Below are 144,179 nucleotides of genomic sequence, written 5' to 3' on the forward strand. Positions count from 1 at the left end.
ATGAATAATTCAATTTACAACAACTTGTTTTGAAAATTCATGTTCGATCAGCTGCGCATATGCATCTACCTTGATCATTGTGATATGTTTGAAATCAACAAAAAATAAGTGTAAACACCGGGATGTATTTCAGGATTTCGTGAAATCCAGTGGATTTTAGAGCGCAAGTGTAAACTTGGCATGAGTGTGCTTTAATGTGCCATTGATCATTTCACACAGCAAACGTTTGCAAAGTCCCCACACTAGAGTAATTTCAATGAAATTTTGACATGAAACTTTGCATTTTTTGGGAAAAATGCATAATTTCAAGAAACTAGTGTACACGGTTTCATGTGTTCTGCTATTTTGCTTTGTTGCAATATTCGTATTTCATTTTACATTTTCTTTTACTTTCATGTCAAAATTTCAGTGAAATAACTCTTAGTCCCGGTCCACAATAGAGCGATTTCAATGAAATAATTTAATGAAATTAGGCGTTCTTAGATCGAGTTCCATACTTAAGTAATTTTATGAAATTGCGGTAGTGGGGAACTCGATCTAAGAACGCCTAGTTTCATTAAATTATTACATTGAAATCGTTCTAGTGTGGACCGGGTCTTAGTGCATCCCGGGACAAACGATTCATTTTGTTTCGCTCGTGAATGAAACAACTCGGAACATCATAGCCGAAGTACTTTTTCAGCAATCGTACCGTTTTGTTCATCTTCAGTTGAAAAGTTTGTGATTTTTAGTCTGTTCCAGTACTGCAAGAATCTACTAATTTTTACTATTTTTTTCGATAACATAAAGGAAAAAACGTTAATGTTAAAATGCAGGTTCTGGAACAGAGCATTTGTTTTGTTTTGAGAACGAAACGATTCAGAAAAAATGAAAAGTTTGTGAATGTGTGTGAATGGTACGGAAATCGTTTGGTTTGTTCGCGTTCATTGGTTCTGGGGTTTCCTAACTTGGATAAATATGTATATATCTTCACCTGAAATGGGGTGACGATTTGTAGGTTTATAATAAGAGAAGATCTCTGTCCATTACTTAAGTTAAAGAAATGAAACTACAGTCTTTCAATTTAAGAGAAAGAAGGGTTCCGTCGGTCCAGACTCAGTTTGCCGTCATATTTCCATCACTGAAATTGAGGACTATTAAGGGCATAACTAAATCAGCTTGTCGCTTGCTTTGTTCCTTTGGCTGCGTCATTTCTAGCAAAATAATAAATGACGAAGGGCAAACTAGTTCGAATTCGTCTCGGCCGTTCTTTATGAGCCAAGCAAGAAAAATCCTTTGAGTTTTGCCCTTTATACCCCGGTCACACTTAACCGGATTAACCCGGTGGGTTTGGATTTCAAATGTCAATTCCATAGCGCAAACGTCAAATAAATCCTCTCGAAGTGGGTTAACCAGGAAAAAAACTCTAGTGTAACCGTACTATTACTTCTCTTTATGATCAAATATGAAGCCCTTTAAAACATCGTATTTTTAATTACCACAAAAACTACAAATAAAGACAATTTATTTTAATTTTTGAAATAAAACTTTATTGAGGTAAAATAGTAAAAAATAATAATAAAATAATTTTACAATTAACTATATTTCATGGTAATACATGGAATAATTGTATGGAATTTTTTAAAACAAGTTACAATGAATTTCATAATTTTAATTTCTATAAACAATTAGTAAGTACTTATTAAAATATCCCAATTGGCTGTTTTGTGAATATTTAATAAATACCTACTTAAGACTAATATTAGAAACTTTAGAAAGCAGTTGTTAAATATTATAATATATGTATCATTATTTTGTAATTATAAATCTCAATAAAAATATTTTCACTTGGCTGATGAGTATATAAGTAATTATTAAGATTTCTAATTAGATAATCGATCAATGAACGACCTTAAATAATTTTAAAACTTGTGTATTCCAAATAAAACTTAACATTTGGCTAGTGTGTTAGGAATTATTCGATAAAACACATGTTTTAGCAGAAATTTAACTATTTTGAAAATTCAAAATTTGGTCTTTTCCAGTACCTCATCTACTAATTTTTACTATTTTTAAGAAGTAGTAGCTTTTTGCAGGTTCTGGAACAGAGAAGTTATGTTATTGGGAGAATATCTCATACCAAAGCAATACAATTTTTAGAAATATTTGCACTTGGCTGGTGTGCAAGTATTTCTTTAAAATATTTCATCTTTCAAATATGTACAAATTCGATAAAAAATCATAGCAGGTTTGTTAGTTGTGATTGAGCTTGGCTGTTGGACAATTACAACTCTCGTTAAAAATAGTACTATAAACTATTTTTATAAAACATATTTTTGATGACAAATGTTTACAACGCATGATTTGAATATCCTCATTAAGACGAGACAAATACATAAATAAAACAATGTTATACATATTATGCCTGTCCGTGTACTCGATAGTTTGTAATAATTATTTAAAATGTTTCTAATTTTGACAGTTGTATAATGGAAAACTTGCTAAAATAGTGTTTCAGCAACATTTAGTAAAAGGACATACCTATTATTTGATATATTGTACTATTTACACTTGGCTGCTGTGTAAATAGTGTCATAAAGAATTATTATTAAATAAATAAAAAATGTATGTTAATATTCATATATTTCAAATATTATTTGCATTTGGCTGAAAAACAAATGATATTTGAAATATAATATTATAGTTTGAAAAATAATATATCATAGTTTCACAAAAATTATTAAATTTATAAAATATATTATTATTGTTATTATTATTATTATTATTATTATTATTATTATTATTATTATTATTATTATTATTATTATTATTATTATTATTATAAATATTATTTGCTCGTGGCTGTCGAGCAAAAAATATTTAATTATGTATGTATTTTTCAATATTACTATTAAATTTAATATTTCATTTATAAGTAGAGATGTATAAAGTATGTCAAATATTAAGTTACATACTCATATACAATTTAAATTTTCGTATTTTTTTCTAAAAAATAACAAATACAATTCTCTATTTGAAAAAGTATGAAACTGTTAATATTATAAGAGTGTAAAAATTAATACTTGACATACTGTAAATAGTTTAATAGACCTTGAAATCATAATATGGATGAGTACCAAAATAAAATATCTTATGCTCATGGCTGTAGAGCATATAATATTTAAAATTGGAAAATGCAAAAAAAAAAAAAAAATAAGCATGCTGTTACATTTCGTATAAGATCGGGTTTTAACTGTCAATTCCATACAAATGACTTAAAAACTCATCAAGAATACAGTTCATTTCATTTGACGTATACACACTAAAATTGACAGTTAAAATAACCTGATTTTGTAAATGTAAACATAGGAAGAGAATGTAAACATAGATAGAGAAAAGGTAGTACGTTTAGATTTACGAAATCCACTCGATTTCAAATGTCAATTCCACAGCATATACCCAAAATAAAATTCAGTGCATTTATAACGTGGATTTTTTTTAAGCAAACGCTATGAAATTGACAATCGACTGGATTTATAAGTCAAGTGTACAATTAGACCGATAAACCATAATTTGTTTGCCAAATCAAACATGTTTTGACATAGCAAAAACTATTATTTTTAAATAAAAAAAAACAAATATTATTTGCCCATGGCTGTTGGCGCAAATAATATTTGTCGTCTAAAAAACGACTATATTTTAATTCTAGTTATTTGAAGTGTTTTCCTTAACTATTTTTAAAGCTTTTAACTACACCTTTTTCTCAATTAAATTTTGATTTCATTATTTACATACAATATAAAATTATTTTGTGGTTACATCGTTTTCTTGTTCTTTTATCAATTTCCCAATGGCATTTTCAGTTATTTAATTATACCTATTTTTTTAAATGTTCATATGATTTTTTTATTAAATATTTGTATTTATGTATGTATGTATATGTTTTTCTAATAAAGCAACATAACTTTTTTCGTTTATACAGAGTGTCCCAAAATGTTAAAATAATTATTAAGTGTTGGAAGGAACACCACGAAGGCGATATTGCGGGACCTCGATCCGCCACCTGGCTACGTCGGCTAAAACTCAACATTGGGCGCCATTGTTGGCTGCGTTCGAAAAAAATGACTTACCAATAGAGTTATACATTCTATTTCATTTAGCTAATTGCTTTTTTTGGTTAAGCGCTTTTTACCGAACTAGGTCGATCTCAAGGTCTAATTAACAGGTAACGTAAAGAGTACAACCATGGTGGAATAACGTCAAACGTCAAATTGGCTCACAATAATGCATTACTGTGAATTGCTTGTTTACATTTTGTATGTGATTTTATTCATAATAACGCATTTTGACAACTGGTATGAAGATTAGCTGTGTTTGGCGTTACACCTTATTATTCCACCATGAGTACAACAATATTAAGTAGCTGTCAAAATGTTTGTTTACGTTTTCATACAATTAATTCACAATAACATTCAATTTGACAGATTGAAATCTATCAGCTGCCCGTTTTACGTCATCTTATTATTTAATCATGGTCGTTCTTTTAGTTCAGTAGTTCGTCAATAAGCTGTGCGGTCAGCTGTTGTAGAAGCTATACGTGTCTATTTTATTTATTCGGCTCTACTTCCAATTTTCAAATTCAGAAAGGACAGGATTGATTAGTCCATTATGAGAGTAGAGTTAGGTGAGTTGGTTTGCCTGGTTAGTTGAAAAGGGGTGGCGTATCATGCGGGAGAGATGTTCTGCGTTGTGACATCAATACTGGCCCAGAAAGAATTGAGGGGCTACATCAAGTCCCGGTCCACACTAGACTGATTTCATTGAAATAATTTCATGAAATTAGGCGTTCTTAAAACGAGTTCCCAACTACAGAAATTTCATAAAATTACTTTAATATGAAACTCGATCTGAGAACGCATAATTTCATGCAAATTTTTCAATGAAATCACTCTAGTGTGGACCGGGACCAACCGGATCTCAGTTGTGCCAAAACAGCTCTCGCTTGTATAAGCAGCTATTAATCTTCCGCTGTCACGGATGTTGGGTGATCTCCAAGGACAGGATATCCCTCAAACCTGCCTGATAAGCCTGTTGATGTAGATGTTCTCTTTTGTGTCTTTGGACTACCCTCTCTAGATCATGAAGATCTTTCCAGACATGCCAGGGCGGAGGCTACCTATTCACTAGATGGTGACTTGCATAGTTTTGCCTATAGCATCCAACCAAAAATATAGCATCGACAATATCCTGTTGTGCCGATGCACCGGCAAGATCTTAGACTCATCATGTAAATGGTCTACTAAAGACATGAGGAGACAACCTGTTGCTGTTCTCAGGGCTGCATTCTGGTAAGTTTGCAAGTTTTTCCTTTGCTTATCACTTACGATGTGGTTAACAAGGTTTCTTTATCTGCTCTTCAAGTGCTATCGGCAAGGGACTTGAGGTCCTTGATCCTACTTCTCTTATTTTTGCAGATAGCTGTGGCATGTGCGGACGACTTCTATAAGCTGTGGAATGTGACCCCCAGAACATCGACCCACAAATTCAGCGGCAATGTGGCAACACTAAGTCAGTTTTCATTCTATTTTTGTAGCGTGGAGGAACCCGCCAATATCAACAAGAAGTAGGCGTTTAGCCTGATCAACGGTGGTATCTGGAGCCATGATCCTACAATTATGCGCGTACGTAAGGGAGAGTGTGGAATTGTAGAAATGTTGAGATTAAACAGTTCCGGACATATCACCCCTCCTTGTTTCTGAATTTCACGTATGACTGTTGACCACACATATAGTAGTATGACCCAGCTATACGAACAAGGCCGGAGGTTAGTATTCTCGATACCGTCGAACAGCTTAACATGGCTGACTGCATCAAAAGCTTTAGTCGTCGTAAATTGTGGTGGTTCCTCCTTGGATGGAAGAGATCGCAAAGATTTAAACAACTTCTCTTCTCCCGGTCGTTAATTAGGTGCTCAATAAATTGTCGGCCAAAATAACCCGCGCACCTCTTCGGATCCTTTACTACCAGCCAGTTATTATCTTCCAACAGTTGCCTGGGGATTTTTTTTTAAATAAAAAATCGCGAATTTAAAAAAAAAATAATTTTGGATTATTTTGAAAAGATCTTGGATTTTTTAAAATAAAAAATTATGGATTAAAAAAAAATAAATAAAAAATCGAACAATTTTTAAAAATAAAAAATCGTGGATTTTAAAAATAAAAAGTCGTGAATTTTATAAATAAAAAGTCGTGAATCCTTATAATTAAAAAAATGGTAGATTTTTTAAAAATAAAAAATCGTTCATTTTTTAAAACCAAAAAAATCGTGGATTTAATTTTTGTTTTTTTGAAAATAAAACATCGTGGAATTTTTTTTTAAATTGTGGATTTAGTGAAATAAAAAATCCTGGATTTTTTAAAAATAAAAAAATCTTGGAAATTTTAAAAATAAAAAATTATGGACTTTTTAAAAATAAAAAATCGCGAATTTTTTAAAACTAATAAATCGTAAATTTAAAAAAAAAATAAAAAATTGTGAATTTGAAAAAAAATAAAAAAATTGTGAATTTTTCAAAAATAAAAATCGCCAATTTTTTAAAACTAGTTTTGATTTTTTAAAAGTAAAAAATCGTCGATTTCTTTGAAAAAAAATCGTAGATTTTTTAAACTAAAAAATGTGGATTTTTTTAAATAAAAAATCGTGTATTTTTTAAAAATTAAAAAAAATCCGGTTTTTTTAGTAAAAAAAATAGTGGGTGGATTTTATTAAAATAAAAAATAGTGGATTTCTTTATAAATAACAAATTGTGGATTTTTTAAAAACAAAATATCATAGATTTTTTTAAAAATAAAAAATTGTAGATTTTTTCGAAATAAAAATTGTAATTTTTTTTTAACAAAAAATTGTGATTTTTTTAATAAAAAATTGTGTTTTTTTTTAAAACAACTTTTGGATTTTTTTAAATAAAAAATTGTGGATATTTTAAAAATAAAAAATCGCCAATTTTTTAAAAATAATAAATCGTGATTTTTTAAAAATAAAAATAAAAAACCGCAGATTTTTTAAAAATAAAAATAAAAAATCGTTGGTTTTTTAAAAATAAAAAATCTGAATTTTTAAAAATAAAAAATCGTGTATTTTTTAAAATTAAAATATCCGGGATTTTTTTAAAAATAAAAAATCCTGGATTTTTTAAAAATAAAAAATCCTGGATTTTTTAAAAATAAAAAATCCTGGATTTTTTAAAAACACAAAATCATGGATTTTTAAAAATAAAAAATCATGGATTTTTAAAAATAAAAAATCATGGACTCTTTATAAATAAATATTGTGAATTTTTTAAAAATAATAAATTGTGGATTTTTAAAAATAATAAATTGTTGATTTTTTAAAAATAAAAAATCGTGGATTTTTTAAAAATAAAAAATTGTGAATTTTTTAAAAATAAGAAAATGTAATTTTTTTTAAAAATTAAAATTTTTTTTAAAAAAAATCTACGATTTTTTGTTTATATAGAAATCCACGATTTTTAATTTTTAAAAAAATCACAATTTTTATTTTTAAAAAACCCATTATTTATTATTAAAAAATCCACCATTTTTTATTTTTAAAAAATTCACGATTTTTTATTTAAAAAAATCGAAGATTTTTATTCAAAAAAATCTTGCATTTTTTAAAAATAAAAAATTGTGGATTTTTTTAATAATAAATAGTGGGTTTTTTAAAAATAAAAAAATCGTGATTTTTTTTAAAATAAAAAAAACGTGGATTTCTTTATAAACAAAAAATCGCAGATTTTTTTAAATAATAAATTTTAGATTTTTTTAAATAAAAACTTGTGGATTTTAAAATAAAATGCGGATTTTTAAAAATAGAAATCGAGGATTTTTTAGAAATAACAAAATCGTGGATTTTTAAAAAATAAATAATCATGGATTTTATAAAAAATAAAAAATCGTGAATTTTTAAAAAATAAATAATCATGGATTTTTTAAAAATAAAAAATCCATAAAAATAAATAATCATGGATTTTTAAAAATAAAATTCTTTTTTTTTAAGTAAAAAATCATTTTTTTTTTCAAATAAAAATTTTTTGAATATGGAAATTAGAGGATTTGTTTAAAGATAAAAAATCACGGATATTTTAAAAATTAAAAAACTGTGTTTTTTTTAAATTGTGGAATTTCAAAATGAAATTAAAAATAAAAAAATGTGGAATTAAAAAAATAAAAATACAAAATGGCGGAATTTTAAAAAAATATATAAGAAAATCATGAAATTAAAAAAAAATAAAACTATAATAAGCTAAAAAAAACATCTGTTTTGTTTTTAGAACAGTTAAGGTGAATTTATGTCCAATTTCAACACAATGCATATTTTTGTTTTGCTCTCTGCTGGATTTGAGAATGAGAAATTCTGATTTGTAGCCAAACGCAGTACATACACCCTACTTCCTTCTGCAGTAGATGGAATATGCTGGCGTGATAACTGATGATGATGGTCTCGATTGGCGATAGTGAAGGGAAAGACTAAATATCCGGTCGTAACACCAAATGAAAGATAATCTTCCAAACTAGAACATTTTTTATGAAAAATTCCAAATAGATCTAATATTTTTGTATGTCCACTTCGGTTCACCCTGTATGTAACATTCATTTTGCTTAAATTCACACTAAATATTATCTACACAGCATTTTTTAATGGTTTTGTTTAAACAGTTTAACAATATTAAATATCCAATATTTTTTAATATATTAGATTTGAAATAATGATGTGTATACTATATATATTTTAATTACATTGTTTTTTTGTAGTTGTTAATTTTGTTTGCTATAATTCTCATTCAATTCGTTTTTATAAGAAACCTAAGTACGTTGTATATGAAATTTGCATATTTATATTCAATTACTTACATGTATAGAACTTGTTCAGTTTTTTTATATATATTTGGTTATATATAAAGTGCTAGGAGTTATTAAAACAAAAGAACATATAACTTTAATACTTAACAGTTTCTTATTTGTTTTCATTATTAATAATTATATTTAATATTTTTGTTTTGCTTAAAAACTAATTCCCTAAACAGTTTTGCATATCGAGTTAGTTTTCTTGGAGTTGTTAAATTTTTGAGCATTTTTCTTATAGGTCGGGGGGTTGTATTTTCTTTTTCAAACTTGTTTACTACAAAAAATTACATATCTCTTTTAACAAAAAAAAGTAACAACATATTTTGTCTAAATGTTATACATAATAAATTTGAAATCTGGCAAATGGTTGATTTCAAACTTCCGATGCTTCTTTGGTGTCGGTTAAGCGAACTTGTGTTGCATCAGCTGTTACACCATTTACCGACACCTGTTGATCACGCCATGGAGTGGTAAGAATTTTCAAACGTTCTCTTAATGTACCTCGGGTAGTGCATAGCTTATATATGGCCACAGCTGGTATCATTATAACCGATGAACCGGCAATACACCAACCCAAGGCATTAGCCCAAAGTGGATAGGTATAACCTTCATAGGAGAGCGGCTCATAACCAATCAGTCCATAAACGGTAATGAACAACAAGAACAATGGAGCAACAAAACGCCAGCATACTTGCCAATATTTACCCGGTCGGAAACCGATCATATCACGAATATCTTCACAGAAGCGATTTGTGCCTAATTTTAAAATGGAAAGTAATTTTAAAATATAAATTAATATAAAAAATGCGAAAATTTTACTTACCATAAATCCATGAGACGGCAATTGCCTCAAAGAACACCGCCACCAATATTGAATAACCCGCGGCATAACGATCCAAAAGTTGAAAGAAATAGAAGCCACCCTGTGTACAACTGGCTAAGCCCACAACGAAGTAAAGTGAAAATAGACCAGCCACAAAGATTTCACGATTACGCCCGATTTTGGGAAATTCATCACTCAATGCGGTGATAATGGCCTCTGAACCGCCAAACTGTAAAAAAGGAGAATTGTAAATTGTATCATCTTCGAAGGATGGTTAAGGTAGTTAAGTATGAAGACCTGGTGGTCTTCTATAAGAAAGCCATGTGATCGTCTTTAAGAAGACTTCTTGATCGTCCATAAGAAGACATCTTGGTCTTCTATAGGAAGACCTCTTGGTCGTCTATAAGAAGTCCTCTTGGGTTTCTATTTATAAGAAGACCTCTAGGCATTTTATATGAAGTCCTCTTGGTCTCTATAAGAGGAAATCTTGGTATTCTATAAGAAAGCCTTGTGATCATCTATAAAAAGACCTCTTGGTCGTCTATAAAAAGACCTCTTGGTCGTCTATAAGAAGACCGCTTGGTCTTCTACTTATAAGAATACGTCTTGGTCGTCTATAAGAAAAACTGGTCTATAAGAAAAACTGTTGTTATTATATAAGAAGACCTCGTGGTGAAGGTTGTTAAGGATGTGTTCGAATCCTGCTCGCTTCGGGCAGTTCGAATCCCTTGGAAATACTAATCGTATCTGAGGCAGAGCCGCGATGAGGTTAACACTGTTGACGCCTATCAAAGTGTTTCAGTTGCCGTTGCTTTTTTGAGAGTTCGACTCTTTTAAGAATCGGGAGGGCAGAGAGAATGAGATGGCGTAAACAGAAGGGTTTGTGGTGTAACCAGAAGTCGATCTAATACGCAATCAGGTAGAAGGCCTCCGTAAAACAACCCAAGTAACTGACGTTTGAGTCTGAATGTTTGAGTCCCCTGCACAGAACTGCAAAATATCTCTGCTTGGCCGCTGTCGGTAAACAAGTCTGGCACTGCTGAGAAAGGATAGTAGAATATGACGTTGCGAAATCCAGCAACTACGACGACCATCGAACTCTAAGCATGCTGGCAACTAGAATCCCATCGAAGTTTAAAAAGGAAACGGTGTCCTCATCAACTGCAAAGATGAGTCGAACATACCGTCGTTTTTTATCAGAACAGGTAGATGTTTCAGTCTGTGAATGGTGATAAAGGTGGTGACAAGTCCTCCTAACTGCGCTGAGGTGTTGAAGATTGTCGGCAAGTAGAATCGTGTGATTCATACCATAAGTTGACAATTGCTGGACACCTCCCATGACAGTTCACGATGGGTTGGGTGGCTCAGGTTTTAATTCCGGCCAAAAAGGGTCATCACACTCAAAATTGTCTAGCGGAAATAAATAGATGCTATTAGGAAGACCTAACTGTGGTGAAATATTGGTGATGCTCTGCAACCATTAGCTAGTAACTGCTCAAAATGTTCCTAGCTGGTAGAGGAATCTTCACAATGGGTTGGCTGGCTCAGGTTTGTATCCCGGCCAAAAGGTCACTCCAGCCTCTTAAGAGGTAGAGTTTTTTTCAAAATAGCCTAGGGCAGGTAAATATATGATATTGTGAAGATCCCAGCGATAGAGACGATTGAGGGACCATTAACCTCTAAACGGGTTTGTAACACGAAGAGAGTCCTCATTCAACTGCCTAGAGAATTGAGTGCCACCAGTCTCTCTCAATCTGCGATAGTCGGTAGATGCAGTCCGGGCGGATCCTCTGCAACCATTAGCTAATAACTGCTCAAAATGTTACTAGACGGAGGAGGAATGTTCACAACGGGTTGGCTGGCACAGGTTTGTATCCCGGCCAAAAGTTCACTCCAGCCAATTGTTTTTTTTTTTTTTCAAAATAGCCTAGGGCAGGTAAATATATGATAGAGACGATTGGTGGGCCATTAACCTCTAAACGGGTTTGTAACACGAAGAGAGACCTCATTCAACTGCCAAGAGAATTGAGTGTCACCAGTCACTCTCACAGGGCAAAGAAAGGGTTTAATATGCGATAGTCGGTAGAGGCAGTCTGGACGGAACCTCCCAACGGTTAGAATACCAGGACAGCCTTATGAACCTGCGTAGATTGCCCCAGATGACATTCTAGTTGTGGTATTTGATAGATCTGCTCTTGAATTTGGGACAAGTGAGGATCATTTTGTCTAGCAAGAAACCCGTTGCATATTGTCAGGTAGAATATGGGTGAGAACTGGGTCAAGGTACAAAATCTCTCATATTTTTAGGATGAATATGGGTAACTTAAGTGCCCTATTAACCGTTAAACGAGTGAAAATTGTCCGAACTTTTGAGGGTTTTGATTCAAATGCTAAGAAAATATGGGACACAGCAATCGGACAACACCTTGGTTCCAAAGGGCTCAACCTGTACTTTGTTGTTGTAACAGTGTTTGTTATTATGTTTGTATGTTCGTTCTTCTGTTCAATCTGGCTCTTTCTCCAGTTCCAGGAAAGTGTCTGCTTCGATGGGATGTAACCATAGATCCACAGGAGTTAGATGAGTAGGTTTGGATGGGCAGTTGAAAAGGTGTTTTGTGTCGTGCGAGCCCATGCCACATACTGGGCAGATGTCTTGCACGGCGCGGTCGATTTCCGCCCAATAAGGATTAAGGTGACTGCAATATCCCGAGCGTACTTACTTACTTAGCTGGCCCATTACAGAACATTTGTTCTATAGGCCGAACTAAGAAGAGATCTCCATTCCTCTCTATTTGTTGCTTTGCACACTGGAATACCGCGCCTTGTCATCTCATCATCCACTTGTTTGCGCCATCTATTCCTTGGCCTGCCAATTCTGCGTGCACCGCCATGTGGCATGTATTCATACGCCTTTTTAGCGGGTTCATCATCGCTCATTCTTATGATATGGCCTAGCCAACGCAATCGCTGCATCTCGATACGTTTAACAATATTGATGTCGTTGTATAGCAGATACAGCTCGTGGTTCATGCGACGTCGATATTCACCGTCAACGCAGATTGGTCCGTAGATCTTTCGAAGAATTTTTCTCTCAAACACACCAAGCACTGCCATGTCTGCTTGCGCAAGTACCCAGGCTTCGGAGCCATACATCAGCACGGGTAGTATCAGTGTTTTGTAGAGCGTTATTTTTGTTTGACGAGATGTGGCTTTGTTTTTAAACTGCTTACTTAATCCAAAGTAGCATCTGTTGGCCAATACAATTCTTCTTTTTATTTCACAACTGATGTCGTTTGTTGTGTTGACGGAGGTGCCGAGGTAGACGAAGTCTTTTACTACCTCAATATTATAGGAACCAACTTCCACAGTCGGTCCGAGCTCAATGGACGCATTGCGCGTCGACACCATCAACTTGGTCTTCTCACCGTTTACCGCCAGACCTACTTTAGCAGATTCTCCTTCGACCTTTATAAAGGTATCAGTTACTTCTTTTACTGATCGACCCATGATGTCTATATCATCAGCATAAGCAAGTAACATGTGACTGTTGGTGTAGATTGTGCCACTTCTTTTGACGTTTGCCTCTCGTATAACCTTTTCTAGCAGGATGTTGAAGAGGTCACACGAAAGGCTGTCTCCTTGTCTGAAACCTCTTTTGGTACCAAACTCTTCGGAGAGGTTCTTTCCTATTTTAACTGAGGACCTCGTGTCAGTTAAAGTCATTTTACAAAGCCGGATGAGCTTTGCGGGAATACCAAATTCAGACATGGCTTGGAATACCTTTGAGCGCAGCGGACTGTCGAAGGCTGACGTAGGGGATGGAAGATACCAAGGAACGGTCCTGACCGGTTTTAACATGGCAAAGCCCAGGATTTATCTTGGTCCCTCTTTCATCCCAAGTGGACACTGACCTCCCCGTGGTGTCACCTGGGGAACTGCCTTTAACACCCGTTAAAGGTAGTGAGCTAACATGTGCCGCGCGTTCACCCATAAGAACGTTAAAAACTTGGGTTTGGGCGTCGGGTTAGTAACCCTCCCCTAGAAAAAACAGCCTACTATGAAAAAACGAAATATCCCGAGCGTAGTTGAGCCAAAACTACTCTAGTTTGTCGTGGCAGCTGACGCTCCTCAGCTCGGGCCTCCTCATGTGTCGGGCCTACCCACAATATGGTGATTGGGATGGCTCACACGGTAACATCCAAGCAGGTACTGCAAAGAAAGCATCTCATTGTGTTGATTTACTGGAAGAATTGTTGCCTCCTCATGTAGATGGTCCACGGAAGATTTGAGGAGGCACCCTGTTGCTGTTCTCAGGGCGGCATTCTGGCAAGTTTGAATCTTTTTCCAATTCGTATCACATAATCTCGGGGACCAGACTGGCGCCGCATAGCTTACCACAGACCGACCTATCGCGTTATATGTGATCAACAAGGTTTCTTTATCTGCGCCACAAGTGCTGCCGGCTAGGGACTTGAGGACCTTGTTCCTACTTTTGAGTTTGTCGCACGCCGCGTGCGCGCACGACGTGGAAGTAGTGTCGAATGTGGCCCCTAAAATTTTGGGGCAGTTTGTGGTCGAAATTCTGCTACCGTCGACCACGACATTCAATTCTGTTCCAAACTGCGCTGTCCATGTGGTGAACAGAGTGGCTGTTGATTTTGTGGCGGAAATCTGCATATTCCTCGAATGGAAAAAGGTGGTAAGATCGGTTAAATAGTTGTTCAGTCTCTCACAGATGTCATCAGGATAGGTACCCGACGCCAGGATCGTGCAATCATCCGCATACGTTACGATCTCGATGCCGTCTGGAGGGGGCGGAATACAGGAGAGGTAGAGGTTAAACAGTTCCGGAGATATCACCCCACCTTGTTTCACTCTACGGGGATTGGACTTCTTGTTCCTGAATTCCAAGTACGACTGGCGTCCACACATATAATTGACTATCCAACGTTTCAAGATTAGCCGGAGGGTTGTCTGCTCAATGTCCTCAAACAGCGTGGAGTGCCTGAATGTATCAAAGGCTTTTGAACATCATCCATTGAAAACTGTGGTGGTTCCTCCTCGGCAGGAAGAGATCTGATGCGACGTGATACTCTTCTCTTCGCCCTGTCACTCTCGGGGTGCTCGACAAACTGTCGATTGAAATAACTTGCGCACTTCTATAAGCGAGATTGTAGCAGGAAGACGATTGCACCTGGTTCTCATCAGACTTGTGCGTTCTCATTAAACGGCTAAGGGAATGGTTTACATCAGTCGGGCATCACCATGGTTGCAGGGGACTCAAACTGAAAACGTAGAGGCAGTCTGGGACCACACATCTGCATGGTTAGAAAGTGCGACAGTCATAGAAACCTACACCGATGATTGCCCAAGATGAACTTCTAGTTGTGATCTAGGTCTGTTCCTGAGGTTGGAATCAGTGAGTATCAGACAAGTAAAACATGGGAGAGTATAATTGAGTCATGGTAGAAAACTCGTATTGTACGGGTTCGTTCAGGATGCACCGTAGGCAAAATCGTCGCCTCCAGACTAGTAGCCAGCAAGTGGTCAACTTCTTACCGCTATGGTGCTGGTTATGAATTTAATAACAGATTATGGCAGCGCGAACTATATACGGAATTGTGATTGTGTATACGTTTTGGGGTGGTCTCATATGTACCGTAACAATAGAGAATGGGACCAGAAATACTTCGCGTGGTGCCGATAAACAAGCATCATTGCAAGACTGTGGTTGCCAAACATTTACTCCTCCTACCAAAATCCAAATTGAATTACGCTTTGGACGGTATATTTTATTAAAAAAGTTAAAAATTTGTCCATTGTGTCGATGAATTTCTGACTAAGACTCTGGCTTGTATAATAGATATTACCGCACGTCTCCAGGCTATGACAATTTGTTTAGTAGGTTTCCCAAGGCAGGGAAACTGAACCACACTTTGCCGAAGAACAACAGATTGATTTGCATTTCCTCTACTTTATTATAAACCTGTATCATTGCAAGCTAGCTGCTCTCCAACTTCTACTCTCCCTCATAAAATTCGAATTCGACATAGCTTTGGTTCAGGATAAGGGCTCTTGAAGGATGTTTGCTAGTTTAAATTTGAAACATTCGCTCAGTCATGATGGAGATAGAGAGTTAAACTTCTCCTCTTGGGATTCATATGAGATGGATATTTTGTAGCTTCTCGCGAATGCCTTTTAAAACCTCCACAACGTCGGTTTTCTATAGAGTCTATTACGTCAAAGTATCCTAAAAAATTTCAATAGATTTATAATACTTACCGAACTATCCAATCCCAGTGTTAGCAGCATCATAAAGAATATCAGCGCCCAAAATGTGCTACCTGGCATAGTGGCAATTGCGGCAGGATAAACAACAAATACCAATCCGGGACCTTCTGTGGCAACATCTTCAATATTTTGACCCGATGTATGAGCCATATAACCCAATACGGAGAATATCACAAAACCGGCAATAAAACTTGTGGCCGAATTAATAAAACTCGTCAAAAGGGCATCCCTAAAAAAATATCAAAAACATGTTTTAATTATATATCGATATCAAACCTATCTATACCCGATACTTACTTATAAACATTATTATGATATTTATTATATGATGCATAGGCCAAGAGCACACCAAAACCTGGACCCAGTGAAAAGAATACTTGTGTGGCAGCATCAACCCAAACTTCAGCCTTATAGATGGCATCAAAATTTGGATTTAAATAATATTGTATACCCATGGCCGAGCCGGGTAATGTTATGCCACGTATCAGTAAAATCAGTAGCACCACATAGGGAAAGAGTGCGGTAAACCAGACAACTTTGCCAGAAGTACCGATACCCTTCCACAGCGAGAAATAACAAATTAAATAGACTATCAGCAGACAGATGACCAAATCCCATTTTATAGAACCCAAATTGTGGAGGCCATCACTTTGATTTAATTCTAAAATATAACGGCTGGAAGAAAACAAATAGGTCATTATGTTTATGTAGTCGCAAATAAAATATGATCACAGGAAACATATTATGAGAGACATGGGCAACTATGTAAATGTGTTTGTACGAGTACTTCTGTTGCTTCAACCATATATGTATATTTATGTTGGGCGCCACAATGCAAGTTGTAATACCTCCCAAAATATGTTTCCATTGGCAGCATCCATTTTCTCTGCTTCTAATTTTGATTCTATAACTTACTTAAAATATTCTGAAGCGGCAGATTGGAACCTTTCACTGGCAGGAGTTGTTGTTGATAATGCTAAGGTAAGATTTGCAAGTGATGTATTGAATTCGGAGGTAATTGTTGAATTAAACAAACTATCACTAACGTTGGCGCCCAACAGAGATGGCGTGCTGGCTTGCTGTTCGAACTGCAATACACAAAAATAGGAAAAATCGACAGTCAAAATCATTTTTTGTTTTAATAACTAATTCCAAAATTGTTTTCAATACTTACCGGCCTACAATCATCTGTATTCCAGAAATTTGTACACGATGTCCAGGGCAATGCATTGGTGAATGAGGCGAAAAAGAAACGCAGCGACCACGCAATAATTACGTTGTAATAAAAATCAACATAGAATGCTATCAGAACCACTGCATAACCGATTCCTGCATAATGGGGAAACATGTAAGTATTTTTGTAAAATTCATTTGTGAAAGTAAATGAAGTTTACCTTTGAACAATGGAACCAATCGACCCCAACATGTTATGGCACCCTTACGATTATGTTGACCTAAAGCTAATTCCATGTAAAAAAGCGGTATACCACCAACTAATAACATAATGCAATAAGGTACAAGAAATGCGCCTGAAATAAAGAAAGAAACAAATATTTAGAGACAAATTTAAAGATTAAGAAAAAGTGTTCACGTAGCGAACAGCCTGATTTTCTAATAAAGATATAAGATAAATAGTGAGGTGTGAGGTGTACTGGGCAGATGTCTTGCACGGCGCGGTCGATTTCCGCCCAATAAGACGACTGCAATATCCCGAGCGTAGTTGAGCCAAAACTACTCTAGTTTGTCGTGGCAGCTGACGCTCCTCAGTTGCGATAGGTGGCGGATGTATTTCGAGGACTTTATTCACACTATATTTGCTTATGGCCTTAGCAACTGCATCCGTGTGAATACTATTTAAACCTGCTTGATATGCCTGTTGATCTAGGGGTTCTCTCCTATATTGTTGGACCTTCCTCTCTAGAGCATGAATATCCTTCCTGATATGTCTGGCCTAGCCAGCAGATGGTGATTGGAATGGCTCTTACGGTAACACCCAAGCAAGTACTGCAACGTAAGCATCTCATTGTGTTGCTTTACTGGAAGAATCTTTGCCTCCCCATGTAGATGGTCCACTGAAGAATTGAGGAGTCACCCTGTTGCTGTTCTCAGGGCGGCATTCTGGCAGATTTGAATATTTTTCCAATTCGTATCACATAATCCCGGGGACCGGGCGCCGCATACCTTACCACATACCGACCTATCGCGTTATATGTGGTCAACAAGGTTTCTTTATCTGTGCTGCCGGCTAGGGACTTGAGGACCTTGTTCCTACTTTTCAGTTTGTCGCAGATAGCTGTGGCGTGCGCGCACAACTTGAAAGTAGTGTCGAATGTGACCACTAAAATGTTGCGGCGTTTGTGGTCGGAATTCTGCTACCGTCGACCACGACATTCAATTCTCTTCCAAACTGCGCTGTCCATGTGGTGAATAGAGTGGCTGTTGATTGTGTGGCGGAAATCTGCATATTCCCCCAATTGAAAAAGTTGGTAAGATCGGTTAGATAGTTGTTCAGTCTCTCACAGATGTTATCAGGATAGGTACCTGACGCCAGAATCGTGCAATCATCCGCATACGTTACGAGGAGAGGTAGAGGTTAAACAGTTCCGGAGATATCACCCCACCTTGGGGAACTTCCTGTTCCACTCTACGGGGTTTGGACTTCTTTTCCTGAATTCCACGTACCACTGGCGTCCACACATATAATTGACTATCCAACGTATCAAGCTTGGCCAGAGGGTTGTCTGCTCAATGTCCTCAAACAGCGTGGAGTGCCTGACTGTATCAAAGGCTTCTGATAAGTCAAGCGCCACCCTCACTGTTCTATCACACGGCGGTCTCTGGTTGATTCCTTGACAAATATATGTGGTAATGGCGGGTGCCACCGTGGTGCAATGGTATGCGCACCCGCCTTACACGCTAAAGGTCGTGGGTTCGATTCCCCGGCTAGGCAACACCAGATTTTCAACGGTGGCAAAATACCCCTCAGTAATGTTGGCGACATTTCCTGAGTATTTCAGCTATGTAAAACTTCTCTACAAGTGGTGTCTTAGGACACGCCGTTCGGACTCGGCCATAAACAGTAGGTCCAATATCATTGAACTAATATGAATCGGTGTGCACTCATTGATATGAGAGAACACTCCCCTGTCCCGCCTGGGATGTTTGTGGAACAATTATATTATTATGGCGTGCAGCGCTGTTGTCGTGCTGTGCTGCTTACGGAATCCATGCTGATGATCGGCAACCTGATAGAAATTTCTGATACTGGAGAGGACTAAGGCCTCAAGGGTCTTTGACACGGGCGACAAAAGCGAAATCGGCCTGTACGATTCACATTTGCTGGCATCCTTGCCAGGTGGGACCACCCTGCCCATTTTCCAGATTTCGGGAACAATGAGAGTGGATAGCGACAAGTTGAGAACTTTAGTGAGATACTCCACTCCCGGCTCATCCAGCTGCTTCAGGATTACCATGGAGATTCCAGCGTTCCTGATGGCATTGGCAACATCATCCATTGTAAACAGTGGTAGTTCCTCCTCGGCAGGAAGATATCTAATGCGACGTAATTGTCTTCTCTTCGCCCTGTCACTCTCGGGGTGCTCGACAAACTGTCGATTGAAATAACTTGCGCACCTCTTCGGGTCAGTCAACGTAACGTCGCCAAACGTGACTGAGGTCCTATCTTTCCTTCTTCCAGGGTGCGAGAGTGACTTAACCGTTCACCTATACCGGCTCCAATGTTGCAACTCTTCAGATGATTTAACCACTTGTTCCGCTTATGTTCGCCGATCAGCCTGTTAACTTCCAGTGTCAGCTCCCTGACTCTGGGGTCGTCGGGGTTGGTTCGGCGAAGCTCATCACGCTCATTTGCTAAGTTTGGTCTTACTTCGGGTATTCGACCAGCAGGGATATGGCGAGCGGCGGCAGCAGTGATGATGTCTCGGAACGCCCTTTCCACTACCCGAACATCAGTAGGATTGGGCAGTTCTCTAAAGCTGTGATTGGTGAACTCTCTGAAACCCGGCCAATCAGCTTTCTTATGTTTGACGAATGTGCAGCGTTCAGAGGTAATGAAATCGACTGGTCTGCTAATGGAGACAATTATGGGGAGATGGTCTCATCCAAGGGAAATGACGGGTTGCCAGGTAATGTCATTTGTCAGACCAGGTGACACGATGGTTATGTCTGGCGAACTGTGACGCTCTCCTCTAATTCTGGTAGGGGCGTCCTCATTGACCATGCAAAATCAATCTGCTGTAACTATCTGGTCGTTTCCAAGGGCCAAATGCCACATCTCATGATGCGCATTAAAGTCCCCCAGGACCAGACGATTATGACCTTCCAAAAGCGGGCTAATGTTAGGCACGTAATCTGAGATACATCTATTTCTCAGCGGGATGTATATGTTCAGCAACTCTATCTCGGCAGTTCCACACCTGACTGCTACCGCCAAACGTTCCATGTACGGGTCATTAGAGACATGCTCAAGCGAGAGGGGACTGTATTTGACAGACTGGTGCAATAGAAAAGCTAATCCCGCACCTCCACTTCTGGTGCGATCCTTCCTTAGCACGTTGTAACCATCACAACGTTGTAAGCTACAGTTGTTGTTGAGCTTGGTTTCTTGATATTCCTCCGACCCATGAAATCTACTATTTTCTCGATCTTACCTCGGAGTCCATTCCAATTAAATTGCAAAAATGATGCATTTTCCGGGATTGGGACAACAACGGCTGGTGTTTTAAAGGCTGCATGTGCGGTTGTTGTCGAGGGGACTGCGGGGGAGTCTCATAATCAGACGACGACGGAGTTTCGTAATCCGATGGCGACTCACTGGGGACTGTATTCACGCAGCATGCAGCAACATAGGCCCTGTCGTAGTCCCTCACGTGGACAAGTCCAGAGCAACCCCTTATATTCACCCACTCCTGACATCTATTGCATCTCACCCAAGGCTGGATGTGGGTGAAGATGCGGATGTGACAAACCGAGCACAAATATATTCTACAGTGCTCTAGCTTATTGGATTTCCATGGTAAAGAAGTCGTACGAACACACTTTAGAATTTCTCCAAAAAAAACTTAGTGTATTTTTTTTTATCTCTCTCTGAACAGTTTTCATTCAAATGCTTTGAATTCAATTAGTCACTGGAACAATAATGACAATAATAAATACCAGAATAGAGCAATTACGTGTGCCTAGCCTCTGGCCTAGTAAATGTTTGAGCGATGAAAATGACAAAGTAATTTCCCTTAATATCCGATCAAATATGAAAAGTTGTGATGCTGCGGTTCTCACCCACAAAGATGTGTTCGTACTTTTGACATTTTAACACATCCTTACAACAACTTGAACACTTCAATAGCATGACACAAAGACAATACCAACAACAACAATATTGAAATTTAATGCCTTTTTAAATCATATTATTATTATTAGCATGTCCATATAATTGTGTTGAAGGCCATACCAATGGGTGGAGGACGAGGGTGAAAGTGTCAAATGTAAATGACATGAAGAAGAATGGTTGGTATGATGTAAAGGATGCTTTTGCCTGTGTATGGTCGGAAAAAGTGTTCTCATCCCTGTGGCAGCTATTAGTGCTGATGGCGAATGAATGCCGGGAGCAGAGGAAATATACCAACAATATTGATAACCTAAGATTCCATTATGAATAAATCTAATTTGTCGTTGTTAAAAAACAACAACGCCAACAACAACAGCTACATGAACTTTAGAAAAAAAAGCTTTCCATTCTTAAATGGCGTTTTTACATTCATATGCTGGTGTTGTATGCATGAGAAAGGTACTTACTTGCATGGACTCGTTGTTAAACGGTTTGAGTGAGTTAATTTAAGTGGTACGAGGTATGTTTGGAAGTTGAGAATTTTTCAATAAAAGAAATGAATAATTTGAAATATTTATTGTAAGCTATGCTTGAAGTGTTCTATATAGTAATACCAATTTTGTTTAAAGAATGTTGAAAAAGGGACGAGAAAGTTCTACCAGGTCCTATGGACATGCCAGATTAGACTGAGTTTTGCTTTATTTAATTAAGAATTCTGATTCCTTAACAAAATCCCTTAACTTTATAAATTAATTTTCCCCTTAACTAGAAACGGAATTAGAATCCCATGAATTAGAATCCGAGATTTGGATAAGTTGGGCATTGTCATCTCATCTCCTTGCTCAGAAATATTAGGATTTTTTTATAATCTTCATTTGGGACTTCCAAGAAGATTTTTGTCATTTTCTCTAATACGTCAATATTTCAAAGTGAAAGTGGAAATTTTTAAACCAAGTTTTTATACGCGCTAGATTTAGATGGTTTACATTTTCTATCCTGTTCCGGGTTTCTGGCATCAGAATAAGGACAAGAAGTCTTAAGATGGGACCAGATTGCATTGTAGATGTTTGGGATCTGATTAAACTTTACAAAAGTGCTCTTCCACAGCGTCAGAAAACGCTATCTAATTGCCAATCATCAGCAATAGACACCGAAGTGAGATCGAAGAAATAGTGGACTTCATGAATCGGAAGAAGATCAATGTCGCGGTGGTGCAGGAAACCAAGCTCTATAACAACTGCAGCTTGCAGCGTTGTGGTGGTTACAAGTTACTGAAGAAGGATCGCACCAGAAGTGGGAGAGGGGTATTAGCTTTCCTATTGCACCAGTCTGCTCAATACAGACCTATCTCGCTTGTGCCAAACTCTAATGACCCGTACGTAGAATGTATGGGGGTAGCAGTCAGGTGTGGAACTGCCGAGAAAAATTTGCTGAACGTATACATCCCGCCAGTAAATGGATGTATCTTAGAGGAGAGTGTCACAGTTCGCCAGATATAACCATCGTGTCACATGGTCTGACAAATGACCTGGCAACCCGTCATTTCCCTTGGATCAGACCATCTCCCCATAAGTGTCTCCATTAGCAGAATGTCCGATTTCATCACCTCTGAACGCCGCACTTTCGTCAATTTTGGGAAAGCGGATTAGCCGAGTTTAAGAGAGTTCACCAATCACCGCTTCTGAGATCTAGTCGATCCTTCTTATGTTCGGGTGGTGGAAAGGACGTTCCAATATATCATCACTGCTTCAGTCTCTCGCCATATATCTGCTGGATGAATACCCGAAGTAAGACCAAACTTCCCAGCAGAAGCGCGGCATTATCAAATGAGCGCGATGAGCTTCGTCGAGCCAACCCCAGTAACACCAGAGTCACGGAGCTGACACTGGAAGTTAACAAGTTGGTCGGGGAACATAAGCGGAACAAATGGTTAAATCATCTAAAGAGTTGCAACGTCGGAGCCGGTATTAGTGAATCATGGGCAACGGCTAGGAAGATAGGACCTCAGTCATGTTTGGCGACATTACGATGACTGATCCGAAGAGGTGCGCCAGTTATTTCAATCGACAGTTTGTAGAACACCCCGGGATAGACAGGGCGAAGAGAAGAACACTACGTCGCATCAGATCTCTTCCTGCTGGGGAGGGACCACCACAATTTACAACGGATGATGTTGCGAATGCCACCAGGAACGCTACATCATCCATGGCGTTAGGCCCTGATGAAATCTCCATGGTTATGCTGAAAAAGCTATATAAGCCGGGAGTGGAGTATCTCACTAAAGTTCTCAACATGTCGCTAGCCACCCTCATTATTCCCGAAGTCTGAAAAATGGCTGGGTGGTCCCGCTACTGAAGGGAGGCAAGGATGCCAGTAAAGTTGGATCCTACGGGCCGATTTAGTTTTTGTCACCCGTAGCAACGACCTTTGAGGCATTAGTCCTCCCCAGCGTCAGATTTAGCTATCCACTTGCCAATCATCAGCATGGGTTGCGTAAACAGGGCAGCACGACAACAGAGCTGCACGCCATCTTCACCCATTTTAGTCGAGGATTAAACCAGAGCAAGTCGTGTTATAGAACAGTAAAGGTGGGGCTTGACTTATCAAAAGCCTTTGATGCTGTCAAGCACTCAACGCTGTTTGAGGACATCGAGCAGACAACCCTCCGGCTAAGGTTGAAACTTTGGATATTCAATTATATGTGTGGACGCCAGTCGCACGTGGAACAAGAAGTCTAAAGTCTCGTAGAGTGAAACAAGAAGTTCCCCAAGGTGGGGTAATATCTTCGGAAATGTTTAACCTTTACCTCTCCTTGGCGTCAGGTACTTTAACTGATGTCATTTGTGAAAGATTGAACTTCTATTTGCCTGATCTTGCCACCTTTTTCAACGCGAGGAATATGCAAAAATCCGCCACTAAATGTACGGCCATTTTGTTCACCACATGGATGTCAGAGGTGAGAAAAGAGTTGAATTTCATGGTCGATAGTAGGACAGTTCCGATCACAAACAACTCCAAAACTCTGGGGGTTATATTTGACAGCTTGTTCATGTCGTCTGCGCATGACACTGTTATCTGCGACAAGCTGAGATGTAACAACAAGCTCCTCAAGTCCCTAACCGTCAGCACTTGGTGGCGAATATAAGTGCAACTCGATGGACAATATTCATACCTGTCGCTCTGAGAACTGCAACAGGGTGCTCCCTCATGTCTGCAGTGGACCACCTACATGAGAAGAAAAAGATTCTTCCAGTACAACAACACAATGGCGTGCTTTCGTTGCAATACTTGCTCGGATGTTACCGGATAACCCCCCCCATGTGAGGGAACTTTCTAATCTAGAAAGAGAGGTCCAACATTACAAGAGGGAACCCTTAGATCAAACAACCTATCAGACAGGTTTAAATAGCATTCACAAGGATGCAGTCGCAGATGCCATAATCAACTATTGTGATTATGATGGTGCAGTCATCTGAATTCCTATAGAGTAAGAGATCGATGACACCGTGCAACACATTTGCCCAGCATGAGGCACAGGCCCGCACGACGCACTGCACTTTTGAACTGCCCTGCCAAGCCTACTCAACTAACTCCAGTAGATCTGTGGCTACATCCCATCGAAACAGGCACATTCTTAGAACTGGAGATAGACCAAGAGCCAGATTAAGCAGAAGAATGAAATTATAAACATAACATAAAACACTGTTACAACAACAACTACATGAGCTTATAACAAAGTGTTTTGTAATGCTTCCTTTTGCGCATTTGTCTTTGCCAACTTCTCAAAGGCTAATCTGAGCCCCTTTGGGCGGTTCGTTCCCAACATTTGCGAATTTAGGAAGGTGATACAAAAGGCGAATTTACTTCAACTTTTGACAGCAAATTAAGATTAAGGTCTGATTTTGTCTTCTGGATAACCTTATTAAATGAACCTTGGGTATTGCGTAAAGGCCTGGGTACATAAGCTGCCTCGCCTGCAAGGTAAGCAGGCGAGGCAGCTTATGTACTCAGGGCTTTAAGGCCTGCGTAAATAAGCTGCTCTGCCTGATTGCCTTGCTTTCCTGCTTCATTTTTGACATAATAAAAATAAAAGAATAAAGAAGGCCGAGGAAATTTCGAACTGGGTTGCCCTTTTCTTTTTTATTCTTTTATCAGAAGTAAGCAAGGTAAGCAGGCAAGGCAGCTTATGTACGCAGGCCTTTACTTTCCTTCCCAGGGGCTCAATTCTTGTTCTATGAAATTTTGAAATGAAAACTTTTATAAAGGAAGTAAACGTCAAATGAGAAAAATATAAAGAACATATTTTTCATTTTACTTTTTCATAGAACAAGAATCCAGCCCCAGGTTTGGCAATAAAGACTAGCCTTGTCTCTTGCCATACTATAGAACGGGAAAAGCGATACAACTACCACTAAAGGAGACACATTTTATTATTATATTAGCAAAGTCATCTCGTCTCCAGATGCATACCGTTGGAATATTAGGGACAACCTTTGAGGAATGAATGAACTTTTGCTTATAAATGACTAAAATAACGTTTATTTAATAATTTTCCAACTGCCCTCGAAATATTTCACTTAAAAACCCTTTCATTGAAAACATTTAACTTATAAATGTCACTTCATGTCCCTTTGCCTCTGCTGTTGTCTGCATTTATGTTGACTTTTGTTCAAAATTTCAGAGACACTGTTGGCAGAGTAAAGAGCCTTTGCCTTTTCAAAAAAAGGATGTGTCAATAACACAATGCTATTAGCACACGTTGGCTGGGGTGTATGATGACGACAATTAATGTAAAAGCTGTGACGGTAAACTTCAAATGCATACCGGTGAATAATGGACATTTTACAATATTAAGGTACGTGTATGTGAAAGGGAATATGGGTTGAAAAAATTAAAACGGTCGTCTTTAATTTTAAATTGGAGCAAAAATAGGTATTGAATATTGAAACAGGATTACATGTATATGGAAATATTCCAGCAACAACATGGGAGCCACAAAGTAACGTAAACTAGCTACCTTCTGCATTACCACTAGGCTAAGAAATAATAGGTTAACAAGTAATTAGTAAAGGTGGCACAGAATGTGTTTGTGTCCGAGAGTTGTGAGTTCAACGCACACACTGGGCAAACCATTTTTAATTATGATAAATATGAAGCTATCTAAATATCTGTTAACCAAATAAAGCATAACTGATCCCTAGTATTTCCAGATAATAAAATTATCATTTATTCCCATTTTTAAGTACTTTTAAAAAGAACTCATGTAGCAGTTAGCACTCGCGCCAAAGCATTGATAAACACATAGAAACTGATGCTAAGTATCGGTGGCATTGGTTTTCTTCGTGTTCGACCAAAGATGGTTTATATCCCTGCAGACATTTTCTATCGCCTGTGTGACGGAAACGCCACTTAAAAGCGATATTCTGCGGCTGTTGCATTCCTATCAAAAAATAAAAGAATGACTAAAGAAATTTTTCCACTAATGCGGCACTGACTGAGTTGTCGCTTCCGTCACTACTGTAAGTTACTTAAGCAATGAAGTTGGTAGTGACGAAAGCGTGTCTATTACGTTTCTCATGCAAGCATCGCTTAGGTAATATACGATGACAAAAGCGACACGCTTAATATCGTCACCATAAACGCCCGAAGACGTAACCCACAAAACCAAAACTTTACAGGAGAAACAAGAAACTGAAATGAAAAACTGTTTTTTAGAATATCAATCTTATGAGGGCTAGTATTTGGACTATTGTCAATCATGTACGAATGGGAGTAAGTAATGAAACTAAAACCGCGAAAACAACATCTGCAATGTTATCCCATTTTCCGAAATGTTATTTCTGTAGTAGAGTTGGGCAATCTAGTTCCAGGAGCGGATCGATCTTTCTAGTTCCTTTTACCAAAAGGAACTAGTTCCTTAATATAGTTCCATAGTTCCATATAGTTCCGAGAGCGAAATAGTTCCATTGTTCTTTTTGTTTCCTTCGATCCCAATAGTTCCGAGAGAGAAATAGTTCATTAAAAGTGGAGCATGCACTTTGACTGCAAACACCTGGAGAGCTTTGAACATCAGATCGTGGTCCTCAATAATGAATCTATAAAAATTACGTTGGCTGCTCTTAAATTGAAAAATTGGAAAGCTCAAACAATAGCAGAAGGACTTCAGAATGCGTTAGATGTGTTAAACCTGTGGGGATTAATTGTGATGATTGTTGCAGATATTACAAATGTGACAAGCGTTTGTAGTTGACAGGCGTTTGCAGCTCGACTGCAGTAAATGTACGAAGAGAAAGGCCATACCACACCCAAGTTCAGCGTCATATGCTGGACCGCGTTCTTTGTCTTGTCATGGAAATGAGCTCCATTTGTCGACTACATCACCAAACGCCGAGTACTTCTTTGTGCAGGATTTGATGAAAAGTTATGCTCAATTGAAAGCATCCTTCGCCAATGGTAAAACTGAGATTAAAGCTGAAAACATTATTAATTAATATTATTATTAATTATCTCAGGGGAATGGATTTACTCCGGAAAAATTATACTGTCGTAAGGCGAGAACTACCTGCTGTAAAAATATCAAAACGATGCGAAGAAATTTGAAATTATTCGAAGAAATTTGACATTTTGTTTAGGATGTACCCGTAGAAGTGGAACAATATAGTCCATATTCGGACCTGATATGACCTGCACTTGATTTTTATACCCTCAGCATTTAAGCTAACGAGGGTGTATACACTTTCATACGGGCAAAATGTGCCTCATCGAAATAATGGTTTTAGACCCCAAGTATGTTTGGACGAAATCCGTTTCAGACAATTTGGAGTCGATTTAGTTATGTCCGTCCGTCTGGCTGGTGCGCACGATGACGAATTAACCGATTTGGTCCAAAATTCGAATTTCGTAATATTTTGTCCAAACTTAGATGGGCCATATCGACCCACTATGGATTTGCCCATGAAAAAACTTGCACCGTCGTAATGGGTGCGGCGAAGAGAAGTTGCTACAACAAAAATCAAAAGAATTCGAGAGGAGGTCTTAAACTGCAGTTTTCCGAAATTGTGGAACGGAACGGACGGATAAACCGATTCGAGCCAACGTTTGGCAATCGTAATATATATTTTGCCCAAAGTTAAATCAAGTTCTAAGATGGGCCTTATCGGTCCACTCCATTGGGTACCTCCCACGATAACTCTCGAAAGCAGTAACAGATTTGGTCTATACTTTGGGCATCGTAATATTTATACGAGACATAGTAGGACCTCCTCCCAAATAGTTTTGATTTTTCTTGCAACAGGTTGCACTCAAGGCCTCTATTACAATGGTACAAGTTTTTTTTTTCAGTGGCAAGTCCATATTGCTTGAGAAAATGGCCCGAAAACTGTAAAAAAATCCCTACGGCCATGACAACTCCCGAACCGTATACTGTGTTGGTCCACACTTTGCATATTGTAATATTTCTTAGAATATTAGATGAAATTCGAAGATGTTGCTTATAGATCCACTCCTTCCGGTCCCTCCACCAAAATATCCGCTAAAATGGCAAGCGCAATATCTCATAAACGGAGCAGCCAGTTTGGTCCAAATTTTCGATCTCGAGATATTTGTCCAAATTTAGACTATGTTTAAAAGTGGACATTATCGGACCATTCCTTAGGGTAAAATCCACACAAATTAGCAACATTTTTGTTTAAGTGCGGTTAAGGTTCTGTGCGAGAATCCTTTGGATTCTCGCTAAAATGGTAAGCGCAATATCTCATAAACGGAGCAGCCAGTTTGGTCCACATTTTCGATCTCGAGATATTTATCCAAATTTAGACTATGTTCAAAAGTGGACATTATCGGACCATTCCTTAGGGTAAAATCCACACAAATTAGCAAATTTTTGTTCAAGTGCGGTTAAGGTTCTGTGCGAGAATCCTTTGGAAATTTTTGCCGAAGGTACTCCTAGTAGCCCTGTTTACAGCGGTATGATGTTTTTCTTGGGCAAGTCCATGTTTCCTATCGAGAGGAGTGACTCCCAAAATAAGACACCCTTCCAAAATGGACTATATCGGACCATTCCTTTAGAAATTATCCTTTTAAAAAAATGTACTGAGGAGGTGCTTTAGTTTTGGCCGACACTATATGTTAGCAACAGTAATAAAATAGTTCCATTTACCGTTTTGATTAAATTATGCAGATCTAAAATATATTGGTCATTTAATTTACTAAAAAGCACCACTTTACCGTCTTTACTCAACGGTTGTCTTTAGGAAACTGAAGAAAAAAGAACAATAATTATTCATACCATTTGTTTCTTTCCTCTTCGCTTCCTAGGTTGGTTAACTGTGACTGAAAAAATGACTGCTTATGGAAGAAAAATAATAATATTTATAATTTTTTACATAAAAATGAACTGTTTTGTAGGATCTAGGGGGGGGGGCAGTTCTTTGGTCAGCTGCGCCTCCCTAGCTATTCCTGGCTATGCCCATGGGTTTGTGCGTAACCTTTTTTTATAATAAAATGAAATTAATGTTATTTTAGGCATTAATAGGCAAAAGTTCATTCATGCTCACTACAGGAAATCATTTTTGAGAAAAAACTTCAAAAAGTCATTACTCTAATGCACATCACCAAAGCAAAAACAAACTTTTTACCATCCCGTCTTCTATTACATACAGCTCTTTATTATAAAATAAGCAAGAGCCCAGTTGTTACTCTTTTTGACAGATATCCACTCTCCAAACAAATAAAATTCAGATATGTTACAAAATGCACACATATATTTGTTTGCAACCAGCCCCAAACATATATTTGTTCGGATCCAAACATATTTATAAAATATATTTTTCTGCGTGACTTCAGTGGGAATAACACAGAAGACTGAAGCGCTCGGAGTCTAGTCCATATTTCTATAGTAGAAGAGAATTTGGAGAAGTCGATTTCGAACTTATCATTAACAACATTTCACAGACCTTGTCAATAATATTTTATTAAGTCAGCAATCCTCGATGTGGTCTCCGTTAAGTATATTGTTATGTTAGTATATAATCAAATGCTTTGCAATTGTTGCTTCTCCTAATACCCAACAATTTTACCATTCCTTTTCCATGCCATTCCAGATTCTGCTTCCATTATATAAAATAAATCATAATAATTTTCTATGGCCCATCAAGATTTGAAACGTGAATATTGTTTGAGAAAAAAAAAAATCACAGGCAATTGTATTAATCGCATGCTTTTAAGCCAATGCTTTTTTCTGACGTTTTTATGCCATTTTATTCTTCTTTTTTATTTGAGGGCAATAAAATGTCATCAGTGACAGAAATATTGTGTGGAGTGGAGTATAAAATCCTTTTGTAAAAGTTGTTAGCATCACTTCATTTCACCCCCTTCTAAAAGGAGTTCAGATGATGGGGGGAGATGGCAGGGGGGTTTGGAGGTATGGCATATGTCATGACAACGAAACCAAATCGCATTAAATGTGAATCAAAGTACAAAAAGCTAAGCTATGACAATTTTCAATTCTCAACATAACTTCGAAGATGATGAAGTGCTTATTATTATGTGGGAGAGTGTGTGTGTGTGCGTGCGAAAGGAAATCAAGGATGCTAAAAGGAATTTACACTATGATTTTTGGATTTAGTTTGTCAAATTGAAAACACTTAACCTCTAAGAATCACAATAATAATAACATAAGCGTGAGATGATGAATGGGCTATAATCCTGTGGTCAGTAGTTGGACTTTTTTATTCGAGCGTGAAACAATTTATTGAAGAAATATATGACCATAAGCCATTAGATGTGAGAGAAATGTGTTTTTTTTTCCTTTCTTAAAAAATAGAACAATAAGCATAAATTATATTCACATTTCTTTGTTAAATTAAATCTAGAAGATTTATTTCAATTTCCTGTGTAATAGAAACGTTTTATGACTATTTTAGTATAAATAGTAAAAGGTTTTCCTTAAGTGCCTCTTATGTTTGCTTATTTCATAGAGATTTCTAAAAATTTTAATACAACAGAACATTTTTCCTATTAAGCTAGAATCCGTTTCGAAGTTTTTTATTTACAGGGAAAATACTATGCGGAAATTGGTAGTAAGATTTGGGACGAGAAGGCGACCCAAAGCCATTGGCCTATGCGGTATTTCCATCCCCGAAACAGCATTTCCAGTGGACTCCATAATGTACAGAATTCTTCAAACATTGGATTACTTACTTGGATGATGTATCTAAGAATAGATGATGGATCTAAGAATAGATTTCCAAATCCATCGATCTTCAAATTTACTTCTCCAATTTTCGATTTTCGGGTTCACTTATAGTGTATATCATAAAAATGCTTGTAATCATATCCTTTTCTGGCGGGGGTATCTTTATCCATCCTGTTGATATGGCCCAACCAACGAAATCATTGTAGCTCGATACGTTTTACCATATCGATGTCGGTCGACTGTTACAGCTCAAACGTTGGATTACCAACTATTTAAATGGAAGGCCCGAAAAATCTATTTTTTACAAACAGGGACAATAAATTTTATTCTACAACCGCCATTACTATTTTTCGCACCTTAATGAAATTTAGAATTTTTGACGGAATTTGGTCTAGAAATGTGCCAAATTATATCGAAATCGGTTCAGATTTGGATATAAACAACGTTTGCCATTTTAGTTGGTACCGTCAGAGTTTCTTGAAACTTTTAAGCCATTTTCTCAGGACTTCTCATAGACTTGCCCATGAAAAAAATGTACTGTCGAAAAGGGAGCCGCAAGGACAACCTGCTGAAGAAAATCTCACAACATTCCGAGAGGAGATCTTAAACATCACATTTTCCGAATTTTGGGTGGGAGGTACCCGAAGCAGTGGACCGATATAGTCTACATAGAAAAAACAAAATTATGATTTTTTTAATAATTCCGTTCATATTTTTTGTCCATAATTTGAATGCACCCCTTTTAAAGTGAATGGACAAATGTTTGTATTCATGTACCAATTTCTATTTTTTTTTTCAAAAGTATGAATGATTTTCTAAAATATAAAAATAAATTTTCTAATTTCCCCCACTTTCCCCACTATTTGCTCTCTGTTTTTTACTCTCTCTCTCTGTTTAGAGATTCTCTTTTCATGCAAAAACCGATTTTTGTGTTTTGCCTAAAATGTTGTGGTTCGTTTTGCTTCTATTGTGTTTGTATTTCGACCCTCCATCGTATCTACTCGCACATTGACTCTGTATCAGCAAACACAACAACCTGATTGAAATAAAGCTAAACGCTTTACGCTAAACAACCACCACAACCACACTAACAAACCAAATACTTATAGATGTCGTTTGTTGTCCGAAAACAATCACTATATCAATCACTTATAGTTCGCATATACAATTTTTTAATTTTTTTTAATATAAATGAAACATCTAATAACTCAAGCTAGTTGAGTTGTTGATGGACTCAATACGTATGTGCATATGGTTAACATTGTTCTGCTTTACAAAATAGATAAATCAATAGGAAAAATCATTAGAAGAAACGTTTAAAGAACAATAATTACAAAATAAAATAATAAAACAATTATGCCAGCGAAAAAAATAAAAAAAAAACACAAAATTTTATAGAAAAAAAATAATTTCATAGTAACACTGTGCAACGTTTTTGAGCCAATCGCGTGCAAACAACTTCTGTTCAGAATTTTATAAAAGTAGAGGACCAATAGGCAAAACCCATATTTGGGTTTTGTTTTCTTAGATCGGTTTCGGTTTTTATGGCCTCATCTAAAGATCGAATTTTTAAAATAAATCGGGGCTGTATCTCTGAAACCAATACGAATCTTGTTTTGACATCTACAGCAAACTTGTAGATAAGAGCAAGAAGAAAATATTTGGAGGAATAGTGAACTCGAAAAACTGCATTTATTGCCTCAATTTTTATATTATATTTATAAATTCTATAATTTGTGTTTTGGGAAAATATTCTCTGGAATGTAATACACAACTCTTCAGAACGTTATACTGTAGTAAAATGCCTCTATCGCCTTGTTTATAGCAATTTTTCAACAACAATTTGGTAAATATTTCAAAAATTCATTGGAATCCCCAACATTAGAATAAGCAGCCTCAGCCTCTGCAAAGCAAAATTCTTATTAGTTTCGGAGATAAAGGTCCGATCACTGGAAAAAAGGCTCATTTTAGGTCGGTTTAGATGAGGACATAATATCTAAACCCGATATAAGAACGCAAAACCCAATTAAGGTTTTTGTAGCCTCAATATGTACTTTCACAAAATGCACATTAGAAGTTGTTTGCATTTCCAGTGTTGCACAGTGTAATATAAACAGAGTTTTGAATATAAGTAAACGTTTTCTGGATTTAAAGAAAAGTATTTTGAAATGATTGAATGGGTTTAAAATTTGGCAAAATAGAATATACATATCGTCGATGTCATGCTTATGTGTTCCATACGCCATTTTCCCGTTTTGAGATAATCGCATTTTTTATGTTTGCTTGTCGATTGCATGAATCTTACCGAAGAAAATATTCATATTTTTGACTTGAAGTATTAGTAATAGTATATAGAACATCTATGCAAAAATATAGAAGAATATCTGTCGTTTAACATAACATTTGTAAAGTTGTCCTTTGGAACCCCATTGGGACAAAAGATATATTTTGCTAGTGAGCGCTCGACAATAGTGTGAATCAAAAAACGAGTTGAGACATTGCCGGTGCTCGTAAGACATCCATTTTTTGAACCACTTTCCTTCGCCAATGTTCAACATATTTAAAAATATTTTTTTGCAAACTCGCATATCCATCTTTCATAATCAGGAAAATAGATTTCAAATGTAAATTTTCATTGCATATAGAAATTATCAAATTTTTTCAAAAGTTTAGTCCACTTGCTTTGCCAAATATCATGCGATTATCATCCAAAGGTGTAGGTTAGTTCTTTGCATTGTACCACAACCATGGATGACGTTAAACATTATATCTGAACTACATTAGCTGTAGTATTCTTTTAAAGTATACATTTTTCTGTGGACTTACGACCTTTTTGTACTCAAATTTGTACGTTTTGTGGACTTACGAGCTTTTCCGACGGAGCAGACGATATACACTTTGATATGACCGAAAATGTGACTCATCGAAATAATGGTTTAAGACCCCAAGTATATTTGGACGAAATGTGTTCCAGACAGTTAGGATTCGATTTAGCCGTGTCCGTCCATGTGTCTGTCTGGCTGGTGCACATTATAACTCTCGAACGAAGCAACCGATCGGGTCCAAAATTTGGCATTTATAATATTTTGCCCAAACTTAGTTTAAGTTCGATGATGGGCCATATCGGTCCACTCCTTCGGTTACCTCTCCCACAAAAGTTCAAATTTTTTCGCTAAAATTGTGAATTGGTCATAACTTTGCATATGGTATTATTACTTCCAGACATAGTTCGGGTTCGAATATGCAAAAAAATCTTTCAATTTATGAATAGTGTTCAAAAATTGTTTCCAATGTTCAAGTTTTTGCATTTCATGAACCTAATTCATAAAGTAATAAATACTGTTTTCTTTTTTGAATGAAGCATAAACAAGGGATATATCGTCGGTGTCATGCTTAAGTGTTCCATACGCCATTTTTGACTTTTTGAGATATAGGTCCATTATAGGATTTGCGCGTATGCTCTTTCTGAATTTTTGGTTGCCTTTTTCCTATCTGCTCGCTCTGCTTCGACGCGAGAGCTTATGTTTTCTTCAGGTATGAAATTAACATTTTAATAAAATAGAAATTTAAAAAAAAAAACTTTAAAATCAGAGCTTTAATTTTCGATTGAGAAGGTTTGAATTTATTGAGGGGAGATGTTTTTGTCACTTTATTCCATGTGATATACAATATTTTACATTTGTGTCATAAGTGTGGATAAGGAAAAATCGACAAAATTTATATTTAAAAACAAATTCTATAAGATAATTTCTTAAAGATAAGGAAGATGAAAGTCATGTTTAAAAACAAATTCTATAAGATAATTTCTTAAAGATAAGGAAGAAGAAAGTCATGTTTTCACTGTTGACCAAGAAACCGTCCTAATGACAGGTCAGCAGTTTTTATTACACTGTGCAACATTTTTAAGGTGATCTTGTGCAAACAATTTGAACTGAGTATTTTTTGAAATTACAGACCCAAACGACAATAAACCCTAGTTGGGTTTTGTTGTGTCAGATCCAGCTCGGATTTTATGGCCCCATCTAAACATGGTTAAATATTGAGTTTTTAAAGAAATTCGGGGCTATATCTCTGAAACCAATGCGAATCTTCTTCTGACCTCTGAAGAAAATTTGTAGATAAGGACAAGAATAAAATATTTGGAGAAATAATGAACTCGAAAAAACTACATTTATTGCCTCAAATTTCAAAATATATGCAAAACTTCCACAATTTTTATACATTTCGCACCGTATCTCCAAAACCGTTATTTTTTTCTGAATATTTTCTTTCGGAAAAATATTCCCTGGAATGTAATACACAACTCTTCAGAACATGTCATTGTTGTAAAATGCCTCTATGCCGTTGTTTTCAGTACATTTTTCAACGACGATTTAATAAAAATGACAAAAATGTAGTGAAATCCGAAATGCGTGACTAAACTGTTGGTGTGAACTGTGTTTGAAATACGTGCTGTAAAAGATATGATGCAAAATACCGCTGAAACAACGTGATGTAAGCATTTTAGAGTTTCAGAATGTTCTAAAGAATTGTTGAGAACTTTATTTAGAAGATTTTTGAAAAAGGTTACTTGGTTCAACTCCTAATAGTTTAGCCGATACTGACCAGAATTTCAGCAATTATGTAAAATTTTCTATATTTTATAGATTTTGATGCCCTAGATGGAGTTTTTCTTATGTGGTTTTTTCAAAAGATAAGTTCTGCTAGTTTAAGGCTACAATATTGATAAAGACAGCAAGGCCAAATTCCTATTCGTTTCTGAGATAAAGGCCTGAAAAATGCAAAAAAGTGTAGATTTAGCCCGGTTTAGATGAGGCCATAAAATCCGAACTGGATCTGACAGGACAAAACCCTACTAGGGTTTTTGTAGTCTAAATATGTACTTTCAAAAAATGCATACTAAAAGTTGTTTGCATTTTCAGTGTTGCATAGTGTTATCGACCAAAGCTACTAATCAAAAAGCTTATTGTTTTCTGTGGGATGAGAAGGGTGGTTTGAGTACAGAATATGGACATTTTATTGAGGAAAAAGTTCTACCTGACAATAAAAATCCTACAAAAATTATATTTTACAGTGATGGTTGTACATACCAAATAAGCATTTTTATACCCTCAGCTTTTAGGCTAAATAGGGTATTTACACTTTGATACGACCAAAAATGTGCCTCATCGAAATAATGGTTTTAGACACCAATTATGTTTGTACGATATCCGTTTCAGACAATTTTGAGTAGATCTAGCAATGTCCGTCCGTCTGTCTGTCTGTCTGGCAGGCTGGTGCGCACGATAACTCTCGAACGGATTAATCGATTCGGTTCAAATTTTGGCTATCAAAATATTTTGTCCAGATTTGATTTAAGTTCGAAGATGGGCCATATAGGTCCACTCCTTCAGGTACCTCCCCCACAAATGTTCAAAAATTGTCGCAAAACTGATGCGCACGATAACTCTTGTAGGGAATAACCGATTTGGTCCATACTTTGCACATCGTGTAATTTCTACCAAACTTAGATGAGGTTCCAATATGGACTCAATCGGTCTACTCCTTCGTGTACCTCCCACACAAAATTTCGGAAAAATTCAGTTTAGGACCTGGTCTCGAATCGCTTTGATTTTTGTTTACGCAAGTTGTATTCGCTGTCCTCTATACGACGCTGTAAGTTTCATTAGGGGCAAGTCCATACTTCCTGAGAAAATAGTCTGAAAGCTACAAAAAAACCCTATGACACCGTGTGTAGTGGTTGGAGCGCAAGATAACGCTCGAACGGATCTGCCGATTCGGTCCGAAATTTGGCTTTCGTAATATTTTGTCCAAACGTAGTTCAAGTTCAAAGATGGATTATATCGGTCCACTCCATCCGGTACCTCCCCCACAAAAGTTCGAAAATGTTCGGAAAATGTGTGCGTACGATAACTCTTGAAGGGAGTAACCGATTTGGTACATACTTTGCACATTATGAAATTTCAACCAGTTTTAGATGAGGTTCCAATATGGATTCAATCGGTAAACTTCTTCGAGTACCTCCCACACAAAATTTCGGAAAAGTTCAGTTTAGGACCTGCTCTCGAATCGCCTTGGTTTTTGTTGTAACATCTTGTATTCACTGTCCCCTAAACGAAGGTACAAGTTTTTCCTGAAAAAATAGCCTGAAAGTTAAAAAAACAAACCCAAACACCATGTTTATGGGTGGAAGCGCAAGATAATTCTCGAACGGAAATGCCGATTCCGGCCAAAATTTGGCCTTCGTAATATTGTTTCCAAACTTACTTTAAGTTCGTAGATAAGCCACCTCACAAAAGTTCAAAAATATTCGGAAAAATTGTGCGCACGATAACTCTTGATGGGAGTTACCGATTTGGTCCATACTTTACACATTCTCATAATATCTACCAGATATAAATCAGGTTCGAATATGGACTATATTTGTCCACTCCATCCCGTACCTCCCACACAAAATTTTGGGTAAGTTCACTTTAAGACCTGCTATTGAATCACTTTGATTTTTGTTGAAGCAACTTACATTCGCTCCCTCAATTACGATGGTAAAAGTTGTTTCAGGGGCAAGTCCATACTTCTTGAGAAAACAGCCCGAAGGGTGTAAAAAACCCCTTATGGCACCCAAAAGGTCTATGTCGGTCTATTCCTTTAAGTACCTTTTCCGCAAAATTTTTGAACTTTAATCCTAATCAACATTTTTGTCGGTTCATACGACCAAAATTTTGAAACCCCCTAAATACATAAGTTTTTTGTGAAAAACGTGTTTCAATTTGCACAGGCTGAGGGTATATCTCTGTCGGCAAAGCAGACTGACTTTTTTACTTGTTTAATTTAATAAAAAAACTATGTGTATACAGTAAATATTTTATTTCATGAAATTCATATTGAAGGAATAGGTCGTAATTCGCAGCAAAAATACAAAAATTGTACAAAGAAAAGGTCGTAAGTACATCGTGTCTTAAAGGAATAAAGATATAGATATATAATTATAATAATCATGTTTTATATTAAATATTTCACCCAAAATTTTTGGTCCATTAAACCCGTTAATAATTATCTGATCACCATGTTAAATTGCAAGCTTCTTCTTTGTCTTAAACTCAAATCATTCTTAAAATTTCGCTCCGATCGGAATATTACTGCTATCTACAGGACAACTACAAAGTCGGGTACAAATTGTGGGTTTGTTTTTACACCTCACGATCATAACCAATATCTAATGGGGTCACTTCTGGTCGGAACCCTACCTCTCCACAAAATTTCGTGAATATCGGTCCATAATTTAGGCCTGGAGTTTTATTACAATTGTTAATGGACGGACGCACATAGCTAGATCGCTTTATTTCGTCAAGATATGAAAAATGGCAAGGGGAGGGGGTCTACAAACATACTTCGCGATCTTACACGAATATTGGACAAAACAAACTTATAATACCCTTTCCACATTGTTGTGTAAAGCATAAATATTTTATTTTAAACAAGTAAAAAAGTATCAGTCGGCTTTGCCGACAGAGATTTCCCTCAGCATGGGCAAATTGAAACATTTTTTTCACAAAAAAATGTATGTAGTTAGGGGGTTTCAAAATGTTGGTCGTATGAACCGACAAAAATTTTGATTATGATTAAAGTTCAAAATTTTTGCGGAAAAGGTACTTAAAGGAATGGACCGACATAGACCATGGTTGTGCCATAGGGGTTTTTACACCCTTCGGGCTGTTTTCTCAAGAAGTATGGACTTGCCCCTGAAATAACTTTTACTATCGTAATTGAGGCAGCGAATGTAAGTTGTTTCAACAAAAATCAAAGTGATTCAATAGCAGGTCTTGAAGTGAACTTATCCAAAATTTTGTGTGGGAGGTACGGGATGGAGTGGACAAATATAGTCCATATTCGAACCTGATCTATTTTTGGTAGATATTATGAGAATGTGTAAAGTATGGACCAAATCGGTCACTCCCATCAAGAGTTATCGTGCGCACATTTTTTCCGAATATTTTTGAACTTTTGTGGGGTAGGTACCTGAAGGATTGGACCGATATGGCGCTCCAACCATTACACACGGTGTCATAGGGCTTTTTGTAACTTTCAGGCTACTTCCTCAGGAAGTATGGACTTGCCCCTTATGAAACTTACAGCGTCGTATAGAGGACAGCGAATACAACTTGCGTAAACAAAAATCAAAGCGATTCGAGACCAGGTCCTAAACTGAACTTTTCCGAAATTTTGTGTGGGAGGTACCCGAAGGAGTTGACCGATTGAGTCCATATTGAAACCTCATCTAAGTTTGGTAGAAATTACACGATGTGCAAAGTATGGACAAAATCGGTTACTCCCTTCAAGAGGTATCGTGCGCACAAATTTTCCGAACATTTTCGAACTTTTGTGGGGGAGGTACCGGAAGGAGTGGACCGATATAAGCCATCTTCGAACTTAAACTATGTTTACTTGGGGTCTAAAACCATTATTTCGATGAGGCACATTTTTCCCGTATGAAAGTGTATATGAAGAAAAGACAAAATTTTTTAGTTTTCCATAAAAAAAGAAATTAAAAATTTTTTTTAAGCTACATAAATGATTTTTGGTACATAGATTGGGAAAAAATCCCATTCTTAAATCTGTTCGAGATACTAATTTTGGTTGTTGCGCGCAAAAGTTATGGCGGTTTCAATTCTGATAAAAAGAAAAAAATCTTTAAAAGACTCTAATCATTATATTGAGAAACTCTCTTAATTAGGGGCTCCCTACATACTATATGGTTACTGAGGTCCCATAACTTTAGTGAAAAAGTTGTAAATTTTCGCGGAAATTAGGAAAGCATTCAAAACAATTGTTCTAATAAAATTCAAGCTGTTTATGCGTCTGAAAAATATATAAAAATATGTACGTAATCTAAACATCGCGAAGATTCAAATGAAACCAAAACTATACAAATCCGTTTAGCGGTTTGCATATTATAGCAAAAAAACAAAAAATATATTGAGGAAATTTATAAAATTTTTGTAAGAGAAAATATTTATTAAAATTTATTTTGTGAGTTAGTTGAACAAAATGTAAGAAAAATAGGTCGGAGTTTTTCTTCTATTTTAGTTAAATTTCACGCAATAAATCACATTTTTTATTCTAATCACTTCTCGAAAACACGCTAACATCTAGCAGAAGATATGGATATCTTTCAAATAAATGTTGGGTTCCTTTAAATGGGGTATAATCTTGAAATAAAATTGTATCGGGTAATGTTCATTTTGAAATGCGTGTAAATCGCGAAATCCTCAAAATCACTTGATGCGCATGCGGTTTACCAATACAGCGAATTCTTCTCTTTTAATTTGTACACATTTGCCAGGATTTACTTTGGCCGCTAAGATGTAGCATCGTCTGCAGTTTAGTGTGCAACAAACTGTATTACGCTTATAGTTTGCACAAAGTGCATACACTTTTTATGCGCATCCGATTTCACTATCAACCGTGAAGAAATACATCGATCTAAACATATTTCAATAAAATCCATCAAGAACCGTGGATGTAGCATCACACAGTATTTTTTGGATAAATCGGATACAGCTCCCATGCCACTAAATTTTTCAAACCGCTGTTTTCGCACAAACGCGAGTGATGATTCACTTTCTTCATTGAAATGGAAACGATCCACATAAAACGCGAATTAGTCAGCGATATTTTGAAAAACATTTTTCGCAAATTTTTTAATTTTTGCAGTAACCATTTCCGCCGTTCTAGTAGATGGAATTTTACGATCTGTGATTCATATGATCCGGATCGTCGAAAAACTAAAATATCGCGGGGTACCAGCACACTCAAAACGATATTGTAAATACTGTACCCAAAAAATAGGTTTTTTAGAAAAAATATCGCGCTAAATTTTGGCCTTTGGCAGTAGATTACTCTGCTGCTGTGTGGGCTACATACTTAATATACATATCAGATTATGCGAAATCGCGAGTTCTTTAGTCCTATAATTGGTTTTTCGAAATATCCGAACGCGCGTCCCAGTTACATAAAAAATACAAAAAACACCTGAAATCCTGCTTCAAAATGTCAGCATCCATAAAAGGTGGATGCAGTGGAAATTTTGGAAAGTGATACATTAGAAGTGTAATCTTCATTTTGTATTCTCCAACTTTTACTTTGGACAGATGTCCGTCATTTTAAATGGTTTAATCAGAAACCGAATAGCAATGTAAAAGCCTGTTTAGATTCAACGTGTTTTTACCTATGGTTTTTCCTTTACGCGGTCGTAACTACCACGTAAATTAATTTTTTTTGCTAAATTTTTGAGCTTTTGTACAAAAACATCTAAATTAATCCAGCAATAGTCATAGTTACTGGCAAACTACAATAGTTCGCGTATTTTAATAGTGCAAACCTTGGCTTCATGGAAACTAAAAAATTTTGACTTTTCCTCATATACCCTCGTTAGCATAAATGCAGAGGGAGAATTTTTACAGCTTTCTTTGGCCTCATTTCGATAGAACTTGCCGTGAATTGTGAAAACCTAAAAAAAAACTTAAAATGTGACCTTTAATTGCGATTTATTTAAAAATCCCTCCCGGGTTTTTTTCTTGATTTTTCTCATCTATGAACATTGTTGTTCCAGAATCCGAAAAACTTTCCACGTGTAAGCGGATCTCATTGAATGTTAGTTAAGGCGCAGCGTGCATGACATTGTTTTATAAGGAGGTGATACAGTCAGTGCATGGTCCCAATTTGAACTTCAATATCTCAAAAATGGTAAAACCTACGGAAACACCATTAAGGTCAATCTTGTAGACAATTTTTATTGCTACAACATTTTCTCTAGTCCCATTTCGATAGGACTTGCGCTTTCCAAGCCAAATCGTGAAAACATAAAAGACCCTAAAAATGTGAACTGTGACCGCGATTTATTTAACAAGCCCTCAGGAGATTTTTTTTTATTTTTCTCATCTATGAACATTGTAGTTTCAGAATCCGCAAAAACTTTCCAGGAGTAATCACCTTTCATTGAGCAGCAACGTATGGTGAAAACCAGCTTTCCGCTGAGGACATTGAAATCTACAAAGAAGCTGCTCGGGTGAAGGAGTACTCGGAATAGAGGAGCAAGCACTTTGACGACAAATACCTTGAGAGCTTTGAATATATCCTCAAAAATGAGTCTATGGAAACTAACTTGGCTGCTCTCAAATTTTCAATGTGAATGCTTAAAGCGTCGCAGAAGGATTTCAGTATGTGTTAGATGTCTTCAACCTGTGGGGATTAATGTGCAGGATCGCGTTCTCCGTGTTGCACGCGTTGAGCTCCATGTGACTACTAAATCGCCAAACATCGAGTACTTGTTTGTGCAGGATTTGAACGATGGCAAAACGAAAATTAAGGAAACATGCGGCTGCAGATACGACATGAAATTTCTCTTCAAAGAGGAATGAGATTCCTTTTGTAAATTTTAAGCAGAACCCACACCACGCCCACTTTTTTCCAATTTTCAATTTAAATTTTTTCTGCAAAAACTACTGAACCGATATTCCTGAAATTTTCAGAAATGTACAGGTATGGCCCCCGAAAACAGGCTACATATTTTATTGAATTCCAGCGGGACGGGGTACCTCCCCTATGCGGTATTTTTAGAAAATGCTGTATTTGCAAAAATTTCGCATGCCTCGGTTTAAAAATGCACGGATAAATCTACAATCTAGGTACTTCTTCGGGGCCTAAAGACCCAACAACAACAATATGTTTACTATCGAATCACATATGGAAATTGACAATCATTGACGACAAAAATTGGGGTTTTGGTTAGGAAAATTGATTTCTGAACCACTGTGCCACGTGGGATTGATTGCATTTAAAAATAGAATCTCAACTGATACCACATGAAGCCCAGCGTCTAATTCAGAGGAAGAAAGGCCAAAATAAGTTTTGGACTTTACATGTTAATCCAAAGGGGACCGTCCATCACACTTAACATCCCCTACGTCACACTTAAGTGTATATTTTCTTGTAAAACATAAATTAGGTAGTGTTGTATATGCTTTGCAATTTAGAAGAACTCAATCTGTTTTTCTTCCTTGAAAGATCATACATATATGGGACAAATTTCAGTTAGAGTTAGTTCCTTTTACATTTTTTCTATATTGAGGTTATATTTTATGATTGTTTATGGCAGCACCATTTCCTATAGCCTGTTGCTTTATTCACTCAAGAAGTCTATCTATGGTTGGTTGAGTGAGCATTCATTGAACGATGACAATATGTTGACTACTTCCTTTTACATTCGCTGCGGCTTAAGAGAAATAAAATCTACAAATCATATTTTTATTGTGTTTTTTTCTTTAGCTTTTTTGTTGCTGTGTTGCCTCCTTACATTTGAAATCGGAATATTATACGGCTCAATGATTTTGAATGTATTTCATTTTATAACCTTCTAAGGTTATAAAATCAAATAACATTTTAAATCCGTGAAGGTGAAAAGTTAAAAGCAATCAAACGTATAATTTTTACAATTTTCGTTATTAATTTTTCAAATCCGATTGCTAAGTGATTTTGTGGATGGAGACAAAGGCATCTATTAGTATTATTAATGCTATTTCTGTAAAAGCTTTCAAATTGGGTCAATTAAAAGGAAACTGGCAATGAATACTAATGTGATTTTGAAAATAATATTCAATTGTGGTTGTTTCTGTAATACACAAAAGCCATTAAAGGAACTTAAAAGGCTTTTGAAGTGCTCAGGGTTCGTAGGAAATAATTTGTATTTATAACTAGAGAAAAAAAACGTAAGTCATATTTATACCATTCAACAAGTCGTACATCTGTTTTAATCCTTCAAATAATATTCTCTAGAAGCAACAGTTAATTATTTCTCTACTTAACATTGTTAGGAAGTCCTTTTTGGGGGGCTTTCCATAATCCGACAATACCATAAAACCACTAATAATGGTTAAATAGCTTCATGCGAGCGGTGTGGCATTGGCCAATGTCCTCACTTCAATGCAATGCCATCACCACCACCACTCTACTACACCACTACAATTCACCAGCAAGGACAACAATAGCATCACAAACAGAAAGTTGATTCTTTTTTTGTGTGCAACAGGATAAAGGAATGTTCATGGCAGAGTGTGGAGGAAAAACAGAAAGGAAATTGTTTGTGGCTAATTGTTGTATTTCTGCTCGGCAAGAAGTAAGAAAATCAGGGTGGCGAATGGTGGGAGTTCTGGCATTAAGCTGACAAGTGCTTCAAATTAGCTACTACTGCCACAGCTTAAATACTTAGACGAATTTAAGTGTTTCACTTCATATTCTTCTTCTTGTTGTACATATTCTTTGCGACAATAATTGTTGCAATTGTTTAGCTTTTAATCTCAGGGACGACATTGTTGCCAAGGGAATATTTAATAACAACAACTTAATATAGGGTATTTTACACACAATTACATATGTTTATCCTTTCTTCTTTTACAACAAAGGGGGCGGAAATTGTGAAATGCGTAACTTACCTCCGCCATTTTTGTAACACAAATATGGAAATCGCCAGACGTTTGCTAAATCCACAGCGAATCCTATAACGGATAATAAGAAATCGACTTTGCCGCTCCATGTTTCACGTTCATCCGGGCTATCGCTGATGTCACGTGGTGTTGTGGTCTTAGCTATTTGTCTGTTAGGTGACATCGCCAAGGCGATGTCGTCTTCTTCGTCTTCTAAATCTGAAAAAAAGAATGAGAACAAAAAGAGAGCAATTTTAAATTGGGTATCATATTTTACTGGAAAGTATAAACACGGTGACGACAATCAAATTATTCTTCGGTAAATAAGAAAGACCACAAGGCGCTCTTAGAATGCGACAATATCTTGTTATAAGAGACCACAAGGTCTTCTTAGAAAAACCCCAAATGTCTTCTTGTAGACGAACCAAAGGCATACTTACGAAGACCCCAAGGGCTTCGTAGATAAGACCCAAAGTCGTCTTGTATATGAATCCAAGGTCTTCTTTTAGGAGGCAACAGAGACTTTTTATAGGAGACCAAAGAGACTTCATATAGAAGACCACAAGGACTTCTTGTAGAAGTCCCTAAATACTTCATATAGAAAAACACAACGTCTTCCTATGGAAGACCACAAAGTCATCTTCTGGAAGACCAAAAGATCTTCTTATGACAGAACACAACGTCTTCATATAAAAGATCCCAAGGTCTTCTTAGACAAGAGACCAAGGTCTTCTTAAAGAACACCACAACGTCTTCCTAAAGAAGACCACAAGATTATCTTATAGAAGACCACAAGGTCTTCTTATGAAAGACGACAAAGTCTTTTTATGGAAGACCACAAGGTCAAGGTAGATCAGAAAGTATTCTTCTGGAAGACCACAAGGTCAAGGTAGATCACAAGGTCTTCTTATAGAAGACGCAAAGGCCCTTTTAAGGAAGAGCTCAAGATCTTCTTGGAGAAACCAAGAGGTCTTCTTATAGAAGACCACAAGGTCTTCTTATAGATGACCACAAGGTCTTCTTATGGAGGACCTCAAGGTCTTCTTATAGAAGACCACAATGTCTTCTTATAGAAGACCACAAAGTCTTCTTCTGGATGTCCACAAGGTATCCTTCTGGAAGACCACAAGGTCTTCTTATAGAAGACCACAAGGTGTTTTTATAGAAGACCACAAGGTCTTCTTATAGTAGACCATAAGCGCTTCCTATAGAAGACCACAAGGTCTTCTTATAGTAGACCATAAGCGCTTCCTATAAAAGACCACAAGGTCTTCTTATAAAAGACCACAAGGACTTTTTATAGAAGACCAAAAGGGCTTCTTATAAAGGACCACTTCTTATAGAAGACCACAAGGTCTTCTTATAGAAGACCACAAGGTCTTCTTATTGAAGACCATAAGGTCTTCTTATAGAAGACCACAAGGTCTTCTTATAGATGACCACAATGTCTTCTTATAGAAGACCACAAGGTCTTCTTATAGATGACCACAATGTCTTCTTATAGAGGACCACAAGGTCTTCATATGGAGGACCTTAAGGTCTTCTTATAGAAGACCACAAGGTCTTCTTATAGAAGACCACAAGGTCTTCTTATAGAAGACCACAAAGTTTTCTTATAGTAGACCATAAGCGCTTCCTATAAAAGACCACAAGGTCTTCTTATAAAAGACCACAAGGACTTTTTATAGAAGACCAAAAGGGCTTCTTATAAAGGACCACTTCTTATAAAAGACCACAAGGTCTTCTTATGGAAGACCACAAGGTCTTCTTATAGAAGACCACAAGGTCTTCTTATAGAAGACCACAAGGTCTTCTTATAAAAGACCACAAGGACTTCTTATAGAAGACCACAAGGTCTTCTTATAGAAGACCATAAGGTCTTCTTATAGAGGACCATGGTCTTCTTCTAGAAGAACACTGGGTCTTCTCTGGAAGACCAGAATAAAACAAAGTCTTCTTCTGGATGTCCACAAGGTATCCTTCTGGAAGACCACATGGTCTTCTTATAGAAGACCACAAGGTCTTCTTATAGTAGACCATAAGCGCTTCCTATAGAAGACCACAAGGCCTTCTTAGAGAAGACCACAAGGTCGTCTTATAGAAGACCACAAGGGCTTTTTTAGAAGACCACCAGGTTTTCTTATAGAATACCACAAGGTCTTCTTATAGAAGACCATAAGGTCTTCTTATAGAAGATCACAACGTCTTCTTAAGAAAAGACCACAGCGTATTCTAATAGAAGATCACAAGGTCTTCTATTGGAAGACCATAAAGCCTTCTCATAGAAGACCACAAAACCTTCTCATAGAAGACAACAAGGTTTTCTTATAGAAGACCACAAGGTCTTCTAATGGAAAACCACAAGGTCTTCTTATAGAAGATCACAACGTCTTCTTAAGAAAAGAGCACAGCGTATTCTAATAGAAGATCACAAGGTCTTCTATTGGAAGACCACAAAGCCTTCTTATAGAAGACCACAAAGCCTTCTCATAGACGACAACAAAGCCTTCTCATAGAAGACCACAAAGCCTTCTCATAGAAGACCACAAAGCCTTCACATAGAAGACCACAAAGTATTCTTCTGGAAGACCACAAGGTCAAGGTAGATCACAAGCTCTTCTTATGGTAGACCAAATCTACTTTTCATAGAAGACGAAGGGAAGAGCTCAAGGTCTTCTTATAGAAGACCACAATGTCTTCTTATAGAGGACCACAAGGTCTTCTTAGAGAGGAACTTAAGGTCTTCTTATAGAAGACCACAAGGTCTTCTTATAGAAGACCACAAGGTCTTTTTATAGAAGACCACAAGGTTTTCTTATAGAAGATCACAAGGTCTTCTTATAGAAGACCACAAGGTCTTCTTATAGAAGACCACAATGTCTTCTTATAGAAGTCCACAAAGTCTTCTTATAGAAGACCACAAGGTCTTCTTATAGAAGACCACAAGGTCTTCTTATAGAAGACCAGAAGGTCTTCTTATAGATGACCACAAGGTCTTCTTATGGAGGACCTCAAGGTCTTCTTATAGAATACCACAAAGTCTTCATATAGAAGACCACAAGGTCTTTTTATGGAAGACCACAAGGTCTTCTTATGGAGGACCTCAAGGTCTTCTTATAGAAGACCACAATGTCTTCTTATAGAAGACCACAAGGTCTTCTTATAGAAGACCACAAGGTCTTCTTATAGATGACCACAAGGTCTTCTTATGGAGGACCTCAAGGTCTTCTTATGGAGGACCTCAAGGTCTTCTTATAAAAGACCACAAGGTCTTCCTATAGAAGACCAAAAGGGCTTCTTATAAAAGACCAAAAGGGCTTCTTATAGATGACCACAAGGTCTTCTTATGGAAGACCACAAGGTCTTCTTATAGAAGACCAAAAGGTCTTCTTATAAAAGACCACAAGGTCTTCTGATAGAAGACCACAAGGTCTTCTTATAGAAGACCAGAAGGTCTTCTTATAGGCGACCACGGTCTTCTTCTAGAAGAACACTGGGTCTTCTTCTAGAAGAACACTGGGTCTTCTTGTAGAAGAACACTGGGTCTTCTTCCGGAAGACCAGAATAAAACAAAGTCTTCTTCTGGATGTCCACAAGGTATCCTTCTGGAAGACCACAAGGTCTTCTTATAGAAGACCACAAGGTCTTTTTATAGAAGACCACAAGGTCTTCTTATAGTAGACCATAAGCGCTTCCTATAGAAGACCACAAGGTCTTCTTATAGTAGACCATAAGCGCTTCCTATAAAAGACTACAAGGTCTTCTTATAAAAGACCACAAGGGCTTTTTATAGAAGACCAAAAGGGCTTCTTATAAAGGACCACTTCTTATAGAAGACCACAAGGTCTTCTTATAGAAGACCATAAGGTCTTCTTATAGAAGACCACAAGGTCTTCTTATAGATGACCACAATGTCTTCTTATAGAGGACCACAAGGTCTTCATATGGAGGACTTTAAGGTCTTCTTATAGAAGACCACAAAGTTTTCTTATAGTAGACCATAAGCGCTTCCTATAAAAGACCACAAGGTCTTCTTATAAAAGACCACAAGGACTTTTTATAGAAGACAAAAAGTGCTTCTTATAAAGGACCACTTCTTATGGAAGACCACAAGGTCTTCTTATGGAAGACCACAAGGTCTTCTTATGGAAGACCACAAGGTCTTCTTATAGAAGACCACAAGGTCTTCTTATAGAAGACCACAAGGTCTTCTTATAAAAGACCACAAGGTCTTCTTATAGAAGACCATAAGGTCTTCTTATAGAGGACCATGGTCTTCTTCTAGAAGAACACTGGGTCTTCTCTGGAAGAGCAGAATAAAACAAAGTCTTCTTTTGGATGTCCACAAGGTATCCTTCTGGAAGACCACATGGTCTTCTTATAGAAGACCACAAGGTCTTTTTATAGAAGACCACAAGGTCTTTTTATAGAACACCACAAGGTCTTCTTATAGTAGACCATAAGCGCTGCCTATAGAAGACCACAAGGCCTTCTTAGGGAAGACCACAAGGTCGGCTTATAGAAGACCACAAGGGCTTTTTTAGAAGACCACCAGGTTTTCTTATAGAATACCACAAGGTCTTCTTATAGAAGACCATAAGGTCTTCTTATAGAAGATCACAACGTCTTCTTAAGAAAATACCACAGCGTATTCTAATAGAAGATCACAAGGTCTTCTATTGGAAGACCATAAAGCCTTCTCATAGAAGACGACAAAGCCTTCTCATAGAAGACAACAAGGTCTTCTTATAGAAGACCACAAGGTCTTCTAATGGAAAACCACAAGGTCTTCTTATAGAAGATCACTACGTCTTCTTTAGAAAAGAGCACAGCGTATTCTAATAGAAGATCACAAGGTCTTCTATTGGAAGACCACAAAGCCTTCTTATAGAAGACCACAAAGCCTTCTCATAGACGACAACAAAGCCTTCTCATAGAAGACCACAAAGCCTTCTCATAGAAGACCACAAAGCCTTCACATAGAAGACCACAAAGTATTCTTCTGGAAGACCACAAGGTCAAGGTAGATCACAAGCTCTTCTTATGGTAGACCAAATCTACTTTTCATAGAAGACGAAGGGAAGAGCTCAAGGTCTTCTTATAGAAGACCACAATGTCTTCTTATAGAGGACCACAAGGTCTTCTTAGGGAGGAACTTAAGGTCTTCTTATAGAAGACCACAAGGTCTTCTTATAGAAGACCACAAGGTCTTCTTATAGAAGACCACAAGGTCTTCTTATAGGAGACCATAAGGTCTTCTTACAGAAGATCACAACGTCTTCTTAAAAAAAGACCACAAAGTCTTCTCATAGAAGACCACAAAGCCTTCTCATAGAAGACCACAAGACCAAAAAGTCTTCTTATAGAAGACCATAAGGCCTTCTAATAGGAGACCATAAGGTCTTCTTATTGAAGACCACAAGGTCTTCTTATTGAAGACCACAAGGTCTTCTAATGGAAGACCACAAGGTCTTCTAATGGAAGACCACATGGTCCTCTGGTGGAAGACTACAATGTCTTCTAATGGAAGTCCACAAAGCCTTCACATAGAAGACCACAAGGCCTTCTTATAGAAGACCACAAGGTCTTCTTAGAGAAGACCACAAGGTGTTCTTATAGAAGACCATAAGGTCATCTTATGGAGGCTCGCAAGGTCTTCTTATATAATGCCACAAGGTCTTAATATAGAAGACCACAAGGTCTTCTTATAGAACACCACAAGGTGTTCGTATAGATAGCCACAAGGGTTTCTTGCAGAAGGCCGCAAAGTTTGGTTATAGAATACCCCAAAGTCTTCGCATAGAAGACGGCAAATGCTTTGACACCCCTTGTAGACAAATTTACATACATACATATGTTCCCACAACATCCCCGAGGGGACAAGGGAGACTTCTCTCATATCAATGAGTGCACGCCGATTCATATTGGCTCAATGATATGGGACCTACTTTTTATTGCCGAGTCCGAACGGCGTGTCTTACGACACCACTTGTAGAGAAATTTTGCTTGACTGAAATACTCAGATCTTGAATGTACACTGTGGGCGATGACTACCAGCACTGCACCTTAGTAGGCACCCGCCATTACCAATGTCTTTTTCATGGTATTATTAAACAATTAAAACCTTATAACTTGAATTACAAAAAAAATTGTAAATTTATTAGACCCCTGTAAAGGTAACACCACTACCAGTTTTTTTTTTGTGATCCTCTAAACAATGCAAACGCAAATATCATTCAACAATAGGAGGAACAACTACCTTCCAAATTCTCCCATATCTTGTCCCCCGACTCACTCTCCCACTTGAAATTCTATTGTCAATAATATTTTATAAAGACTTGAATATGTAAGTATGTAAAACACAACAACAACAACGACGGCTAACAAAAATGAAATGTTGTCTACTTTAGTTAACCTTTTGATGTCATAACCGCATCGAACAACTTGACCATTGGTCGAAAATCATCTGACTGTATTGGACAGGTTGGTTGTTTAAATATAGGCACATGCATAGACATGGCCATAGACAGACAGACAGACCGACATCCATTTACAAAAACTCATTGAAATCGCAAACACTTGAAAATCTGTTACGGAAATCCCAAACGTCATCACTCCACACCTGCAGTGGAGTGGATGTAAACTGTGAAGTTGTTTATGGAATGGAGCGTGATGACATAGATATACAGAGCGGAGAGATATTTGCAACAAGAGAGCATGAAGTAACTAAAATTTGGTGACCACCACTATATCTTTTCAACATTCTATTTTTATAAATGTCCGCAACAATTTCGTTTTCATTTGTCCAGTTCCGATGACTATGTTTAGGAATTGCATTCATTTACATATTACGGCTGGAAAACAAGTTGTACCAGTTTATGGTAGAGGTATTGTGGTGGATTTATTCTAGTTATATATGTATGTATATAGTTTAGAAATAGCAATGCATTTTTAGAACTTTTTTTAATTCATATCTGTGTATTGGGGTGGGTTATTAAAAATTAAAGTGACACTGCCTTTTTTGACCTCCATTTAGTATTCAGAGCAGTGAGAACAAATGAAAATATATAAAATTAAAAATCTTTATAAATATTAAGTAAAAAAGTAAGTACTACCGGAAGTTGTGGACCCATCCAGACTGAAACTAAGTTTGGAAAAAATATGACGAAGGCCAAATTTTGGACCAAATCGGTTGATCAGTTCGAGAGTTATCGTGCTCTCCAGCCACTACATGTGGTTCCATAAGGGGTTTTTTTCTTAAGAAGTATGGACTTGTCCCTGAAAAAAACTTTTACCGTCGTAATTGAGGCAGAGAATGCAAGTTGCTTCAACAAAAGTGAACTCATCCAAAAATTTGTGTGATAGGTACCCGAAGGAGTGGACAAATATAGTCCATACTCGAACCTGATCTATATCTGGTAGATATATTAGGATGTGTAAAGTATGGACCGAATCGATCCCCCCTTTCAAGATTTATAGTGCGCACAATTTTTCCGAACATTTTTGAATTTTTGTGGGCGTGGTACCTGAAGGATTGGACCGATATGGGTTATCTTCTAACTTAAATTAAGTTTGTACAAAATATTACGAGGACCAAATTTTGGACCGTATCGGCAGATCTGTTCTAGAGTTATCTTGCGCTCCAACCACTACACACCGTGTCATAGAGGTTTCTTGCACATTTCAGGCTATTTTCTCAGGAAGTATGGACTTGCCCCTGATGAAACTTGTAGCGTCGTATGGGGGGCAGTGAATACAAGTTGTTATAATAAAAATCAAACCGATTCGAGAGCAGGTCCTAAACTGAACTCTTCCGAAATTTTGTGGGGGAGGTACCTGAAGGAGTGAACTGATTGAGTCCATATTGGAACCTCATCTAAGTCTGGTAGAAATTTCACAATGTGCAAAGTATGGACCAAATCGGTGACTCTCTTCTGGAGTTATCGTGAGCACAATTTTTCCGAGTGAACCGATATAACTCATCTTCGAACTTAAACTAAGTTTGGACAAAGTATTACGAAAGCCAAATTCGAAAGTTATCGTGGGCCCCAGCCAGGCAGACGGACGCACATGGCTAAATCAACTCCAAATTGCCTGAAACGCATTTCGTCTAAACATACTTGCGGTCTAAACCCATTTTTTTTTCGATGAGTCATATTTTGCCCATTTGTATAGCCTCGAGGACGAGGAAAAGCATTTACCCGTTTTTTGATGCTTAATATATTCGGTCCTTTAGAAGAAAAAAGATCAATTCATCTTAAAAAAATTATGTCCGTTTAAATTTGCAAATCTAAGAATCTCTATTTTTCTCTATATTTACCGCTATCAAATGTAAACACGAAGTTACCCAAAGGACCCGTTGTCCATAGATCCTTGAATACTTTTTACATAAAATCTTAATTATAAAGTGATTCGATAAAAAAGCTTCCGCACAAAAGCTCTTAAAGTTTTTATTTTTCAGAACTTTTGAAAATATTTTGAAGTCACTGTAAGCAGATATTTAACTGAAGACAATGTATGGGGGAACACGACATAACCAAAATGACAGAACCCTTTGTTTCTCACTAATTTTATCATCGTATTATAATATATACGTATATCATTTTATACTATATATAACTTTATTTCATATATCATACAAATTGAAAGTGATTTGTTCGGGACCTTTTGAATCTTTAAATGGAATAAAAGTTATTTCAGTTATTAATAGGCAAAGGGTCATTCATTTTCATTTCATATTTCTTCAAAAATAAAAAAAATCAAAGTTGTTTTTGCGGAACCTTTTTTTATACTAAAATTGTATTAATGTAATTTTAAGCATTAATAGGCAAAAGTTCATTCATTCTCACTATAGGAAATCATTTTTGAGAAAAAATGTCAACAAGTCATATCCCTAATGCCCGTATGTCCTAACTGTTTTTATACCCTGAGTTAACGATGAGGTTCCTCATCAAAATAATGGTTTTGAATAGTTTTCAAAAGGACCGACTGATTGAATACAAACTTCGTACCTAGCATTATTTTGTAAATACTTAGATCATGTCGGACATGTCCTTTGGGATCTCCCCCACAAAAGTTCAAAAATTTTCGCTAAATGGTGCACATGCTTACAAAATAAAGAACGGATGTCTAAATTAGCTTCATTTACTAATGTACGGATGGTCTACGTATAACGAACAGTCATATAATTCGTTACGACAAGGGGTTTGCTAATTTGTTGATTTTTTAACTGGATTTTTGGTTTGTTTTGATGCGAAGTGCATCATAGAAATAATATATGTATCCTAATACACATGTGGGCATTTTTTTGCTAAATTTTCAGAACGATGTGATTTACATGCAAAACCTGCCTAGGTAATACTGGTTTATAATAAAAGTAAAACAAATTATAAATATTTGAAATAATTAAATCATTTTGTATTCTCCAACATGCGTAGGCACATTCTTGATTACACATTTTTTTTTTTGGATCTACTTCTGGTGAAAATATTGACAATTTAAAATAATTTATGTATATTTGTAAGTATTTTGAAGACATTCAAATAAAATAATTTCTTGTTGTGATTCGCAATACAGCGTTCATGACATATAAAGGTAGCATTAGAAAATCGATTCAATGGATAAACAATCATGTGTTTGATGATTGAATTTTCCTTTCATTTTATTGCCAGACAAATATGGGGGACTATCCCAATGTAAACAAGCCTCTGAAGAAGGCGTAGGGGGTCACGATTAAAAATATGCCTCCTCAAAAGAATGATTTTAGAAGACAAATATGTATGGTAAATTACTTTTCAGACTATTTTGAGCCAAATTATATTGAGAGTTATAATAAACTAATTTGGACCTCGTATTCCTTCTGGTACCTCCTATACAGAATTTAAAAATTGTTCGCTAGTTCAGATTAAGACCAGCACTTGTATCGGCCCTTGTTACGACGGGGAAAGTCCATACTTTCTAAGATATTTTCCCCAAAACTGCCCTTAAACTTACTAAAATGAGTAGTGTGCAAGATAATTTTCGAAGGAAGCACCTGATTTGATAAACATTTTGCCCATTAAAATAGTTCTTCCAAACCTACACATTTTGCTTCCCTTTCTGCTCTCAAAACTTTCTTTGCTAGCACTAACGCAGAAACTTTCTGTCCACAGCTACCATCTTCACGTCCTGGACAAATACGTTTAACATTGAAGTTGAAAATCTATGTACGTGGTCAGAGTATTTCGATGTCCAAGAACTCCACAATATTGGGCGCCATTTTCGAGAACTTTTATTTCATTTGTGAGCATCCTTAGATTTTTGCTGGGATATTTGAGAAGCGGAAAAGGGACAAAGACAAGGGATCATGCTTACGATCTTCAAGGCTATCCGGCGCCCCTTCAGTGAATATGTCGTCTCAGTAGGGATAACCAATATCAGCGACACACACACCATCGAGAGAAACCTTGATCACGTTTAGAAAACCAGGTGTGACCCGATAGACGGGGGTGAGTTTTGCACGTCACCTTCTGCAACACCTACGGCTGTGGGACGTAAGTTTTCGTAAGCCACACCCCGACTGAACTCCATAAACATATAACGCTTAGATTCTACATATATGTCCCAATACCCTTAGCTGACCCTCTTTATTTTCGTCACTGACACAATTAATATTTATTACGGACATTTGGTAACCGTAAGCATACACGAGTGACCGAAACGTGTCGTTACAACCCATGAACAAAAACATCTCCACCAAAAGTTGTTGACATGGGCACTATCTTGGTGTAATTTCTAATTAAGTTTAAAGAATAAACTGCAAATTGCGTCTCAAAATATTGTTATTGGACCATGTTGAAGTATAGCCGCCTTTATAACCATATCTAGTATGTTTTCACACTTCCTGAAAAAATTACACAAAATTCTGGAAACCTACAAAATAAATAATTATACCCTCAGCCTTTAGGCTAAAGAGGGTATTTACACTTTGATACGACCAAAAATGTGCCTCATCGAAATAATGGTTTTAGACCCCAAGTATGATTGTACGATATCCGTTTCAGACAATTTTGAGTAGATCTAGCAATGTCCGTCCGTCCGTCCGTCTGTCTGTCTGTCCGTCTGTCTGGCTGGTGCGCACGATAACTCTCGAACGGATAAATAGATTCGGTTCAAATTTTGGGTACCGAAATATTTTGTCCAGATTTGATTTAAGTTCGAAGATGGGCCATATAGGTCCACTCCTTCAGGTACCTCGCCCACAAATGTTCAAAAATTGTCGCAAAACTTGTGCGCACAATAACTCTCGAAGGGAGTAACCGAATTGAAGCAAACTTTGCATATCGTAATACTACCTCTAGGCATACATCAAGTTCGAATATGGATTATATCGGTCCACTCCTTCAGGTACCTCCCACACAAAATTTGAAACAAGTGCAGTTTAGTGACACCTCACGAATCGTTATGAAATTTTTTGTAGCAGGATATTCGTGCGGCCCCCGTTACGTCATTTTACTTTTTTTCGAGGGCAAGTCCATAGTTCCCGAGATAATGGGGCATAACCTCAAAAAAAAAAAAAAACGCTGCACTATGTCGCGAGTTCAAATAAACGGTGGCCAAATATAAAAGGAGTTGGCGTTGGCAGATGAATTTTGGTATAAATACTTATAGTTCACAGACAATGTCGAGAGCAAAAAATTGGGAAGGTCGGTCCACGTTTTGGGATAGTCCCCCTGCAACGGTACTTCTTAATGTTTCGATATTTTGAATATTTTAGCTAAACTTATCAACCAAATTGGAGATGCGAGATGTTCACCTTACAAAAAACTTTTCCGATAAAAATTATGGACATATTTCCACGTTTTGATATAGACCCCATATAACGGTACCTCCCGATTTTCGGAATTTTGAAGATTTTACATATGTTTCACGCCCAAATACGCCGAAATTTTGCATTGAGGGTTCCCAATGGACCAAAAAACTTTTCTGATAAAAGTTATGTACATATGTCCACGTTTTGATATAGCTCTAATAGAACGGTATCGCGCGATTTTCGGTATTTTCAAGGTTTTAGCAACACTAAACAACCAATGTAACTGATATTTGGTATTTAGTCTTCGCCAGGTCTTGCGAAATATTTTTACAGAGAATTGATGGTATTGGTTCACGTTTTGATATAACCCCCGTGGAACGGTACCGCCCAAGATACCAAGGATTAACTGCACTAATCCACATTTTTGTCGGCAAGTTCAAATGCCCAAAAAGGGCCACACAATTCTGAAAAGACCTTGAATACATTCGATCTGTCCGGAGGTGAAAGTGTCGCTTCACATTGGCTGAGGGTATATATCTGTCGGCAAAGCCGACTGACACTTTTTTACTTGTTTTTGTTTAAAAAGGTTTTAAATTTGTAACCGGCCATAGCCTCTGCCTCTGTCTGTGTGAATTGAGATTTTGCTTATGAACAGAACGAATATCGGTGTTTTTTTTAGAATATTGTAGCCTTTTTTAGGCGTATTAACTTGCCCAAAACCATATATAACACTCTGTGATATTTTTCTCAACGTTCCGTTTGGTGTTGAACTTTTGCGGAGGAGGTACTTGAAGAATTGTGCAACATTGTGGAAAAGAATCCAATTTTGAGAGACATTTCTGTCGATAGTTATCGTGTCTACCAACCGTTATAGTTGGTCACCGTAGCTTTTTCAGAGCTTTTGGTTTTCAGAGCTTTGAGATTAACAAGGACTACCTTCGATGAAAATTTGAAAACAATTGTCGAACAGGCCTTAAACTGTACTTAAGAGAAAATGTCAATTTTTTCAATATAGTCTGACTTAATCCCATGGTCTATGTCTAGTAGGAATACTACGATGTGCAAAGTTTGGACCAAATTGATTGTTCTCTTGTTGAACTTTAGTGGGGAAAGTATCCGAAGAAGTGGACCGATATGGTACATCTTTGAACTTAAACTAAGTTTGAACAAAATATTACTATACCCAAATTTTGGTTCGAATCGGTCGATCCGCTCGAGAGTTATCGTGCGCACCAACCAGCCAGACAGACGGGCAGGCAGACGGACGGACTTGGCTAAATTGACTACAAGTTGTCTGAAAGGAATATTGTCCAAACAGGCTTGGAATCTTAAACCGTTATTTCGATGAGGCACATCTTTGGTTGTATCAAAGTGTATATACGCTCGTTAGCCTAAAGGCTGAGGATATAACAAGTAAAAAATGATCAGTTAGATTTGCCGACAGGTATATACCGTCAGTCTATGTGAATTGAAACATTCATCAACAGACAGATTGAATATATTTAGGGTCTTTTACACCTTTCGCGATGTTTTCTCAAGATGTATGGACTTGCCCATGAAAAAACTTTTACGTCGTTATTGAGCCAGCGAATGCAAAAACAAAAATCAACGTGATTCGAGAGCAGGTAAAACAGGGCACATTCGAACCTGATAAAGCATGGACCAAATCGGTCACTACCTTCAAAAGTTATCGTTCGCACAATTTTTCCTGATGTTTTGCACCTTTCAAACTTGTATCGTCATATGAGGGGCAGTGAATACAAGTTGTTACAATAAAAATCAAAGCGTTTCTAGAGAGGGTCCTAAACTGAACTTTTACGAAATTTTAAGTGGCAGGTGCCCGATGGATTGTACCGATTGAGTCCATATTGGAACCTCATCTAAGTCTGATATAAATTACACGATGTGCAAAGTATGGACAAAATCGTACCTAATTTTTCGAACATTTTCGACCTTTTGTGGGGGAGGTACCGTAAGGAGTGGACTGATATGATCCATCTTCGAACTTTAACTAAGTTTGGACAAAATATTACGAAGGCCAAATTTTGGACGGAATCGGTTGATCCGTTCGAGAGTTTTCGTGCGCTCCTGCCAGACAGACAGACGGATATTGTAACTATTGTTACGGAATTAGGTTTAACTAATCTCCGTGTAGACGTTGTTTTATTCCCCGATACGATTTGTACCAAATAAAACAGGGCTCGTTTTAGATTACGTTTCTACAATGCTTTATTTACTTTATTACACTTATTCGGAACCGACTTTAATTACTAAGCACACATCTTGTCTCTAGTTAGCACGCAGCTATTCTTTATCTGATCTGTTCAGTTCAACGCTTAAAACAAAACTAACTCGACGTTGCTGGTTCCACCTGTATTTATATCCCAAAATTCCCTCGTTCAAGAATCCTCTAGAACACGTCTGGCAACACCTCGAATCTGACGCACATTCGCACTAAGCGAACAACCAGACTCACATACATGGGCGAAGGTCAGTACAAGTGGACAAGCACACTAATGACGTAATTACAACAACAAACAAATGCAAGAATAAAGAAGTAGCAAACTAAACGATAATTACATGATTATGGCAAAACAAAAGCACATTAAAGAAAAGTAAAGTAAGAACTAGAATGATGAAGAGAATTCTACATGGCAGTTGTTGTTGCTTAAATAAAGTAACTGCGTAATAAAAAATTTACGTTACAATTCAAATTTTTAAATTAACGGAAATTAAACTAAATTAACTTAAACCTATCAGTTACATTCGTAACAATATACTCGTAATTGTTTGAAACGGATTTCGTCCAAACATACTTGGGGTCTAAAACCATTATTTCGATGAGGCACATTTGCCCGTATAAAAGTGTATATACCCTCGTTAGCATCAATGCTGAGGGTATTAAAATCTTTACAAGATCTATTGATCGATATCAGTTAATGGATAAAAAATCTGTACCCTATACCCAGACATTTTACCGTTTTCATACAGATCATATTTTTACACCTCCAAGTAATGTTGTCTTACATTATCACATTATGCTGTCTTGTAAACTGCTCATTCTTATTTGTAACTTACAAATCGCCACTTTTTTTATTAAAAATACCGCAAAGTGTCATAAATTGAATACATTGTCCCACATTGTATGACTTTAATTTTGTAATTAAACAATTATGACGTGATTATCACATAAAAATTGCGATTAATTTAGAAGCACGAGATTAACTAAAAACCGCTTGGCATAGCTTAATTGATGATGGAAGTCACAAACAGATGTGAAAACACACAACTGAATGAATGGACGGACGTACAAGCATTTAGCGTATGTAGTCATAGCACACCAAAAAAATCTTCATCATAAATCTTACAACTAGTTGAAAAATTAGACAAAAATAGTATTAAAACAAAAACAAAAGTAACAAACAATAAACAAAAAATAAAACATTTAATTATTATTTGCAAATTAAAGAATTTCAAAAAAATAATTGGAAATTAGTAATAAGTATTAAATTGGATTATATTCTAAGCGTTAATGGTGGTACAATTCAATTAAGGAAGTGAATGTAAATAATATTTTTAACCGATTTTTAAGCTGAAATTGCATTTGCTAATCTATGTGTATCTGTATTTATTTGTGAATTACCATTCTTTTTTTTTTTGGTTTTAAACGTTTATTATCAATTATAATAATAATTCTGAATTTGGCTATTAATGAAAACCGGTTACTCACACACCATTAGGTACAGACTTATGTACAAGAAAGATATTGTTTGATGTATTGTTTCTATTCTCATTTAGCTGCAGCGTAATGTTAAATTATTTATTATTGTTATTTGACAATGAGACCTTCAACTTTTAATTTCTAATTCTCATATCTAATTTGTTTGGCAATATTACCTTCATTGTTAGATGAGTTAATGGATATTTTTATTTACAATATCTATGGCTTTGACAGACAAAACCGAAATCATGATATCCAGGACAGCAAACTATCAAAAAAGCGTTGAGGAATTTTAACTAATTCGGCAATGTAAAAACTTGAAAATACCGTTTTATGGGAGCCACGAGGGCTGCACTAAAACTATCTGGCCTAGGCAACACCGCTGTTGCCATGCGACATTTGAAAGTTTATGAGTTTTTAGCCTAAACGTACTCAGGACAGTTTTTCATACGACCATGTGTTGTGTTGTTCACAGTGACTTAAAGAAATCACTTTGCAAAAAAATGGAATTTACTTGTGAACATTTTCGTCCGATAATTTTTCACAAATTTCGACGTGGATAATCACGACAAGAGTGCATTGATCAAATTATATCTTTGTATTTCGATAAAGGGCCATCCTATAGCACTATGAAAAACTGGTTTAATGAATTCAGTCGTGGCCGACACTCGCCTTAAAACGAAAGCCGTAAGTGACGTCCAAAAACGGCCATTGTGCTACAAAAAATTAAGTCGTGCGTGAACGGATAATGCAAGATTGCCATCTTACATACAGGGAGATAGAGGCATCCTTAAGCATTTCTTTCACCAACTAACATTTGATATTGCCGCAAAAATGTAGTTTTCTCGTTAGATCCGGCAAAATTTAACAAACGACGTTTATAAAATCGTCTTAGACGAATCTTGGATCTTTGCTTAGGAGCCCGAAACAGAACAAGAATCGACCGTTTAGGTTTTCAAAAGCGAGCCAAATCCAACGAAAGTTGTTCGCGTAAGAAGCACTTCGAAGAATATTGGTCGCTGTTTCTTCGGCAAAACTGGCAGTTTGGCGTCTATACGGATTGAGAAATGTAGGACGGTTAATGGTGGTGCACTACAATTTGTTTGCCTGAAGTCTCCTGAGATATTCGAAAAATGATCAAGAGAAGACGAAACATTCTGCATCATGACAGTGCAAGCTCTCACACATAGATTCAAACCAGCGCACACTGGTCGAAACCATTGATCTAAACAAAGGTTATTTTTTATTGATAGGGGAGGATGTAAGTTAAATTAAAAAAAAAATGTTTGTTGAATGGAGCGTAACTACAAAAGTTCTCTAAGGTCCAGTCAATTTTTTTACTAATTCATTTGAACTTTCTAGATTCCGAATAACCACAATTTAGCTGCAAATAGCTGCAAATCTTGCTGATAAATGGTCTTGAAAAATAGCTTAAATCCTCAAAATACCCAAAATCTGTCGGTACAGTTATAGGCTCTATATCAAACTATAGACCTATGTTTACAATTTTTGGTGGAGGAGAGGTATAACCAACGAGAATCTCCTATGCCAATATTCAACTTATTAGGTCTGAAAATGTAGACAAAATCTTAACAATACCGAATATTGGCGGGTACCGTTATATAGGGACAATATCAAAACGTAGACCTATGTCCACAATTTTTGGTGGAGAATGTTTGTGTCCACTGGGAACCCCAAATACCAAATTACACCTAATTTGGCCGGAAAATGTAGCTTTAAACCCCCAAAAATACAGAAAATCGGGAGGTACCATAAAAGGGGCCTATACCCAAACGTGGACCTATGACCATATTTTTGGTGGAAAGGTTTGGTGATCACTAGAAATCCTAAGTACCAAATTACAACTAATTTGGAAGGAAAGGGTGGCTTAAATCCTCAAAATACCGAATATCAGGTGGTACCGTCATATGGCGGCTATACCGGAATATTAGCCGATGTTATTTATATTTATTCCATTATTGCCACGGACACAGACTGAGTTTGTTCGAAATTTCAGAAAGATATTTCAATTCGTTTCCATGTAATTAATTTCGCGCCGCTAGATCAGTGATTTCGACCTCTGTTTGATCGGACAAAATGTGGAATTGATGGGTCATCAGCCGTACAGCCTTGACTGGGAATCCAAATGACTTCATTTGATTCCAGAATATCAAGAAAAAAAAGCGAGGTCTACGATTTTCGTCACCAGAAGATGCTGTTGATGCGTTCAAAAACCATGTTTTGGAGGTGTCTCAATCGGAGTGGAAAAGGCGCTTTAACAATTGGTTTGAGCTCATGAAAAAGTGTATAAATCATACTGGAGACTACTTAAGAAAACATAAAACTATTTTCGATGGTAAATTTTCGCGTTTTCATTGTTAGGCCAGATAGTTATTGTACAGCCCTCGTATACCACAACGAAGAATTATGTCTACAATTGTTGATGGAAAAGTTTTAAAAACAAATAACAAACAATCTTTCCAAAATATATATATATAAACTTAAAAAAACTTGAAATCAGTGTTGAAATCGATGACTTCCGTCTAAAAATATACCTGAAATCGGGCGATACCGCTTTATAGGGGCTATACTAAAAATTGGATATAGGTCTTTAAGTTTTGGAAGATAAATTCTGTGACCATCTGGAACCCTAAAAGCCAAATGTTGGCAAATTCTGTCAGAAAATGTCGCTCAAGAAGTCATAAATACCTTGGGCGATACCGTTATGTGGAGGCTATACCAAAACATGGACCTAAGTCCACATTTTTGGTAGATAAGTTTCTCGGCCAAAAGGAAGTATAAAAACTCTACAAATCATGGACCTATGTTGATATTTTAGGTAAATAATTTTAGTGGCTACTACCCAGCAAAATACTCATTGCAAAACCCCCTGCTAACCCATTATTTTAGCAAGGGCATGTCGCGCGATATAATTAGTTATTTTTGACCACTTAAATAAGTAGTCGCGACATTTAGTAACTGCTTATTTAACTTATTATGTAAGTGGCCAAAAAATTACTACTTACTTCGCGCGACTTGCCCTTGTTAAAATAATGGGTTAGTAGGGGGTTTGGTAATGAGAATTTTTCCTGGGTAGGAACCCTTAATGGAAAATTATAGCTAATTCGGTCAGATCTGACTAAAACGTTAAAAAACGTTCAGTGTCCTATCTCCACTTTTGTAACTCGTGGACTCGTCCATGTGGAGGACTATAACAAGGACTATGTTGCAACATGCTGTGTGAACACAACCCCAGTGAGTCGCCGTTGTCGTTATGAGAATGCGAAATTCCCTTGGGATTAGCTTTCCTATTGCACCAGTCTGTTCAATACAGACCTATCTCGTTTGAAACTCGTATCCCTATATCATATTTTGATGAGTTTTTACCTAAGATTAGATAACATCTTAATTACAAGGTGATTCGATAAAAAAAGCTCACGCACAAAATAATTTGAGATTTTTTTATATGAGCTTTTTTGACAAACTTTTAAAGTCACTATAAGCAGATATATAACCGAAAATAAGTTTCGGAGCAGCACGACGTAACCAAAATATACTTTTGTTTCTCACTAAATTTATCCTCTTATTATTATATATATAATTTTATATTATATATAACTTTATTTCATATATCATATCAATTAAAAGTTTTTTGTGCGGGGCCTTTTTCAATATTTAAATGGAATAAAAACTATTATAGTCAATAATCAATAATAGGCAAAAGGTCATTCATTCCCGCCGCAGGAAATATTTTTTGAGAAAAAAGTCAAAAAGTCCAAACCCTAGTATACATCCCGCCGATAAATAGCTGTACTCCAGGTAATAGGGTCAACATTAACCAGCTTTTGGAGTGTCATAACAGACTGATCCTAGGGGACTTTAATGCTCATCATTCGGTCCTCGGAAATGAGCAAGTTGATAGCTCTACGTTTTACACGGCCAATGAAGATGCCCCGACCAGAATTAGCGGAGGGTGTCACAATTCGCCAGATATAACATCGTGTCACCTGTAGTAGAATTCTTTATCTTATTTTTCGAGTTACCGATAAAAATTAGTAAAATTAAAATGCTTATGATTAAGGACATTTTTCGGTAAGATAGCGATCAAAATATAGTAGTCGTTATGTCGTACCGATATCAAGACTGCTGCAAACTTGATTAAAAACTTTTCATTCATAATTTTGTGTTTTGTTTTTACCGATTGAAAAATTAAAGAATTCCACTACTGGCCAGACCATCTCCCCACAATTATATCTATCAGCAGACCACTCCATTTCATCACCTTCGAATGCCGCACTTTCATCAATCATTGGAAAGCTAATTAGCTTGGTTTCAGAGAGTTTACAAATCACCGCTTCAGAAATCTGGGCCACCCTTCTGATGTCCGAATCGCAGAAAGGACGTTTCGTGGCATCATTGCTGCTGCAGCCGCTCACCATATACCTGCTGTTCGAAAACCCTAAGTAAGACCAAATTTCCCAGCAGAGGCACTGCGATTAGCAACTGAGCGTGATGAGATTTGTCGAACCAACCCCAGTAACCCCTGAATCAGTGTGCTAACACTGGATTAACATCCACCATCCATCCACAGGTTGGTCGGTGAGCATATGCGCCACAAGTGGCGAAATAATCTGAAGAGTTGGAATATTGGAGTTGGAATAAGTAAATTTTGGGCAACGGTTAAGTCACTCTCGAACCCTGGGAAGAAGGAAGATAGGATCTTAGCTACGTTTGGAGACGGTGCGCTGACTTTTCCGATGAGGCGTGCAAGTTATTTTAATCGACAGTTTGTCGAATACCCGAAGAGAGACCATATTTCTCAGCAAAGGCACCGTGATTAGCAAATGAGCGTGATGAGATTCGTCGAACCAATCCCAGTGATCCCTGAATCAAGGAGCTAACACTGGAAGTTAATAGGTTGGTCGGTGAGCATAAGTGGCACAAGAGGCTAAATAATTTGAAGAGTTGGAACATTGGAGTCGGAATAAGTGAATTGTGGGCAACGGTTAAGTCACTTTCGAACACGGGAAAAAAGGAAGAGAGCTGAGCAACATGTGGCGATATTACTCTGACTGGTCCGAAAAGGTGTTATTTTAATCGACAGTTTGTCGAGTGCTACGTAAAATTGGATCTCGTCCTGCCGAAGAGAAACAACCACAATTTACAATGGCTGATGTTGCGAATGTCATCAGGAACGTGGTTTTTGATTGGTACAAACTGTGCACATTAGGGTGGGGCGATTTGAATACCACCACGGGCGCCTTGATTTTCTGATTATTAGGATTATATTGAGCAAAAAAGTCTACTAGACCATATGTCTACGGTGAAAATCGAGCCCCCGGATTTTGACTTGAAGTTCTTTTTTCAAGGTTTTTTGGATATTTTGGCATATATGTAACAGTCAAACCACTGAGATTTTCGATCCAACACAAAGACAAAAATTGTAGCTAAGACAATAATTAAGAACTCTCTAGTACACAGCAAAAGCATTGGAACGCTCCTTCAGGCAGTTATGGCCCCGAGAATGTGCACATTTTTCGGAAAATATCGATAAATTAGACTGTGCTACAAAATTTGACTCAAAGTCAGTGGGTGGAAATTTCCTTTTGGAGATGAAAGCCCTTGGTGAGTGTATTAAGAACGCAAAAGGAAATTTTCAGGATAGGTCAAGTTTCTGAGAAATGGTTTGGCCAAAATATCCTTGAAAAAAATTTCAAGTCAAAATCCGGGGGCTCGATTTTTACCGCAGACATATGGTCTAGTGGACTTTTTTGCTCAGTACAATCCCAAGAATCAGAATCTCCAGGCGCCCACTATCACCTTTTTCCTTCCACACAAATCGCCCCGGCCTAGTGCACATAGTATTATTTCATATACTCATGTATCAGGTTGGAATATGGACTATATCAGTCCAGTTCTACGGGTACCTCGCACACAAAATTTGGGAAAAGTACAGTTTAACAACTCGTCTCGGATCGTTTTGAATTTTTTTCAACAATAATGATCCAAAATCTCCAAAAAGCCTGCCGGCACCAACTAAACTAGGTACTACGTCACTCGAAGTGAGAACCCGATTTGGCCCAGACGTTGTAAATCTTATTATTTCTTACAACCTCGAATTATGTCCGAATATTAGCAACATCGGATGGCTCTTTCGAATACCTCCCACACAAAGTTTGGTAAGAGTTCAGTTTAAGGACTCGTCTGGGATAGTTTGTAAATTTGTGGCAACATTTTGTGTATGCGGCCCTAGATAAAGCAATACATTCTTTTGGCTCAAATCCATACTTCATGAGAAATTGGGCCGAAAACTCAAAAAACTCTTATAGACGTCAGAAGTATTGTGTTTGCTCCTATTCTTTAAGTCCGAGACTGAGGGTATACTTCTGTCGGCACAGCTGACTGATACTTTCTTACTTACTTTTATCCGATTTTGTTGCTGCTATGTAAGGTTTGACGAAGAAGAAGAATTTTAAATGATGGTCAGATAATATTTAGCATTTCAAATGGACCAAAACTAGGGTTTTCAACCCATATTCCAAAGCAACGCTTCTTTGCCCTATAATTGTCATTACGTCGAAAAATACTTCAAATTCAAAAATTTGATTGTTTATATTACTTTGTAATGGGTTATTCGGCTAATGTGGCTACAAATACTTCGATAGATTTATTTCGGTGGAATATATAAAAATTTATTAATAACACTATTCTTTACGAATTTCCTTCTTACATTTGGTGCTAACTATTCTTAGAATATAACTTATTTGAACTATCTATTTTTCAGAGAACACATTTTGGTTAGCGGAACTCTCCTATTATTTTGGACGCAGCTGTAAGTGAGTTAATATATACCAGAACCTGCAAAATTGTACCATTTATGCAAATTTTTGCCATCACACTACTATACTAATAACCCAGAATTTGATTTTTTCTATACTATAACATCTTTACCTGAATCTGTTTTAACACAGGTATAACACTTTGTTTCAGACATGATTGCGGATTACTTGTTTAGAATATCAAAAAGCCGTACGGTATTCTCTTATTCATTAATTGTTTTTGTCACCAAATTTCAAATGGAATTAAATCACACAAGTTTTAACATGTAATTTAAATTCATTCTCCAATCCGAGATTTAGAAAACAAATGAAATCGCTTTTTTGGTAAATAATTTAATTGCTATTAAAAGCATTCCGTGCTATTATTGTCGCCGCACACAGAGTTTTTTTAAGCGTTTTTAACCGACATCTTTATCGTTCTTTTGACCGAACTCAACTGAAAACGAAAACACACGCCGACACCAAAAACAACATAATAACCAACCAACGTCGTCTTCTCTGTCTCGTTAAACTACAGCGTTGTAGCTGGTACATTTTACTTGGATGCCTGGTTTGGTGACTGAATAGAGCTGCTGCCAGCAGCTGGAGCTGGAAAAGAACCCAACAAAACAACATCAGCACTCTACATAGGTATTAGGCCAACAAACATTTTGGAATAGCTCTGTAGCTTTTAACTTGTTTTTTTGTATTTTTGTTTCTTTTGTCTTTGCTGCAATATTGTTACTCTGCATATTAGTTATGATATGATATGAGAAGGGAAGGGAGGGAGAAGACCAACCGGAACATATTAAAATATGATAGGAAAATAGATAATGGACTTGATTCTGTCGAGTCTTCTAATTTTGTGTTCAATAAAAATTGAGTTAAAACACAAGCTGAGAATATGAACATTTTGCCTTGCCTTGTTGAATGAAACACGACGGACGAAAGGCAACATAAAAGCTGTTAAAAATACTCAAACCAAAAAAAAAAAAACATTCAATTACAGCAACTTGTCCGTAATTAGATAAAAGGAAATTATGTGAGAAAATTGTTTTAAATACAGCTTTTTAATTGACTTTTTGTTGTTACAAAGTGTTGAGATATTTAGATTTTTTTAAAGGCACATTGAATCACGGAAAACTTCGTTGCAATTTGAAAAAGTGATAGCTTTAACTTCAGATTTCTTGTGACTGACATATAGACCACCAACAATAGTAGGTTCCTCTTTCCCGTGGTATCACCTGGTGAACTGTTTTTAAGGTACGGGATGTGTGTGGCGCAACATTTATATTCATAGGAACTGTGAAACGTTTGAATTGTGCTTCGGATTGGCAACACACCCTAGAATAATGCAGGAAAATATGTTTTAAGGCCCTTGATCTGCACCGGGAATGTCCGGAAAAGAAGATACGAGACCGACCCGAAAGCTTACCCGACCATAACATTCAAATTTACGAAGTTCGGCCGGGCCTTGTTATACCCTCCACCACGAGTTACATTGAAGTAAAATGGAACAATTAGTTTCCTTTCGTTTATGAAGAAGACTAATGACCAAATTTCAGCAAATTTCGTCGATCTATACCGACAAATTCATGAGGACACTTTTTAAAAGTAAAAGAAGGCTAATTACAAATTTCCCATATTTCGGTAAGATAATGTGGCTAAAACCTAAAAAATACCAAAATTAAGAGGTATGCTTCTTTGTGGGATAAATGAAGACGTGGACATATACTAATAATTCTTTTCAGGAATACTCTATAACCCCCTGGAAGACTAAATAACTAAATCCAGTAATTTCGGTGGGATATTGACGTCACAACCTTTAGAATTACGAAAATCGGGAGCTACCGTTCTACGGGGGCTATATAAAGGCGTGGACCTATACCGACAAATTCCATATGGAAAGTTTTATACCCCAAATGAAGACTAAACACCAAATTTCAGGCAATTTGGTGGAATATTGAGGCAACAACTTTCAAAATACCGAAAATCGGGAGGTACCGTTCAATGGGGGCTATATGACTGCGACAAAATTAGAGGGGAGAGTTGAATACCCCCAACGAACACTAAATACCAAATTTCAGCCACTTCGATGGATTATTGTGGCCATAACATTCAAAACAACGAAATGCGGAGGTACCGTTCTATGGGGGCTATATAAAGGCGTGGAAGTTTTATACCCAAATGATGACTAAACACCAAATTACAGCCATTTCGGAGTAATATTGAGGCCACAACCTTCAAAATACCAATAAATTAGGAGGTACCGTTCTATGAGCGCTATATGAAGGCGTTGACCTATACCAAAAAACTCTGGGGGAAAGTTGTATACCCCTAACGAAGACTAAGTACAAAATTCAGTCATTTTTGTGTGATAATGAAGCTAAACCCTTAAAAATACCGAAAATCGGTTTAACGGTTTTTATACCCTCTGCATTTATTCTAACGAGGGTATATACACTTTCATACGAGCAAAATGTGCCTCATCGAAATAACGGTTTTAAACCCCAAGTATGTTTGGACGAAATCCATTTTAGGCAATTAAGCAATGTCCGTCCGTCTGTCTGGCTGGCTGGTGCACACGATAACTCTCGAACGGATGTGCCGATTTGGTCCAAAATTTGGCTTCCGTAATATTTTGTCCAAACTTAGTTTAAGTTCAAAGATGGGCCATATCGGTCCACTCTTTCAGGTACGTCCCCCACAAAAGTTCGAAAATGTTCAGAAAATTCGTGCGCACGACAACTCTTGAAGGGAGGAACCCATTTAGTCCATACTCTGCACATCGCGAAATTTCTACTAGGCATAGATGAGGTTCCAATATGGGCTCTAACGGTCCACTCCTTCGGTTACCACCCACACAAAATTTCGGAAAAGTTCGGTTTAGGACCTGCTCTCGGATCGGTTTGATTTTTGTTGCAGCAACTTATATTCGCTGCCCCCATTACGAAGGTACAAGTTTTATCAGTTTTATATATACTTCCCGACAAATCTCTATGGCACAATTTGTAGTGGTTGGATTGCACGATAACTCTCGAACGGATCTGCCGATTCGGTCTAAAATTTGGCCATCGTAATATTTTGTCTAAACTTAGTTTAAGTCCGAAGATGAGCCATATCGGTATATTCCTTTAGGTACCTCTCCCACAAAAGTTCGAAAATATTCGGGAAATTTATGCCCACGATAACTCTTGAAGGCATTAACGGATTTGGTCCATACTTTACACATAGTCATATTTCTACGAGACATCATCTGGCTTTAATATGGACTATATATGTCAACTCTTTCAGGTACCTCCCACACAAAATTTCGGAAAAATACATTTTAAGGCCTGCTTTCGCTACCCCCATGACTACGATGCAAGTTTTTTTCAGGGTCAAGTCCATACTTCCTGAGAAAACAGCCCGAAAGCTGTAAAAATTCCTATGACACTATGCGTACGATAACTCTCGAACGGATTAGCCGTTTCCGTCTAAAATTTGGGCTTCTTAATATTTAGTCCAAACTAACTTTAAGTTTGAAGATTGGTACTGTTGGTGCGCACCTTCCAGTACATCCACCCACCTCTAAATGTTTCTTTAAAATAGTACGCGCTATATATGCTGAATCTATTAATATCTTGTCCAAATGTAGTTTTACTTCAGAAATCGGTCTTCTCCTTAGGGTACCTCCCCCACAGAAGTTCAACATTTTTGTTTAAGCGCAGTTTAGGATCTGTTCGGAAAAATTCGGAAAATTTTATCGATGCTATTATTTGTGGTACTGTTTAAACGATTTTACGTTTTTTGTGAGCTTCCTGACATCGTGGCCCAAAACCTCTAAGTTATACGGTGACCAACTGAAATGACTGGTGGGCACAAAATCTATCATTCCTTAAAGTACATCCTCCGCAACACATTTGAGCTTAAACCAAATATATTTTTTGTCTTACTATTTGTAGGTAAGTCAAGCTTAATCTCATATTTGTTGTTTTCAAATTTAAAAACCTCAAGTTTAAAGTGGGATGTAGTTAAAATTGATTACTTTAGGGGATGGCAGAGAAGACTAGTTTCGTCCAACGCCACTTGGACTCATCAGTTCTCTTAGTTGTTTGTATTGAAACAAAGAACACTTCCCCAATTTTATGACGACTCGAGCTCAAGAATAAGTGTGACTGATGAATTCGTTTAAATGCGAATTCAACCGAAACACCTAAAAACTCTCGTAGACGCATATTTAAACTAAATTAATATATTTTTTGTCGGCAAATTTCAAAAAGGGCTTCAAAATCCGTAGATTCGATATTGTAAATAGATGTACGTTTCAATTCACACATGGTATATCTCTGTCGGCAAAGCTGATGGATACTTTTTTACTTGTTTATTTTAATTTTTATGTTAAGTAAAACATTTAATAAGCCATGACCCGTCTAAATCCATCAACTAGATAGGCGGATATGATACCCCTCAAATTTCGAAAATCTGCAAAAAATGGTTTTGAAAATATCGCGTATTTAAACACATGTCTTCATGACAATGTTAATAACGATTTTATGTTATGGCCGAATCATGGGCACTATGCACTTTAATCTTAATATATAAAAGAGCTTATTGATACGTGTGTGAGTGACTGACAGATCAATTGTATATTTTTAACGGATATAGCTAGCTTAAGTGCTGTTGATATAAGAAAATGGTTTTGGAAATTCGTACTTATGTGTACGAAAAGTTCTAAATGGTACTTAATTTGGTACAATTTAGATTTGGGTAAATGGATAAAGCTGGAAACTTGAAATTGAGGTTACCGTTGGAGTGTATGATAGAGGAAGTTTTGGGAAATCGTACATATGTACTAAATGGTAAAAGTGCTAAATAGTAATAAATTTGGTACAATTTTGATTTGTGTTCTATCCGTTCACCCAAATCAAAATTGTATCATGGAATCCTGAAATTTGAAATTAAGATTACTGTTGGAGTGTAGGATTGAGGTATTTTTGGAAATTCGTCGTTATGGGTACGAAAAGTACTAAATTTGGTACAATTTGGTATTGGTTGAACGGATACAGCTGGAATCCTGAGATTTAGAATTAAGATTACTGTTATTATTTTGTATTAATGTGTGGGGTGGAGATATGTGGTTGTCGAAATACATGCCATAGCACAATGGTCCCAAATCCAAATTTTCTGGCCAAAACTATTTCAACGTCCATTTTGTATTGAAATTAATTATTATTTTTAATAGATGTGTACAAACAGCAATTCTTACGTTTTATCGACCAAAATGACCAAAAACTGCCAACATTTGTTGAACAGGGTGGTCCCGTTTTGTGGGGTCTAACCCAAAACATTGACCTATGTTAACAATTTTTGGTACGAAGGATTCATATTTTCCAAGAGGTCGAAATACCAAATTTCAGCCGAATCGGTCATAAAGTGTCGCTAAAATTCACAAAACATCTAAAATCGGACGGTACTTTTATGTGGGGGCTATGACAAAAAATTGACATATTTTCAAAAAACTTACACGTACTTGTTTTATACACCCTGAAACCCTTAAATATGAATTTTAAGAAAAATCGCTTGATAGATGTAGGTATTACCGTTCTATTTCAATTGGATGCTACTACAGTCACAACAGGTATTTACAAAAAATTCTCCCATCTTAAAATAGAAAAATCCACTTTATTTTAACTGTGGCAAATTTGAGCAAGAATTTATTTCTCAATTTATTAGTTCAGACCCCCAGCTATCTTCCAAAATCAATCTGGAGGTGGACAAACTTGGACATTTTTTTAAAAGTTTAAATATATTTTAAAAATATTTGTAAAAAATAATTTTTAATATATATATATAAAAATTGATTTTATTACGCTAATTTTACAAATTGCATAGCCCTTTTTGTAAATATTATGAAAGTACTCATTAACAGCTTCCCGATTCATAATAACTTTGGTCTCACTTCTGTATATTTATGCAGCGACGCAATACAACAAAAATTGTATATTTTGCAGCACAAAGTCTGTTTTATTTTTACATAAAAAGTGTCAACTTTGGTACTGCGCCAATCAACGAATACTAACGTTATTTACAAAAACTAATTATTTTCAGATGACTTGAGGTGTTTTTTATTATTCTGTGCAAAAAAAGTTAAAATTTCGAAACTTCAAAAATAGGGTTTTGGCCAAAAATTTCCTGATTGAAACCTATGTGCATAGGTATACGAAAATTACTAAATGGTACTCAATTTGTTTTTGGGTAAAGGGACAGGGGTGGAATCTGTATTTTTTGGAGTTAGGGTGAGTATTGTTTTGTAACATTAGTATATGGACGTTAAATTTATGAAAAGATACAGAATTTGGTATAATTTGTTAACGTGTAAAGGGGTTGGCGGGAATTTTTGAAATTTTAAGAAGAGATTTCAGAAATTCGTACTTATATATTTATAGGTAAAGTATTATAATTGGATTTGGGGGAACTGATAGAGCTGGAAATGAAATATATGGTTGATATTAAAAGGTATTTTTTTAAGCTTATACACAGGGTTACGAAAAAGTACTAAATTTGGTACCAAGAATCATGAACGATTTTTTTAATGCGCACAAATTCTGAAATATGGTATGACGGTCGCTGATTGCTGAAATGGTATTGGAAATACCTACTATATAATAATTGTTCCACAAACATCACAGACGGGACTAGGGAGACCTATTATGAAGCTACGAAAAGTACTAAATGGTACTAAAATTTAGCTTGGGTTCATCTTTTTACAAGAATGTTTTACCTTTTGAGGACAGAAAGTCGTTTATTAAAATGCCTTAAAAATGTGGTTCGCTGCTGATGTGTAGGGGTGGAATACAGCCTATTTTTTTGAAAATCTGAAGTGGTACGAACTTGGTATTAGTACAATAAAATTCTCAGTGTTCGCCATTTCCATATCAGATATTGTTTATTTGTTTTGTATATCCTACCCACATACGAAGTATCGAAGTATGCTGGACTATGTACTAAACACCCTAAGCATATCCGATAAGTATGAACATCCTATGACTCCCCCTGATGAGGTAAATTACTGCTAAAAATACACAAAATGGGAAATTTTTACAAAGTCCGTTTTATGTCTTCTATATTTTTTAATACAGTATAGTATCGATAATCCTGATACTCGTTAATCCGGACAACGCGGTAATCCGGACACTAGAATTTTTTACATTGTACACTCGGTAATCCGGACATCTCATATTTTTCGTACCTCCGAATCTGGACGTCAATATTTTTTCTTATCTTAAGCATTAGATTCTGATTTATTTCATTGACGTTTTCGTTCTTAGCAATAACAATTGGTGTATAAATAAGAAAAATTAAGTTTTTTCAGAGTTTTCGGTCCACATCTTGTCTTTCTGGCTAGCCATTGTTGACACAGTTATACAGTCAATATGGAATTAAGTATCTGAATCTGTCGAATGATTTTTCTATCCTTCAACCATCGATGTCTAACTATGATAAGCAACAGTATTTTCAACGTAGTGTTGGGTAGCCTAGTTCCCTTAAAAATCGATTTTGGGTGTTCCTTTCCTCTGACAGAATTAGTTCTTTAGGCCTCCGATTACATTTAAATCGTTGGAGTTAATAGCTTAGGTTTTAGTTTGTTTAGATTCTCAAACTCATATTTTGTGTTAGTGACAAACATCGGTAAAATAAAAACGCAAAATTGTGAATCAATATTTTTGACAAAAGTGTAGTTTGTGGACAATTCTCGCATTATTATGCAAATGTTTGCAGCCGTTTGCAGCCGCTACCTCTTTTACGAAGGTACAATGTCCTAAAAGCTCTAAATAACCCTGCCGGCACTAAATTAGATACCTGATAAGCACGATATCTTAGAACTGAGTGTACATTTAATCGAGATTTTCTCTTTAGTGAAAACGAACATTAACTTCCAAGACATCTTTGACATCGGAAAACAACTTCGGGTACCTCTCTCGTAAAAGTAAAAAAAATCGCTTATTGCACGCAATTAAGGAGCTGTTCGAGAATCGTTTTAAAATTTTTAAAGAAGATGCCCCTTGCGGTTCTTTTATTCAAATCTATTTTTTTAGCAAAATGTATTATTCCGAACGTCCAAAATCCACGAGATAAATGTTTATATATGTTTGTTGGCAAGCTCATGTACACATGAGGGCACATAATTCTGAAAACCTCCTAAATACATGATTTTTAGGAGAAGGAGTTTGGTTATGTTACCAGTCACAGTCTATAAATGAAAGTCCTAATTCACACAGTCTGAGAGTATATCTCCGTCCTATCAGTTGACTGAAACTTTTTTACTTCTTTAATATTTCAATTAAATAAAAAACCCCTTAGTTTAGCCTTTCGTAGGAAATAATTTCTGAGAACGAAAGGCGAAAAGTCATCACCCTAATAGAAATGCTTCATTGTCGCCTATGTCTACCTAATCGACTACGAAACAATTATGGAGCTCGAAATCTCCACTAAGCGATTTCCCATGTATGTACGTTAACATTTGAGAGAAAAATATAGTTGATACAGAATGATATGTATGTATTTCATGTTTGTTTTGGCAATGGGATTTTTACGCATTTCCAAAACAGAAGATATTAGCAGCACCAAGTGCATTGGTTTAATTAAAACATTATGGAACATTGTCGTTAGTGACCCACCGAAACTCGAATTCTGAGAACCGCAGACGGTAATTGATTTTAGGAGTTAAAGTGGAAATCTATTCCCTTTGACCCCACCGCCATGATTTTGTTAGAGATGTCGTGTATCTACAACATTTGAAATCTGTACTTGTAACCATTCTCTGCATATTCGCAAAAAATTTCACTTTTTCAGAGATACTTCTGATGATATAGCTCCGTACCGTAAACCCGTATTTAATTCTTGTTGTTCAAATTGTGATTGGTTACATAACACCAAAGTAGATTGTCTCGAATATAAAGCGAAATAAACTATTCAAGTGTTTTATGGCACAAAATATAATAATAACTACAGTAAATTCATCCTTGAGTATCACGATCTGTTAGCCAAAGACCTGGTGGTGTCAGCTTCCTTGTAGATAGCTTTGTGGATTTCTGGCTGACCTGCGTTTTAGATTTCAATGCCCTCATCGGAAAGGTGGTGGCATAAGTTATCTAGTTGATGCTGCATTGTCATCTTCCTAGATATATCGTCTTCCATTGGATGCCATTGGCAGTTTGTAGAGTTACTGCCTTTTACGGAGGTGATGTTGAACAGTTCCTTCAGTGAATCAACGTTTGGTTTTTCTTTTCTGCGTTGCTCGTAGTTTCCAGAAATTTTATACAAATGGCTTGATCAGATATTTATGTGCGGGAAACAATGACCGCTTATAAATGTGGTTTCTGTAAAATATCATCCATAATAGGTAGCCGTACCATAAAATAGTAATTCAGCACAAATTTAGGATTAAAATGGCGTATCCTCTTGTTAACGCGTCCAATAATATACATAACCTGTTTCAATTTGGAGTCGATTTAAACATGTCAGTCTTTTTACCTTTCTGGCTGGCTCAATTGGTTTGGTACAAAATTTTGGCCTCGTAATATTTAGCCCAAACATAGATCAAGTTTAAAGATTGGCCACATCGCCGGCCGGCACTAATTTAAATACCTTATAAGCACGATATCTTAGAATAGAGTGTACATTTAACCGAACAAAATTTACAAATTTATTCGAATCGCCCATAATCCACGAGATAAATGTCCCAAAAGTTTATACATTTTTGTCGGCAAGTTCATGCGTACAAAAAGGTCACATAATTGTGAAAACCTTATAAATATATGATTTTTGGGAGAAGGATTTTGGTTGTGTTACCAGTCACTGTCTATAAATGAAAGTCCTAATTCACACAGTCTGAGAGTTGGTGCACCAACTAAAACGTGGTGAAGGTCGATTGACGCAGAACTACAAGCGGCAAACTATTCATGGAACAACGTCAGTCAAGCATAGCACGACAGTCAAGCATCGATATAAAAGGATAGTTCAGGCCCTATGCTCCACAGGGGTGAAGGATAACATAAGAAGAAGAGAGTATATTTATCTGCGTCGGCAAAGTCGACTGAAACTTTTTTACTGGTTTAATATAAAAAAAAATAAATAAATAAACCTTATTTCCCTAGGAAATCATTTTTGAGAACTATAGTCGAAAAGTCATCACCCTTATAGACATGCGAAACAATTATGGAGCTCGAAACCTCCACTAAGCGATTTCCCATGTATGTACGTTAACATTTGATAGAAAAATATAGTTGATACAGAATGATATGTATGTATATCATGTTTGTTTTGGCAATGGGATTTTTTACGCATTTCCAAAACAGAAGATATTAGCAGCACCAAATGCATTGGTTTAATTGAAACATTATGGAACATTGTCGTTAGTGACCCACCGAAACTCGAATTCTAAGAACCGCAGACGATATTTGATTTTAGGAGTTAAAGTGAAAATCTATTCCCTCTGGCCCCACCACCATGATTTTTGTAGAGATATCGTGTATTTACAACATTTGAAAACTGTATCTGTAACCATTCTCTGCATATTCGCAAAAAAATTTCACTTTTTCAGAGATACTTCTGATGATATAGCTCCGTACCGTAAACCCGTATTTAATTCTTGTTGTTCAAATTGTGATTGGTTACATAACACCAAAGTAGATTGTCTCGAATATAAAGCGAAAGAAACTATTCGAGTGTTTTATGGCACAAAATATAATAATGACTACAGTCATTCCTGTTTTTCATTTGTGCCACAGAAAGAAGAAAAAATAGATTGAAAAAATCACGTAAAAATCCTCCTTCCATAATATGTCAAAATATTTGGAGAAATAACTATCACGTTCTGAAATAATCCGCTAAAAGGTATTAAAAAAGAGATTTTTCCATTACACATACATATGTATGTATGTGTGTACATTTATATATACCTTTTGTATTCAATGCCTGAGAAAAAAATGGAATTCTGCGAAGCTAGGAATAAAATTAAGTACACAGTCGTGAGGGGGTAAAAATTAGTCAATAGAAACATCCGAAATAATAGTCATATTTTTTCTTATAAGAGCAACTAGTTTCCAAACCATTAAAGCAAACATGTTAAAATAATAACACAATTGAGTACAATAATAATTTAACAATATTATAAATTTGTTTTCATAGCATTTCCAATTTCATAGGAAACTATCTACACATCGCTTATTTACTCAAAGAGTATCATAAATTAAAAAGTTGATTTTACAGAGAAAAAATTGTTAGTTGACTGTCTAATTTAGACTTCCCAACGTAATCATTTTTAGTTTCTTTGGAAGATCCAAATATTATATATCAAACAAGCCCTTAAAAAATCTTGGGCTCTAAGCTGCTTAGGAGCAACCAAACAACATAAGTATATTCCACTATTAAAAAGGAAATTGTGTAAAACATATGAATTTTGGATTTTTTCTGTACTCTTTGTTTTTTTTTTTAATATTTGTTGTATTTATAACATGGTTTTCCATGCGTATAATTAATGTTACTTTGAAAGATTATAATATGAATAATACGCCCCGGTGGAACCCCGGAAACCAAGAAATTAAAACACAAAAAATACATAACTCATTTATTTTTTACAGATTTTATACTTTTTTCCTATTTTCACAACCTTAGTTCATTTCCTTGTTCGTAGCAATAAATACCGAGCACGAGAAAAACGATATTTTTGTTTTTTTTATACGTTTCCACACTTCATTTACTATAACGTAACTATTTGTTAACCCATTTTAAAAATAATAGGTTTATTTTAAAGATAATACTCGATTGATCTGAAGAAAAAAAAATAGAAAAATAATAATGTGAAAAATTGAAAATCTACGAATCCTCGATCGAATTGATACAACCCTGAATAATTTTATGCTAAGTTTTGTTGCATATATGAAAGAAGCCCACTAAATGCTGGGAAAAAATATAAATTTTCATTTAATATCAAATGTATACGGGCGAATATTGCGAAAAGACTTGCTTCTGTGTCCCGACGCATTTAGTGTTGAAAATATTGAAACATTGTTCCACAACATCCCATACGGGACAAGGGAGACTTCTCTCATATCAATGAATGCACCCCGATTCATATTTAGCTCAATGATATGGGACCTACTGTTTATCGCCGAGTCCGAACGGCGTGTCTTAAGACACCATTTGTGGAGAAGTTTTTCAAGGCTGAAATACTCAGGAAATGTCGCCAACATTACTGAGGGGTATTTTGCCACCGTTGAAAAATGTTTGATGTTGCCTGGCCGGGGAATCGAACCCCCGACCTTCTGCGTGCAAGACGGGCGTGCATACCATTGCACCACGGTGGCACCCATATTGAAAATATTGAAAAAATTTAAATTCTTAGAAACGGAATAGGTAAAACAAAATGTCCTTAAACGAGGCTCGAAAATCAAAATAAAATATTTATATGAAACAAAATTGGTTGCAATATACAAATACTCATTACCATGGCGCGTCTCCAGTCGTTTTGTGCTCAAAAAACACTGATATTCATTAATATTTCAAAATATATTTTATAAACGAAGTACGCCGAGTTGTTCTAGAAGAATCAACAAAGTCTATTTTAATTTCATAAATATTATTTTATTTTTTAAATTATGACTTTGAGACATTTTAGTCGTATCCCTATTTTTTTGACATTCCCATGGGCCAATGTGTTTATTAAGAAAAAATGCTTTAAACGGTTTTTTTGTTTATATGTAATCTGTCAATGTAACGACAATTCCAGTTATAGTACGTTTATATATAACCGGATTTAACAAACCCACTGGGTTTTAAATGTTAATTCCATTACAAATACGTCAAACAAATCCTCATGAAGAAGGTTAACCCTGCAGAAACCTATAATATAAACATGGCCTTAGTTTTAAAGATAACACTGTACAACACTGAAAATGCTAACAACTTATAATGGGCATTTTCTGAAAGTACATTTTGAGTCTACAAAAACCCTAGTTGGGTTTTGCATTTTTAGATCGGGTTTGGATTTTACAGCCGAGCTAAAGCGATCATTTTTTTCTATTGTTCGAGGCTTTATCTCAAATACTAATAAGAATTTTGGTTTGTGGTCTTTAGCAATATTATAGCCCTATAGTAGTAGAACTTAACAGATGAACTAGGAAAAACTGCATCTAGCGGGTGAAAATCGATAAAATATATGAATCTCTACATAATTTCTGGAACTCTGGTCAGTAGCAGCAAAACTATTAGGAGTCGAACCAAGTAACCTTTCGCAAATATTTTCCAAATAATGTGCTCAGCATTTCTTCAGAACATTGTGAAACTCTAAAATACTTATTTCATGTTGTTTAGTCGGTAATTCATATTATACTTTCTGCAAAATAAATTTCCAACAATGTTCACACTTTCTGTTTATTTTCATATTTGGGATTTTAATGCATTGTTGATATATTTATCAAATTGTATTTGAAAAATATGGTAGAAACAGCTTGATAGAGACATTTTACAAGAATGGAATGTTCTGAAGACTTGTGTTTAACATTCCAGCGGCTAATTTTTCCAAAGATAAGTCTATGAATAATGTAACAGTTTTGAAGATATGGTGCGAAATATACAAAATAATGTAGTTTTCAGATATATCATACATATTAGTTTCAGAAATATTGCCTCAATTTGCTGTAAAAAGTCAATATTTAGCCATTTTTATATGAGGCCACAAAATCTAAACCCGATCTAACAACACAAAACCAAAATATTTTTTTGTCGACTGGGTCTGCACTTTCATAAAATCCGCATTAGAAATTGTTTGCACACAATTACTTCGAAAATGTTGCACAGTGTAATCGACAGAAGTGGAGAATGTAGCCAGTTGTTTGAGAACGATTGAAGTGTTTGGTGTTTTTGTGCATGTTCCTGAAATCCAAAAATAATCACGTTTCCATCATTGCCGTGTGCTCATTACCGTGGGTATTTGCTAACCACGGTAATGACAAAAGGAACACGGGAATGACATTTTCAATATAAATTTGGGATTATTCGATCTACGATAATTATTTAATAAATTTATTATAGAATTATTAAACATACCATTAAAAACAACATGGCACCCTCAAAATTTTAGAAATGCAGAGGAAACAAGTAAAAAAGTATCAGTCGGCTTTGCCGACAGAGATATACCCTCAGCCTGTGTGAATTAAAATACTTTTTTCTCGAAAAAACTTATGTATTTAGGGGGGCTTCAAAATGTTGGGCGTATGAACTTCCCGACAAAGATATGGACTAGGATAAAAGCTCAAAGCTTCGAGAATTGCCATGCTCTCCAGCCACTACATATGGCGCCATAGGGATTTATTTACACTTTTCGGGCTGTTTTCTCAAGAAGTATGGACTTGCCCTTGATAAAGATTTTACCGCCGTAATGGAGACAGCGAATGCAAGTTGCTTCAACAAAAATCAAAGTGATTCGAAAATCAAAGGGTGGGAGGTAACCGACGGAGTGAACCGATTGAGTCCATATTAGAACTAGTGTAGTGTGACTACCTCCGTCAATTGTTATTATTGCACTGATAACAATTGACGGAGGTAGTCACACTACGAAAAGTTTTCAAGTTATTATTCTAATTATTTACAAATCTCCCTGAAGATGAAATTCAATTAATTTCGAAATATTGGAACAAATATGAAATAAATAAAAGCACAACTTTGACCTCAAACTCGATTACATTCATTTTAATAATATTACAAAAAGGTCGAACAAAAAACATAAACACATTTAATTATTGTAAATTGCATATATTCCTCGAACATCGAAATTAAGAAACTTATTATTGCACGTGAAAGTTATTTTCATTCTGAAAATGATTCCAACATAATTTATTCAAATCTGAGAATTAATTGAGAAATATGTATCTGATGTTGTTTTATAACATACGACAACATATAGTATAATTTATTATAGTACATATAATTTATAAATATTCATTGAAAATATTTTTTAACGCGGAATAATTTTTTTTGCCCGAAAATGGCCTAGGAACGGTTCACTTTTTTCTAAATAGTTTTTTTTAAGGAAATCTCTCAACTACTTGATACAAAATTAAACTTATGATTCTTTCTTAAGAAACAATTTTTTTGACTTTGTTCGTACACAAAATGGGCTCTTATGAGTTTTTTTTTATCTGTAATAAGGAAACTCTTCAAACTTTTCAAAAGCTGTGGCTTTTACAGACAATTTCTTAACTAATGTAGTCCCATGCGAGATATTGAATTGTGTAGAATAGTGTCCTCATTTAAATGTTAATATGACAATTACAATCAACTTGCCAACAATTTTTATTATTACGAAATGATTTTAAATAAACTCATAACAATGCTATTATTCAATAACAATTAGCGGTGAACACTTGCACTTAGAATGCAAATAAAATAGTACAAAATACTTTTTCTAGTTTTTTTGTATCACAATTTGAATTAATTTTCTTATTAATTACCTTGAAATTTCTAAAAAAGTTAACACTATTCTCGAATCATGCTCTTCCAAGCAACAGAGCAGCAACAACACTTAAAATAACACCAACAAATTTAACACAATAAATTTTTCCAAAATAAAAAATTTAATTTTCTTTAAATAAAATTTTCCAGTGTCTATTAAACATTGGTATAACAAAATAAATAAATTGTTTTTGTAAACATAAATTAATGAATTTTCCAAAATTGAAATAATATATATTTAACTAAAAATTACACCAACAACACTTTATATTAATTTTTTTATTTTAACAACACTTATTAGTAGAAGAGAATTTATTTTTGGTTTTGATTTTCTTAGAATAAAACTATGATTTGAAATCAACGGTAACTGCTAAACGAATGTGAAAATTTTGCGGAATTGAACAGCCTTTTATACACTTTCAGGGACGACAACAGCAGCAAGCACACCATTGAAAAAGATGCTGTGTTGCAAGTGGGTTATTTTTTTCTTTTGCTATTCACAGAAGAGACGCATGCGCTCGTTTAATTGTCCCCTTATAAAAAAATTGTACAGCGCCATCTATTGACTGTTTGTAATTTGTTTGCAATTTGTGTAGATAAAGAAAATTTTTAAAATAGTGGGGGTTGTTTAAATTTGTAGAGCTTTTATGGAAGCTTTTGGAAAACTTTCAGTAATGTACTTTTAGCGTTTTTGTTAGAAAATTTAAATTAAATATCACTTATTTCGTGGAAAAAATATATTTGTTGAAATATGGGATAAAAATTAGCACACATTTTAAAATATTTGAAAGTTGAAAATCTTTTAAACACACAGTTACTCACAACAGACTGGATGCAGTGGTCCAATTGAAAGAAACGAGTAAATATTTTGAGGGATGTAAGGAACAAAATAAAAACGTAAATAAATATAAAAGGTTTGGACCTTTATAAGATCAAAGTGGCGAACAACATTAACTAACTTTATAGGGAAATACACCAACAATATTGAAATAAGTCAATAACACTGTGAACCCACATTTTGCGGGGTAGAAAATTCCTTTTGGAGATGAAAAAATTAGCGTTTGTTCACCATTGTTTGAGTTTATTATTCCCTCCACCATAATATGGAGGGTATACTTAAATTTGTCATTCCGTTTGTAACACATCGAAATATTCATAGGAGACCCTATAAACTATACATATTCTTGATCAGGATAAAATTCTAAATTGATATAACCATGTCTGTCTGTCCGTCCGTCTGTTTAAATGAAGATACAGCTCGCAATTTTAAGATAGAGCTTTGTAATTTGGTACAGAAGTTTCTATTATTCCTAGGATGTTAGGTATTGTAAATGGGCTATATCAGTCTACGTTTTGTTATAGCCCTCATAGAACGGTACCGCCCGATTTTCTGTATTTTGAAGGTTTTAGCCTCGTTGTCACACTGAAATGGCTGAAATTTGGTATTTGGTCTTCATTTGGGGTATTAAACGTTCCATATAAAAATTGTCGGTATAGGTCCACGCCTTCATATAGCCCCCATAGAACGGTACCTCCCGATTTTCGGTATTTTGAAGGTTGTGGCCACAATAATGCACCGAAATGGCTGAAATTTGGTATTTGGTCTTCATTTGGGGTACTAAACGTTCCGACCACCGAAAGACTGCAATTTGTTATTAAGTCTTCCATGCGGTTATAAAATGTTCCAGAAGAGAATTATCAGTATAGGTCCGCGGGTTCCTATATCCCCCATAGAAGCATACCTCTTGATTTTCGGTATTTTGAAGGTGTTTACTTACTTACTTACTTAGCTGGCCTTTAACAGAACATTTGTTCCATAAGCCGAACTAAGAAAAAATCTCCAATCCTCTCTGTTTGCTGCTGTATTTTCCCAATCTGGGATATGTTGCTTTGTGATATCTCGTTTCACTTGTTCGCTCCAACAAAGCTTTGGCCTTCCAGATCTGCGAGAACCTCCATGCGGCCCGTATTTATACGCCTTTTTAGCGGGTTCATCATCACTCATTCTTATAACATGGCCTAGCCATCGCAATCGTTGTATCTCGATTCGTTCAACTATATTGATGTCATTGTATAGTTGATACAGCTCGATGTTCATACGACGCCGATATTCCCATGGGCCAATGTGTTTATTAAGAAAAAATGCTTTAAACGGTTTTTTTGTTTATATGTAATCTGTCAATGTAACGACAATTCCAGTTATAGTACGTTTATATATAACCGGATTTAACAAACCCACTGGGTTTTAAATGTTAATTCCATTACAAATACGTCAAACAAATCCTCATGAAGAAGGTTAACCCTGCAGAAACCTATAATATAAACATGGCCTTAGTTTTAAAGATAACACTGTACAACACTGAAAATGCTAACAACTTATAATGGGCATTTTCTGAAAGTACATTTTGAGTCTACAAAAACCCTAGTTGGGTTTTGCATTTTTAGATCGGGTTTGGATTTTACAGCCGAGCTAAAGCGATCATTTTTTTCTATTGTTCGAGGCTTTATCTCAAATACTAATAAGAATTTTGGTTTGTGGTCTTTAGCAATATTATAGCCCTATAGTAGTAGAACTTAACAGATGAACTAGGAAAAACTGCATCTAGCGGGTGAAAATCGATAAAATATATGAATCTCTACATAATTTCTGGAACTCTGGTCAGTAGCAGCAAAACTATTAGGAGTCGAACCAAGTAACCTTTCGCAAATATTTTCCAAATAATGTGCTCAGCATTTCTTCAGAACATTGTGAAACTCTAAAATACTTATTTCATGTTGTTTAGTCGGTAATTCATATTATACTTTCTGCAAAATAAATTTCCAACAATGTTCACACTTTCTGTTTATTTTCATATTTGGGATTTTAATGCATTGTTGATATATTTATCAAATTGTATTTGAAAAATATGGTAGAAACAGCTTGATAGAGACATTTTACAAGAATGGAATGTTCTGAAGACTTGTGTTTAACATTCCAGCGGCTAATTTTTCCAAAGATAAGTCTATGAATAATGTAACAGTTTTGAAGATATGGTGCGAAATATACAAAATAATGTAGTTTTCAGATATATCATACATATTAGTTTCAGAAATATTGCCTCAATTTGCTGTAAAAAGTCAATATTTAGCCATTTTTATATGAGGCCACAAAATCTAAACCCGATCTAACAACACAAAACCAAAATATTTTTTTGTCGACTGGGTCTGCACTTTCATAAAATCCGCATTAGAAATTGTTTGCACACAATTACTTCGAAAATGTTGCACAGTGTAATCGACAGAAGTGGAGAATGTAGCCAGTTGTTTGAGAACGATTGAAGTGTTTGGTGTTTTTGTGCATGTTCCTGAAATCCAAAAATAATCACGTTTCCATCATTGCCGTGTGCTCATTACCGTGGGTATTTGCTAACCACGGTAATGACAAAAGGAACACGGGAATGACATTTTCAATATAAATTTGGGATTATTCGATCTACGATAATTATTTAATAAATTTATTATAGAATTATTAAACATACCATTAAAAACAACATGGCACCCTCAAAATTTTAGAAATGCAGAGGAAACAAGTAAAAAAGTATCAGTCGGCTTTGCCGACAGAGATATACCCTCAGCCTGTGTGAATTAAAATACTTTTTTCTCGAAAAAACTTATGTATTTAGGGGGGCTTCAAAATGTTGGGCGTATGAACTTCCCGACAAAGATATGGACTAGGATAAAAGCTCAAAGCTTCGAGAATTGCCATGCTCTCCAGCCACTACATATGGCGCCATAGGGATTTATTTACACTTTTCGGGCTGTTTTCTCAAGAAGTATGGACTTGCCCTTGATAAAGATTTTACCGCCGTAATGGAGACAGCGAATGCAAGTTGCTTCAACAAAAATCAAAGTGATTCGAAAATCAAAGGGTGGGAGGTAACCGACGGAGTGAACCGATTGAGTCCATATTAGAACTAGTGTAGTGTGACTACCTCCGTCAATTGTTATTATTGCACTGATAACAATTGACGGAGGTAGTCACACTACGAAAAGTTTTCAAGTTATTATTCTAATTATTTACAAATCTCCCTGAAGATGAAATTCAATTAATTTCGAAATATTGGAACAAATATGAAATAAATAAAAGCACAACTTTGACCTCAAACTCGATTACATTCATTTTAATAATATTACAAAAAGGTCGAACAAAAAACATAAACACATTTAATTATTGTAAATTGCATATATTCCTCGAACATCGAAATTAAGAAACTTATTATTGCACGTGAAAGTTATTTTCATTCTGAAAATGATTCCAACATAATTTATTCAAATCTGAGAATTAATTGAGAAATATGTATCTGATGTTGTTTTATAACATACGACAACATATAGTATAATTTATTATAGTACATATAATTTATAAATATTCATTGAAAATATTTTTTAACGCGGAATAATTTTTTTTGCCCGAAAATGGCCTAGGAACGGTTCACTTTTTTCTAAATAGTTTTTTTTAAGGAAATCTCTCAACTACTTGATACAAAATTAAACTTATGATTCTTTCTTAAGAAACAATTTTTTTGACTTTGTTCGTACACAAAATGGGCTCTTATGAGTTTTTTTTTATCTGTAATAAGGAAACTCTTCAAACTTTTCAAAAGCTGTGGCTTTTACAGACAATTTCTTAACTAATGTAGTCCCATGCGAGATATTGAATTGTGTAGAATAGTGTCCTCATTTAAATGTTAATATGACAATTACAATCAACTTGCCAACAATTTTTATTATTACGAAATGATTTTAAATAAACTCATAACAATGCTATTATTCAATAACAATTAGCGGTGAACACTTGCACTTAGAATGCAAATAAAATAGTACAAAATACTTTTTCTAGTTTTTTTGTATCACAATTTGAATTAATTTTCTTATTAATTACCTTGAAATTTCTAAAAAAGTTAACACTATTCTCGAATCATGCTCTTCCAAGCAACAGAGCAGCAACAACACTTAAAATAACACCAACAAATTTAACACAATAAATTTTTCCAAAATAAAAAATTTAATTTTCTTTAAATAAAATTTTCCAGTGTCTATTAAACATTGGTATAACAAAATAAATAAATTGTTTTTGTAAACATAAATTAATGAATTTTCCAAAATTGAAATAATATATATTTAACTAAAAATTACACCAACAACACTTTATATTAATTTTTTTATTTTAACAACACTTATTAGTAGAAGAGAATTTATTTTTGGTTTTGATTTTCTTAGAATAAAACTATGATTTGAAATCAACGGTAACTGCTAAACGAATGTGAAAATTTTGCGGAATTGAACAGCCTTTTATACACTTTCAGGGACGACAACAGCAGCAAGCACACCATTGAAAAAGATGCTGTGTTGCAAGTGGGTTATTTTTTTCTTTTGCTATTCACAGAAGAGACGCATGCGCTCGTTTAATTGTCCCCTTATAAAAAAATTGTACAGCGCCATCTATTGACTGTTTGTAATTTGTTTGCAATTTGTGTAGATAAAGAAAATTTTTAAAATAGTGGGGGTTGTTTAAATTTGTAGAGCTTTTATGGAAGCTTTTGGAAAACTTTCAGTAATGTACTTTTAGCGTTTTTGTTAGAAAATTTAAATTAAATATCACTTATTTCGTGGAAAAAATATATTTGTTGAAATATGGGATAAAAATTAGCACACATTTTAAAATATTTGAAAGTTGAAAATCTTTTAAACACACAGTTACTCACAACAGACTGGATGCAGTGGTCCAATTGAAAGAAACGAGTAAATATTTTGAGGGATGTAAGGAACAAAATAAAAACGTAAATAAATATAAAAGGTTTGGACCTTTATAAGATCAAAGTGGCGAACAACATTAACTAACTTTATAGGGAAATACACCAACAATATTGAAATAAGTCAATAACACTGTGAACCCACATTTTGCGGGGTAGAAAATTCCTTTTGGAGATGAAAAAATTAGCGTTTGTTCACCATTGTTTGAGTTTATTATTCCCTCCACCATAATATGGAGGGTATACTTAAATTTGTCATTCCGTTTGTAACACATCGAAATATTCATAGGAGACCCTATAAACTATACATATTCTTGATCAGGATAAAATTCTAAATTGATATAACCATGTCTGTCTGTCCGTCCGTCTGTTTAAATGAAGATACAGCTCGCAATTTTAAGATAGAGCTTTGTAATTTGGTACAGAAGTTTCTATTATTCCTAGGATGTTAGGTATTGTAAATGGGCTATATCAGTCTACGTTTTGTTATAGCCCTCATAGAACGGTACCGCCCGATTTTCTGTATTTTGAAGGTTTTAGCCTCGTTGTCACACTGAAATGGCTGAAATTTGGTATTTGGTCTTCATTTGGGGTATTAAACGTTCCATATAAAAATTGTCGGTATAGGTCCACGCCTTCATATAGCCCCCATAGAACGGTACCTCCCGATTTTCGGTATTTTGAAGGTTGTGGCCACAATAATGCACCGAAATGGCTGAAATTTGGTATTTGGTCTTCATTTGGGGTACTAAACGTTCCGACCACCGAAAGACTGCAATTTGTTATTAAGTCTTCCATGCGGTTATAAAATGTTCCAGAAGAGAATTATCAGTATAGGTCCGCGGGTTCCTATATCCCCCATAGAAGCATACCTCTTGATTTTCGGTATTTTGAAGGTGTTTACTTACTTACTTACTTAGCTGGCCTTTAACAGAACATTTGTTCCATAAGCCGAACTAAGAAAAAATCTCCAATCCTCTCTGTTTGCTGCTGTATTTTCCCAATCTGGGATATGTTGCTTTGTGATATCTCGTTTCACTTGTTCGCTCCAACAAAGCTTTGGCCTTCCAGATCTGCGAGAACCTCCATGCGGCCCGTATTTATACGCCTTTTTAGCGGGTTCATCATCACTCATTCTTATAACATGGCCTAGCCATCGCAATCGTTGTATCTCGATTCGTTCAACTATATTGATGTCATTGTATAGTTGATACAGCTCGATGTTCATACGACGCCGATATTCGCCGTCAACACAGATTGGCCCGTAGATCTTTCGAAGAATTTTTCTCTCAAACACACAAAGCACTGCCTTATCTGCTTGAGCAAGTACCCATGCTTCGGAACCATACATTAGCACGGGTAGTATCAGTGTTTTGTACAGTGTTATTTTTGTTTGATGAGAGGTGGCTTTATTCCTAAACTGCTTACTCAGCCCAAAGTAGCAACTGTTAGCCAACACTATTCTTCTTCGTATTTCACAACTGATGTTATTGTGCCGAGGTAGACGAAGTCCTTTACTACCTCAAAATTATAGGTACCAACATTCACATGTCATTCTACAAAGTCGAATGAGCTTTGCAGGAATACCAAAATCAGACATGGCTTGGAACACCTTTGAACGTATAGGCCTGTCGAATGCTGCTTTATAATCGACGAAAAGATGGAAGGTGTCGATCTGCATTTCTTGGGTCTTTTCCAGGATTTGTCTCAAGGTAAATATCTGGTCAATGGTGGATTTGCCAGGTCTAAAGCCGCACTGATAGGGTCCAATAATTTCATTGACCATAGGCTTTAGTCTCTCACACAATATGCCAGATACTATCTTATATGCAATAGGGAGCAGACTTATGCCCCTATAATTGGAGCACACAGTCTTATCACCCTTCTTGTGGACTGGACATAGGATGCTCACGTTCCAATCGTCGGGTACGCGTTCTTCCTGCCAGATGGTGCTAACTAGCTGATGCATACACCTTATCAGCGTGTCGCCTCCGGTTTTAAACAGCTCGGCTGGTAGGCCATCTGCTCCTGCCGCCTTATTATTCTTCAGCCGGTTTATTGCTGTCCTTACCTCATCTTGGCTGGGCGGTATACATTCAATACCATCATCTGGGATTGGATCTGTGGTATCTTCGCCGTCTTCACTGCTATCGGATACCAACAGTTTGGAAAAATGTTCTTTCCATATCCTGAGCACACTATCTGTATCAGTTACCAAATTACCTTGTTGATCTCTACAGGAGGATATTCCTGTACCAAAGCCATCAGTTTGATGCTTCACTCTTTGGTAGAATTTTCGGACTTCGTTCTGTCTCCTGTACATCTCCATTTGTTCACACTCCCTCTTTTCCATTTCTCTCTTTTTACTGCGGAAAAGACGTTTCTCCTCTCTCCTTTTCTCCCGATACCTCTCTCGTGCGCTACGCGTTGCTACTGATTGTAAAGTAGCCCTATATGCCGCATTTTTTTCTTCGGTAGCAGCACGGCACTCCTGGTCATACCACGGATTCTTTGGTGGAGGTCTCTGGTATCCAAGTACTGATTTTGCGGCTGTTTGCATGGAGTGGGCAATATTTTGCCATTGTGCTGATATGTTATCGGGACGAGAAGCGCTATCATTAAGCAATTGGGTCAGTTGAGTGGAATATGCTGTGGCTATCTGTTGTGTTTGCAGCTTGGCGATGTCCAACTTTCGTGTTGTGTCTGTCCGTGCTTTATTTGCAACGTTTAGACGGGTACGTACCTTTGCTGCAACGAGGTAATGGTCTGAATATATGTTTGCTCCTCGGAACGATCGTACATCCAACACGCTCGATGAATGCCTTCCATCTATCACAACGTGATCAATTTGATTTATTGTTCTTTGGTCTGGAGACAGCCAAGTGCCCTTATGAATATCGAGATGCTTAAATCTGGTACTGCTAACTACCATGTTTTTTGCCGCTGCGAAGTCTATCAGCCTCATTCCATTGTCTGATGTTTCACTATGTAGACTGAATTTCCCAACTGTTTGTCCAAAGATATTCTCCTTTCCAATTTTGGCATTAAAATCGCCTAGAACAATTTTAATGTCATGGGCAGGACAACGGTCATATGTTTCTTCTAAGCTCTCGTAGAATATATCTTTGGTCTGTTCGTCCTTGTCTTCGGTTGGGGCATGAGCGCAGATAAAGCTGATGTTGAAGAATTTTGCTTTAAATCGAATTGTAGCAAGTCTTTCATTCACTGGGGTGAAGCTGGAGACCAGATGTTTTAACCTCCGACCAACTACAAAACCGCAACCAAACTCATGCTTTGTGTCATGGCAGCTATAATACAGTGCGTCACCTTTAGGTGTTGTTGTGACATCTTTCCCAGTCCATCGTATTTCCTGTATGGCAGTAATATCGGCTTTGTACTTTCCAAGTACGTCTGCCAATGCGAAGACTGCACCTTCTCTATAAAGAGTGCGAACATTCCAGGTGCAGATTCGCAGATCATGGTCCTTAAAACGTTTGCGGGGTTCGTCAACTTTAGAGGGGTTTGTTTTTCTTTTCTTTCGTTTTTTCATAGTAGGCTGTTTTTTCCTAGGGGAGGGTTACTAACCCGACGCCCAAACCCAAGTTTTTAACGTTCTTATGGGTGAACGCGCTGCACATGTTAGCTCACTACCTTTAACGGGTGTTAAAGGCAGTTCCCCAGGTGACACCACGGGGAGGTCAGTGTCCACTTGAGATGAAAGAGGGACCAAGATAAATCCTGGGCTTTGCCATGTTAGAACCGGTCAGGACCGTTCCTTGGTATCTTCCATCCCCTACGTCACCCAAAGGTGTTTAAACTACGTTAAAACTTGTAATATGGTCAATTATATGTATAAACATTTCCAACCCTGTACATTTATTATAAATTTCGGATCATTGTACACTTATTGCTCTATTCTTTGATCTTTCTGTCACTTTTTGTAAACATCAAATGTAACTTAATAAAAATCGGCCTCTTTTATCCACGGCCACCGAAGGAACCGCAACTCAGCTCTAAGGAAAGTAATAAAACTCAATTTAAAACTTGCTTGGTATTTCTTTTTGTTCAACCCCGCTAAGGTAATCATTATCCACACTTGTAGTAATTCTCCTATCTCTGGAAATTGCGTGCCTTTCATCTTTCTACCAGTTTTTAAAATTTTCAAACAGTACCTGTGCCCTGTAACTTTCTCCAGAAGGTTTTACCGAAATATCGGAAATGTGGTATTTAGTCTTCTTTGATCTAAAAATTTTCCGCCAAAAATTTGTAGATATAGGTCGACGTTTTGATATAGCCCCCATGGAACGGTACCTCCCGAATTTCGGTATTTTGAAGGCTAGCCACATTGTTTAAACGAACATGCTGAAATTTGGCATTTTGTCTTCTTCATAAACGAAAGGAATCTAATTGTTCCACTTTACTTCAATACGACTCGTGGTGGAAGGTATAACAAGTTCGGCCTGACCGAACTTAACGCCGTTCTTACTTGTTTTTAAGACAGAATACCCTCATTCAAATCTGGATCTTTTTATGCCCTCAACATTTATGCTAACGAGGGTATATACACTTTCATACGGGCAAAATGTGCCTCATCGAAATAATGGTTTTACACCCCAAGTATGTTTGGACGTAATGTGCTTCAGACAATTTGGAGTTGATTTAGACATGTCCGTCTGTCAGGCTGGCTGGAGCGCACGTTAACTCTCGAACGGATCAACCGATTCGGTCCAAAATTTGTCTTTCGTAATATTTTGTGCAAACTTAGTTCAAGTTCGAACAGGCCGAGGAAATTTCAAACTGGCTTGCCCTTTTCTTTTTTATTCTTTTATCAGAAGTAAGCAAGGTAACCAGGCAAGGCAGCTTATGTACGCAGGCCTTAATTTAAATTGAACAATGTACAAAAAACGTTGTTCGTTCTCAAAATTTTGTATGGGAAATGAAGTAATTATATCGTAATTTGGGATCGAACAACGAATAGAGAGCGAATTACCGTCAGTATGAACAAGGCATAAAGAAGAAGGGACAACCTAGTTCGAAATTGGTTCGACCTTCTATATTCTTTTATTTTTATTATGTCAGAAATGAAGCAAGGCAAGGAAGACAGGTAACGAGGCTGTTTATGTACCAATGCCTTTAAGGAATAAAGGCCTGGTTATATAAGCTGCCTCGCCTGCTTACCTTGCTTGCTTCTGATAAAGGAATAAAAAAGAAAAGGGCAACCCAGTCTGAAATTTGTTCGACCTTCTTTATTCTTTTATTTTTGTATTATGTCGGAAATGAAGCAGGAAAGCAAGGCAAGTAGGCAAGGCAGCTTATGTACCCAGGCCTTAAGGGCCAAAGTTGACAAATAATTTTTATATTTCTTCATGGAATTACAGCAACATTAAGAGCAGTACACATTGTCAGTTTTGAATGTCGATATTTCGCAGTTATCGATAACTGTCCAACCGTCCAGCAACCACGAAACATTTTGTGGTTGCATGATGAATGACAAAAATGAACGGCCACACTAGCAATCACCAACAAAGCTGTCATTCAAAACTGGCAATGTGTACTCAGCTTTAGGCGGGATAGGGATCATAGAGTTGGCCTCGCATTCATAATCCAGGTGGATGACATATACAGTCTATAGTAACCATCTCCGTTCATTCCAATGACGGTGAAAGTTAAGGAATTCACTTGCTACAAGACTAAAACAGAATTGTCCGTGGCCAGTTGAAGGTCCATCACGAGATATGTTCTGCTTCCAGCGATTCAAGCGGTATTTTTATTGCGAACCATATAGACGAATCTGACTTCCAACTACAACCAGATGTTTGAGCTCTCCGGACATTTAATTCTGACCCCATTTCACTCCTGTGGTGGAATTCAGTAACACATTTTTCGAGTTGCCGACAAAAATCGGTAACATTAAAATGATTATAATTTCAATAATTAACGAAATTTTTCGATAAGTTAACCGATAGCAACAGTGTTGTCAACCTTTATTGATTGTTTTCATTCATAATTTTCGTTTTATTTTTACCGATTTTTGTCGGTAACTCAAAAAATGAGTTACTGAATTCCACTACCGGGGGCTGAATTCTTGTTCTATGAAAATTTGAAACGAAAAATATTTCCTTTATAATTTTTTTCATTTGTCAGTTTTCTTTATAAGGGCGAAACCTATAGCTCTGCGTGTTGCGTGTGCGTTCAAATTACAATTTGAAATACAATGAAGTTTATAACGAAAAATAGAAGAAATGGAAAAAAATCCAACATTTCTTTTCTATCACGGATAATGGAGGTTCCCGGATAATCGATTCACGGATAATCGAGGTTCAACTGTATTTTGTTTTTGTATTTTTGGACGCACACGCAACACGCAGAGCTATAGGTTTCGCCCTAAAAGTTTTCATTTCATATTTTCATAGAAACAGAATTGAGCCCCATGGCTCGTTCTATGAAAATTTAAAATGAAAACTTTTATAAAGGAAATAAATGTCAAATAAGAAAGGATATAAAGAAAATATTTTTCATTTCAATTTTTCATAGAACAACACATTTTTCGGCTACCGACAAAAATCGGTAAAATTAACTGCCTGTTCATGTATGTCGTACGAAAAACTATGCGCAAGAAAGGCAGTCGCTCGCTTGCGCTTAAAAAGGCGTTCATGTATTTCGAAAATTTATTTTCGTTCATACTTACGTATGACTATTTGAGTGTTATGCTGTCATATATGTTAAATATGTACATAAATGAAGGTAAGGAAATACAACCAAGAGTGTAGTAGTGATGACATAAAAGATATGTTTATGCAAAATCAAAATAAAAACATATTTGATGTGAATATTAGTGAGAATCTTTTCAAAATATTTTGCTGATTTAAGCGCAATGGATATTTCACTGGCTGTTTATTTCCTGGGCGAGGAGCAGGAGAACTCGAAAGTATGTCGTAGATTTCTACGCGACATGAGCAATGTACGAGAGATGCCAACAAAGCAGTAAGCCTTTCAAGCTCCAAACTGTTCTCAATTACTTGCATTGTTTCTTAAACAGATTTGTTTCAAATTTCCGTGTAACAAAAGATGTTTTTGAAATGTTACTAACAAAAATGCAAGCCAGCAGTGGTCCAAGGTTCAGAAGTACCCACATCAGAAATGACATAAAACTAGCAACATTCTTAAGATTCCTTGCAACTGGAAGTTACCAGCAATCAGTGGGTAATGAGATGATATCCTCTCTCTGTAAGAGTGCAGTATGTAAAATCCTTGATGACTGCTTAAATTTCTTTGAGGAGCATATTTGTGATGAATGGATCACAATGAGTCGCCCAGAGGATGAGAATAGTGTAAAGCGGGGCTTTTACGACATAGCTGGGTTTCCAGGGATAATTGGATGCGTAGATGGTACACACATCCGCATAAAATCCCCAGGCAGTGATATAAAACATCTATATTACAATCGGAAAGGGTTTTACAGCATTAACGCAATGGTGGTGAGTATTATACCATGCAAAATATACATGCTACATGCATAATATTCAAGGATTCTGATGCAAAATTCTATCATGTTAGAGTCCCTGGACAATGAAAATATCTTTGGTTCTTTTGGGTCACTTCTTTTTAAGTTGGTAAAGCTGGTTTTAGCGAAAAAGTTTGTAACGCATCGAGATAATGGTCGTAGACCTCTACTTATGTACAAATTATGTCCGTTTAAAGTAAAACAATCTTAGGAATTCCGTTGTTGAATACATTTACCCTTAAAAAACAAAAAAAAGTGACCCAAAAGAACCAAAGGTATTTTCGTTTTCCATGGACCCTAACATGATAGAACTTTTGCATCAGAATCCTTGAATATTTTTTCGTCAACTTTTCCAGCACAGTGTCATTAAAGTATACTTTAAACAAGTATACTTAACTGTTATCATTTGTTTCAGGTATGCGATCATACAACCAAAATAATGTTTGTTGATGCTAGACATCCTGGTGCTAACCACGACTCATTTATATGGGAACAAAGCCATATTAACGAGATATTAGAAAGAGACTTTGCAAACGGGAAACGAAATACATGGATCTTAGGTAACTACTAATTAAAATTAATATTCATTCAAAATAACATATATAATCCTTAGGCGATGCTGGATATAAGCTGAAACCTTACTTAATGACGCCATATAGAAGTCCTCAGGACCTCGCTGAAAAGAAATTCAACAAGAAGCACATTAGCTCAAGAAATGTAGTAGAGCGTTGCTTTGGAGTTCTAAAAAACAGATTCCGCTGCATATTAGGGTCCAGAGGGCTTCATTATGACCCCGCCAAGGCAACAAAAATAATAAACGCATGTTGTGCCCTTCACAATATGTGCATCTTTTACAACTGCCCAGATCCTGATGATATTCTTGTTTTAGAAGATATACAAGATATTCAGCACGAAGTAGAAATAGATGAAGAAACACAGGCTATGTCAATTAGAAGACACATTGCAATTCATTTATGAAGTAGAATTTATTATAAAATTTATTATGTACATATATACTATACTAATAACATATATACTATAATAATAAAAGAAATATTGGAATACATGATTTTATATAAAAAGTATTTCTTCTCATGTGTATAAATATATCATATTAACATAACAATAAACCGATAGATATACATAAAAACAAAGAAGCGTATAAATTATATAACAAATAAGCAATTTTTATTTAAGATTTTCAACTAAATTTTCCAATATCTTTTCAATTCTATTAGCAGATTGTGCCTGCATCTCTGCTGCATCAGCAAGTCTGTTCATGGCCGTTGCTTGTTCTCTTACCGCATGTGTATGGGCTTCAAAGATGTCAGCCAATCTATTCAATGTTTCAGCGTGCGCTGTTGCTGTTGTTGCGCTTTTTTCGGATATTTCTAGCTGTCGCTTAATTAGGTTGATTTGGTCCGCTGAAGAACTTTGTTTTCCTTTTCGACAATATCGTTCATCGAGAATATCTTCTGAACTTTTACGTTTAAGGGAGTTTTTGTTTTTTGCGGCATCCTCTTTTGCCTCATTTTCACATATGTTATCTGCATTCATTGAAGTCCTTGCGACAGCTACAGCCTTACTGGATGTTGACGGGGTTCTTGTCAACTCGTCATATAGAGAACTGAGTGTGTTATCTGATAATTCTTCTATTTCTAGCGATTCATTTTTTTCTACTTGCTTTTTTCTATTACATCCAAATATATTTCCTGGTGGTGCCGCAGCAGATGATAGGTGTAGAGTACGGTCAATTATTTCCTCCAGCTCTGTAAGTTGATAAGAGCGGTGAAGACCACCACCTGTTGCATTTAAACTTTTCCTGTTCTCAGATATTTTTTTCTTCGTTCGAGATTTTAGGTCGGACCACGTCTGTAAAAAGAAAATTCGGAAGATATTACTATAGCTGGGGAAAATTTGTTATCATATGCCTATAGCATTGTATTTTCAAAGTGCATATGCAATTGTCAGACATTCACCTTCACTGTATAGAATCCGCATATTCGGAATGCACATCCGCGGATCACAAAGATGCATTTTTTAGAAAACAACACAAAATGTCTACAAACTGTAATCTGCTTTTGTTTTTTTTTCGTTGCCTTTGTTCACATTTCTTACCTTTTTCCATTCCACTATTGAGCGAGCTGGTGGTCCAAGGGAATTCAAAATTTGAACAATTTTAGACCACTTCTCATCCGCACATTGTCTGTTGGATCCGAAAACTGGAATCCCTCTGGCTAAATCTGCATGCTCCTCCATATACTTCACCAACGTTTCCAATTGTTCCATAGTGGACTTTTTTGACCTGGAAAGTATTTTTAGTTGTATGTATATACAGTTTGAAGATGTTTAACAAATATTTACTTACATTTTGCCCTCCATTCCAATATTTTTTTAATATATTTTCTTTTTTTATTTGATTTATTTTCCAAACGACAACAATAGAGCTAGTGAGTGATTTTGACGTTTACGTTCGTATTTTGAAGCACGATTCGAAATACATAAACTGAATTTTATAACAATTTGTACGTTACGTTACGCTTTCTTTTGCTGTCTTCATCGAGTCAAAAGAAGGACAGAAGGCGTTTACAAAAACAGAAAATGGATTTCGATGCGAAATAAACCTTTCGTGCGGTATACATGAACAGGCTGTAAAACACAAAATTGTGGATGAAAAGTATAAATAAAAGTTGGCAAAACTGTTACTATCGGTAGGACTTAGCGACAGCTTTTATTTTCGTTGTTAACTTACCGACAACTTTCGTTAATTACCGATATTATAAGCATTTGAATTTTACCGATTTTTGTCGGTAACTCAAAAAATGAGTTACAGAATTCCACTACAGACGGCAGTCTTAATTTCCATTAACAGCCTTATAGCCCGTTTCCACGGTACGTCGTTCGTTCTCTATTCGTTGTTCGACCCTCAAATACGAATAAATTACTTGATTCCCCATACAAAATTCTAAGAACGAACGACGATTTTTCTACGTTGTTCAAGTAGAAATACTCTCCGAACAACGATAAAATATGTCCCATCTCTAACAAATGAGAGCATTTATCGAAATAAATTAATTATGACATGTCTAAATTCAAAATTGAAAAATTTGTTGAAAACACAAAAATTTTTAGAAAAAAGGAAAAAGATGAATGAAAATTAATGAACTAAACATTTTATAAAGAAGCAGAAGGAAGATGTTTGTGTTTCCTTCTTAATTCCACATACATTTCTTGTCCATTAGTTCAAAATCGCGTAAAAAATCAGAAACAAAAAGGAAACAAATAACTGAAAGTCTGTATACACAAACATTGTTTTGAGATGTCTCTCTCTCTTTAATTTTAAAAATAGAAAAATATAAAAATACATTGAAAATACAAAATTATTCGGAATTGATGAAAAAAATGAATGAAATGTGTGTAGTTAAATATAGAAGATACATTTGAAGGAAAGTCTATTGCTTTTCCTGTTTATTTAATGTATATTTTATGTGCTTTCGGTTAAAATTTTCGTAAAAACAAGGAAGCAAAAATGAAGAAAATTTTGTTTATGTTTCTGTTAATTACGAATAGTGTCGTGGAAACGGGTTAATTCGTGTACGTCGTTCGTCAGGCGAACAACGTAATTGAAACGCTCGTGAGAACAAGACATTATAGTACGATTACATTCAAGTTTTTTGCCGGGTTAACCCACTTTATGAGGATATATTTGACGTTTGCGCTATGGAATTGACAATTGAAACCCTAACCCAGTGGGCCATGTAGAACAAGAAAAGGTAGCAGCAATACCCAGCTGACTGAACTGGGTTGTAGTGTTAGTGTCAAATTTCATATGACATTTTATACATTTATTTCTATTTCGATGTACATTAGGGACATATATTTTTTGAGAAAAAAAATATATCATTCGAAAAAAACCATTTCCCAGAAAGACTTCTTCATATCAATGATATGTAACCTCCTCCAAGTTCGAACGACAAGCTGCGCAGTAAATCCCCGCTTGTAGAGGCGATACAACGCTCGTTAATATGTGAGGTATTTTGTTAAAATTTAAAAAAATAAAGCCCTAATAAACATGTGCTTCTTTGATTTCTAAAACAAAACATTGAAACAGCTTCTCCTTTTTCTATGAATTTCCAGCGACCCCAAACTTTTCTGCAAGAATTCTACTATCTGCGAGAATTTATGCATTTAGTGGAATGATGTATTCCAAAATATTCAACCAAATGTGAAAAATTATTAGTTTTTTAAATTCCAATAATTTATAGACATTTCCTTGTTTTGTTTACAAATACAACTGGCAGTAACGTTACAAACAAAAATAAATTCCTTTGTGGTTGTTGTTCGAGTTGTATTTGTTGTAGTATTAACTTATTTGTTCTACCATGCCCAGTGGGTTTGGGTTAAGTGTAACCGGGATATTAATTCAAATTAATTTGAACATTATCCACTTTTTAATGCACAAAATCAAACTGACTTTATATTGAATTTAGCAATTTCAATTGTCTTTTGTCAAATGTCCATGTTTATGAAAATAAAAAAGGAAAACAAATCAGCAATTTTCACGTTTCTTTCAAACAAGTACTGGTCTTTCGTGAATAGCTAATCATTTTTCGCACCATCTTTCAAATTTATTTTTAAAATGTTTATTTTCAAAAACATGTCATTGCCCACCATAATATCTTCTTCAAATGTTTGTTTATAGTTTTGCGACAGTTTTAAAATATTAAAAAGACTCAAAAATATCGAGAATAATTTAAATTTATTTTTGCTTTATCGTGGTGAGAAAGTATATTTGTTTCGCATATTTTGCCGAATTTTAGAGATGAAAATAAGAATTTTATATTGCCTCGATGTGACATTTTGCTTACTTCCCTGATACGTTTTGATTAGGTTATGACAGTTTTAAGGATAGTTTTAACAACCAGTGACCGCTTTACTCGTATACTTTTGGACCATTGTGTCCATCTCTTTGATTACAATGTAAAGCTGCTTTTACATTTAACATGTTTTATGAAACATGCTTCATTTAAGTTGTCCATTCCATAGAATATCTCTCAAATAAATGACATAAATTGCCAAAACACCTGTTTTAAATGCAAGTGTAAAATGCGTTTAAGTTTCTTCGTCTATGTTTAATGTTTTATAGCGCATTTATATTTATAATGCAAATTAAATTAAGTATTTTCCCAAAACTCTCGTTTTAAGTGCCGGTGAAAATGGCGTTTTAGCGATTTGCATGAATAATTTCTTTATAATAAAATTATTCTGGTGGCAAAAATATGTACTATTAAATGTGCCCCCAAGGTTGGCCACCTACATTTTCAGCAACATTTCGATAGTGAGAGCATCTTAGCCTCAAACCATTGAAGACTTCCACCAAAGTTGTAAGCAACACAATTGTCTCAACACTTTACAATAGATGTCGCTTGTCATAACAGATGGGAAAAACACAGTCGACTCCGCATGTACGGGCGTACAAAATGGTCCATAAGTAACATGCTGCATGTCTCTTATTTCTTCTTATGTTAAAAATATTTTTTAATATAAAATAACTAACAAATATTTTCGTTCTGATGAAAATACACGTGTATAACCAACTTTATTAAATAAAGGATAAGATACTCAGCTGATTTTCGTTTCATCCTAAACGTGCAAAAAAAGAATCAACGGAAGTTATGTATGCTGTAGACTCTGTGTCGATGCCCATTGTTTATCTAGAGCTTATTCTTGAAGGCGTCTTCTATATCCAGGAAGGCAAGGCAGTTAAGATATATTGTTTGAGATCCCAATAGTTCTAACAAGTTCGTATAGGGCTGTGTCTGTCGGGCGCCCTTTAAGATAACCGTCTCCAACTCATTGCTACGTAGTTAAGGGATAGACATCTACTGCTGTTGTCCACCAGTCACGGATTAATTAATATAGTTCATCTGGTCGCAGATATATGTAGGGCGAAAAGTTGTCAATAGCCCATGTGAGTTTACTCAGAATTGTCGACTTAAATATTACTTTTTATTTATTGTAATATCTTTCTTCCCGTGCAAGCAGGGAAATGTTTCGAAAGAAGGATTTTGAGAGATTCAGTACAGTTTTTGGGTCAGGTGCCGTCGTTTTCCTCTATGGTGCCGCGACATAAAACCCAATGGACATAAGTCCCAAATTGATTTTGGGAGTTATGTCATGATGTGTGTCAGGTCTCGGTTAGTGGATTCTCTTGAGTGGGCCATGTAGCAAGGACGATATGTGCTTTTTTAACAATTAGACACGATGGTTATGTAGCCTCTTTTATCCAGACGCTTTGTTCGTTATCAATATCCTAATCGACAAGAAGAATCCGCAGGTTATCTGAAGTGACTCTAGAGTGCCTCAGGTTGATCTGCATGGCCTCAATCATAATTTTTGTGGGGCGTTTATGTGGATGTCCCCTCCTCCAGCAGCTTTTCGGCATCGTCGAGTTCATATAGACGTCTTCTCGTGTCTTCCCTGCAGCCACCGAGAAAACAAGACCCATGTTGTTTTTGTCATGAGGCTGGGTGGCGATTACGGACGGTCTCAAACCTTTTACCAGTTTTAGGAGGTCTCATTGGAATTTCCTGGGTCGTGATCTGATTCATACTGATTTGGTTCCAAGCATCACTAAGCTTAGAAGAGGCATCTCGCTAGAGTCGAAATGGGGCACAATAAATATTTGACATAACTTCATTCCCATTTTACCACCGAATTTGGTTGTAATTTGGTATTTTGTGTCTCCAGAGGCTAAAAAACATTTCTACCAAAGTTTGTTTATATAGGTCCAAGTTTTAGTATAGCCCCCATATAACGCTCCATATATAATACGCGTCACTTTAAGTTATTTTGAATGTATTATTCTCATTTGACCACAGAATCGGTTGTAACTTTGAAGTTGGTGTTTCCAGAGGCTAAGAAACATTTCTACCACAAAATGTTTATATAGGTCCAAGTTTTGATATAGCCCCCATAGGACGATATCTCCCGGGTTTTCGGTATTTTGAAGGTTTTAGCTTCATTATCACACCGAAATGGCTAAAATTTGGTATTTAGTCTTCGTGGGGGTATAAAAATTTCCCCCAGAAATTTGTAGGTATAGGTCCATCTCTTCATATAGCCCCCATAGAACGGTTCCTCCCGATTTTCGGTATTTTGAAGGTTGTGGCCACATTAATCCACCGAAATGGCTGAAATTTGGTATTTGGTCTTCATTTGAGATACTAAACGTTCCATATGAAATTTGTTGGTACACGCTTTTATATAGCCCCCAAAGGACTTACCTCCCGATTTTCGGTGTTTTGAAGGTTGTGGCCTCAATATTCCTCAGAAATGGCTGATATTTGGTATTTAGTTCCACCGAAGTGGCTGAAACTTGGTATTTAGTCTTTTTCTGGGCTACAAAAATTTCCATCAGAAAGTTGTCGTTTTGATGTACTCCCCATAGAACGGTATATCCGAATTTTCGGTATATTGAAGGGTTTAGCCTCATTATAACACCGAAATGGCTGCAAGTTGGTAATTAGTCTTCGTTGAGGATATAAAACCTGAAATTTTTCGGTATAGGTCCATGTCTTCATATGTTAGGTTAGGTTGAAAAGAGGGGCGAGTAATCGCCACATGTCCTGGAGGACATACACATAAGCCATGAAGTAGTAAGTATTTTGAAGAAGCGGACTCTACTATAATTTATTTAAGGAACTCTGTTCCCTTAACAAAGTCCCGTAATTGTTTTAGGTCGTCTACAATTACCTGATTAAGATTTGGTATTGTGTCGTTCCCTAAAAACTGGAATCTGATGTTTGCGAAAGCGGGGCATTGGCAGAGAAAATGCTCCAAAGTCTCATCATCCTCTCCGCATGCCCTGCATACGCTGTTGTCTGCACAATTAATTTTATGCAGATGAGCTTGTAATCCCAGGTGACCTGTAAGAACACCTGTAAGTCTACTCAACTCTGCTTTACCTAGCAGTAATAGGTTTTTAGTTTTTTCCTCATTTGGGTCTCCCCATAGGATTTTTGTGGTTTTTCCTAATTCATCTCTATTCCATAGGGATAAGTGGGCATTTTTTGCCCAAATTTTTATCTCTAGCCGAGACACGTTTAGTGGCTTTGCGTTCGCTAAGTTTACGGTTGCTAATTCCCTTCCCTTTATTGCCAGAGAATTTGCTATCTCATTACCTCTATTCCCCGCATGTCCCGGTACCCATATTATACGCACCGTGCCATGCTGAGTATAGCTGTTGATCGAATTTATACAATCCAAGACTGTTTGTGATTTTACTGTATTGGATGTTATTGCTTTGATTGCAGTTTTACTGTCCGTAAGGACGTTTACAGTAGTTGGTCTCGTGTTGGCATTAGGCTAGTTCAGACACTCTGTGATCGTTCGGATCTCCGCTTGATGGACCGTATTTTGATCCGGCAAAAGAAGTGATATTTCGGTCTCTGGTTCTTCAATAAAGAGACCCAGTCCCGTTCTCCCACCTATCATGGAGCCGTCTGTATAACAACAGTTTCCAGTCGGCATTTGTGCTAGATTTCCGCCGATCTACGAGTCTCTGTCTGGAATTAATGCCTCACATGAGGCAGCTACAAAAGTTTCAGGTATACGGTCCGATACAATGTTATCCATTGACTCTCCCGTTGTTACCTGTAGAATGTTTTGATGGTATGTTACGTGGTCTTTACTGATCCACTCGTCCATCGCTTTAAGTCGAATAGCTGCGACAGCCCCTTCATACCTTATCTGGATTTCTATTGGGTGTATATATAGAATAGTTTCTAATGCCCTCGTTGATGTTGTCCTCATTGCGCCGCTTACACTTAGACAGCACAGTCGTTGGACTTTCTGTAGTATTTTAATATTACACTTTTTATCCATAGCTGTCCACCAGACTACTGAAGCGTATGTTAGAATAGGTCTAATTACGCTTTTGTATAGCCAGTGTGTCATCTTAGGATTAAGACCCCACTTGGCGCCTATAGCCCTTCTACAGGTTGACCAACATCTATGAGATTTATTGGCTCTTTCCTGAATATGGTCTTTCCATTTAAGTTTCCTATCCAGAATTACTCCCAGATATTTGACTTTATTGGAAATATTGATCGTCTTGTTTAGGAAAATTGGTTCTTCAAAGTGTCCCAGTTTTGTTTTCCTAGTAAACAGACATATTTCCGTTTTTTCCGGGTTTACATTAAGACCTCTTGGTCTAGCCCAGTTGTACGCTAGTTTTAGGGCTGATTCAGCTCTTCTGCATAGCAAGTTTGGATTCTTACCCCTCAGAAGTATTATAACGTCGTCTGCATAACAGACTGGGTCAAATCCCTCATCGGTTAAAGTCCTTAATAGGCTATTTATGGTAGTGACCCATAGGAGTGGGGATAAAATCCCCCCTGTGGCGTACCCTGACCAACTTTGTCCTTTATTTTTACGTCAAGTAGCCCGCAGCTTATCCATCTATTCCTTAGCATGTGGCTTATCCAGTCCCTGAGGGCCCGATTCACCTGAAACATATCTAAGGATTGGATAAGGGTTTCGGTGCTGACGTTGTTGAAAGCAATCTCGATATCAATGCATACCGCCAGTGTATACATCTTCCTGTCGAAGGTGCTCTCATGTAATGCGGTTTCCATTGATCTACCTTTAACGTATGCATGTTGTTTGTATTTAAGCATATCGTTTGGAATCTTGCTCTTAATCATGGTGTCGACTATTCGTTCCATGGTTTTAAGCAGGAAGGATGTTAGGCTTATCGAACGATAAGACTTAGGAACTGCGTAACTAGCCTTCCCAGGTTTGGGGATAAATATTACCCTCGCCTCCTGCCAGGCTTTAGGAGTATACGCAAGTTTTAAGCATGCGTTAAAAATTCCAGATAGTTTGGGCGCAATGTAGTTCATCTCTTTCTGGAGTAAGGCCGAAAATATCTCATCCGGCCCCGCTGCTTTGAAGGGTTTGAAGCTCTTGATGGCATCCTTTACCATCGCTTCATCAATTATATGTGCTTCCTCTGTAACACATTCCCTAACTACCGGCACCCCTGCGTGCGTCGCAGTGTTCGGCGGGAAATGTGTATTCATCAAAAGCCCCAGCGTGTCCACGATTGTTTCCATCTTATTTCCCATATCATTCACCATGTTCGCGGTTTGTGTATGGGTTTTCGATAGAAACTTTTTTATTTTGGATACATCATTTACACTGTCTACTTGTTCACAGAAAAGTTTCCAGGAATTGCGCTTTGCTGTTCTAGTCATTTTGTTGTATTCTTTAAGTTTTGTGTGATAGTTCTCCCAGAATACAGCTAAATTCTTTCGTCGAGCTCTGTTGTAAAGCCTTCGGACCTCTTTGCCTTTGTTACGAATTTCTCCTGTCATCCAGGGTTTTTCGTAGGCAGATTTCCTCTCTCGAAGGAGACAACTTTCTTCGAATGTCTATATCTTCCGTGCTTAGGCATTCATAACTATCGTGCCCTAGCCTATCTTTTATTAGTTTTCCAAATTTAATCCAATTGGTTTTGGATTTATTTCGGAAACTTATAGGTTTCGGCGGTGGCCGTGTTAGTTCAAATCTTATATACCGATGATCCGAGAAGGAATGCTCTGCCGAGACCCTCCAATTCTGAACCTCGTTTTTTTCGGAACATATTGTTATATCTAATACCTCTTCCCTAATCTTGTTAACAAAGGTGGCTTTATTACCTATGTTAAGCGTTATTAGGTCGTTAGTATTCAAGAAATCTAAAAGGGCTTGGCCCCTTTTGTTAGTATTAGTACTACCCCACGCAATGTGGTGTGAGTTAGCATCGCTACCTACTAGTACTTCGTTACCTGTTTGTTTTGCTTTCCTCACCAACCGCTGCAGCTCCGACGTAGGTGGTAGTGTCGGCGAGTCAAACGGTAAATATACTGACGCAAGGTATATATTGCCATTCCCCAGCTTCAGCACAGTTGCGTCCGATGTTGACAACTCTAGAGAGAAAATAAAACATAAGTTTTTGTGACATATTATACAGGTTCTCGGTCGAGACCCCGTATTTGCATAAAAAAGTTGGTAGTTTATATGGTTTAGTCCAGAGACCTTGTTCTGAATAGTCCATGGTTCCTGGATCATGCCAATATGGATTTTACCTGTATTAATTTGCTCCATCAGGGCCATGGTTGCCGTCTCGCTCCGATGGAGGTTTATCTGGATGACCTCAATCATTGGTCATCCAGTAAACGGGCTTCTTTAGAGTCGGTGATTACGGCATCGACTCCCTTTTCACTTTTGCTAGGAGGTAAAACCTCTTCGCTATTTTGTTTGGCTTCCTCGCTTTCGCCGATTACCGCCTTTCCTGCTTTGAAGCGGACAGCGTTGGAGATATAGAAAGCCCTGCCCTTAGTCCTATTTCGACTAGCCATGGAGAGATGGTCAATTCCGACCACAAGGAGAGTTCCGTCCTCCTGCTCCTCCCTGTGGAAGACCTCCCATCTCTTCACGTCCAAGTCCTTGTTTTGGCGACCAAAGACTTCGAGCATGCGTTCCGTCTCGAACTTGCTGCCCCATCCTCTGACGAATACCGAAGTTTTTGTTAGTTGAGGAATTTGGTCTTTCCTCACTAACTTTAGTTTGCCGCTTTCCCATGGAGGTATTATGCTGCTGATAATATCCTTGAGGGCGGCAACGTTTGCATGCTGGGCAAATTGGAACACCATCACGTCCCCTTTGACCCCGCTGCTGATAATTTGAATTGGATCACCTCCATTAATTATGTGATCCAATATTTTATTGTTGACCATTTCCTCAATTGCTGGAAGATGGTCTTTGGGTAGCTTTCCGGAACCTCTATTGGTATCGATCACTGCATAGCAGAGTTCGTCCCTGTAGCGTTTCTTGGCTACCTTGGCGTAAGATGGCGGCTCTCTACCAGTCTCCGCAGCCCTCTTCCTCTTCTGCCGGGTCCAGGATTTCTTCGCAGAATCCCCAGGCACTGCAGTCGATTCCGCGGCTGGCTTCATATAGCCCCCATAGAACGGTACCTCCCGATTTTCGGTATTTTGAAGGTAGCTGCTCAATATCCCATGGAAATGACTGACATTTGGTAGTTAGTCTTCGTTCTCCACCGAAATAGCTGATATGTTTTTGATAGGGGTATGAAACATTCCATCCGAAATGTGCCGGTATAGGTCGACGTCCTCAAATAGCCCCCATAGGACCGTACCTCCCTATTTAAGATATTTTGAAAGTTGTGGTCTCAATATACCACCGATATGACTGAAATTTAGTATTTAAACTGCAATGGGTATATAAAATATTGCAGAAGAGAATTATTAGTATAAGCCCTTTTCTTCAAATAACCCCCATAGAAGCATACTTCCCCATTTTCGGTATTTTGAAGGGTATGTCATCAATATCCCATCGAAACGAATGATATTTAATAGTCCGTTGGTGGTATAAAGCTTTCCACCTGAAAGTTTTAGCCACATTTTTCAACGGGAGTAACTGAAATTTGGTATTTAGTCTTCGCTTAAGTTACGAAACTTTCCTCCAGAAAGTTATCGGTACAGGTCAGCGTTTTATACAGCCTTCATAGAACCGTGATCCCGATTTTTTTAACTATCCAAATCCAGAATATCCAGGTTTAGGTCTAGTCGGTATTGCCCAATTTTATGTATTTCGCTCAATTCGGAAAATTGTAAATATCCATGGTCCATGTTTTGGAAAGAACAAAAATTGAGCTGCTTTGAAGGGAGTATTATCAGTTGAGATACATGTACTACTCCTGTAATAAAACGAAATTAAACTAATTGTTCCTATTCACTTCAATACAACTCGTGGTGGAGGGTATAAAAAGTTCGGCCCGGTCGAACTTAACGCTTTTCTTACTTGTTTTTGTTTCTTTTTGACATTGTTATCGGATCTACCACTTTCCCGTTCATTTACTTCTTTGGTAAAACTGATCATGATAGAGAAATTTTGACAGTTTTCTCTTTTACCACTTTTACCATTAAAAAATAAAGGAACAAAGCTTCTGTTCATGCACTGTACCATTTATTGGCGATTTTGCTTAGAACAATCTTTAGCGTATGATAAGTCCGTCTGTCTGTCTGCCTGGCAGGCTGGTGCGCACGATAATTCTCGAAAGGATGAACCGATTTGGTTCAAAATTTGCCTTTCGTAATATTTTTTCAAACTTAGTTTAAGTTCGAAAATGGGTTATATCGGTCCAGTCCTTCAGGTAACTTCCCCACAAAAGTTCAAAAATGTTCGGAAAAATTGTGTGTACGATAACTATTGAAGGGATACTTTACACATCCTAATATATCTACCAGATAGAGATCAGGTTCGAATATGGACTATATTTGTTCATTCCTTCGGGCACCTCCCACAGAAAATTTCCGATAAGTTCACTTTAAGACCTGCTCTCGACTAACTTTGATTTCTGTTGAAGCAACTTACGCTGCCTCAATTACGACGGTAAAAGTTTTTTCAATGGCAAGTCCATACTTCTTGGGAAGTACCATATGTAGTAGCTGGAGAGCATGATAACTCTCGAACTGATCAACCGATTTGGTCCAAAATTTGGCCTTTGTCATATTTTGTCATACTTAGTTTAACTTCTGAAATGGGCCATATCGGTCCTCTCCTTAGGATACCTTTCCGACAAAAGTTCAACATTTGTGTCCAAGTGCAGTTTAGGGTCTGTTCGAAGATCCTCTGGAAATGTATACCGATGATATTTTTTGTGGTCCTGTTAACGGCCATATTATGTTCATGCTTCCTGGCATACGGGTTCAAAAGTTGTAGGATATCGAAAAGATATGACGCTTAAAATGAGAATTCTGAAAACACCTAAATACATTCGATCTGTCCGTAGATGAAAGTTCTAATTCACATAGTCTGAGGGTAGATCTCTGTCGGCAAAGCCGACTGATACTTTTTTACTTGTTTATTTTTTTTAAACACATTTTTTTAATATAATAAAATTGCTAATTAAGAAAATAGCGGTTATCGGTATATCTACTTCATAGTGGAATAAGCTGTAGAGAGATATCAAAATACAATCCATTTGGTTGGAAAATATTGTTAAAACGTTCAAAAATCCATTAAATCAACGTATCTTACTTACTTACTTAGCTGGCCCATTACAGAACATTTGTTCCATAGGCCGAACTAAGCAAAGATCTCCATTTCTCTCCATTTGTTTCTTCGCACTCTAGAATACCGCGCCTTTTCATCTCATCATCCACTTGTTTGCGCCATCTATTCCTTGGCCTGCCAATTCTGCGTGCACGGCCAAGCTGTCCGTATTTATACGCCTTTTTAGCGGGTTCATCATCGCTCATTCTTATGATATGGCCTAGCCAACGCAATCGCTGCATCTCGATACGTTTAACAATATTGATGTCGATGTATAGCAGATACAGCTCGTGGTTCATGCGACGTCGATATTCACCGTCAACGCAGATTGGTCCGTAGATCTTTCAAAGAATTTTTCACAAAACACACCAAGCACTGCCATGTCTGCTGGCGAAAGTACCCAGGCTTCGGAGCCATACATCAGCACGGGTAGTATCAGTGTTTTGTAGAGCGTTATTTTTGTTTGACGAGATGTGGCTTTGTTTTTAAACTGCTTACTTAAACCAAAGTAGCATCTGTTGGCCAATACAATTCTTTTTTTTATTTCACAACTGATGTCGTTTGTTGTGTTTACGGAGGTGCCGAGGTAGACGAAGTCTTTTACTACCTCAATATTATAGGAACCAACTTCCACAGTCGGTCCGAGCTCAATGGACGCATTGCGCGTCGACACCATCAACTTGGTCTTCTCACCGTTTACCACCAGACCCACTTTAGCAGATTTTCCTTCGACCTTCATAAAGGTATCAGTTACTTCTTTTACTGATCGGCCCATGATGTCTATATCATCAGCATAAGCAAGTAACATGTGGCTATTGGTGTAGATTGTGCCACTTCTTTTGACGTTTGCCTCTCGTATAACCTTTTCCAGCAGGATGTTGAAGAGATCACACGAAAGGCTGTCTCCTTGTCTGAAACCTCTTTTGGTACCAAACTCTTCGGAGAGGTTCTTTACTATTTTAACTGAGGACCTCGTGTCAGTTAAAGTCATTTTGCAAAGCCGGATGAGCTTTGCGGGGATACCAAATTCAGACATGGCTTGGAACGCAGCGGGCTGTCGAAGGCTGCTTTATAATCGACAAAAAGGTGGTAGGTGTCGATCTGCATCTATTGGGTCTTATCCAGGATTTGCCGCAGGGTAAATATCTGGTCAATGGTGGACTTGCCAGGTCTAAAGCCGCATTGGTATGGTCCAATTATCTCGTTGACCATAGGCTTTAGTCGTTCGCACAATATCCCTGACACGATCTTGTAGGCAACAGGGAGTAGACTTATGCCCCTATAGTTAGAGCATACAGTCTTATCTCCCTTCTTGTGGACGGGACACAGGATACTCAGGTTCCAATCGTCGGGTACTCGTTTTTCCTGCCAGATGGTGATAACAAGCTAATGAATACAGCTTATCAGCGTGTCACCTCCGGTTTTGAACAGCTCGGCTGGTAAGCCATCGGCCCCTTCTGCCTTATTATTCTTCAGCCGATTTATTGCTGTCTTTACCTCATCTTGGTTGGGCGGTATACATTCAATACTTCATCTTCTGGGATTGGGACTCGTGCGCTACGCGTTGCTACGGATTGTAAAGTAGCCCTATATGCCGCATTTTTCTCTTCGGTGGCAGCACGACACTCCTGATCATACCATGGATTCCTTGGTGGAGGTCTCTGGTATCCAAGTATGGATTTTGCGGCTGTTTGCATGGAGTGGGCAAGGCTTTGCCATTGCGCTGATATGTTATCGGGATGAGGAGTGCTTTGATTAAGCAATTGGGCTAGTTGAGTGGAATATGCTGTGGCTATCTGTTGTGATTGCAGCTTACCGATGTCTAACTTTCGTGTTGTGTCTGTTCGTACTTTGTTTGCTACGTTTAAGCGGGTGCGTATCTTTGCTGCAACAAGGTAGTGGTCCGAATCAATGTTTGCGCCTCGAAACGATCGTACATCCAACACGCTCGATGAATGTCTTCCATCTATCACAACATGATCAATTTGGTTTCTTGTTTTCTGATCTGGAGACAGCCATGTGCCCTTATGAATATCGAGATGATTAAATCTGGTACTGCTAACTACTATGTTTTTTGCAGCTGCAAAGTCTATCAGCCTCATACCATTGTCAGATGCTTCACTGTGGAGACTGAATTTCCCGACTGTTGGGCCAAAGATATTCTCCTTTCCAATTTTGGCATTAAAATCGCCTAGAATGATTTTAATGTCATGGGCAGGGCAACGGTCATATGTTTCTTCTAAGCGCTCGTAAAATATATCTTTGGTCTGTTCGTCCTTTTCTTCAGTGGGAGCATGAGCTGGTGTTGAAGAATTTAGCTTTTATTCGAATTGCAGGAAGTCTTGCATTCACTGGAGTGAAGCTGGATACCAGATGTTTTAGTCTCCGACTAACTACCAATCCGCAACCAAACTCATGCTTTACGTCGTGGCAGCTATAATACAGTGCGTCACCTTTAGATGTTGTTGTGACGCATTTCCCAATCCATCGTATTTCCTGTATGGCAGTAATATCGGCCTTGTACTTTTCAAGTACATCTGCCAATGCGAAGACTGCAACTTATCTATAAAGAGTGCGAACATTTCAGGTGCAGATTCGCAGATCATGGTCCTTAAAACGTTTGCGGGGTTCGTCAACTTTAGAGGGGTTTTCTAGGGGAGGTTATTAACCCGGCACCCAAACCCAAGTTTTTAACGTTCTTATGGGTGAACGCGCGGCACATGTTAGCTCACTACCTTTAACGGGTGTTAAAGGCAGTTCCCCAGGTGACACCACGGGGAGGTCAGTGTCCACTTGAGATGAAAGAGGGACCAAGATAAATCCTGGGTTTTGCCATGTTAAAACCGGTCAGGACCGTTGCTTGGTATCTTCCATCCCCTACGTCACCCAAATCAACTTATCAAAAGTAACAATTTCCAGATTTTATTGGAAATGTTTTGAAATTTTTTCTTAAAACATAGTCTAAATTTAATATATACTATATAATTTAAAATATTAAAAAAAAACAAATAATTAAAAAAGTTGGACTTTGACCTTAAATTCCGCAGCAACCACTGGTCCGTTTTCATTGTGGCATGACAATGAACAAATGACAAATCGAATAAACCTTAAATTCCATTGGGGAGGATTAAAAATTATGTGTCCTCAAAATGAAACAAATGACCAAAATCATAACACTACAACACCCAAATGTTTTTAATTATATTTATTTATTTATTTATTTGCGGAAATTGTCGAATTGTGACAAATTTCGCAACTACATCTACATTGACTCAGAATTTTGGTATTTCGCATGCCAACAAAATAATAACATAAATCAATATTAACCACAATCAAACAATCAACGCAAAGGCAAAAAAATTAACGACATTCATTGTACCATCTTACCATAAATTAGCAACTTTAAATTAACGAAGCGCACAGCATATTAACGCCAGCACAGACCAACGAAAAAAAGGCAACACACAGACAGCCCACCTCCAAAAATGTGACCAAAATTTTCAACAAGAAATGCTACTGTCTTCAATTGCTGTCTTACGAAGTCTCAATAAATATTTTATGATTCTGTCATATATGAATTCGCTCCGAAGATTAGATGATTGTGAAATATTTCGAGAATTTATGGAGGTTCTTAATGAAGAATCTTTAACAAATTTTATCAGATTGCCAACGTTTTAGATTTGAAATGGTAGATAAAGAGTTTATTATGTCTTTTTTTTTTTTTTTTGATTAGTAGAATTCGATTTTGAGAGAACAAAAATGTTAGGCAAAATATCAACAATGTGCGACAAATTACACTATGCAACACTTCCAGTATGCATTTTTTGAAAATACATATTTCGACTACAAAAACCTTAGTAGGGTTTTGTCCTGTCAGATCCAGTTCGGATTTTATGGCCTCATCTAAACCGGGCTAAATCTACACTTTTTTGCATTTATCAGGCCTTTATCTCAGAAACGAAAAGGAATTTGGCCTTGCTGTCTTTAGCAATATTGTAGCCCTAAACTAGTAGAACTTATCTTTTGAAAAAAAAATACATAAGAAAAACTCCATCTAGGGCATCAAAATCTATAAAATATAGAAAATGTTATATAATTGCTGAAATTCTGGTCAGTATCGGCTAAACTAAACTAAATTGGGACTTAACCAAGTAACCAGGGAAATATTCAGAAAAAAATTAACGATTTTGAAGATACGGTGCGAAATGTATAAAAATTGTGGCATTTTTGCATATATTGTGAAATTTGAGGCAATAAATGTAGTTTTTTGAATTCATTATTTCTCAAACTATTTTATTCTTGTTCTTATCTACAAATTTGCTTCAGAGGTCAGAAGACGATTCGCATTGGTTTCAGAGATATAGTACCGAATTTCTTTAAAAACTCAATATTTAACCATGTTTAGTTCGAGCTGGATCTGACACAACATAACCAAACTAGGGTTTCTTGTCGTTTGGGTCTGTACTTTCAAAAAACACTACCAGTAGAACTCTGTATACAGTACTTCCAAGCTCCTCGGTCTTCTAAACCAATCCAAATGACACCATGTTTCGGTGCCTACGCCTTGACTTGAGTAGATTTTGATCATCATCAAAAATCGATGTGTGATTTTTTATGCGGCACCCCCCCCCCCCCCCCCTTCCTAAAGTGTTCAGTTTTGTTAGATTTTAAAATTGCCAAAGTTTGAGCACAATCGGAATATGTTAACACGTGCCACTGGGGCCTCAAATTTTCCATGGGCCCTATATATAGCTAATATTAAAATCCGCCCCGATTTTCAAAATGTTTTTCCCTTTGAGTTAAAACCATTCTAATCTACACAGATCGGATCACAGAGTTTACAAACAAACTCCTCTAGAACATTCTAACAGCTGTCACATTTGCTTCTGAGCTGCATATGTATATAACAACTTACTTAGGTGATCCGACCCAGATCATTTGTCCCATATACCGAATTAAGAATACATTTTCCATCCCTTACAATTTTTGACTTATTTTTCAGATTTAGAATACTCGTATAATGCCGCGGTGCGCCTTAACTAACTTTAAATGAAAGGAAGCTTGGAAGCTTTTTCGGATTTTGAAAATACAAAGTTCATAGATGGGAAAAAAAAACACTTGAAAGAGGAAAAACTAGGTGATAGCGAAGCCGCTCCACAGCCGATACATGCATGTCACATAGTGGTGGTTGTGTGGGTTCGAATCTTCGGCTTTCCTTTTTCACATGCATCATTGGTCATTAAACTCGACTCTAACGAGAAATGAATTAAAATTAATATTAACAAGTAAAAAGTCGTTAAGTTCGTCCGGGTCGATCTTTTTATACCCTCCACCATAAAATAGTCTTAATTAAAATGGAATAATTAGGGTCCTTTCACAATTTTAGGTGGAACAACTTTTCGACAATGGATAGACACCTACTGCCTCCCACTATTGCTTAAATTACACTGTGAACACAAATGTTGGGGCAGAGATAATTCCTTTTGGAGATGAAAGCCCTTGGTTTGTGTATAATACAATGGTGGGCAAATTGCGAGAGACTCATGTATTTTTTACACTTTTGTGTATGAGGCCGAGCATTTCTGCTCAACAGTGCACGATGGGGCCAATGGCAGGTTTTTGAGGCAAAAAATCATTTTTTCAAGTCAGCGATTGAAAGCAAATAATAACGGAATTATATTCTTAACACTTTCAAACCTCCAAAACCAAAAAATTACAATCTGGCAACGACCCGCGAAGACATGCCAAGCTGTCAAAGATGTCATAATTATGATTCCGTTTATTTCTGACATACAGTCGTAATTAAACAATTTAAGTATTTTGGCGCCAAAACCTGATCTGTTGATATTATCTATTTTTTATACCCTCAGCCTTTAGGCTAAGGAGGGTATATACACTTTGATACGATGAAAATGTGCCTCATCGAAATAATGGTTTAAGACCCCAAGTATGTTTGGACGAAATGTGTTTCAGACAATTTGGAGTCGATCTAGCCATGTCCGTCCGTCTGTCTGTCTGTCCTGCTGGCTGGAGCGCACGATAACTCTCGAACGGATGAACCGATTCAGTTCAAATTTTGGCTTTCGTAATATTTTGCCCAAACTTAGTTTAAGTTCGAAGATGGGCTACATCGGTCTACTCCTTCCGGTACCTCCCCCACAAAAGTTCGAAAATCTTCGGAAAGATTGTGCGCACGACAACTCTTGAATGGAGTGACACATTTGGTCCAAGCTTTGTATAGCGTAAACTTTCTACCAGAGTAATATGAAGTTCCAATATGGTCTCAATAGGTCTACTCCTTCGGGTACCTCCCACACAAAATTTCGGAAAAGTTCAGTTTAGGGTCATCTCTCGAATCGCTTCGATTTTTGTTTTAGCAACTTGTATTCACTGCCCTCCATACGACGGTACAAGTTTCATCAGGGGCAAGTCCATACTTCGTGGGAAAATAGCATGAAAGTTGCAAAAAACCCCTATGACACCGTGTGAGGTGATTGGAGCGCAAGATAACTCTCGAACGGATCTGCCGATTCGGTCCAAAATATGGCCTTAGTAATATTTTGTACAAACATAGTTTAAGTTTGAAGATAAGCCATATCGGTCCACTCCTTCAGGTACCTCCCCCACAAAAGTTCAAAAATGTTCGGAAAAATTGTTCGTACGGTAACTCTTGAAGGGAGTGGCCGAATTGGTCTATACTTTACACATCCTAATATATCTAACAGATATAGATCAGGTTCAAATATGGACTATATTTGTCCACTCCATCCGGTACCTCCCACACAAAATTTCGGATAAGTTCACTTTAAGACCTAATATCGAATCACTTTAATTTTTGCTGAAGCAATATGCATTCGCTGCCTCAATTACGATGGTAAAAGTTTTTTAGGGATAAGTCCATACTTCTTGAGCAAACAGCCCGAAAAGTCTAAAAACCCCTTATGGCACCATATGTTGTTGCTGGAGATCCACTTCCATAGAGGTCAATGTCGATCCATTCCTTTTAGTATCTCCTCCGCAAAACTTTTGAACAAAATTTTTAAAACCCCCTAAATACATACATACTTATTTTGGAAAAAAAAATTGTTGCAATATACACAGGCTGAGGGTATATCTCTGTCGGCAAAGCCGACTGATACTTTTTTACTTGTTAGAAATGGAAAATACTGTTAATGATATGTAAATTAAGATTATTATTAAAAGTGTAAATGTTATATTAGATGAGGTCAATAATTTGTTGTGTCAGTAAGTGATGGTTTTTGATGTAGTCTGTGGTATCGTCCATGCGTTCTTTGGAGTATAACTTTCGGCTTCAGGGCGCTTTCTGGTAAAAATATGTGTCTGGTGAAAGGTGACAATGACGGCTAACAGATTTTGAAAAGAATTTTTGCGTATACTTGCGAATAAAAAAATTATCAACTTCCAGATTTCGTAAAACATAAAAATTTGGATATTTTAAATTTTTGGTTGGAAAATCAGCGAAAACCTAAACACCTTATAGAATGGATTTCTGCAAAATTTAATCGAGGTGTCAAAGACAACTTCATGACGGAAGTTAAAAAGCAAATTTATAATATTTGTGCACGCCTTAACCAAAAATGGATAACAAATTGGAGGTCAAAAAGTCGTGTATTACAATTTGAAAGCTTGTGGTTAGCTAGCGACACAGTATTTACGCTAGAACAAGGTAGTGATAAAAAGAAGAGAGGGCGCCCTAATGTGGATTACAGTGAAGGAAGAAAACTTGCTTCGGAAGTCTGCTATGAACACGGCAACAATACCAAACCCTTGATTCATGCCGCCTCTGTTTCTGCCAATTTGTCAAAAGAAAAATATTTAAACTATGTTCTCAAGGAAGTTCGGTATCAACCAATAAATTGAGAAAACAATTAACTTCGACAGAGAAAATTTATGAACGGTATATCCAAATCTGAACCGATTTCAATATGATGTCTCAATAATGTTTTCTAGGCCAAATTCCGTGAGACACTTTAAATTTCATCACAATTGGACATATATAGCGAGATTGCTGCACGAAATACCTAAAATCGGGTGAAAATATATATGGGAGCTATATCCAAATCTGAACCGATTTCGATATAATTTGGCAAACATATTTCTAGACCAAATTCTGCCATACGTTTCAAATTTCTTCGGAATTGGACAGAAATTGCGTGTTTGTTGCACGAAATACCTCAAATCGGGCGAAAATATATAAGGGAGCTATATCCAAATGTGAACCGATTTCAAAATAACTTGGCAAACTTATTTCCAGTCCGAATTCCGCCACATATTCCAAATATCATCATAATTGGACAGAATTTTCGTGTTTGGTCCATCAATTACTCGAAATCGGGCGAACATATATATGAGAGCTATATCTATATATGAACCGATATCAACCAAATTTGGCAGATTAGCTTCTAGGCCAATTATAAACATCTGCACGAAATTTTGAAGGTCTAGTTTGCCCCTGTGATTTTTTTGCCTCAAAAACATATCATCGGCCCCATCGTGCAGTGGTATAATAAAAACCCCGATGGACAGATGCGCCGTGAGTCCAACTTCCGCGTTATGGCGTGATGAAGTTTTTGCAAGAGACCCTGTAAGCCATCATGAATTAGCATTATATCTTTGTTTGTTGTTTTTGTAGAGCACTTAAGCAACGGTGAACAAAGATATAACGCTAATTCCTGATGGCCCACAGGGTCTCTAACAAAAATTTCATCACGCCATAACGCGGAAGTTCGACTCACGGCGGATCAGTCCTTCGGGGTTCATAATATACTCACCAAGGCCTTTCTTCCCCAAGAGGAATTTTCCGTGCCCCAGACTTTCACCTCCATTTTGTTGCACAGTGTTATCTAATCTAATATAAAAAAATGTGTTCAGCTAAAATTTTCAAAATACCGAAAATCGGGAGATACCGTTATATGGGGGCTATACCAAAACATGGACCTATGTTGACGATGTTTCGTTGGAGATGTTTCATGACCACTGAAAACCTCAAATGGCAAATTACAGCTAGTTCGGTTAAAAATTTTAGCTAAAATTCTCAAAATACCGAAAATCGGGAGGTACCGATATATGGGGGCTATACCAAAACATGGACCTATGTTGACAATGTTTCGTGGAGATGTTTTATGACCACTGAGAACCTCAAATGTCAAATTGCAGATAGTTCGGTTAGAAATTGTGCATATAATTCTCAAAATACCGAAAATCGGGAGGTACCGTTATATGGGGGCTATACCAAAACATGGACCTATGTTGACGATGTTTCTTGTAGATGTTTCATGACCACTGAGAACCTCAAATGTTAAATAACAGCTAGTGCGGCTAAAAATTGTAACTAAAATGCTCAAAATACCGAAAATCGGGAGGTACGGTTATAAGGGGGCCATACCAAAACATGGACCTATGTTGACGATGTTTGGTGGTGATGTTTCATGACCACTGAGAACCTCAAATGTCAAATTGCAGATAGTTCGGTTACAAATTGTGGCTAAAATTCTCAAAATACCGAAAATCGGGAGGTACCGTTATATGGGTGCTATACCAAAACATGGAACTATGTTGACAATGTTTGGTGGAGTCATTTCATGAGCACTGAGAACCTCAAATGTCAAATTACAGATAGTTCGGTTACAAATTGTGGCTAAAATTCTCAAAATATCGAAAATCGGGAGGTACCGATATATGGGGGCTATACCAAAACATGGACCTATGTTGACAATGTTTCGTGGAGATGTTTTATGACCACTGAGAACCTCAAATGTCAAATTGCAGATAGTTCGGTTAGAAATTGTGCATATAATTCTCAAAATACCGAAAATCGGGAGGTACCGTTATATGGGGACTATACCAAAACATGGACCTATGCCCATATCCTTTGGGATATAAGTTTGTTGATCACTAGGAAACCTAAGTGCCAAATTATAGCTAATTCGGTCTGCAAATGTGGCGAAGAACGTCAAAATACCTCAAATCCGGAGGTACCGTTATATGGGGGCTATACCAAAGAGCGGACCGATATCGCCCATCTTCGAACTTGACCTGCCTATGGAAAAAAGACCCTCGGGTGCAAAATTTCAGCACTCTATCTCAATTATTGCGGACGCTAGAGTGATTACAACAGACGGACGGACAGACGGACTTGGCTAGATCGTCTTAGAATTTTATCCTGATCAAGAATATATATACTTTATGACATATATATACGGAATGACAAACTTAATATACCCTCCATACTATGGTGGAGGGTATAAAAATGATCTTCACTCTAATAGGCAAAATTTTCAAATAAAAAAATCGCCGGAGGGATTTTCAAATAAATCGCTGTCAATGTTCACATTTTTAGGGTTTTTTAGATTTTCACATGTTTACTTGGAAACCGCAAGTCCTATCGTAATCGGACTAAAGAAAACGTTGTAGCAGTGAAAATTCTTAATGGTTTTTCGTAGGTTTTACCATTTTTGAGATATAGAAGTTTAAATTGGGACAATGCATTGACTGTATCGCTTCCTTATAAAACAATGTCAAGTACGGTGCCCCTTAACTAACTTTGAATGAAACCCGCTTACAACTGGGAAGTTTTTGTGGATTCTGAAACAGCAATGTTCACAGATGAGAAAAATCCAAAAACAAGAAAAAATCGCTGGAGGGATTTTTATATAAAACGCAGTCAAAGTTTACAATTTTAGCTTTAACTTAGGTTTTCAGGATTTTCCCATTTCCATAGGACCGTACTTGACATTGTTTTATAAGGAGGCGATGATGTATATCTATTTTTAATTTGTTCTGTCAATTGTAGTCTTGGCTTTCGCGCGGAAAAAGGTGTTAAGATCGGTTAAATAGGTGTTCAGTCTCTTACAGATGTCGTCAGGGTAGGTACTTGATCGTACAATCATCCGCATACGTTACGATCTCAATGCCTTTTGGAGAGGGCGAAATACAGGAAATGTAGAGGTTAAACAGTTCCGGAGATATCACCGCACCGTGGGGTACTCTCTGTTTCACTCTACAGGGTTTGAACTTCTTGTTCCTGAATTCCACATACGGCTGGCGTCCACACTTATAATTGATTATCCAACGTTTCAAACTTGGCCGGAGGGTTGTCTGTTCAATGTCCTCAAACAGCGTGCAGTGCCTGACAGTATCGAATGCTTTTGATAAGTCAAGCGCCACCATCACCGTTCTCTCACACGTCCCTCGACAAATATATGTGAAGATGGCGTGCAGCGCTGTTGTCGTGCTGTGCTGCTTACGGAATCCATGCTGATGATCGGCAGCTAGATAGCTATTTCTGACGGTGGGGAGGACTAAGGCCTCAAGAGTCTTTGCTACCGGCGAAAAAGGCGAAATCGGCCAGTACGATTCACTTTTGCTAACATCCTTGCCTGGCTTCAGTAGCGGGATCACCCTACCTATTTTGCAGACTTCGGGAACGATGTGTGTGGCTAGCGACAGATTGAGAATTTTAGTGAGATACTCGACACCCAGCACATCCAGCTGTTTCAGGATTGCCATGGAGATCCCATTAGGCCACAATGCTTTGGATGAATTAGCGTTCCTGATGGTATTCGCAACATCATCCATTGTAAAGTGTGATGGTTCATTCTCGGTAGGAAGTGATCTAATGCGATGTAGTGCTCTTCTATTCGCCCTGTCACTCCCTAGGGGTTCGACAAACTGTCGATTGAAATAAGTTACTCGAGTCACCCAGCGTAACGTCGCCAAACATGACTGAGGCAATAAATTCCTTCTTTCCAGGGTTCGAGAGTGACTTAACACAATTGTGCCCACAATTTAATTATTCCGGCTACAATGTTACAACTCATTAGATGATTTAACCATTTGTTCCATTTATTCTCACCGATCAACTTGTTAACATCCATTATCAGTTCATTGACTCTGGGGTCACTGGGATTGGCTCGACGAAGCTCATCACGCTCAATTGCTAACCCCGCCGCCTCTGTTGGAAAGTTGGTCTCACCTATCAGTGCCTATATAGCGAGCGTATGCAACAGTGATTATGTCTCGGAACGTGCTCTCTGCTACCCGAACATCAGAAGGGTTGGTCAGATATCTGAAGCGGTGATTGATGAACCCTCTGAAATTAGGCCAATTAGCTTTCCGCGTTCAGAGTTGATGAAATGGGGCTGCCTGCTAATGGAGATAATTATGGGAAGATGGTATGACCCATCATAATTTTTCAGGACAGGTGATACTATGGTTATATCTGACGAACTATGATACTTACCGCGAATCTGATTGATCGTGCTAAACGTAGAGCTATCAATCTGCTCAGCCAGCACTATTCCTCTCTGGTCGTTTCTGTGGAAGGAATGCCACAACTCATGACGAGAATTAAAGTCCCCCAAGACCAAACGATCACGATCAATTTTAATCCCGCCACACTGCTGGGAAATTTGGTCTCACTTGTGGTACTCGACCATTTGTCATTTGTCAGACCAGGTGACACGATGGTTATATCTGACGAACTATGACACTTTCCTCGAATTCTGGTAGGGTCGTCCTCATTGATCGTGCAAAACGTAGAGCGATTAATCTGCTCACCTAGCAGTATTCTTCTCTGGTCGCTTCTATGGACAGAATGCCACAACCAATGATGAGTATTAAAGTCTCCCAAGACCAAACGGGTGTAACCTCCCAAAAAGGTTGGGCCTTTAACATGGAGTACAGTTATTTATCGGTGGGATGTATACTTTAAGCAACTCTACTTCGGTAGTTCCACTCCTGACAGCTACCCCGAGTTAGGTTATTATTGAACAGACTGCTGCAATAGCAAAGATAATCCCCCACATCCACTTCTAGTGCGATCCTTCCATTATTGTAACCATCACATCGCCGTAAGTGGCAGTTGTTGTTGAGCTTGGTTTCCTGCACCGCCGCTACCGTGATATTCTGTCGACTTATAAAATCCACTATATCGTCGATATTACCTCTCGGATTCCATTGCAATTAAATTGCAAAAAGTATGCATTTTCAGGGATTGAAACAGCAACGGTTGTGCTCCGTGTGCGGCTGCAGTTAGACGGACTGCTGGGGAGTTTCCTATTCTGAATACAACGACGAATCTCTTGGGACTATGTTCACTCAGCATGTAGCAACACAGTCCCTCATATGGACGAATCCAGAGCAACCCCTGAGATGTACTCACCCTTACAAATACAAACATGTGTACACTGAGGTGGCAGCCTCTGACCGGAACACAGGTGTTGTGTAGTTCCTGGTCAATCCGGTATTAGAACAGGTTCAATGTTTTGCTCCAAAGGATTATAAATTATGGTCGCTCATAAGTGGGCATAGATGAGCATCCCAACCGTCAGATGTGGCGAAGTGGGTGATCATTAGAGTGGGGCGATTTGAACACCACCACGGGCGCCTGGATTTTCGGATTATTGGGATTGTACTGAGCAAAAAAGTCCACTAGACCATATGTCTACGGTGAAAATCGAGCCCCCGGATTTTGACTTGAAGTTTTTTTTAAGGTTTTTTGGATATTTTGGCATATATGTAACAGCCAAACCACTGAGATTTTCGATCCAACACAAAGACAAAAATTGTAACCAAGACAATAATTAAGAACTCTCTAGTACACAGCAAAACCATTGGAACGCTCCTTCAGGCAGTTATGGCCCCGAGAATGTGCACATATTTCGGAAAATATCGATAAATTACAGTGTGCTACAAAATTTGACTCAAAGTCAGTGGGTGGAAATTTCCTTTTGGAGATGAAAGCCCTTGGTGAGTGTACTAAGAACGCAAAAGGAAAAGGTTTGGCCAAAATATCCTTAAAAAAAATTCAAGTCAAAATCCGGGGGCTCGATTTTCACCGTAGACATATGGTCTAGTGGACTTTTTTTGCTCAGTACAATCCCAAGAATCAGAAACTCGGAAATCAGAAATCGCCCCGGCCTAGTGATCATACTTATGGGAACAGAATAGTGTGATCTCCTCCTATATACACGAAGTCTACGAGAAAATTCGGAGGTGGAAGATGGTAATTTATAATGTACCTTGATACATTTTGTACGATATTCCACGAATTAATAACGTTTCCCATCCCATTCTATTGACATGACTAAGGAATAAATACCTTTCTGACAATTACAACTAATAACAAATAAATGTCACATGCCAGAAGCAATATCAATCTAAATAATCGATTCGAACAGACGAAACTACCATCTATCTAGCAGATAAGTCGTTTGCTGTTCAGCCCAGACCCACTACGATCGTGTATTAGTTTAAAGTCCTACAGACAAATTGACAATGTCATTGCAAATATAAATTATATTTACTACCAATAAATATTCCATTGTTGCGATTTACGCCTTTTGCATATTTGATCGGTGAATAGTTGTTGAACTGAAATTAGCGACTACTCACACGATAGACGATGCCTTGCATTTTGCATCACTTCTCGAAGTGGGTTGGTTAGCTGACAATTAGCTGCTGTTAATACATATGGAACTATTTTGAAAACTATTTCTCTCGCCTGCAATGTGTGCGGGAGGAAGATCATCCAAATGCATACAAATTACGCGAATATTTAATGTCACAAATTGTGTGGCGACCTAGGATGAGGGTTGTGATGGCATGACTGTGTGCATCAATGACGGCTGACTGATTGTGTGAGCGAGTCCGTGAGGTGAGTAGGGGCTTGAATCAATGAATGAATGACTGCTCACAACAACACACCTTAATTTGCAGATGCAGGTGTTAAGATTAACAACAGAAACGACAACAAAAATAACAATTACAAAATTAAATGAATTACTTGCATAACAAATTCTTCTGTAGTTACAAATCTCAAAAGACGTAGTTGGTACCACGAAATTGTAATAAGTGCGTAGTATGGAAATTGCTTTGTTTGTAATGGGCTTATTTGGAAATTGATGTTCTTTGACGAATTACACTGTGAACGGAAATTTTGGGGCAGAGATAATTCTTTTTGGGGATGAAAGCCCTTGGTGAGTATATTAAGAATGCCGAATGACAGATCCGCCGTGAGTAGAACTTCCGAGTTATACCGTGATGAAGTTTCTGCTGAAGACCCTGTAAGGCATCTGAAATTAGCGCTATATCTTGGTTAACTGTTGTTTTAGCTTATTTATGAGACCACATACATGTCTTCAGTCAAATAGAATGAGAATTATTTTCTTAGAGCATTTCGACCTTCCTTTAAGATCCTTTTCGTTCTTTATTTTAAGAACGGCTAAAAAAGTACCACAGATGACGTTTTCTAGCTTCAAAATGTTCTGCAAAAGTGTCACTCAGAGAAGTTTAGGTACGACTCTCTTTGACAACTAATCGATTTTGTCTTCTTTTTATTGACATTTACCCTGTTTTGGCTCAGAAAAAACTATGTTTTGTGTTTTTGTATATTCTGTATATTCGAAAAACTAATAAATCTATATATATAAAAGAGTAGTGAGGTGAGTGACTGACTGACTGATTCATCAGCGCCCAGACGAAACCGCTGAAGCTAGAAAGTTGAAATTTTGGTTGTAGGTTGCTGTTGGTGTGTAGGGGTGAGATAAGGCTGGGTTTTTAGAAATTCGACCTAGAAGTGTACGAAAAGTACTAAAAGGTACTAAATATGGTACCCTCTGTATTAGGCAAACGGTAAGAGCTAGAATTCTGAAATTTGGAATGAGAGATAGAAAGATGTACCAAAGGGATTTGGAAATTCGAACTACAAGGGTACGAAAAGTACTAAATGGTACTAAATTTAGTACAATTTGGAATTGTGTGAACGGATAGAGCTGGAATCCTGAAATTTGAAATTAGGGTCGATTGTGGGGAGTAACAAAAAAGGTTTTTGGAAATTCGAACTATAAGTGCACGAATAGTACTAAATGGTACTAAATTTAGTACAACTTGGATTTGGTGAACGGATTGAGCTGGAATACTGAAATTCGGAATGAAGGTCACTGATGGAGAGTAACAAAGAAAGGTTTTTGGAAATTCGAACTATAAGCGTACGAAAGTACTAAATGGTACTAAATTTAGTACAATTTGGATTTGGGTGAACGGATAGAGCAGGAATCTTGGAATTTTGAATAAGGGTCACTGATGGAGAGTAACAAAGACAGGTTTTTGGAAATTCGAACTAAAAGTGTACGAAAAGTACTAAATATAGTACAATTTAATTAATTCTCTTTCGAGTTGAGCTTTATTAGACCTATTATATACATTGAAAAATTAGGAGTCTACCGAAGTCCCACACATTCAACCATTACGCTACGTTTCACGGGTGGTTAAGCCGATCTTCAGGCGTATTGAATGTTGTTTTTGTGGCAGACGAAGGCAAAGCTTGGGAACTAGTATATATATCGAAATTATTGAAACTCCAAACTTTTCCTATAGTCCTGCTTGGTAATCCCATTTTTCAATGTTCAAGCAGGACTATAGGAAAAGTTTGGAGTTTCAATAATTTCGCATATGCATTTATCTAATGAAGTGCGATATATATACTCTGAGTATTCAAGGTCCAAATGTAAAGAAAATTGGACAGTATAGATTTGTTCTATTTTTAAATGTTATGATAAAGTGAGAAATACCTACTATAGGTGAACTAAATGGTACTAAATTTGGTGTTGGGTGTAGGAACAAAGCTTGGATTATATAATTTGGACAAATAATACGAAATGGAAAAATATTTGTTACGAAGATCGCTCTGAACCTTGAGATAAAGTTCGGAGTTCGGTTGGAAAATGTGCATAAAATCTTCAAAAGTCTTCAAAATACCTCTTCTAATAAAAGTGGACTGAAGTAGACACTTTTAAAATTAGGCTTTTATATCCTCTGAGTATTCAAGGTCCAAATGTAAAGAAAATTGGACAGTATAGATTTGTTCTATTTTTAAATGTTATGATAAAGTGAGAAATACCTACTATAAAGTTAGGAGTTCGGTTGGAAAATGTGCATTAAATCTTCAAAAGTCTTCAAAATACCTCTTCTAATAAAAGTGGACTGAAGTAGACATTTTTAAAATTAAGCTTTTATATCCTCTGAGTATTCAAGGTCCAAATGTAAGGAAAAATGGACAGTATAGATTTGTTCTATTTTTAAATGTTAAATGTTGGTATTAAAAATAGGTTTTAATACAACAGAATCGTCAGTCTTCAAAACTTCCACATTAAATATTGTTCATATATATTTTATGCCCTTTCCGCATACGAAGTAGCGGGCATTTGCTAGTAATAAATATACAATGCACAAAACGACCATGAAAACGCGACAAAATCGATTAGTTGTCGATGAGAGCCGTACCTTAAATTTTCTGAGCGACTTGTTTGCAGAACATTTCGAATCTGAAAAACGTCATCTTGTGGCACTTTTTTAGTGGTTCTTAAAATAAAGGACGAAAAGGACATCGAAGGAAGCGAGTTAGAAGGTCGAAATGCTCTGCGAAAATAATCCTCATTCGGTTGACTGAAGACAAGTCATCTAATAAATAAGCTAAAGCAACAATTAACAAAGATATAACGATAATTTCAGATGCCTTACAGGGTCTTCAGCAGAAACTTAATCACGCCATAACTCGGAAGTTCGACTCACGGCGGATCTGTCCTTCGGGAAAGGAATTATCTCTGGCCCATATTTTCACCTCCATTTTGTGTCACAGTGTTATCGAACAATGTAAAAGACAAATTTAGAATATTTAAAGATATAAATACACACATTGTTTTATGAAACCTTATATTTGTAAAAATTATATTTGAATCCCAAATGTTTAAGCATCATGATCTGCGTATCTGCACCTACACGTAGAAAAACATGTGTTAGAAATATGTTTGGATCCCAACAAATATATTTTTTAGAACTGGTTGCAAGCAATAATATGTTTGGATTCAAAAATATTAGCAACATTTTGTAACATATCTCGATTTTATTTGTTGGGTACCAACATATTTTTTTATGTTAGAACATATTTTTTATGGATTTTTGTCAAATAGCAAAAAACAGGACTCTCGCGTTCTTTTTTGTGAAAAAGACAGACACTAATTTTTCTTCAGTTTCAGCTTCAGTTTTTTAGTAAACCACACAGAAAAAAAGCCATCCCGGAAATTTTGATTAACAGCTTTATCACCATATTTTTGTCGAATGGCGATAAAATATTGCGAATATAATGGGAAAATGTTTATCAAACATGAAAATGTTACTAGAAAGCGATCAATAAACGATTTCAAACAAATAATTTATTGAAATTTGTTTATGGTTATTAATAAATTTCTGTAGTTAAAACGGTTTTCAACGTTTGTCGCATGTTCTCGCTCTCAAGAGCGAGAGAAACAACTTTTTTAGGGCATAAAGAGAGCGCTACAACAATGTCCTGTGTTTTTTTGTTGAGATGTGAGTGTCGTTGCTATGTATATATCAAAGCATGGTGATGGAATGTTTGCGGCATGGAGGGATGGTGCGTTTGTGTGGCATTTGGCTTGTTTATTTATTTGTGCTCGGGTGAAGGCTTGTATGTATACAATAAGTTTGTTACAGTTTTTAGTTGCTCACTTTTATGGACCTAACAAACGAAGAGGGAAGAAAAAACGGTACGAGTTCTCATGTTTGGTGGTTAAGGAAGGCAGATAAAACTTTTTAACCATCAGTTTGGTTTTTTTGCTGTTTCTTTAAAGCAGTCGTTGTATGTGGATCGGTAGTGCAGAAATAAATCTGTGTTTGTGAGTTTTCTTAAAGTAAAAGTGATTTTCAAGTAAATTAAATGGCTAATAAATTTTATAGTTGAATTCACGAATATGAAACAGGATAATAAGAACATTTTGTCGGACAAAGAAGCAACCGCATGTGATATTGATAATAACATCAAAACATTTTATATATTTGAAATATGTATGGATGTACTATTTCTCACATTACAGATACCCATTTTCCGCTGATGATTTTCAATGTGGCAGAAGAATGTGTTTTATTTCACAACGAGAAGCGTTCAACGATGTTCCTGTATTTTATATTTAAAAGTGATTTATTTGTTTTCTTTTATTAAAATTGAAGTGTGGCACTAAATAATTATTTACTTCTGTTATTAATTATTCCATTCCGTTTTTCTTTCTTTCGCCTGTTATTTTGTATGTACCTATGCGGCGTCTGTTGTTGCTTTTGTACTTGGCATTTCAATTAAATAAATAACCACCACCATTTATAAATGTGTGTATGTATTTTTTGTGGCTTTTGGGTTTGTTTGTATTAAAAAAAAAAAAAACAACAACAAAATTATTGTAAATATGAATATTTTTTATCGATTGGAAAAAATGCCTTCAACAATTTTTTTTAATCAAGAAAACATTTTGTTTTTATCAAGCAAAATGTGGAATATTTTGATAAATATTTTTGTCAATATGTAAAATATTTTATCAGTTCAAAATAAAAAAATCGATAAATATTTTAATCAATATTACAATTTTATTTTATCAACCTGTATTTTTATTTTGTGATCAAATAATTTTATCGAATTTTGTCAGTATGACAATTTTTTATCGCCGGAAAATCGATAAATATTTGATTGATATTTGAATTTTTTATCAAATGGCTAAAATGTTTTCTGTGTACGACCACGTTTTGGATTGTTTACTGTGGCTTGATTGAGACATCTTCTGGCGATTTCAGCTATTTTTCGGGTTCATACGCATAGTTCCATAATTCGTCACCTGAATACATCTAATAAACGTATTTCGAAGCACCGCAATCGAAAAATTTATTGCACCGTTCAACACGGGATCCAATGAGAAAAACCCATTTTTTGCCGCCAAGTGTTTATGCAATATCAAATGTTAGTTGTTGGAATAAATGCCCAAGTATGCCTTTATCTCACGGAATATAACATGGCGATCTTGCATTATCTGTTCACACACGGCTTAATTTTTTCTAGCACAACAGCCGTTTTTAGACGACCCTCACAAACTTCGTTTTTTGGGGAGTGTCGGTCACGATTTAATTCATTAAACCAGTGCTATAAGATGGTCCTTTATAGACATACAAACATTTAATTTGATCGATGAGCTCTTGCCGTGATTATCCACGTCGAAAGTTGTGAAATATTATCGGACGAAAACGTTCACAAGTAAATTCCATTTTTTTGCAAAGTGATTTTTTCAAGTCACTGTAAATATTCCAACATATAGTTGTATGCCAAACTGTTCTGAGTTCGCTTAGGCTAAAAACTGTGAAACTTTGCAAAAAATGTCAAATGAAGCCTGGCGACACTGCATGTGGCCTAGGCCAGGAATTTTTCTAGTGGCCCTCGTATCTCTTATAGCTTCCGAGAAATAGTTATCTAGAATAGCTTATGGGACACATTTCCTGAATCGAGTCATCTGAGTAAGTAGTAGTCATTTGTGCGTAAAGCAAACGACACAAGTGCCTTCTCTTAACACTTCCTGTAGGGCGATAACAGCAACCCTTTTCTTTCAGCCTTTAGTGTGTCTCATGGCTCATATAATATACCAAATAGCAGATAAACAATTACATCAGAATGACCTCCAAGTATTATAGGATACCACATGCATCACGATTTTATTATTACACAACATCCAAAAGTGAGAAATATTCATAAAAATTGACTTCCTTTGTATTTTTTATTAAATTTCTTATGCAATAATAATGTCACTGACATCGTTAATTACACACCTTTGAAGGAGTACTATTTGTGGTACATTTTGTTACTTTTTTAATAAATTTTGTATCAATCAATGTCATAGACATCATAACATTTGTACAGCTTTATAAACCTTTGTAGGCAACTCTCATTGAAAATGTTATTCGATAATGGACATATTAATCATCTGTGTGAACTGACCGAAAGGCTCAACGAAAAAACAATACTTATTGAATCTATTTACAATTAGACAGTAATTTCATGCGTTTTTTGGGGGTGATTGACTGGCACCTCTTCAACATAACGCTTTTGATACTTCACAAATCTCCGACAATTATTTAATTTATTTTGAAGATTACTTTTATTATTTTTTTTTTGTTACCACAAATATTTTTGTTTGATATGCCTGCCAATATCGGACTGAAGAAAGATGAAATTAATTGGCAGTTAAGCCAATGTAATTTGTTTCTTTTTTGTTTTTGGTTTTTTTGCTAAATGGAATCTTAAGTGGCAAAAATCCACAAAATATGAAACCTAGACACGTTAAGAAATGCATGTGGTTGAAATAGTTGAACAAATACTCACATGAGATTTTTGGGCATTCAAAGCTTTTATTTTTACATTACATGTTGTTTTTGTAATGGGTTCAAAATGTTAAAAGCCTCAAAAAATTGGGCACAAAACACAAATACGCACACAAAAGAAATTAAAACAAATCTGAAATTTCATTATTTTCTATTTCGGAGTTTTGTCAGCTTTTTTTCTGTTTTACGATGCTTGAATGGCATTCTGCTCAAAAATAATGTTATGACAGTTGGTATTTTGGGTGAATGATGAGGGGGAAGAGGGAGACAACTGAGCTGAAGTTATGAAGCAACTTCCATCATAGATTACACAGATGGTCGGTCGGTCGGTTGGTTAGTTGGCTCATTCATTCAATCTTCCAATCTCCCTCTCATAGTGATGTAAATGCATTTTCTATGTTTTGACTGTGGTTTTTGTTGTTGCAGGCGTTGCCTGGCGTTATGTTAGGCTTGTGTTTGGTTGGGTTTGTTGTAGGTTGGAGGTGTTGCGGTAGGTATACAACAATTAGGGGCAAATTACCTTTAATTGTTATTAAATTATCACAATTATTACTTCATTTAAGCATATTACATAATTTTAAATGCACGATGACTGATTTTGCCGACACCACGTGCATAAATATTTATTACATACTCTCCTGGTCTGATATGTGCGTTTATGTTTATGTGGGGAATAGCGATGTTTCGGGGGATATTTAATGGATTTATCTGATAGATACTGTATCAAATTGATTTGTACTTCATGTTTTTAATTGAATTTTAAATTCCATAAAATTTAGCAATGGGTGGAGTAATCAAGCAATAAATTGATTACAGCTGAAATAATTGCATCCACAATGTTTCATTTCAAATATCAGAAGTTTTTAACCAAACAGTGCAACTTTCTGATAAATAGTGTAACTCTCTGATATGTGCATCTCCTTCAGTTTTCAAGTGAACTAGATTTTTACCTAAAAAAAAAAAAAAAAAACAGCAAACATTTAGGAGCTTTCTAAGCCAAATACGCCACTATAAAACAAGTATGAAAGTTTCAGTCAGCTGTGCCGACAGAGATATACCCTCATCCTTGGACCTAAGTTTATAGGTTTTGTTTTTGAATTCGGTTCGGTTCGGTTGTTGATGTTCTGGGACGCGATGGGTTCGGGTATTAGTATAGTATTATGATCCAATTGCTGCGGGCCCGGTGGAACTGTTGACCCGAAGGCCTTGTAGAACTGCTGAAGTGGTCTGATGAAGTCAATATTCGGACATAATCCGAATCTAAGAAATAATACGATGTACAAGGTTTAGACCAAATCTGTTCCTCCTTCGAGGGTTATCTTACCTACTATCCCGTTTAGCTGGTGCCGACAAGCTTTTTGGAGCTTTTGGGTCATTATCCCAGGAAATATGGTTTTGCCCCGAAAAAATTGTGCCGTCGTAATAGGACTAGCAAGAAATAATAATAATATAATAATTGTTACACAAACATCACAGGCGGGACAAGGGAGACTTCTCTCATATCAATGAGTGCACCCTGATTCATATTAGCTCAATGCTATGGGATCCTGTAGTTTATCGCCAAGTCCACTTGTAGAGAAGTTTTACATGGCTGAAATACTCAGGAAATGTCGCCAACATTACTGAGGGGTATTTTGCCACCGTTAAAAATTTTATGTTGGCTAGCCGCGGAATCGGACCCACGATTGCAAAATAGTTCAAAACGATCTGCGACGAGCTGTTAAACTGCACCTTTTCCAAATTTTGTGTGGGAGGACCCAAAGGAGTATACTCCCATTATCGTGCGCACCCTTTTAAACAAAATGTTTGAACTTTTGCGAGGGATGCATCGGAAAGAGTGAACTAATTTTGAACAAAATATTACGATACCCAACATTTTCACTAAATCTGTTGGTCCGTTCGGTAGTTATCGTGCGCACCAGCCAGCCTAGCAGACAGACGGACATGGCTAAAACAACTCCAAATTGTCTAGAATTTATTTCGTCCAAAAATACTTGGGGTCTAAAACCAATATTATATTATAAGTCACTCTCTAACCCTGGAAAGAAATAGAAATTTAGTGGTTGGCTGGTTGAGCTGGGAGTTGAGTGTCTCACGAAAGTTCTCAACTTGTTACTAACCACCCACATCGTACCCGAAGTCTGGAAAATAGACAAGGTGGTCCTTCTATTGAAGCCAGGCAATGATGCCAGAAAAGGTAAATCGTACAGACCGATTTCGCAGTTGTCGCCCGTACCAATGTCTCTTGAAGCAGAAAAAGAAATAGCTATCCAGCTGCCGATCATCAGCATAGGTTCAGTAGGCGACACACATATGTATGTAGCTCTAGCCTTCTCCACATATATAAGTGGAAGAATCAACCAGAACCAGCTGTGCAACGAGACAGTAGCTGTGTTCCTTTACTTACCTGAGGTTACCATTTTTACCATTTGTTACCATTTTTACCACTTGTTACCATTTTTAACCTGCAAAGCGTTCCTTAACCCCAAAAAGTGGTAAAACTGGCAACAATTTTTAAGAGAGTTTGATAGAGAGAGCGCATATGCTTTTCTCTTCTACCACAGGCTCCAGACAAATTTCTGCAGGTAAAAAATGGTAGAACTAATTTTTTGACTTTTGTTTGATGATTATTTTACAATGAAGAAAAAAATGGACGAAAAACAGAAGAAAAAGTGGAACGCGGACAAAACTAAATTAAAAACTGTGAAATAAAAGACGAAAACTGATTTTTTATGTTTCTTTTTGACATTGCTACCAGATCTACCATTTTTCCGTTCCTTTACTTTTCTGGTAAAAATGTTTATGAGAGAGCAATTTTGACACTTTTCTCTTTTACCACTTTTACCATTAAAAAAGTAAAGGAACAAAGTTAATGGCGCAGTTTGATGACATCGAACAGACAACACTCAGCTCAAGTTTGAACGTCGATCTGAGAACAGAAACAAAAGGCCAGTTGTTTCTGTTCTCAGGGTGGCGTTCTGACCGTTTTATACCATACGTCATGAGAAGGCGAAGATTCTTTCAGTACGGCAACACTGTGGCATGCTCGAATCGTAGTACTTGCTCGGTTGTTACCGCGAGGGTTTTAACAAAATCACACAATAGTGAATAAGACTCGCCCAACCAGGCATGTCAGGAGGATGTTCATGGTCTAGAATGAGATAGGTCCAACTATGTTAAAGAGAACCTATAGATCAGCATCACGTTAATATAGCCTTCACCCAGATGCAGTCGCAGGTGCTATGAATACGGTATGTGAATACGGTCCTCTCCCAGATATCTCAGTTGAAAAACGTCGGCTGCCACAACAAACCAGAATAGTTTGGTTCAACTATGGGCAGACGTCTAAATTCCTGTAGGGCAATGATCGAGGATACCGTTCAAAACATGCATGCGGTACACATTCAATCCTTTCCATTGGCCTTTTAACTAACTGCAGAAGCTTTGTGCTTGAAACCCATCAAAGAAGCTTCATATATTCCCAGACCTGAAGATAGAGCCGCAGCCGCTCTAAGCAGGAAAACAAACAATCAACAACAAGTAGGAACGGCGTTAAGTTCGGACGGGCCGAACTTGTTATACCCTCCACCACAAGTTGTATTGAAGTAAAATGGAATAATTAGTTTCCTTTCGTGTATAAAGAAGACTTTATAGTAAATTTCAGCAATTTCGGTAAAACAATGTGAGGCACCATTCTATAAGGGCTATTTCAAAACGTCGATCTATACCGACAAATTTCTAACGGAAAGTTTTTAGGGGCGAAGATGACTAAATACCAAATTTCCTATATTTCGGTAAGAGAATGTGGCTAAAACTTAAAAAATACCGAAAATCAAGAAGTAAGCTTCTATGGGGATGTAGGAAGACGTGGACCTATACTGATAATACTCTTCTGGAATATTTTATAACTCTTGGAAGACGAAATAATGAATTTCAGCCATTTCGGTTGGATATTGACGTCACAATCTTCAGTATTACGAAAATTTGGAGGTACCGTTCTATGGGGGCTATATCGAAACGTGGACCTATACCGACGAATTTTAGTCAGAAATGGGGAAATATGAAAGCGTGGACCTGTACAGACATAATTCTGGCGAACAGTTTTATATCACATTGAAGACTAAATACCAAATTTCAGCCATTTTGGTGGAATATTGAAGACACAGCCTTCAAAATACGAAAAATCGGGAGGTACCTTTCCATGGGGGCTATATGAAGGGGTGGACCAATACCGACAAATTTAAAGGGGAAATCTATGGGGCCTATATGAAGGAATGGACCGATACCGACAAAATTCTGGGGGAAAGTTTTATACCCCTAAAGAAGACTACGTACTAAATTTCAGCTATTTTGGTAGGATAATGAAGCTAAAACCTTCAAAATACCGTAAATCGGGAGGTACCGTTCTATGAAGCTGTGGACCGATACCAACTAAATCCTGGGGGAAAGTTGTATACCCCTAAAGAAGACTACGTACTAAATATCAGCCATTTTGGTAGGATAATGAAACTAAATCCTTTAAAATACCGAAAATCGGGGGGTACCGTTCTATGGGGGCTATATCAAAACGTGGACCAATATATCCCATTTTCAATACCAACCATCCTGCAAGTAATAAAAACTTCTTTACCAAATTTTGACGCTCTATCTTTAAAATTGCGAGCTGTATCTTGATTTCAACAGACAGACAGACGGACGGACGGACATAGTCAAATCGACATAGAATTTTATGCTGATCAATAATATATATACTTTATAGGGTCTCCGACGAATATTTCGATGTGTTACAAACGGAATGACAAATTTAATTATACCCTCCATATGGTGGAGGGTATAAACAAAAGGAAATGCATTCATTCTTTCATTAATTATACCCCTCCGCCATAATATGGAGGGTATAATTAACTTTTTCTTTCCGTTTGTAACACATCGAAATATACGTCGCACAGTGGTTCAGGAATTGATTTTCCTGGCCAAAACACAATTTTTTTTGTCACCGATTGTTATTTTCTATATGGGATTCGTTAGTAAACTTATTGAAACTAAGGAAAACAAAAAATTAGATCAAAATATCAGAAGGTGTGGGTGTGGCGTGCTCCTGAAGACGAAAAATGTTTCCCAATTTTAGAAAATACGTAATTTTTGCACATTTCTGGAGAAAAAACATCTATTTCTCAGAAACTATAACAGATATTGTGTTCATTGTTCTTTGTTAGGTAGGTATGTTGCCTTTAAGAGTCGTTTTAATAAATTACACTAGCGTTTACACGAAGTGAGCTATTTTATTTTTCCTCAGGTAGTAAATTTTAGTGAAATCACAAGTTTAGTGGACTAGAACTTTTAGGGAACAGCTTGGAACAAAGTTCCGTTTTCACATAATGATGCCCGTGAGTGTCCTTTAAGGTCATGTATACTTTTGTATACTTTTTAAATTTTTTGAAATTGCATTGGTAAAAATGTTTTTTTCACACAAATTAACGTTTTTTAAATATGAGTTCTTATAAGAGTTTTATAAAAATCAAAGGAGTAAGATTTTTCTAATTTGGAAGAAAAAAACAATTTTGAAAAATTTTGGAAAAAAATTTAAAATTGTTTTTGTTTTCCTAAAAAATTATTATTTTTTTTTTACTTACTATTTGTTGTAGTCAAGCTTAATCTCATATTTGTTGTTTTCAAATTTAAAAAAAAACAACAAGTTTAAAGTGGGGTGTAGTTAAAATTGATTACTTTTGGGGATGGCAGAGAATACTAGTTTCGTCCAACGCCACTTGGACTCATCAGTTCTCTTAGTTCTTTGTATTGAAACAAAGAACCCTTCCCCAATTTTATGACGACTCGAGCTCAAGAATAAGTGTGACTGATGAATTCGTTTCAATGCGAATTCAACCAAAAACACCTAAAAACTCTCGTAGCCGCATATGTAAACCAAATTAACTACTCCCACTGTCATGTGTCTCCACATTGCAGAGAATGCACATAACTATTTTGATAGTTTTTTTTTTTAATTTTTTGTATTTTATGGTTTGTTTATTGGAGTTTGACCTTTTTTAAATAGTTAAAACATATGAAAAACTCAAAAGCGCTCGACCGAATTTGGTGGCTTTTGATGTGTCGGAATGATGAAAGTGTTATTTGTCGAATGAAATGAAAATACATACATATAGCTATCCGATCAAAAGTTACAGAGCTTTGACCAGGAAAAAAACGATTCCGAAAGTAGATATATTCTTGATCAGCATAAAACTCTATGTCGATATAACAATGTCCGTTTGTTGAAAGCAAGATGCAGCTTACAATATTTAAAACAGAGCTTTATAGTTAGGTACAGAAATTTCCATTACTCCCAAATTGTTTGGTATTGAAAATGGACTATATCGGTCCACGTTTTGTTATTATTTATTTTCGGCATTGTCAAGGTTTTAGCCTCAATTTCACCCTGAAAAAGCAAAATTTTGTATTTAATGGTACCTGGAGCTACAAAAATTTTCTCTAGAATTTTGTCGTTACATGTCTACATTTTGATATTGCCCCCATAGAACGGTACCGCCCAATTTCGGCATTTTGAAAGTTTTAGTCTCATTATCACACTGAAACGGCTGAAATTTGATATTTAGTCTTCCTCGGGGCTACAAATCTTTCTCCCAGACATTTGTCAGTGCAGGAACAGTGTCGCCTGGTTTTTGGTATTTTCAGGGATTGAAAGGTAGCCGATACCACCCGATGTGAGTCGTTGAATGGATTTTCTATTGAAGTGTCTGTAACAAGGTATTTCGGATTCCAGTGGGTAGAAAACATCGATGCCTCATTGGTATTAAACACTATTTTTTCAAAAAATCCGTTGACCTTTTTACTTTAACTGCACATTTTTCTTACTATAATAATATAAATATACATATATATTTTGGTATACAAAACCTTCCACTTGTTCTTCTAGTAAGGGTTCAAAAACCTCAGATAGCTTTGTACTTAAATTCACGTTAGCACGTTCAACATATTAGACACAATTATGAAAATTATGAATGACAAAAGTGCGACGACGTGTGCTTTGTTTGGTGCCAGTAATTGCCTAAAATATTGTTTGTCTATTTAACATAAATATACATACATATCTACGTACATTTAAACTTGAACTTGTCATCATCATCTCACGACTGAAATGACATATAATTTGTCAATTATAATTGTGTTGTTGTCTTTCCTATTTATTTAAGCTGTGTAGTTAGGGAAAATAATTGTCGCTGAACTCTGTCAAGTACAATGTGAATAGGTGACAAAACATAATGAGAAATTGTTTAGAAGGTGTTTTGGGAGCAAATAATTAAATTATGTAGGCCGTTTAATATTTTTGAATTTAAATATACCGTTATTTGTGATGTTAACGTACTTGTTTTTGCAGTTTCAGACACCAGAAGTAACACAAAAAATATTGCAAAAAACTTAAAAAAAAGGTCGATTTGTATGGAAGGAAAAAAGTGATAATGGGCGCCTGGAGTTTCTGATTCTTGGGATTGTACTGAGCAAAAAAGTCCACTAGACCATATGTCTACGGAGAAAATCGAGCCCCCGGATTTTGACTTGAAATTTTTTCAAGGATATTTTGGCCAAACCATATCTCAGAAACTTGACCTATCCTGAAAATTTCCTTTTGCGTTCGTAGTACACTCACCAAGGGCTTTCATCTCCAAAAGGAAATTTCCACCCACTGACTTTGAGTCAAATTTTGTAGCACACTGTAATTTATCGATATTTTCCGAAATATGTGCACATTCTCGGGGCCATAACTGCCTGAAGGAGCGTTCCAATGGTTTTGCTGTATACTAGAGAGTTCTTAATTATTGTCTTGGTTACAATTTTTGTCTTTGTGTTGGATCGAAAATCTCAGTGGTTTGGCTGTTACATATATGCCAAAATATCCAAAAAACCTTGAAAAAAAACTTCAAGTCAAAATCCGGGGGCTCGATTTTCACCGTAGACATATGGTCTAGTGGACTTTTTTGCTCAGTACAATCCCAATAATCAGAAAATCCAGGCGCCCGTGGTGGTGCTCAAATCGCCCCACCCTAATATGTATACAAGATGACCAGGGGCTCAATTCTGTTTCTATGAAAATGTGAAATGAAAACTTTTATAAAAGAGAAAAATGTCAAATGAAAAAAAAAATTATAAAGGAAATACTTTTCATTCCAAATTTTCATAGAACAGAATCCAGGGGCAGGTCCCCAATACTTGTTCCATAAATTTGTGAAGTGGTGGATTCCTAGGATGGATGGATGGATGATCGATGTTCCGAAATCGAAAGTTTATTCTTATAAAACTGTATACATATATTCAGGCTTAAGGTTCCGTAAGATACTTTCGGAGAACCCTAAACCTTTTGAAAGTATCTATGGCTATGGCTCTATCCCCATGTCAATGAATGTGATTGCTGCAATAGGTCGTAACCATAATTTAGACGACTACACCATCTTGTATTGCAATTTGACTTTCATTAGCTGCTATAGATGTAATCCGATTATCGCATTCTCAAGGTAGTTGTTTATGGCATCAGCGACTGCATCTGCGTGAATGCTATCCAAACCTGTTTGATAGGCTAACTGATCTAATAGTTCGCTCTTGGACCTCTCTCTCTCTAGATCATAAAGATCCCTCCTGACATGTCTGAGTGGGTAGTCAAATTCACCATAGAGTGATTGGGATGACTTTCACGGCAACACCCGAGCAAGTACTGAAACGAGAGCATTTTATTGTGTTGCCGTACTGGAAGAAAACGTCGACTCTTCATGCAAATGGTCCACTGATGATATGAGGAGGTACTCTGTTGCAGTTTTTAGGTCGGCGTTCCGACAGGTTTGAATACTGTTCCATCGCGTTCACTTATATTTGCGAACCTCATAGCGTACCACAGACCACCCTATCGCGTTATATGTAGTCAACAACGTTTCTTTGTCTGCACGCCAAATGCTGCCGGCTAGGGACATAGGATCTTGTCCTTACATGATATAGCTGTGGCTTGCCCTATTCACCCCTAGAATCTTAGAATAGTTAGTGGTCAGAATTCTGCTACCATTCAACTGTGTCCATTCATCTCCGCAGTCCATGTGATGAACAGAGTGTCCGTAGATTTAGGTTAGGTTAAAGGACGTGCAGCTGTCGTGTTGGACAGCCACTCCGCTCGGAGACCTTATGGTCCATTGTGTTCATCCTATAGAGTGGGTTGGAGAAAAGAAAAGAAATAAATTGCATAGAAGGTATCGAGGGAAGAAGTAAGAATAATTAAGTAATTAAGAATAATTAAGTAAGTGCTATGTATTGAAAGACAATTGAGAAATTATTTTAGAAAGGAGAGCGAGTGAGGAGGTTTTGCCATATTAAGGTGCTGCAATTCGTTAATTTTGAAGCCACTTCAGACCCTGGGCGAGAAAAAGCAGTGTTGTCGGCTCGGCTTGGCAGAATTGTTTGAATTCTCCTGGTCCTGAGCATTGGACAACGTCATAGTAAGTGCTCAATCGTCTCTGTCGCAATGCCCCGGGACCCAGCACAAGGTAACGATTGATCTTAGGGCCTTCAAAGCTTCAAAGCAAGGTATAAACCTCTGTACCGGGTAGAGGTATTGTTGTGTGGCCATCTTGATAAAGTGACTAGATGGCGTTTGTGGGAACTTCCCGTTGATCATTATGACCACGTCATCAGCATAAGCTACTGTTTTTATACGTAGTTGGTCAAATTCCTTAAGTATTTCGTTAATCACCAGGAGCCACAGCAGTGGAGATAGTACGCCACCTTGTGGTGTGCCCCTGGTGACAGACTTCCGAATGGAGGTCTCACCGATATTTGAATTGATTATCCTGCCGATAAGCATTCCATCGATAAAATTGATCAGTGTGGTGGAAACATCTAAGTTCAAGAATGAATTGTGGATGGATTCGAGTTTGACGTTATTAAAGGCGCCTTCTATGTCAAGAAACGCTGCTAACGTATAATTTGAGCCAGTCTCCATCGATCTGCCTTTGATGTAGGCGTGTTGGGCAGGACCTATAACACTGTTTTCTAGCTTGGACCTTATTTCTAGATCAAGCAATCTTTCTAAGGTTTTCAATAGAAAGGAATATAGTCTTTAGGAAGTGTGTGACTTGACTTCCCCGCTTTGGGGATGTATGTCACCGTGACCTCCCGAGCCGCGACTTGGCGAGCTTCTCCACGTCTTTGGCCGGTGGGTCAGGGCTCTCGAATGGCATGTAAATGGACGAGAATATTGTGGCTCTATGGGAGCTGCATTCCATCCTTACCACAGTAATATCACCTCCGCTGAAGTTAGAGAGAAATATTAGTTTAAGACTCTTCTTAGCAACTACACAGGTTCTTACCTTGTCCCCGTTGGGTGTGGCGAAGGTGGTGTAGTCGATATCGCTTAACCCAGCAACCTTATTTTTGTATAAATAGGGCTCCTGGATTAAGACGGTTTTCTTGAGGGCTAGAAGAAGTTCAGCAGTAGCCGCTTTGCAGTGATACAGATAAATCTGCATTATGCGAAGCGGCTGCTGCTTCCGTTCCTCCACTACTTTCGTCCCAGGCGGAATCTGATCCATCCTAGACCAAAATGAAGTTTGCCCTCTCGAGTCCATAGGTAATCTTGCCCCTGAGTGTCTATTGACACCCTGATGTCAACACCTCCATTTTCCGGATTGTGGCTGACCAGATTCCATGTGCTGGTCCGAAGATTGGGGTTTTGTCTGCTGAGTATAGTCAGTATGCGTGCGGGATCCACATGTGGAGGTGGTACCCATGCTGACAACACTCTTCTGAAAGGGATCTCTTTGGCACCAACGACTCCCAGTTGATACCCCTCCCAGAGTTCGCCAAGGCCCTCTATCGTGGAAGTGAGGAAATCTAGAGAATCCCTATTTTCACAACAGATGACCTTAACGCCTCTGTATGGAGCGGCGCTGCCAAATTGGGTATGCTTTGGAGGTTCCCCTTCGCCTGAGAACACGATGTCACGCAGACGAGTTTCGATAAGTAGCCATCGATCCTCTCTGATTATCCAATCAGGGTCAGATCTATCGATGACCGCTGCTCGCAACTCGTCCGGCACCGTCGGTCTGCTCGTTCTTTTCCACTGCTGTTGCTCTAAAGATGAGAACCGGAAGATTCCTTGTGGCCCAAGTTAGCTTGTGAGGCTGAACTGGCTGCGGCATCTTTCCTGTTCCCAGTCTTATCCCAACCGCCTAGGGAGGTATGGATTTTGGTTTTTTGACCTGGAGTGGGTCTCTTAGCACTGGGGAGTGGCTCCTCTATTGACCTATCTCTCTTCACCGCACTTTTTGGTGGAGATGGATTGGATTTGGTAGGTGCTCCCCCAGGTGCGGAGGCCGGTTTTCGGACGGACGTTCAAAATTTGGAGCTCTTATAATTCGTCCCCTTCGACTTGACTGCCTTCTCCTTTGAGGTTCGTCCTGTCTGTGTGGCGGGACATCCCTTTGAAGAGAGCTTTGCGGTCGAAGGAGGCGAATCATTTAATGGTTTTCGGATCATGTCAGCTTCGCTCCCGGTTTGGCCCTTGGGGGCTGTGTGACTCGATGTAGGTATTGACCTAACCTCTTCATTAGCGGTTAAGAGAGAAAGCTTACTGATATCAGGATTTCTCTTGGGTAAGTGAGGGTGAGATCTTTCGATCTTTCTCACTACCTTGAGATTAATCTAGATCAGCTTACATTCTCTCAGCGTTATAGATGAGGGTTCCCTGTCAATGTACTTCCTGATGAAGTGCATTGGTCTGTGGTACGCCCTCGTCTTTTTGGCCCATTGACTTGCCGAGCTGTCTGAGGTGGTGGGAGCTTTTCCGGCCGGTATTTTAGCCGGAGTTTCTTCTTCAACAGCAGCAAGTCCTTGTAAGCCAGCAACATCGGCTGCGGCGGATGGTTGGCTTGCTGGTGCATCGGTTGGTCCAGATTTCATACAGGTGGCTGCTTCCACAGAGGACGAGGCCGACTCATCGTTGACTACAGGCGCTGGAACGACTGTGGTGTTCATTTCGTCATCCGATGAGCCGTCCTCGGCCCCAGTAGAATAGCCACCCTGACTGAGACGCAGGGTCAACGTCTGCTCCAGTATCTCCAGGAGTTTCCGGCTTTGTTCAGCCAAACTGTCAGTGACAGCTCCTAGAGTGGGTACCTTATGTCCGTCCCCTCCCGACACTACCGTCCCGTCAACCGTTGGCTGGGTTGCCCTAGACTTGGGCATTGCAGTATTGTCGGATTTGTTTTAATTGTCTTTTATTTAAATTTTTATTCTTCATGCGTCATAGATTTAATGGGGGAAGTGAGGTCCACCATGGCATAGCCCTCCTGTACCATGGCAAGGACTTGACAACTAAGTCATTACTGCGTTGAGATGCCCAGGTATCAACGAGGCTCCGTTCTAATACAGTTGGTACCCTAACTGCAAACCTTAATACACCGATGGGCACGGGTTCGCCTGACACCCCGGCGTTAGGGGGTAGAAGACCGTTACTTGCATAACATTTGGTCGGTTACAGGGTGTTGAGTGTGGAAACTGTGACCTTAAGCCACCGCATCGCGCCAATATTTTTGTCCCTGGCGGGGGCCGTAGACTTAGTAGCGGATATTTACATATTTCTCGCGCAATTCGAGCAAATAGGTGTTCAGAATTTCACAAATGGCATCAGAG

The 144,179-nt window shown here is 37.0% G+C and overlaps 1 protein-coding gene across 2 annotated transcripts; it reads right to left on the reverse strand.

Annotated features, from left to right (window-relative positions):
• Positions 1-8,799: 8,799 nt before the first annotated feature.
• On the reverse strand, positions 8,800-83,442 carry DAT (Sodium-dependent dopamine transporter). Of its 2 annotated transcripts, none has more exons than XM_073988051.1 (9): positions 82,844-83,442; positions 45,029-45,238; positions 17,394-17,528; positions 17,174-17,328; positions 16,915-17,087; positions 16,297-16,674; positions 15,991-16,228; positions 9,709-9,937; positions 8,800-9,641 (listed from the first exon to the last, which is right to left on the reverse strand). In XM_073988051.1, exons 2-9 carry the CDS (start codon positions 45,201-45,203, stop codon positions 9,259-9,261), a joined length of 1,866 nt encoding a protein of 621 aa, XP_073844152.1. In that variant the 5' UTR covers positions 45,204-45,238; positions 82,844-83,442; the 3' UTR covers positions 8,800-9,258. The 2 variants fall into 2 exon arrangements, with proteins under 2 accessions (XP_073844152.1, XP_073844151.1); XM_073988050.1 differs by lacking the exon at positions 82,844-83,442 and adding an exon at positions 67,483-67,931.
• Between the last annotated feature and the right edge of the window lie 60,737 nt (positions 83,443-144,179).

This window comes from Musca autumnalis, unplaced genomic scaffold (genome assembly GCF_047663935.1).
Source record: "Musca autumnalis isolate F117 unplaced genomic scaffold, ASM4766393v1 scaffold_5, whole genome shotgun sequence".
Taxonomy (NCBI): domain Eukaryota; kingdom Metazoa; phylum Arthropoda; class Insecta; order Diptera; family Muscidae; genus Musca; species Musca autumnalis.

Coding starts and splice junctions, on each gene's coding strand:
- DAT (XM_073988050.1), bottom strand. CDS start 67,525: ATGTCTGAAACAAAGTGTTATACCTGTGTTAAAACAGATTCAG. Junction 17,088..17,173: donor ATACAGATGATTGTAGGCCG/GTAAGTATTGAA, acceptor TGTGTATTGCAG/TTCGAACAGCAAGCCAGCAC. Junction 9,642..9,708: donor TGCCGTCTCATGGATTTATG/GTAAGTAAAATT, acceptor TTTTAAAATTAG/GCACAAATCGCTTCTGTGAA.